The sequence below is a fragment of the Leucopleurus acutus genome (assembly GCF_964270905.1).
Source record: "Leucopleurus acutus genome assembly, chromosome: 9".
NCBI classification, from domain to species: domain Eukaryota; kingdom Metazoa; phylum Chordata; class Mammalia; order Artiodactyla; family Delphinidae; genus Leucopleurus; species Leucopleurus acutus.
The window spans coordinates 9,899,109-10,043,287 of record NC_139144.1 but is presented as its reverse complement, the minus strand read 5'-3'; the positions used below and the strand labels follow the sequence as shown (position 1 = coordinate 10,043,287).

General features: G+C 43.6%; 2 protein-coding genes across 2 annotated transcripts in view; one reads left to right on the top strand and one right to left on the bottom strand.

The window, feature by feature from the left end:
• The window catches only part of VOPP1 (VOPP1 WW domain binding protein), a gene marked incomplete at both ends in the record, with an annotated part of 103,466 nt that extends 54,934 nt beyond the window's left edge, over positions 1–48,532 (top strand). The window contains 3 exons of the mRNA XM_082846566.1: positions 19,497–19,574; positions 24,814–24,950; positions 48,342–48,532. Of these exons, the coding sequence (XP_082702692.1) occupies positions 19,497–19,574; positions 24,814–24,950; positions 48,342–48,532 (406 nt within the window). The remainder of the gene's footprint in view (positions 1–19,496; positions 19,575–24,813; positions 24,951–48,341) is intronic.
• Positions 48,533–63,745: 15,213 nt separating this feature from the next.
• On the bottom strand, positions 63,746–121,846 carry LANCL2 (LanC like glutathione S-transferase 2; the record flags this gene model as incomplete). Its single annotated transcript, XM_082846496.1, has 9 exons — positions 63,746–64,064; positions 66,409–66,481; positions 69,405–69,581; positions 79,881–80,063; positions 83,025–83,171; positions 84,519–84,666; positions 85,545–85,752; positions 103,528–103,645; positions 121,658–121,846. The coding sequence occupies 9 exons, from the start codon at positions 121,844–121,846 to the stop codon at positions 63,949–63,951; spliced, it is 1,359 nt and encodes a 452-aa protein (XP_082702622.1). The 3' UTR covers positions 63,746–63,948.
• Positions 121,847–144,179: the final 22,333 nt, after the last annotated feature.

Below are 144,179 nucleotides of genomic sequence, written 5' to 3'. Positions count from 1 at the left end.
AGACATTTAGGTTGCTTCCATGTCTTAGCTACTGTACATACTGCTGCAATGAACACTGGGGTGCATGTTTGAAATAGAGCTTTTGTCTTTTCCGGATATATGCCCAGGAGTGGGATTGCAGGATCATACGGTAGCTCTATTTTTAGTTTTCTAAGGAACCTCCATACTGTTCTCCATAGTGGCTGCACCAATTTACATTCCCACCAACAGTGGAGGAGGGTTCCCTTTTCTCCACACCCTCTCCAGCATTTATTGTTTGTACACTTTCTGATGATGGCCATCTTGACTGGTGTAAGTTGGTACCTCATTGTAGTTTTGATTTGCATTTCTCTAATAATTAGCAATGTTGAGCTTCTTTTCATGTCCCTATTAGGGCCCACAACTTTTAAATGAACTCTCAATGCTAGGACAGTGCCTGGCACACAGGGGACATCCCTGAATGTTAAGTGGATTAGAGTGGATGCTTTTCCATCCAGTTACCACCACTGGTCAGCATTGGCTCTGCTGGTTCCTCTCAGGCATTTCCATGTTCTCTGCCGGGCAGGGTCCTAAGTTCCTCCTTCCTAATTGGCTCTGATATAGCATCTTAGAGGGTCTTCACACAGTGTTGTGTGTCCATTGAGGGCTTCTGAGATTGGGCCTTGATGTGTGCATCTGTTTGGCCTCAGTGTGTGGCATAGTACATGGCACTCGATGCTTGTCTTCACGTTTGCAGTTTGTCTACTACCAGCTTGTTTTGCCCTGATTTCATTTCCCATATTCTGGAAACTTGTCCTTAAATAGATCTTTAAGTGTTCTGGGGTCCAGAAGATCAGGGGTCAAATATTTGCTCTATTACTTTTTTACAAAACTGAGATGAAACTTACCACAAAAAAAAGAAAATTAAAGGCCAATATCACTGATGAACATAGGTGCAAAAATTCTTGACAAAATACAAGCAAACTTAATCCAACAGTACATTTAAAGGATCATACACTGGGTTCAAGATGGTGGAGTAAAAGGACGTGCTCTCACTCCCTCTTGTAGCAACACCAGAATTACAACTAACTGCTGAACAATCATCGACAGGAAGACACTGGAACTCAGCAAAAAGGATACCCCACATGCAAAGACAAAGGAGTAGCCACAATGAGACACCAGTAGGAGGGGCGCAATCACAATAAAATCAAATCCCATAACTGCTGGGTGGGTGACTCACAAGCTGGAAAACACTTATACCACAGAAGTCCACCCACTGGAGTGAAGGTTCTGAGCCCCACGTCAGGCTTCTCAACCTCGGGGCCTGGCAATGGGAGGAGGAATTCCTTGAGAGTCAGACTTTGAAGGCTAGCGGGATTTGATTGCAAGATTTCGACAGGACTGGGGGAAACAGAGACTCCACTCTTGGAGGGCACACACAAAGTAGTGTGCGCATCGGGACCCAGGGGAAGGAGCAGTGACCCCATAGGAGACTGAACCAGACCTACCTGCTAGTGTTGGAGGGTCTCCTGCAGAGGCAGGGTATGGCTGTGTGTCACCGTGATGACAAGGACACTGGCAGCAGAAGTTCTGGGAAGTACTCCTTGGCGTGAGCCCTCCCAGATTCCACCATTAGCCCCACCAAAGAGCCCAGGTAGGCTCCAGTGTTGGGTTGCCTCAGGCCAAAAAACCAACAGGGAGGGAACCCAGCCCCACCCATCAGCAGACAAGTGGATTAAAGTTTTACTTAGCTCTGCCCACCAGAGCAACAGCCAGCTCTACCCACCACCAGTCCCTCCCATCAGGTAACTTGCACAAGCCTCTTAGATAGCCTCATCCACCACAGGGCAGACAGCAGAAGCAAGAAGAACTACAATCCTGCAGCCTGTGGAACAAAAAACACATTCACAGAAAGATAGACAAGATGAAAAGGCAGAGGGCTATGTACCAGATGAAGGAACAAGATAAAACCCCAGAAGAACAACGAAATGAAGTGAAGATAGGCAACCTTCCAGAAAAAGAATTCAGAATAATGATAGTGAAGGTGATCCAGGACCTTGGAAAAAGAATGGAGGCAAAGATCGAGAAGATGGAAGAAATGTTTAACAAAGACCTAAAAGAATTAAAGAACAAACGAACAGAGATGAACAACACAATAACTGAAATGAAAACTACACTAGAAGGAATAGCAGAATAACTGAGGCAGAAGAACGGATAAGTGACCTGGAAGACAGAATGGTGGAATTCACTGCTGCAGAGCAGACCTGGAAGACAGAATGGTGGAATTCACTGCTGCAGAGCAGAATAAAGAAAAAAGAATGAAAAGAAATAAAGACAGCCTAAGAGACCTCTGGGACAACATTAAACGCAACAACATTCACATTTTAGGGGTCCCAGAAGGAGAAGAGAGAGAGAGAAAGGACCCGAGAAAATATTTGAAGAGATTATAGTCGAAAACTTCCCTAACATGGGAAAGGAAATAGCCACCCAAGTCCAGGAAGTACAGAGTCCCATACAGGATGAACCCAAGGAGAAACACGCTGAGACACATAGTAATCAAATTGGCAAAAATTAAAGACAAAGAAAAATTATTGAAAGCAACGAGGGAAAAATGACAAATAACATACAAGGGAACTCCCATAAGGTTAACAGCTGATTACTCAGCAGAAACTCTACAAGCCAGAAGGGAGTGGCATGATATACTTAAAGTGATGAAAGGGAAGAACCTACAACAAAGATTACTCTACCCAGCAAGGATCTCATTCAGATTCGATGGAGAAATCAAAAGCTTTACAGACAAGCAAAAGCTGAGAGAATTCAGCACCACACAACCAGCTCTACAACAAATGCTAAAGGAACTTCTCTAGGTGGGAAACACAAGAGAAGAAAAGGACCTACAAAAACAAACCCACAACAGTTAAGAAAATCGTAATAGGAACATACATATTGATAATTACCTTAAATGTGAATGGATTAAATGCTCCAACCAAAAGACACAGGCTTGCTGAATGGATACAAAAACAAGACCCATATATATGCTGTCTACAAGAGACCCACTTCAGAGCTAGGGACACATTCAGACTGAAAGTGAGGAGATGGAAAAAGATATTCCATGCAAATGGATATCAAAAGAAAGCTGGAGTAGCAATACTTATATCAGATAAAATAGACTTTAAAATAAAGAATGTTACAAGAGACAAGGAAGGACACTACATAATGATCAAGGGATCAATCCAAGAAGAAGATATAACAATTAGAGATATATATACACCCAACATAGGAGCACCTCAATATATAAGGCAACTGCTAACAGCTCTAAAAGAGGAAATTGACAGTAACACAATAATAGTGGGGGACTTTAACACCTCACTTACACCAATGGACAGATCATCCAAACAGAAAATTAATAAGGAAACACAAGCTTTAAATGACACAATAAACCGGACAGATTTAATTGTTAGTTATAGGACATTCCATCCAAAAACCGCAGATTACACTTTCTTCTCAAGTGCACATGGAACATCCTCCAGGATAGATCACATCTTGGGTCACAAATCAAGCCTCAGTAAATTTAAGAAAATTGAAATCATATCAAGCATCTTTTGTGACCACAACGCTATGAGATTAGAAATCAGTTACAGGGAAAAAAACGTAAAAAGCACAAACACATGGAGGCTAAACAATATGTTACTAAATAACCAGGAGATCACTGAAGAAATCAAAGAGGAAATCAAAAAATACCTAGAGACAAATGACAATGAAAACGCAATGATCCAAAACCTATGGGATGCAGCAAAAACAGTTCTAAGAGGGAAGTTTGTAGCTATACAAGCCTACCTCAAGAAACAAGAAAAATCTCAAATAAACAATCTAACATTACACCTAAAGGAACTAGAGAAAGAAGAACAAACAAAACCCAAAGTTAGTAGAAGGAAAAAAATCATAAAGATCAGAGCAGAAATAAATGAATTAGAAACAAAGAAAACAATGGCAAAGATCAATAAAACTAAAAGCTGGTTCTTTGAGAAGATAAACAAAATTGATAAACCATTAGCCAGACTCATCAAGAGGGAGAGGACTCAAAAATAAAATTACAAATGAAAAAGGAGAAATCACAACTGACACTGCAGAAATACAAAGGATTATAAGAGATTACTACAAACAACTCTATGCCAATAAAATGTACAACCTGGAAGAAATGGACAAATTCTTAGAAAGGTATAACCTTCCAAGACTGAACCAGGAAGAAATAGAAAATATGAACAGACCAATCACAAGTAATGAAATTCAAACTGTGATTAAAAATCTTCCAACAAACTAAAGTCCAGGACCGGATAGCTTCACAGGTGAATTCTATCAAACATTTAGAGAAGAGCTAACACCCATCCTTCTCAAACTCTTCCAAAAAATTGCAGAGGAAGGAAAACTCCCAAACTCATTCTATGAGGCCACCATCACCCTGATACCAAAACCAGACCAAGATACTACTAAAAAAGAAAATTACAGACCAATATCACTGATGAATATAGATGCAAAAATCCTCAACAAAATATTAGCAAACAAAATCCAACAACACATTAAAAGGATCATACACCATGATCAAGTGGGATTAATCCCAGGGATGCAAGGATTCTTCAATATATGCAAATCAATCAATGTGATACACCATATTAACAAATTGAAGAAGAAAAACCATATGATCATCTCAATAGATGCAGAAAAAGCTTTTGACAAAATTCAACACCCATTTATGATAAAAACTCTCCAGAAAGTGGGCATAGAGGGAACCTACCTCAACATAATAAAGGCCCTGTATGACAAACCCATAGCAAACATCATTCTCAATGGTGAAAAACTGAAAGCATTTCCTCTAAGATCAGGAACAAGACAAGGATGTCCACTCTTACCACTATTATTCAACATAGTTTTGGAAGTCCTAGTCACAGCAATCAGAGAAGAAAAAGAAATAATAGGAATCCAAATTGGAAAAGAAGAAGTAAAACTGTCACTGTTTGCAGATGACATGATACTATACATAGAGAATCCTAAAGATGCCACCAGAAAATTACTAGAGCTAATCAATGAATTTGGTAAAGTTGCAGGATACAAAATTAATGCACAGAAATCTTTTGCATTCCTAAACACTAATGTTGAAAAATCTGAAAGAGAAATTAAGGAAACACTCCCATTTACCATTGCAACAAAAAGAATAAAATACCTAGGAATAAACCTACCTAGGAAGACAAAAGACCTGTATGCAGAAAACTATAAGACACTGTTGAAAGAAATCAAAAATGATACCAACAGATGGAGAGATATTCCATGTTCTTGGATTGGAAGAATCAACATTGTTAAAATGACTATACTACCCAAAGCAATCTACAGATTCAATGCAATCCCTATCAAATTACCAATGGCATTTTTTTTTAATAGAACTAGAACAAAAAAATCTTAAAATTTGTATGGAGACACAAAAGACCCCGAATAGCCAAATCAGTCTTGAGGGGAAAAAATGGAGTTGGAGGAATCAGACTCCCTGAGTTCAGACTATACTACAAAGCTACAGCAATCAAGACAATATGGTACTGGCACAAAAACAGAAATATAGATCAATGGAACAGGATAGAAAGCCCAGAGATAAACCCACACACCTATGGTCAACTAATCTATACAAAGGAGGCAGGGATATACAATGGAGAAAAGACAGTCTCTTCAATAAGTGGTGCTGGGAAAACTGGACATCTACGTGTAAAAGAATGAAATTAGAACACTCCCCAACACCATACAGAAAAATAAACTCAAAATGGATTAGAGACCTAAATGTAAGACCGGACACTATGAAACTCTTAGAGGAAAACATAGGAAGAACACTCTTTGACATAAATCATAGCAGGATCTTTTTTGATCCACCTCCTAGAGTAATGGAAATAAAAACAAAAATAAACAAATGGGACCTAATGAAACTTTAAAAGCTTTTGCAAAGCAAAGGAAACTACAAGGAAGATGAAAAGACAACCCTCAGAATGGGAAAAAATATTTGCAAACAAATCAACGGACAAAGGATTAATCTCCAAAGTATATAAACAGCTCATGCAGCTCAATATTAAAAAAACAAACAACCCAATCAAAACATGGGCAGAAGACCTAAATAGACATCTCTCCAAAGAGGACATACAGATGGCCAAGAAGCACATGAAAAGCTGCTCAACATCACTAATTATTAGAGAAATGCAAATCAAAACTACAATGAAGTATCACCTCACACCAGTTAGAATGGGCATCATCAGAAAATCTACAGACAACAAATGCTGGAGAGGGTGTGGAGAAAAGGGAGCCCTCCTACACTGTTGCTGATAAAGTAAATTGGTGCAGCCACTGTGGAGAACAGTATGGAGGTTCTTTAAAAACTAAAAATAAAACTACAACATTATCCTGCAATCCTACTTCTGGGCATATACCCAGAAAAGATGAAAACTCTAATTTAAAAGATACATGCACCCCAATGTTCGTTGCAGCATTACTTACAATAGCTAAGACATGGAACCAACCTAAATGTCCATCAACGGAGGAATGGATAAAGGAGATGTGGTATATATATATATATATATATATATACACACACACATACCACATATATAATGGAATATTACTCAGCCATAAAAAAGAATGAAATTATGCCATTTGTGGCAACATGGATGGACCTGGAGATTATCATACTACTAAGTGAAGTAAGCCAGACAGAGAAAGACAACTATCATATGATTATCACTTATATGTGGAATATAAAAAAAAGATACAAATGAACTTATATACAAAACAGAAATAGACCCACAGACTTAGAAAACAAACTTATGGTTACCAAAGGGGGAAGGTAGGGGGAGGGATAAATTAGGAGTTTGGGACTATCATACACACACTGCTATATATAAACTAGATAAACAACAGGGACCTACTTTATAGCACAGGCAACTCTACTCAATATTTTACAATAACCTATAAGGGAAAAGATTCTGAAAAAGAATATATATATATTTATATATATGTGTATATATGTGTGTGTGTGTGTATTGTGTATATATATGTGTATATATATATATACACATATATATACACACACATATATGCATAACAATTACTTAGCTGTACACCTGAAACACAACATTGTAAATCAACTATAGTTCAATTAAAAAAAAAAACCAGGTGAAATTTACATAACGGAATGAACCATTTTGAAGTGAACAGCGTGGTGGCATTGTAGTTCAGGGCCTGTGCATGGCCAGCACTGAAATCATATGCAGATGTATGCACACCCAAGTGTAGCTTGCATCTGTACTGTGTAGGCACACAAGGCTGGTTCTTACACAAACCGACCTTGCCACTTGCCTCCACCCTTGAGGCGTGTTGATGTCCTGACACACCCACGGGCTCAGTGTGCTGCTGGCAGAAGAGCTGCTTTTTACCATCCGCTCCATGTAGCATGTGAAAACTCATCTCCCTGCTTTCCATCAAGCTGGGGCAATGGAGTGCTTATATCCAAGGGGAGTCAGGAGCAGTGACTTAGATGTATTCTACTCTGTCCCAGCTTTCGTTGCTCAAGGATCGATCTGCTGCAGGCTAGATACCAGCCGCAGACCGATCACAACCTAGGCTAGAAGCACTTGCGCCTGTGTGTCGTTCCCGGAAGCCAACCCCATCGTGGTTTCTGTGGACGTGGCACAGATGGTGGTGCAGGTAAAGGAGACTCGCTTACAGCCCAGGCTTGCCCTTGCTGGGGGCCTGGGCATCGAGGTCCAGCACTGTGGTCTGCATGGCACACCAGACCTGCCTCTGGACACACGTCCGGTGCCACGTGCTTACTGTTCGAGGAGCCGGATGCTACACCTCCTTTGTTCAATCCCCCGATGCCTGTTGAGTGTCTGCCACATGCCGGCTGTTGGGGTCCAGTGGTGCAGGTCAGGGGTGGTGCTGTGCCCCAGGGAGCTGGGACACAATAACGTGTGACCGACCAGTTAATATTTTGAAGCACCTTTAACACTAAATTGAAAAATCATGAGTTATGACAGATCTCATTTAACAAATATATTCCTGGTATATTCTGCCTTCCATTTCTTCTGGGCAAAGTGCTTTGTGTAAGATTCTCCTAGATAGATAATTCCTGAAAGATATGTTGACTCAAGATGGTATTTTTATTCTGTTTCAGGGTTCCCCCCTGTGGAAAAACATGTTACAAACAACACCTCTGTTTTGTGCTTATAACTTACCATGGAGCACACTGGGGAGAGAACATGCAGGTCACACACTTGTTTTACAGATTTTACTCTTGCTTTTGAAATCTAATTTCATTTGACTCACCAGAAGTCCCAGAAGTAGACACTCCTTCTGCTTCCTTTGTCTGTCTTCATGTTCCTGAATTTCATTCTAGCATTGTAGTCATCAAGCTACTAGAGGCTAATTTTTTAAAAAGATAATTAGGTTTCCACTGTAGCTACCTGGACATGTAAAATGACTCTCCCCTGATTGGTTTGTTGATCCAAACTATATCTCTGTCTGCCCTCTCCCTTCATCAAGGTTTTTGATTTCTTTAATTTGTTCATTTATGGAATATGTATATGTACAAGCAAAATGTATTCTCATTTTTGAAGAAAAAGTCCCTTTGGAATCTGAACAGAGAAGCAACACATATTTCAACCCTCTTTCCTATGATTTCTTTCTTTCCATCTGTCCTTCACTACCTTTCTTTCCTATCTACAGTCTGAGCTTTCAAAAGCTTTTAATTGAAATGTACCTTTTCTTTTTTTTTGGCTGTGTTGGGTCTTCGTTGCTGCACACGGGCTTTCTCTAGTTGCGGCGAGCGGGGGCTACTCTTCCTTGCAGTGCATGGGCTTCTCATTGCAGTGGCTTCCCGTGTTGCAGGGCACGGGCTCTAGGTGCGCAGGCTTCAGTAGTTGCAGCATGGGGGCTCAGTAGTTGTGGCTCACGGGCTGTAGAGTGCAGGCTTCAGTAGTTGTGGCTCGTGGGCTCAGTAGTTGTGGCTCATGGGTTCTAGAGTGCAGGCTTCAGTAGTTGTGGCTTGCGGGCTGTAGAGTGCAGGCTTCAGTAGTTATGGCTCGTGGGCTCAGTAGTTGCAGTTTGTGGGCTCAGTAGTTGCGGCTCGTGGGCTCTAGAGCACAGGCTCAGTAGTTGTGGTGCACAGACTGTTGTTCCGCAGCATGTGGGATCTTCCCGGACCAGGGCTCGAACCTCTGTCCCCTGCATTGGCAGGCAGATTCTTAACCTGCACCACCAGGGAAGTCCTAAAATGTACGTTTTTTGTGCTTTGGTTCTGGGCTTCCTAGATACATCCTCTTAGCAACAGTGTGATTTAAAAATAGCAGGGAGGTCACGTGGCCTCACCAGTCCCGTCCCTTTGCTTTCATTCTCGACTTGAGTTGTTCTTGGGCCAAGGACTTGCTCATTCAGCCCCTCTGTGTGCTGCAGGGGCGGGTGAGGTGAGCAGATGGGGACGGGCCTGCTGAGGAGCCCTTGCCGCTGGCCGCGCAGGGCTGCACATGTCTGCAGGGCCTGGCTTCCTTCCTGTGTGTTCAGAGTCCAGAGGGCACTGCAGATCAAGGTGGCAGTTGTCAGGGAAGAGTCCCAGTGCAGTGGCACATCCTGGAGCACTTCGATGCCCTGGTGGCTGGCGGGAGCGCCTGTCCTGCTGGGAGGTGCACCCCGGGCTCTGCTCTTGCGTGTGCAGGAGGGCGGGCACGGGGCTGGCTCTGCTCCAGCTGCTCTCACCAGCAGACCCCTTGGCCTCTACGCCTTGGTTCTTGGGGTCCCGTGGCTGTGGTCATGGTCACTACCACATTCAGTTTCTGAGAGGGTAGATACTGCCCTGTGCGTCCCTAGCGTCTATAATCATCACTGATATTTGCAGTTTCCTGGTGGCTTGGAGAGGGTCAGTGGGTCTGCATCCAGAGGTGTCCAGAGGGGCCCTGGCGGACCACCACGGCCACAGTCGACCCCCTTGTGGGCAGAGGGGGCCTCTCAGATCAGGAACAGTGTCTCTCTGTCAATGAGAAACGTCACACTTTCTGCTGAGATCTGTAGCCCCGAGGCTCGCTTGCCCACAGCCGCCGTCCACGGAAGGATGTGAGTGTCCAAGGGCAGAGGTGGGAGGCAGAACCAGGTGGAAGGCGGAGGGTGCTGGGTCTGTGTCGGCCGCTTGGACTCGTGTGAGTCTCCAAGTATGGGGCCCAGGGACCTCAGGGCCTTCTCCGAAGTTCACGGTGGTGGAAGGACCTCAGTGCCCTGGCGCACGCGCCAGCACTCACGGGGAGCCACCCATGCTTCCGTGTCTGCCTCAGACCAAGACAGAGCAAAGCGTGTCCCTGAGTTTTCCCAGACTGTAGCTGAGGCGGAGCCCTCCACGGCGGCGAGGAAATTGTCCGGGAATTAATCGTAATACAAAGACTAAGAATAATAACAGCTGACATTCATTGAGTGCCTACGGCACGCAGTGGACTTTTCTGAGCACGCTACATGTATACTCTTCCGAGAGCTTTTGAGAGTGGCCTCTCTCTCCTCCCCTCCCTTCTTTTCCCTCCGTTTCAGCTGAGGGACCTGTGTCCTTGTCATCCTTTGGTACCACGCTCCATCCTCGGACTTACTGTTGCTGAAATAAAACATCCATTGTTTCCTCCCTAGACTGGGGGTTCGTTGAGGGCACGAGTTCTGTCTTCTGTGCTGACACACTGTCAGGCACATGGAAAGCACTCGGTACTCATTTAGTAACTCACACGTCGTGGCCTGGAGCAGGGTTGGGGAAGGAAAGAGTGACTCACTGTCATTCTTCAGTGATGGAAATTGTTTTAGGGACCTAATGTCAAGAGACCTCTAGCCCTGCTCTGCCATTACGTTGCTCTGTGATCTCGATCAAATCTCCTAACCTTTCTGGGCCCCAACTTCCTGGGCTATATAATCTCCAAGGTCTTATACTGCTTAATTCTATGACACCCTCTGGCTGGCTGTGCAGAATCATTTAGAGCATAGAGAACAAACAATGAACGACCAAGCAGGCTTCTGTGTTGTAGCAGAGACAAGGGTACAGATATGAGATGGATTTTAGCGCATCAAGGGTCCAACCTGCTTGCCAAGTACAAAGCAATCACCTAACATTTCCTTTCTAAGCAGTGAGTCATCTTTCTTCTGCAGGTCTTAGTATTGACACAACAGTGGGGAGGAGACGTTAATCACACAGTCAGATGGTGGAATGGATCTGGGAGCCTGGGACCACTCCCTGCTCCAGACTGTGAGGTTCCTGAGATGTCTTATTAGGTGCTGAACTGGGCCTTCGTGGGAGTCAGGTACATGGATGCTTACTTAAACCATGACTGTTTTCATTGGATTTTAAACAAGCCAGAGAAAGCTGGTGATTTAGACGTGCATGTTTCCTGTTCTTTAGGAATAGAATTGGATCTGGTAATTCCTTCCAGAAAATTGATGGTAGGTTAGAAATGGGTTGGGTCTTCTTAACTAGACACCAGTGATTTAAAAACAAGATGAACCAGTGGCGCTCTGTAGAGCTGGCCAGTGGGAAAGGACCCAAAGGGGGTCCTTGATTTACCTATATCCTCCTGGAATACTAAGGAAACCTTAAGACCCTCCCTACCTAGTTTTACAAATGAAGTAATTGACAGCACCCACCTGGGCCCACAGTGTCTTCAGGGGCCTCACTGTCTGACTGGGTCACACCTCTGGCCGCCACGTGGATGGAACAGAGCTGCAGGGCATTTGGGTCCTGGGTGTTGTGTTTGCACACTTATTCTAGTTTCTGGTTCAGCTCTAAGTACCACTGAAGGAGAGAATGTGGGGACGCTTGTCTTAATCATCTCCACTGAGACTTGAGGGAATCCCCAACTGCCCAGCTCAAGGGAGAGAGTGAAAGGGAACAGATGGTTGGAAAGCACTTTGGTCAGACATATAAAAGGAAGATAGGATGCATGAAACAGTGAGGACACACATCAGGGTCATGCACTGATGACCCTGACGTGTGTGCTTTGTTGAGTACCTGTTACGTGCACACCACCGCTACGGGGGGAGGGAGTGAACGTGTACCAACCCTGGGAGTAGAGACACAGAGGCAGGCCTCAGGCCCACCTCCTGCAGCTCTAGGAAGGGCCGTTCCTTCCAGCACTGCCCTCCTCTGGCTATCGGTTTCGACCAGGCCATTCTCAGGCCCTGTGCCCAAGTTTCCCATTGCAGTGTTGAAGCTTCTTTCAAAGTACTCCCATTACCCTGGTTTATCGTGTCTTTCTTTCTGGGTTCATTCCTCAGCTGTGAATAATTAATGGTGTGAATGGGTGAAGTGTTTGCAGGTGTCAGATCAAGATCCCAGATTCAGGCTTTGCAGAGCCCGCACCCAGCTAGGAGGTTGGTGCCAAGGTCAGTTCAGGGGCCCTGCGACACAAGGTCCCCCCGAGCAGTAGCAGGCTGTGTTGTGACCTGGGCCCGGTGCCCTGCGCCCTCTGTGCCCAGCTCCCCAGCAGCTTGGGGAGCCTGAGGTGTGTGCAGGGTGGGGCAGGGGAGGGGGGGCTTCAGCTGGTGAAGCAGCTGAGCACAGCCTTTGGAAGCAGCCTGGGGAGGGGGAGGTGTCTGGTCTGGGACAGATACCGAAAAGAAGAATTTTTCTCCTTCCTCACTCCTTGTTGTTGGGCTTCTCATTGAAGACTGCTGGCGTAAGTTGGGGGCATTTTCGTGTCCTTAGAACAGGGAGAAAGGTTTCACCGTCATCCCCCTTTCGGATCGCTAGACTCCTGTTGTGGTCTGAATATTTGTGTCCCCCCCAAATTCACATGTGGAGTCCTAACCCCCAAAGGTGATAGTATTAGGAAGTAAGGACTTTGGGAGGAGCTGAGGTCCTGAGGGTGGAGCCTTTGTAAATGGGATTCGTGCTCTCATATAAGAGCCTCCAGAGGGCTCCCTTGCGCCATCCACCATGTGAGGACACAGGCTGTGAACCGGCAGGGGGCCCTCACCAAAACACGACCATCAGCTTGATCTTGGACCTCCCAGCCCCCAGAGCTGTGAGAAGTCAATTTATGCTGTTTGTAAGCCGCTGGTATTTTGTTATAGCAGCCGGAACAGACTAAGACAGCCTCTAAAATGTCATGTTTCTCTATATATTCTGTAACTGGATTTTTCCCCCTTAACTATAGATTATAAATCTTCTTCTAAATCAGTATACAAAGCAACCTCATTGTTTTTCTTCATGACAGAGTGTTCCCTGGGGAGGTACCATAGTTCCTCTACACATTCCATTATAAGCATTGTACATTCAGGTAGTGCCACTTTTGTTTTGTTTTTGCTACTGAAGGTCTGCATATCCTTACCTGTTATTCCAGAATTTGAGACAGTGATCATAAACAAATTTTTAAATACTTGGTAGCAGGAATGGATTTGGACAACACGAGGCTTTTAAAATTCTTCTTAGAATTCCATTTAGTAGGATGTGCTAAAATATAAACTGAGGCCTATTAAAGTTTTCAGGAGTTTATCTGAGGAAACATCAATTCACATTGGGCAGTGATGAGCATTCCACCGCCAGAAGCCAGGGGCGAGGTGTTTATAGAGAATCAAACAAGGAAGTGATTTGATTGGCTACAGTTTAAGAGATTGCCTAGTCTGGGAAAGTCCTGTTGGCGGTTGGTCATTGGTTTCCTTCCCAACTTGAGGCATTCACGGGAATCCACTCTGCCTTAGGTTTCAGTTTGCTTCCAAAGGCAACACAACTGTCAGAGCCCCCTCAGGCTAACGGCCTTCTTGTTTGAGAACTTTAACAGATGTTTTGTGTATTTCAGTGCAGATTTCTGCTGGTAATGTTATGTAGCACGTGGTTACATATCTTATAATTCATGAATCCAGACAGTTCTCAGTCTGCACATATCTGCTCCCCAGAGTTCGGAGAAAGGATTCTGATACGTCCCCGTACTCACTAAACATCTTCCTACACGTACTAGAACTTATTTTGTCGTGAAATGGATTTGCAGAAATAGAATTGCTGAAGCAAAGGTTATGCTTGTTTCATATTTAATAAATGCTGTTAGTCTCCCAAACGTTGTCATGATATAATCGGCCATCAGGGTGTGAGAGCGGCTGCTTTCGACCATCCTCAGCACCACTGGGTGTAACACCGTAATCAGAGGACGCTTTGTACTCTGGGTTCTTGTTAGTTATGTGTTGTCTCATCCCAGGGAGTCTCTTTCTGCTGTGACATCACTTCCGCTGAAGGCAGACACATGTGATACCGGGAACCATGGTAGGCACCTGGGCTATACATAGAGGAATGAGATAGGATTGCTCTTGAGCTCATGGTCTGGTGGCGGATCTATAGATGCCTTTAATGGTGAACAAATATTGTTCGTGGTCAGAGCTGGAGACCCAGCAAAGGGAGGATCCTGGCCTGGCGGGGAGGACGAGGGGATGGTGCTGAGAAAGACCTCACAGAGCTGATCTTTGACGGCTGACGAGCAGTTTCAGAGGCTCTAGTGAGAGTGTATTTGGGGCAGCACAAGGCTGGAGTGTAGGCTGCCCTGCCTACGGCAGGGGCTGAGATGAATAAGGAGGGGGAGGGGCCTTGAATGTCCTTCTGAGGAGCTGAGACTTCCTTCTGCACGAAGCAAGGCGACAGCACCAGCTTGGCCTCTCAGAAGGCTGCTGGCACAGCACTGGGCTGGGAGGTGGAGACTGGAGCTAAGGAGGTTGCTGTGAAGTAAGGGCACAGCGTGGAGGGTCTCTTTCAGTGAAGATGGGCTGAGAGACCAGTCGGTGGGCTCCAGTGTATCTCAGAAGCATCAGTGTGGGGCTGAAGAGTGGTCTTTGCTTGGCAGACAGTGAGAGAGGGTGCAGAGAACGGTTCAGCGAGGGGTTTCGCAGAAGGGGGAGAGGGGGGCGGTGAGTTGAAGTTCTTGCAGAGCATTCAGGCAGTGGGGCTTTGCTTCTGCAGCTCCGGAGGGTCCACGGACAGAATGTAGATTTGAGAGTTCTGAGCAGGTAAGGAAAGTTAAACCAACTCAAGTAAAAGTCAAGCTGAGAAAGTCAGCCGGGTGTCAGCCTGAATCCAGGTTTCTAGACTTTTGAGCTAATGGGGACTGGAGTCTGTCTGCTTTCCAGAGCTCATGGCCACACTCATCATGCCATTTATATTTGCCTTACTTGTGTTATTTCAGTGAAATGCAACCTAGTATCAGGTTTCATTTCTATCAGATCACAGGAGGACTTCTGTTTTTCACGTTCAGTATTACCTCACTGACCAGCGTTTATTTTTTAACCTGAGGGTTAATCAACCCAAGCTATAGAAGGATAAGTCTCTTGTTTTCCAGGTTAGAGTTGAATAGAACTGATATTAAATGATCAGCAGTTTACTGAAAGGAGGAAGAGGAGAAACCTCTACCCCAGAAACACAAGGGCAGAGTTTCAAAATCCGGAGCCAGCGACGTCAGCAGTCATGGGAAGGCGTCTAGGCCATCTTTCCTCGTCCGCTCACTCAGCTCCGGGGGCAGCTGGGCTTGGAGGCAGCGGCTGTTCAAGGGTTAAAATGGCAAGGAAATGAGCACTTGCTAACCCATTCGGTCTGTTAATTTTAGGGCTTATAATAAGCACTTATAATACTTCCTCCGTGGAAGAAGTAGAGTGGAATTCCCCTATGTAAATCCCATGAGCCACCCTAAGTACAAGCAATTTGGTTTATTCCAGTTTGAGATGTTTTCTGGTAAAAGATGTGTCTCTGGAGGAATGACTCCCAGGGCACCTGTCCTCCCAACCCCCAAAGGCTCAAGATCGGGTCTCATCAGAGCCACTGTGGCCCCCTCTTTAGAGCCCATAGATGTGTGACTTTGCCATGGAGTGTTAAAAGGTCATCAAACTCTAACCATCTGTTTCCACAGACGGGCACATCCCCGCCTGTCAGGGAGATCAAGTCAGACTGGAAGGAAAATATTCAGACATATGAATTGTCAGCTGAGATTGACAGAAAGAACCGTCAGTTCATCCTCAGATCTGTGAAGTTTTTGACTTGACAGCCAGACACGTATAAGGTCTAAAACCTGTGATTGGAGGGATGAAAGTTCTTTTTTTTAAAATTTTATTTATTTAATTTATTTATTTTTGGCTGCGTTGGGTCTTTGTGGCTGCGCGCCGGCTTTCTCTAGTTGCGGTGAGCGGGGGCTACTCTTCGTTGTGGTGCATGGGCTTCTCATTGTAGTGGCTTCTCTTGTTGCGGAGCACGGGCTCTAGGCGCATGGCCTTCAGTAGTTGTGGCACGTGGGCTCAGTAGATGTGGCTCACGGGCTCTAGAGTGCAGGCTCGGTAGTTGTGGCGTATGGGCCTTGTTGCTCCGTGGCATGTGGGATCTTCCCGGACAGGGCTCGAACCCATGTCCCCTGCACTGGCAGGCGGATTCTTAACCACTGCACCACCAGGGAAGCCCGAAAGTTCTTTTGAAATGACTTTTTCTTACAGATATTCAATATTGAAACTTATGAGAATATGTCTATTACCTCTTGTGTGATGATGGTGTCACGGGTTTGTGTGTGTCCAAACTCAACAAATTGTACCTATTAAATACGTACAGTTCTTTGTATATCGATTATACATCAGTAGAACTGTTTTTTAAAAAAACCGATCAGGAAAGCCAAAACAGCGTCTCCTCCCCTGCTGTGTTCCTGCCGGGTGCCCCGAGAGGAAACACCGACAAGCGGGTGGTTCTCCGTCCCGGCTGTGTCCTAGACTCACCTGAGGAGCGATTACCAACCCACAGGCAGAGGCGTGTCTTAAAGCTGCCCAGTAATTGGGCATGTGAGCCAGGGTTGAGAACCACTGCTTTCCAGAGTGCTCGTCACAGAGTGACCACCTGAAGCTGCAGAGGTTCCTCCTGGGCTGCCTCCTTTCCTGTTATACGCCCACAGGTGGAGGGTTCTGCTACTTCGTTCAAATGGAGAACTTTCCCATGGCAGGTTTGGGCCTTTAAGGAAAAGCTGGAGAGATGGTCTCCATGTGAGGCCATAAGAAGGCTAAAAATAAATAAATATTGAAACATTAAATAATATTTTAAAAGCTTGTTATAGGAAGGTAGAATTGGTGGTGAGTAGTATATTTTAGGATGATAGACTCAATATTGGGAAAGAGATGGCTGTGACACATTGATATCCATCTGAACGGGAAGAGTGCTTCGGGGAATTAGTGGGAAACCCGAAATGTCACGAAGATCACAGAGACCTAGTTTAAGGAGGGAAGAGGCGGGAATTCCCAGGATGTCAGTATACTAAGGAAACAAGCAGCCTGCTGGGGTGAGATTTTAACAGCACACGTGCGAAAGATGAAGAGTGGGCTCATCACCCAGCACAGAGTGGTGGGGAACCTACATGAAGGCTTCAGGAGAATCATCTAAAAGAGATTATTAAAGGGGCCTTTTGTGATCATTTGGAACTAATTTGGGTTTGCCTGTTAATGTCCTGTGAGGTTGGGCTGATTTTTTCGATGGGACCGTGAGACGGGGAGATCTGTGACTTGACAGTGTGCCTGAGTTGCATGAAGACATTTAATAGCAACTCACTCCGTATTTCAGCTGATAAGATAGAAAGTCTGGTCTAAACAAACAGGCCAGTTAGGTAGATTTGTGGCTGGTGTAATAGCTGTACCTATAAAAGTACGATTAGTAAAATACCACCATGGAAGGAAGGTCTTTAATGGAATTGACCATTGGCTCCATCATCACTATTTTATAATTGATTTGAATGAAAATATGGAAGGCATGCTGTAGCAGTCACATTCTCAGGTTGTAGGGAGAGGGGTATCGCATGCAGCTCTTTCTTTTTAAAAGTTCTTTTAAATTTTTATTTATTTAATTTATTTATTTTCGGCTGCATTGGTTCTTCGTTGCTGTGCACGGGCTCTCTCTAGTTGTGGCAAGCGGGGTCTGCTTTTCGTTGTGGTGCGTGGCTTCTCTTGTTGCGGAGCACGGGCTCCAGGCGCGCGGGCTCTAGAGCGCAGGTTCAGTAGTTGTGGCGCATGGGCTTAGTTGCTCCGCGGCATGTGGGATCTTTCTGGACCAGGGCTCGAACCTGTGTCCCCTGAATTGGCAGACAGATTCTTAACCACTGCGCCACCAGAGAAGCCTTCCATCTCTTTTCTTTTCCTTTTCCTTTCCTTTCCTTCTTTCTCCCTCTCCCTCCCTCCTTTCCTTCCTTCCTCATTGTTTTTTTTTTTTTTTTTTTTTTTTTTTTTTACGGTACGCGGGCCTCTCACTGCTGTGGCCTCTCCCGTTGCGGAGCACAGGCTCCAGACGCGCAGGCTCAGCAGCCATGGCTCACGGGCCTAGCTGCTCCGTGGCATGTGGGATCTTCCCAGACCGGGGCATGAACCCGCGTCCCCTGCATCAGCAGGCGGACTCTCAACCACTGCGCCACCAGGGAAACCCTTAACTAATGTTTTAAAGGGAGCTATTTTCTACATATTTTTCTACATAAAACAAGTCAATTTGTACTGGAATTACCTACAAATTGTGTCCAAGGTCTTGGATCAAATTGTGCATTTCTCCCAACTACTTTTTTGTTTTTAAAAGAAAATAATTGCCAGGAACCTAGATCACAATTCTGTGATCATTTAATATGATTGAGAAACAGCCGTGCCCACCCTTGCACACACCCAGTCCACTGCCACTTGGATTGAAATTGCTTTAGTGAAAGTGTCTCTGTGAAAACCAAAGTGCAGGCGTTTTCACAGCTCCTCTCTTTTCATAAAGAAGGCGGGGCTGGAGAAGAGTGGGAATATTGAAGGAGGCCAAAATAACCGCTTGGAGCCTGGACCCTGACCTGCTCTGGACCTGCCCTCGGAGGGCGAGGGCCTTTCTCAGGGATCTTCTGGGGGAGGGAGGGTGCTGAGCGCTGTGAGTGTCAGCATCGCGGGGGCAGGACAGGTGTGAGCAACCCTGGCCCTTGTCAGCACTTCACACGAGGATGCTGGCCTTCAGACTTAAAACAGCGCTGTAAGGAGCTCCTGCCCACCCACCCCTTTTGCTTATGGGGAAACTGAGGCTCACAGTGGTTGAATAACTTGCTAGTAGTCCTGCAGCTGGCAAGTGGCAAGACCAGGACTAAACCACCTGACTTGGCTGACGTCGTAACCTCTGCTCTTAACCTCACTGGCCTTGTCGGTACAGATTCCCATCTTCTGTCGGGGGTCAGCGCTGAGCAGGGTCTACAGCGCTCTGACGCTCCCCTCTGGTTTCATGCAGGTGTTTGGTCATCCAGTTACAGGGCCTTCCCGGAAGGAAACCACCGTGATTCTGCCCACAGGATATGTAGCAGACAGGTGCTTTGCATGACACTGTCCCTCTCAGCGCCTTCCGTTTGGGCCACCCGTTTGGACTACCACAGCTCCGCTAGTTTCCTAAAATGCAGTGGTGGCAGTTCTGTCCTTTGCACTGAAGTCTGCCTGGACCTCCCGACTGGTCTGGCCCTTCTTCTGCAGGGTGCTGACGGCCTGTGTCCTCTCTCCCGCAGATGCCGCCCCTACGAGGACTGCTGTGGCTCCAGGTGCTGCGTGCGGGCCCTCTCCATACAGAGGCTCTGGTATTTTTGGTAGGTCACGACCTTCCTGGTCTCAGCTGCTCCCCCTGCCCTCCCCCAGGGCTCTGCCCGGTCAGTTTGTCACAGCCAAGGTGACGTCACCTCCCCCTGAGGACGTGGTCTCTGGGTGGGCTCAAGAAAGCAGGTACGTTGGGGCTGGCTTCATGTCAAGCACTTCTGCTCACGGAGTTTGGAGAAAGCTCGTCCCCATTTCCACAGACTTGTGGCTCAGAAAGCAGACTTACTCTTTTGGAAGCTGGACTGTACAGAAGCTGGTCCTTCAGCGGCTCCTCCACCGATTTCTGAAAGGGAGCTGAGGCCAGTTGTGTTAGTCAGAGAATCAGCCCATCTCGTTATAAAGTTTCCACTGCCTGGAAATCTTCCGTATTCGCATTGTGTCAGCCGAGTCCTGACGTTCCAGACAGACAGCCCGCATCCTTGCCCATCTTCCAGCTCTACTGGGGGAAGTTGGAAGAGCTGTCTGGAGTCTGTAAGACTGGACCTTGGGAGAGAATGAGGGAGTAAAGCTGACAGGGTCCTGAAAGGATAGGATGCAGAGTTCCCACTAAGGAGAGGAACCTCCCGTGAGTGGCCACCCTCAGAGGATGCCTGTTTGGAGGTTTGTCTGAAGATTCATCTGACTCTGTAGATAAGAGATAGGCTTCAGATGACAGAGATGGCAGAGTATGTGTGGGAAAGGATTTGCCTAAAACCAAAAGGGCATTTCCTGTGCCTGCCGCGCTCTCCTCTGCACCACTGCTGAGGTACAGTCTTCGAGGCAAACCCCGTGAGGGATTAGGACCCAGCTTTAAGGTTTAAGCTTCTTCATGGGTTTCAGATTCTGACATTCCTGACGTCTAAGGACTTTAAGGCCTTTCCTGAGCATGTGGCGGCAGACACTTGGATTTCTGGTGAGATTTTTGCCTTTGCCTCCTGACGGCTGTTCCTAATGTTTGATAGGGAAGTCAGCAGGAAGTGGGTACTCCACCTGCCACGTTTTCTTTAATAGGAGACCCTCTTTTCGTTCTCACCATCACCACCTCCTTGATGGGCCTTTGGCCATTTGGGGGCTGGACTCACCTGTCACGTCGGGCCCCGAACAGTGCCACGCTGCTGTTGGCTTCTCCCCACCTCCTAGTTGCTAGTGCCTCAAACTCTATAGTAGAAGGAGAACTTTTTTACCCTGAGATTTTCCACATGTTAACACCTCTGTGTACCTATCAAGGTGGAAGGGACTGGTACCAAAGCTGGGGTGAGGAGGGCCGGGGGAGGGGGCATCTCAGAGCTTTGCCTGGCTTTACACACGCTCCCCCTCAGAACTTGCCTCCCCGGGGCCTTGTGGTCGAGGGTCCCGAAAGGGATCAGCTGTGCTTCAGGTTGGCCTGAAACACCAGGCGAATGATGATGAGATTGTGGAAATGCTCCTAAAAAATGAGAAAACGTGTCAAAGTTTAGACATCACGTGATTAGAAAGAAGGAAAAATGGAAAGTCCAGGAGAGCTCTGAGGGCCTGGCTGCTAGAGCAGCTTCTGTTGACCTTCCCTGGAAGCGTTCGTTTCCTGAGCTGGTAGCCGGTGCTTCTGAGCTGTCGGCCGGCGTCACTTGTCAGGGTCAGGGCACCTCAGCGAGCCAGTGGGTCCCTACACAGAGGCATCTCATGAGAGCCGTGGAAGGAGGGCATGTCTCCAAGGTCGGGGTGCCAGATACCAGAAGGTTTGGTTGAGTTCTTTGAGTTGAGATTCTGATACCAGATAGCAGCTTCTAAACTGGGGATACAGCCAGAGAGCACCTTGAGATGCAAGCCTGAGGTGCCCCAGCTGAAGTCAGAGGACACAGGGTTTCCGCTCCATGGGTTCCTTCTCTCAGTTATGTGTCTGGTATGGGAAGGCCCCACGGCAGCCGGGCTCCTGAAACAGACAGATGTCTAGACACATGGAGAGTTTTAAACCAGTGTTCTGGAAACGAAGCGTGCAGCCTCCGATGCCACAGACGTTGGGGAGAGCTGCACAGCTTCTGACCGGGCCTCAGAGAGGGCCTTCCCTGCAAAGGGCCCAGCACACTGCACTCAGAGAGGGCCTTCCCTGCGAAGGGCCCAGCACACTGCACTCAGGGAGGGCCTTCCCTGCGAAGGGCCCCGCACACTGCACTCAGGGAGGGCCTTCCCTGCGAAGGGCCCAGCACACTGCACGGGCAGGGACGTAGGCATGCCCCTGGTGAGGGGGTGATGGGGAGCTGGTGTGGGGGAAGGTTTGCAGGGCGGGCAGGAGGTTGGCAGGATGGAGCTGGGCATTGCGCGGAAGGAGGGCGGCTCTCCAAGCTGGTCCCACTTGACTCTGGAGGAATTTGGGCTCCTTACCATAACACAAGAGGTTTTGGAGGAGGATGCTTTCAGAAGTCCCTGCCAGCTCTAAAATCTTAAGTAATCTTTAACCAGGATAGTCAAATGAAATCCCCAGGATCAGAAAAGGTGTAGAGTTGGAGAGCGCACTGCAACAGAGTGCAGCCTGGCAGGTGAGTGCAGCCCTGCTGCCAGGGCTGCCGCGGGGCTGGGGGCTGGGGCAGGCCGGCCCTGGATCTGCAGGGGCTCTGCTGCTGCCTGGGGCCTGCATTGGGAGCTGAGAACTGCTGTTCCAAGTGCTGCGGCGGGGAGGCAGGAAGGGACTGAAAAAACAAATTGAATTGAAGAAACCGGATTACTTTTGATGACAGAAAAGGCACATACCTCCTCTCTTGATCCCAGGGAAGCTCCCCAGACCCGCTCAGCAGTGGAAGAGAATGTCTAGGAAACAATCGTCCTGTAACTCACAGCACTTCCAAGAGCTGCTTTCTTACCGTGGCACGCCTTCCCTCACTGCCACCCTGCTTCCTCTCGCTGCTACCAGAAGCTCATTCCCCTGCACCCTTGTCAGTTTCTCTCACACTATGGCTTCAATAAGGACTGAGTCTGATGATTGCCCCCTAAGCCGGGAGTTGGTCTCCTGCCATGTGACTTTGTTCTTTTTGTTTGTTTGTTTGTTTTTTTGCGTTATGCGGGCCTCTCACCGTTGTGGCCTCTACCGTTGCGGAGCACAGACTCCGGACGCGCAGGCTCAGCGGCCATGGCTCACGGGCCCAGCCGCTCCGCGGCATGTGGGATCCTCCCGGACCGGGGCATGAACCCGTGTCCCCTGCATCGGCAGGCGGACTCCCAACCACTGCGCCACCAGGGAAGCCCGTGACTTTATTCTTATTAGCTTGCACCTGTGTGCTCGCCAGCAGCCCACGGTGTGAGGTGTGTATCACTTTTATGTGTCTAGGAAGAAATATGTATTCCATTTGACGGTGTAACCGACATTTTGGCTTGTCTCGTGGAAGAGACCGAGATCTCGTATGGCTTCTGCATTTCTAGTCCAGAGAGCCTGGTCCCTTGGGAGTGAGCAGTAGTGTTGCTGAGGAGGGAAACCCTCACGTGCATTTAGCCTCCCTGTGCTTCACCTTTCTGCCCGGGTGTTTAGAGTTGGACCCAGGGTTGACGTAAGATGATCATGGAGTCCAGATGAAGCTGTCCCCTTGGGCTTCCAGCATCTGACTTCAGAGAGGGCCTTGTTTTGCACACCTTGGATTCCTCTAGCTCCCCAAGACTGCGCCCCTCTGACCCCCTCCCCATCTGCAGCTCACAGCTGTCCTCTCCGGGTCTCTCACCCACCCAGCTTTTCCTGTGGGAGCACCTGTGCTGTTCTTTCCACCCAGAAAGAAAGCTCCTTCCCTTCCCTTCAATTTGTCTCTTTCTTTCCATCATTCTGACTCAGCTCAGATGTCGCTCTGAAGGAAAAGAAGCTTCCTCACTCTGACAGATGCCCTTGTTAACCCTCTTGTTGCATTGAACTGTACCCTTGAAATGATGAACACAATTGTGTGTTACGTATATTTTCCCCGCCACTCCCACCCCGAACCTATGTTGTATCCTTGCTTTTCTTAGCACTATCAGAGCTGTAAATGAACACTTTTGTTAATTTGTTGTTTACTGTCCCCCTCCTCTATGAGAACTCAAGTTCAGTGAGGGGGAGACCCCACCTGTCTTACGCCCTGGAATGCACAGACTGGTGCTGGGAGCATGGCAGGTCTTAACAGAATTTTTGTTGAATGAATAATGAATTAGACGAGAGATCAGAAAGCCGCAATTTCAGTCCTTTTCCTGAATCATTTCCTGTCTGGTGCCCCTGATCTTTGTTTGTGTTCAGTGCTCCAAGGTTGTCCGGTAAACGCTTACTGACTGACTAATGGACTTAATTTAACCCTTAACATTATGTTAATTATTCTTGAAGGCTTTATTGTCTCCTCTTTTCTTAAATTTCATTTGTGTGTGGACAGGTGCCTTTAGACCATGACATGGCCAGCTCTGCTGTGTGTGCATCCTTCACAAGAGTGTGTGTGCATGTTGAGTGAGGTTCTGGAAGGTTCTGTGAGTCCCATCGTCATATCAGTTTAGAGATGGGCAAGTTTCTCAGTTATGTCTGTGTGGAACAGACAACTCGGCCCTTCTCAGAATGACTCCCCCTGTTTCTAGAAAAACAGGTATAGTGCAAATGTGAGGTGGGAAGAGTCATTCATTATTTATTGAATGCCAGTGATACATCTGAGAATTCTTAGATGATTTGGACAAAGGTCCGATCCTTAGCCGTCCGCTCTGTGTCCATTAGACTGTAGGGTCATGGTAGAAGGTTCAGCCATACTTAGAACCTAGAGATTTAAAAACAGCCTGTTTATTGATTGTGAGTGTTTTCTCTATTCCTATAGTTTCTCTATAATTAAGAAGTGCTCTAGGAAGGGCACTTAAAAAAATTTTTTTTATGGATGTTCATATAATAACGGAGAGAAAACTGCTAGAAAGGATCACATGCTTACTTTTCTTGCTTTGACAGTAAAGAAAAATGGGGGAAATAGACAGTGAAGACCAGCAGTAGTGTTCAAACTGGATTGAAAAGGCATCTCCCGTTTTGACTAAAATATCGAGTTGAGGTCAGGAAGGTAATTGCACCAGCCCTTTGAAGCCAACAGCCATCTGGAGCTTTTGAAGCAGAAAGCTCACTTCGAGAGCTTCTCAGGACGAGTGGCCTTCATCCAGGGGCACCCAGAGCTCTGCAAGCCAGCTGTCTCCCTGGTGTGCTCCACCGGGCCCGTCCTGGGGGAAGGTGGTCGGGGAGGACCAGCCAGGGAGCCCTGCCGTCTGCCCGGGCCTCTGCCTGGGGCCTCACCCTGTGCTCTCGCCCAGGTTCCTCCTGATGATGGGCGTGCTCTTCTGCTGTGGAGCCGGCTTCTTCATCCGGAGGCGCATGTACCCCCCGCCGCTGATCGAGGAGCCGGCGTTCAACGTGTCCTACACCAGGCAGCCCCCGAACCCCGCTCCAGGTCAGCCAAGCCCTCTGTCCTTGTCTCTCCTCCTTTCAGTTTACGTGTTCTCTGTAAGCATGTTCTCTGCCACGGAATATGCTGGAAGAAAAAATTCAGGCCATGTTTATTCATTTAAGTTCTGATGATCCACCTTACTGTGCATTTGTGCTGATAATAAGTGCAATGTCTGCTGTGTTGTATGTCTGTCACCTCTTATTCTTACCTAATTATGGGTGCATCTTTTATGCATGTTTATGCAGCACATTATTTGCTCTTTTTTCCTAAAAATTATTTCATGTGTAAATTTTTATGTAGAAACTGTACTGTCCTTGATATTCTTAATGCTTCTGGACTAAATATTAATCGTGTGACTAAATGGTGATTTGCTTAGATAGTCTGTCCTTGCTGATCATTTGTTTTCTTTTGTTTTGCTTTTCATTCGTTCATTCAATAAGCGTTTGCTGTGCATTTATGAGTATTGTGAGTACTTGTTAATTGTGCTGCTATAGACATGTCTGCACAAGTTACATTTGGCCTATTTAGGGAACATTACCCAGAGTGGTGCCCCAGGGTCAAAAAGAATTCGTGGTTTCCTAATTCTTATAAAACACTGCTTTAACTATCTAAACCTCAGACATACTGTGGTGGGTGAATTCAAGTTTCCCTCGGGACACGAGCCCATTCCTTGTTTTGAAATTACATGTGAGATGTTTCCCTTCCCTTTGGGGGCAGGGGGCGCCAGGGACTCTGCAGGGCTGGGGAGGCACTGCTCCTCGAGCTCCTGTCTTTGGGCCCGTGTGGTGGGCCAGTGGCTGCGTGGCTCCCTGCGTGCCACCTGCCCCGTCAGGCTTCCCACCTCCAGAGTGTGGGCGGGTTCCCTCTATTCATCACACGCCACAGGGAGACAGTCGGACATCTAGAGTTCTGTTCCAGTGTTTACAGAGTTCCGGTTCTGTAAGATAAGTCCTAAGATCTGCTGTACAGCGTGGGACCTATAGTTAGTAACGCTGTGTCGTATACTCACGCCTTTGCTGAGTGGAGGTCTATGTTGTGTCATCACAAATTCAGAGGGCAGCAGGAAATGCTTGGAGGTGATGGACAGGTTTATGGCATATACTGTGGTGACGGCTTCACGGTGTATATGTATGTCAAAACTCATCAAGTTGTAGACGTTCCATATGTTCACCTGTTTGTATGTCAGTCACACCTCAAAGAGAAAAGAAAGAAGTTGGGGGATTGAGCGTGGGCAGAGCTGTCTCTCATCTGCCCTTTAGACACAGAGATGCAGAGATGGGCATTTGCTGGTCTGTGCTTTATAGTTTTATTCCACCAAACACTCCGCCGGGTTTTCTTTTATTATTTTTTAAAACGTTGCTAAAAATCTGAATATGTGTTTTCCACAACAGTTCTGAGGTTGCTGTAGCTTAAACTTTCTCTCAGGGTTAGTACCACTTTTCATGCATAAGTGGATTTTTATTCTTTCATATTTGGAAAGATTTGAATAGCTTCAAATCTATGCTCCAGCATAGGGCAAAGTGAAAATTTTCAGTTAAAATGGGTAGGCCAAACCTAGATTTTATCTGGCTTAGTCTGAGTTGTCAGTCCTTTGATTTTTAATTTTTTTTCAAGAAGCAGACAGTAGATCAAAGAAATGGGTAAAAGACTAATGAGTTTCCTTTTCCTTCTGTCTTCATGACATGGATTTTTAGTGGCCTGTGTGGCCGCAGATGCAAGATGCCGCGTGTGCTTGGCCCACAGCGTCAGGCCTGGGCTGGGGCCCGGGAGCTGAGCTGCCTGCACACAGCGGCCTCTTTTCTTTCTTTTTTTTTTTCTTTTTGCGGTACGTGGGCCTCTCACTGTTGTGGCCTCTCCCGTTGCGGAGCACAGGCTCCAGACGCGCAGGCTCAGTGAATGACGTGTCAATGAAAAATTAATACAAAAACATATGCAATGTAAGTGAACTGACATTTAAAGGTAAATTCATAGCCTTATTCTTTGTTACAAGTTTAAAATAAGAAAGTGAATTAGTTGACCTCTCCTCGAAAGAGGTTCAGAAATTAATAAACTCACAGAAAGCAGTAAGAAGTACATAATAAAAAATAAAAATTAATTACAGGAAAAAGAAAAATTGATTTGCAGATCTAAAAGTTAGTGCTTGGTGAAAGGCAATAAAAGTAAATGATATTGCTAATATAGATCCAGAAAAAACTATAATTGGAAAAGATACATGCACCCCTATGTTCACAGCAGCAGTATTTTCAATAGCCAAGACATGGAAGCAACCTAAATGTCCATCGACAGATAAATGGCTAAGGAAGATGTGGTATATATACACAATGGAATATTACTCAGCCATAAAAAGAATGAAATGATGCCATTTGCAGCAACATGGATGGACTTATCATATTAAGTGAAGTAAGTCAGAAAGAGAAAGACAAATACCATATGATATCACTTACATGTAGACTCTAAAATATGACACAAGTGAACTTCTCTACAAAACAGAAACAGGCTCACAGCCATAAAGAACAGACTTGTGGTTTCCAAGGGGGAAAGGGGTGGGAGAGGGATGGAGTGGGCGTTTGGGATTTCCAGATGCAAACTATTATGTATAGAATGGATAAACAACAAGATCCTGCTGTATAGCACAGGGAACTATATTCAATATCCTGTAATAAACCATAATGGAAAAGAATATAAAAAAGAATATATATATATATATATATGTCACTTTGCTGTACAGCAGAAATTAACACCACGTTATAAATCAACTGTACTTCAATAAATTTTAAATAAAGTAAATGACATTGCCAATCCCATCCCTGATAAATCTAATTAGTAAAGCTGGATAAAGAAAAAGTAAAATCATAAATTGAAACATTACGTATCCAGAGGAGATTAAAAATTACAAAGAAGTACTCCTGAAATGGAAAATTCTGGTAAGATAGGAAAGTGTACATTACCAAAGATTCATTAGAATATTGAAAATTTCAGTGGTCCACAAAGCAAGCAAGAGTTTGAGGATGTTTTCAAAGAGTTAGCTCTCAGAATGGCTCCAAATTCATATGGTATCTTTGAAACTTTTAAGAAACAGTTCATGTCAATGCTTACGAATTACTACAAGTATAGAAAGTTATGGAAATTACCTAATTTGTTTTGTAAAGCTAGTGTAACTTGTAAAACTAGTGTAACCAAAATAAAATTATATTGGATCATGTTTAATGATCATAAATACAAAAATCTTGGGAAACTGAATTAAACAATGTGTCAAAGAAGTAAACTACCATGTCCAAGCATCGATCTTCCTAAGAGAGCAAGCTGTTAACATTGCAAGTTATATCAGAAAGCAATGATTGGCAGCAAATTCTGGGAAGAAGGTGGAGTCAGAAGCACCAGGATTCTTTCCCCTCACCTAGACAAAAACTGTCCTGGCAGAATCTATCTGATGTAACTACTTTGGAACTCTGAAATCTGTTGAAGGCTTGCAACTTCCAGGCGAACGCTTGGAGGGTAAATTGCAGCTAATTTTGGTCAGTATCCGCTCTGGACACAGTAGCAGCTAACTATGCCTCACCCTAGGCCACATGGCAGGCAGCTGTGCACAGGATTCTGGGGCAGCCTGCAGGAGACAGGGGACAGAAAGGACCCTGTCCTCCAGATATTGGGGATCTGTGCTCTGATTGCTGTTTACTGCTTCTGAGGAAAGAGGGGGCAGCCACTGTTGTTGCACCTCCCCTTCCAGCTGAAGTGAGCTCCAGGGGATTTAAATGTCTGGTGCCCTTCTCCATACCCCTTTATTTTTCACTTTTTCCCCTCTTGGGAGCCAGGCATTAAATACTAGAACATTCAAAACAACTGTGTATACAGGAAAAATTAGTAAGTGGCTGCACATCCCCAGTGAAAGGCTCAGAAAAGACTTGAGAAGACCTTAAGTTTACACCTCAGGCTTTTCCTCTGCACAGAGTCAGCCTACAATAACAGCAACAAAAACCCCAAACAATAAGCGAAAACAAAATCAAAAAACAGCAAACACTGGGGAAGGGAGAGAATCTGATTTCCAGGGTTATCACATTATTCGATTCAAATGTCCAGTGATGAAAAAAGCATAGAAAGAAACAGGAAAATATGGTTCATCCAAAGGAAAAAAAATCAAATCAACAGACTGTCCCTGAAAAAGACCTACAGCACATCTGCTAGACAAATCTTTTTTTTTTTTTTAATTAATTTATTTTTGGCTGCGTTGGGTCCCCGTTTCTGCGCATGGGCCCTCTCCAGTTGCGGCGAGCAGGGGCCACTCCTCATCGCGGCGTGCAGGCCTCTCACTATCGCGGCCTCTCTTGTTGCGGAGCACAGGCTCCAGACGCGCAGGCCCAGCAGCTGTGGCTCACGGGCCCAGCCGCTCCGCGGCATGTGGGATCTTCCTGGACCGGGGCACGAACCCGTGTCCCCCACATCGGCAGGCAGACTCCCAACCACTGCACCACCAGAGAAGCCTTAGACAAATCTTTTGAAGCAACTGTCTTAAAGATACTCAGAGAAAAAAAGTAAGATGTGGAGAGAATCAAAACAAAAACAAAAAAATGTGTCAACAAAATAGAAATATCAATAAAGAGACAGAAACCCTAAAAAGATATGAACAAAAAATTCTGGAGCTGAAAAGTACAATAACCAAAATGAAAAATTCACTACATGATTCAAAGGCAGATTTGAGTAGACAGAAAAAAGGATCAGCAAACTTGAAGATAAGACAATGGAAATTATGTAGTCTGAGGAACAGAAAGAAACAAGATTGAAGAAAAGTGAACAGAGCCTCAGACCTGTGGGACTTCATCAAGCAGATCAGCATAGGCATCGTGGGGTGGGAGTCTTAGAAGGAGAAAAGAGATAAAAGGAGCATTATTTAAAGAAATAATGGCCAAAAACTTCCAAAATTTGATGGAAGACATGAATATAAACAACCACTCCAAGTAAGAGGAACTCAGAGACCCACACCAAGACACATAATCAACTTTCAAAAGCCAAGCACAAAGAGAAAATCTTGAAAGTAGCAGGAAGAAGCAAGTCATCACAAACAAGGGATCCTTGATATGATTATGAGCAGATTTCTCATCAGAAATTATGGAGGCCAGAAGGCTGTGGGACAATACATTCAAATAAAAGAATAAAAACTGTCAACCAAGAATCCTATATCTGGCAAAAGTGTCCTTCAAAACTGAGGGAGGACTTAAGACTTTCCCAGATAAATCAAAGCAAGGGAGTTCATGACCACTAGACCTTGCCCTTCAAGAAATGCTCAAGGGAGACCTGCAAGTGAAATGAAAGGGCACTAGACAGTTATTTGAAGCTGTATGGAGAAATGAAGATCTCAATAAAGGTAAATACCTGGGCAGTTATAAAGAGAATAACTTTCTTTATTATTATATTATTCTTTATTTTATTTTATTATATTATTATTGTAGCAGTGGTTTGTACTTTGCTTTTTGTTTTCTACATGATTTAATAGACTATTATGTTTAAAGAAAAAAATAGTTATTACGACAAAAGCTAGTATTACTATAATGTTGATTGTAACTCCAAATCTTCTTTTCTACATAATTTAAGAGACTAATACATTTAAAAGAATTATTAGTTTATGTTTTGGAGAGCACACAACATATGAAGATGTGATTTTGTGACAGCAACCACTGAAAAGCGTGGGGACAGACTGAAAATGAGCAGTTTTTGTATGTTATTGATGTTAACCTGGTATAAATTCAAGTTACAGTCAGCCCTCTGTATCCATGGGTTCTGCATACATGGATTCAACCAACTGTCGATCAAAAATATTTTTTAACAATTTCAGAACGTTCCAAAATGCAAAACTTGAATTTGACACATGCTGGCAACTATTTACATAGCAGTTACGTGGTGTTAGGTATTATAAGTAATCTAGAGATGACTTAAAGTAAACAGGAGGATATGCATAGGTTATATGCAAATACTATATAATTTTCTATAAAGGACTTTGAGCATCCACAGATGTTCATGTCTTCAGGGGGTCCTGGAACTGATGGATGACTGAACAGTGTCTAACAGTAGGATGTTAACCACAAAGAAACAGCTATAGAATATACAAAAAGAAATGAGAAAGGAATTAAACATTGCTTTCAAAAGCTACACTAAACATAAAACATTGCACTTCAAAAAAGCCACTAAAAACATAAGTCAATAATACAGAAAATGAGGGCCCAGAAAGCTATAAAGCATATAGAAAACAAATAGCACAATGACAGAAGTAAATCCCTCCTTATTGGTAAATACTTCAAATGTAAATGGATTAAACTCTCCAGTCAAAAGACAGAGATTGGCAGAATGGATAAACACATGATCCAAACACAGATCTTCCTCGGCTTATGATAGGGTCCTGGAAACCCATCTTATTGTTTTTGCTTTATTTATTTATTTATTTATTTATTTATATCGTTGGCCGCGTTGGGTCTTTGTTGCTGCACGTGGGCTTTCTCTAGTTGCAATGAGCGGGGGCTACTCTTCGTTGTGGTGTGTGGGCTTCTCACTGTGGTGGCTTCTCTTGTTGCAGAGCAGGGGCTCTAGGTGCTCGGGTGTTAGTAGTTGTGGTACGTGGGCTCAGTAGTTGTGACTCGCAGGCTCTGTAGTTGTGGTGCACAGGCTTAGTTGCTCTGCGACATGTGGGATCTTCCTGGACCAGGGCTGGAACCCACGTCCCCTGCATTGGCAGGCAGATTCTTAACCACTGCACCACCAGGGAATTCCCCCGGAAACCCATCTTAAATTGAAAATATAATAAGTTGAAAATGCATTTAATACACTTAACCTATTGAACATCATAGCTTAGCCTAGTTATCTTAAATGTGCTCAGAAAACTTACACTACCCTACAGTTGGGCAAAATCATCTAACACAAAGCCTATTTAATAATAAAGTGTGAATATCTCATGTAATTTATTGAATACTGTACAGAAAGTGAAAAACAGAATGGTTGTCTGGGTACAGAATGGTTGTGAGTGAACCGGCTCTTTACCCCTGTGATCACATGGCTGACTGGGAGCTGTGGTTAGCTGCCACTGTCCAGAATCATGAGAGAGGATCTTATCACATATCACTAGCCCAGGAAAAGATCAAAATTCAAAGTATGGTTTCTACTGAATTTGTATCATTCACTGCATCGTACATTTCAGACCCCAAAACACAAACAAGTTGAAAATGAAAGGAAGGAAAATATATTCCTTATCTTTAAATAGTAACCAAAAGAGAGCTGGGTAGCTATATATATATATTTTTTTCCTTAGGAAGAAAAATACAAGGCATAAACTACTAAAATCAGAAATGAAAGTAGGACATTACTACCAATTCTACAGAAATAAAAATGATTATACGAGAGAACAATTGTACAGCAAAAAATTGGGTTAATTAGATAGGACAAATTTCTAGAAACATAAAACCTACCAAGACTAAATCATGAAGAAATCAAAAGTCTGAATAGACCTATAACTAGTAAGGAGACTGAATCAGTCATCAGAAAACTCCAAACAAAGTAAAGCCTTGGACCTAATGGCTTCAGTGGTGAATTTTACCAAATATTTGAAGAAGAACTAATATCAATCCTTCTCACACTTTCCCCCCAAATTGAAGAGGTAGGAACATTTCTTAACTCATTCTGTGAGGCCAGCATTATCCTGATACCAAAGCCAGACAAAGACACTACCAAAAAAAAAAAAAATTACAGGCCAATGTCCTTGATCAACATTGCTGTAAAAATCCTCAACAAAATAGTAGCAAACACTTCTTGTAATGTAAGGGTGGTTCAACATACAAAAATTGGTTGGAGTAATATATCCTGTCAACATAATGAAGGAAAGAATGATTTTATCAATTGATGCAGAAAAAATGACAAAATGGAACACCCTTTCATGATCAAAACACTCAATAAACTAGGAATAGAAACTACCTCATAAAACTATCTCATAAAATCCATATATGAAAAACTCACAGCTTACATCATACCTGATGGTGAAAGACTGAAAATTTTTTCTCAAAGATCAGGAACAAGGCAAAGGATACCTGCTTTTACCATTTCTCTTCAACATACTGCTGGAAATTCTTGCCAAAGGAATAAATCAAGAAAAATAAAGACATCAAAATTAGAGAGAAAGAAGTCAAATTGTCTCTCTTTGCAGCTAATATGATCTTGTGTGTAGTAAAACATACGGATTCTAGAAAACAAAACTGTTAGAAATAATAAATGAATTCAGCAAAGTAGCAGGACGCAAAGTCAACACACAAGAATCAGTTAAGTTTCTATACACGAACAGTGTGAGAAGGAAATTACCCAAAAAATCCATTAGTAATAACATCAAGGAGAAGAAAATAATTAGGAATTAATTAACCAAGAAGGTGAAAGTCTTGTACAATGAAAACTATAAAACATTGCCTGAAGAAATTTTAAAAGATGTAAATAAATGGAAACAGATTTTATGTTCATTGATTGTAAGACAGTATTGTTAAAATGTCAGTACCACCCGATATGATCTACAGATTCAATGCAAATCCAATTAAAATCCCACTGATTTTTTTCCAGGTAGGAAAAACCCATCCTAAAATTAATATGGAATCTCAGAGGACCCCAAATAGCCGAAACAGTCTTGAAAAAGAAGAAAAAATTGGAGGACTCACACTTCCTGATTTCAAAATTTACTACATAGCTACATTAATCAAAATAGTCTGATGAGGGCATAAAGGCAGACATATAGACCAACAGAATAGAATAGAGAACCCAACAGTAAACCCTCACATGTACGGTCAAATGTTTTTTGACAAGGGTACCAAGACCACTCCATGGGGAAAAGACAGTCTTTTCCAACAAATGGTGCTGGGAAAACTGAATATCCACATGCAAAAGGATCAAGTTGGACCCTTACCTAACACCATATACAAAAATTAACTCAAAGTGGATCAAGGTCCTAAATGTAAGACTTAATAAAACTCTTAGAAGAAAACAAGGACAAAGTGTCTGAACATTAGAGTCAGCAGTGATTTCTTGGACATGATACCAAAGGTGTGGGTAATAAAATAAAAAAACAGGCAAATTGGACTTCATGAAAAATTTTAAAAATTGTGCATTAAAGGACACTATGAATAGAGTTAAAAGGCTACCTCCACAATAGGAGAAAATATTTGCAAATCATATATTTGATAAGCCATTAATATCCAGATTAACTATAGGACTCCTAAAATTCAACAATGAAAAAATAAAACAACCCTATTCAAAAATGGGCAAAGGAATTGAATGCTCATTATTCCAAAGAAGATACGAATGGCTAGCAAGTACATGAAAAGATGCTCACTAATCATTAGGGAAATACAAATCAAAACTACAAGATAGGGACTTCCCTGGTGGGGCAGTGGTTAAGAATCCACCTGCCAATGCCAGGGACATGTGTTCGAGCTCTGGTCCAGGAGGATCCCACGTGCTGTGGAGCAACTAAGCCCGTGCACCACAACTACTGAGGCTGCGCTCTGGAGCCTGCGAGCCACAACTATGGAAGGCCACATGCCTGGAGCCCACGCTTCGCAACAAGAGAAGCCACCACAATGAGAAGCCCATGCACCATGGCAAAGAGTATCCCCTGCTCGCCACAGCTAGAGAAAGCCCATGCGCAGCAACGAAGACCCAAACGCAGCCAAAAAAAAAAAAAAACTATAAGATACCACCTCACACCCATTAAGATAGCTACTATGAAAAAGCAGAAAACAAGTGTTGGCAAGGATGTGGAGAAATTGGAACCTTTTGCACTGCTGGTGGGAATGTAAAATAGTACAGCCACTGTGGAAACAGTATGGAGGTTCCTCAAAAAATTAAAAATAGAATTACCATACAATCCAGCAATTCCACTTCTGGGTACATACCCAGAAAAATTGAAAGCAGAATCTCGAAGGGATATTTGTACACCCATGTTCATAACAGCATTATTCCCAATTACTAAACTGTGGAAGCACCCACGTGTCCATCAACTGATGAATGGATAAGCAAATACACACAATGGAATATTATTCAGCCTTAAAAAGGAAGGAATTCTGATATGCTACAACATGGATGAATTTTGAAGATATTATTCTAAGTGCAATAAGCCAATCACAAGACTAATACTGTATGATTCCACTTATATGTGGTACTTAGAGTAGTCAGAATCATAAAGACAGAAAATGTAATGGTGGTTGTCTAGGGCTTGAGGGAGTGGATTTTGGGGAAGTTACTATTTAATGGATGTAGATTTTCAGTTTTACAAGATGAAGAGAGTTATGGGGATGTATCATGGTGATGGTTGCACAACAATGTGAGTGTATTTAATGCCACTGAATTGTATACTTAAAAATGGTTAAGATGGTAAATTTTATGTTATGTGTATTTTACAATAACAAAAAGGCAACGAAAAATGCAACAAGTACCTCAGTAGATGCTGAAAAGGCTGTCGATAAAATTTAATATATATTCCTCACCAAAACTCTTTCAAAACTAACAACGTAGTTTTAACTAGTAATGTAAGTAGCAATGTAAGTCTTTTTCTTAATATAATAAAGACTTAGAGTATGTGTTCCTTGAGCATCCTTGAAGGCAAGGATCAAGTCCTCAATGATATACTAATAAACTATCAGAAAGAGAAATTAAGAAAACAGCCCTATTTATGATTGCCTCAAAAAGAATAAAATACCTTGGAATAAATTTAACCAAGGAAGTGAAAGACCTATACACTACAAGCTATAAGATGCTGATGAAAGAAATTGAAGAAGACACAAATAAAGGAAACAATACTCCATGTTTATGTACTGGAAGAATTAATGTTGTTAAAATGTCCATACTACCCAAAGCAATCTACAGGTTCATTGCAGTCCCTATCAAAATTCCAATGGCATTTTTTTCACAGAACTAGAACAAATAATTCTAAAATTTGTATAGAAACACAAAAGATCCCAAATAGCCAAAACAATCTTGAGAAAGAAGAAAAAAGCTGGACGTATCACGTGCCCTGGTTTTAAACTATACTACAAAGCTACAGTAGTCAAAACAGACACATAGCTGAATGGAACAGAGAGCCCAGAAATATACCCACACATATATGCACAATTAAATTATGACAAAGAACATACAATTGAGAAAGGATAATCTTTTGCAATAAATGCAGTTGGGAAAACTGGACAGCCACATGCAAAAGACCCCTGTTTTACACCATATACAAAAATTAGCTCAAATTTATTAAAGACTTGAATATAAGAGGAAACCATAAAACTCCTAGAAGAAAACATAGGTGGTAACCTCATTGACATCTATCTTAGTGACGTTTTTGTGGATCTAAATTCAAAGGCAAGAGAAACAAAATCAAAAATCAACAAATGGGACAACATCAAACTAAAAAGCTTCTGCACAGTGAAGGAAACTATCATCAAAACAAAAAGACAACCTGCTGAATGGGAGAAGGTATTTGCAAATCATATATCCAATATGGGGTTAATATCCAAAATATACAAAGAACTCATACACCCAACAACAAAAAACAAATCTGATTAAAGTTGGCAGATCTCAACAGACATTTTTCCAAAGAAGACATACAGATGGCCAATAGGCACATGAAAAAATGTTAGCGGGGTCTTCCCTGGTGGGCGCAATGGTCGGGAGTCCGCCTGCCGATGCAGGGGACGTGGGTTCATGCCCCGGTCCGGGAGGATCCCACATGCCGCAGAGCGGCTGGGCCCGTGAGCCATGGCCACTGGGCCTGCGCGTCTGGAGCCTGTGCTCCGCAACGGGAGAGGCCACAGCGGTGAGGGCCCCGTGTACCGCGAGAAAAGAAAAATGTTAGCCATCACTAATTATTAGGGAAATGCAAATCAAAACCACAATGAGGTATCACCTTACACCTGTTACAGTGGCTATTATTGAAAAGACAAAAAATAACTAATGTTGGAGAGGATGGGGAGAAAAGGGAGCCCTCGTGCACTGTTGATGGGAATGTAAATTGGTGCAGCCACTATTGAAAACGGTATGGAGATTTCGCAAAAAATTAATAATAGAACTATCATATGACCCAGCTATTTCACCTCTGGGTTTTTATGCAAAGAACATGAAAACCCTAAGTCAAAAAGATTATGCACCCCTATGTTCACTGCAGCATTATTTACAATAGCCAAGACATGGACACAACCTAAGTGCCCATCAGTGGATGAATGAATAAAGATGTGGTATATATACACAATGAAATACAACTCAGCCATAAAAAAAGAATTAAATCCTGCCATTTGTAACAACATAGGAAGACCTTGAAGATATTATGCTTTTTGAAATAAGTCAGATGAAGAAAGACAAAAACTGTATGATTTCACTCATATGTAAAATCTAATAAAACAAAACAAATGAACAAACAAAATAAAATAAAAGCCAACTCATAGATACAGAGAACAGATTAGTGGTTACCAGAGGGGAAGCAGTGTGGGCAAAATGGGTGAAGGGGCTAACTGTATGGTGATGATGGAAACAACTTATGGTGAGCGCTTTGTGGTATCGAAAACATGGAGCTGTGAAAGTGCTGTTTTGCTTGAACCTAAAATGTCCATCAACTGATCTCAGGTTTGAGTCATTTGTTTATAACCAATAAACATTCTCTAGGTTTGTTTTAATTTTTGAAAAGATCAGTGAGTATCTCAGTAGATGCTGAAAAGGCTGTTGACAAAGTTCAATATACATTTCTTATCAAAACTCAAAAGTAGTAATGTAAACTGTAGTACATCTAGAAACGTAAGGCTCTTTCTTAATATAACAGAGACTTAGAGTGTGTGTTTGGGGTCCTTGGAGGTGAGGACCAAGTCCTCAATGATACACGCTAAGCCCAGTGTTACCAGCAATGACTTTTTTTTAACGTATATTTTTAAAATTTTTTATTTATTTATTTGGCTGTGCTGGGTCTTAGTTGCAGCATGCATGACCTTTAGTTGCTGCATGTGGGATTTAGCTCCCTGACCAAGGATCAAACCCAGGCCCCCTGCATTGGGAGCACGGGGTCTTAGCCAGTGGACCACCAAGGAAGTCCCAGTGGGAATGTTTAGTACTTGTCTAATGAATTCACTTTGTACTGTAGACCTGCTGCCAACGACATACTTAGTGTAACAGTAAAAGTAATAAAATTAGGATATTTAGTATCAGTGTTTAACACTGTTCTAGAAATTCTTGGCTTAAGTATTAACATGAAAATATTTAATCATTAGGAAGGAGAAACAAAACTCTCTTTGTAAACAGTGTATCGTTATATACCTAAAAAAATCCTGGAGGATGAACTGAAAAAGTATTTTTAGTAGCTGAGACAATTTAGCAAAATGAATAGATGCAACCTGAAACAGAATTAAACCAGAAGGCTTAGAGGAAAGGGGGCAAGTTATGAAGGGGGGACGCTTGTCTATGGCTCATGAGAATGTGCTCTGCAAGAATTAGCTCAGGTGTTCTGGTTGCAAGTAACACACACCCTCCTAATTCAGCCAGCCTAAAATTATTTTTAAGAGTAATCTCTTGTGACAAAAAATCACAAAGACGGAGGCTCCTGGTTTACCTTCATGCTTAGCAGCATGCTGGAGCTCAGGTCGGCCCCCCCGCTGCCATCTGTCCTCACTGCCGCCTCTACACATCCTGGGATGCAGGACGGACCCCTCGGGGCTTACAGATCCGGCAGTGTCCAGTGGGAGAAGATCCCTGGGCAAGTTACATAATATCTTTGGCCATCAGCTTTTGAATCTATAAATTGGGAATAAATAATATATACCTCATAGTATTACTGTAGGGCTTAAATACAGGTTTTCTTCCTCACTTTCTACAGTGTGGTACTGTGTCAGTCAGGCCATCTGAATGCTCTCCCCAAAGCCCAGTCAGTTCTGGCTTATCTCGGAGTTTCATTTTCTCTCACTCATGTTTCAATCTCTATTTCAGTTTGCAAATCATTCGCTTTGACAGAGAATAAGATTGGAGGTCTTTCTCTTGCCCATTTGCTTTGTTTCTGAATCTTCTTTAACCCCCCATGCATATACTTAAAAGGTTCTTTCTTTGGTTCAGAGTCTGTACCAAGCTTCAGCTCTGCTGGGCTTTATTTGACCTGACTCCATTCTGTGTTTGTTTCTGAGGATATTCCCACTTTCAATTTTGTTGTGTAGGATCAGTCACATTGCCTTGGTTTGGGACCTTTTTTTTTTTTTTTTTGCGGTACGCGGGCCTCTCACTGTTGTGGCCTCTCCCGTTGCGGAGCACAGGCTCCGGATGCGCAGGCTCAGCGGCCATGGCTCACGGGCCCAGCCGCTCCGCGGCATGTGGGATCTTCCCGGACCGGGGCACGAACCCGTGTTCCCTGCATCGGCAGGCGGACTCCCAATCACTGCGCCACCAGGGAAGCCCTGGGACCTTTGAAATTTTTCTTATCACCCTGCTTATTTGCGATTATGGAGTTGAAATGATAATTTTATTATTTAAAAAAAAATTTTATTGGAGTATAGTTGATTTACAATGTTGTGTTAGTTTCAAGTGTACAGTAAAGTTAATCAGTTATACATATACATATATCCACCTGTTTTAGATTCTTTTCCCATATAGGCCATTACAGAGTATTGAGTAGAGTTCCCTGTGCTATACAGTAGGCCCTTATTAGTTATCTGTTTTATATATAGTAGCGTGTACATGTCATTCCCAATCTCCCAATTTATCCCTCCCACCCTTACCCCCTGGTAACCATAAGTTGGTTTTCTACATCTGTAACTCTGTTTCTATTTTGTACATAAGCCCATTTGTACTCTTTTTTTAGATTCCACATATAAGCGATATCATATATTTGTCTCTGTCTGAATTACTTCACTCAGTATGACAGTCCCTGGGTCCATCCATGTTGCTGCAAATGGCATTATTTCATTCTTTTTTATGGTTGAGTAATATTCTATCGTATACATGTACCACTGCTTCTTTATCCATTCTTCTGTTGATGTACATTTAGGTTGCTTCCTTATCCTGGCTATTGTAAACAGTGCTGCAGTGAACATTGGGGTGCATATGTCTTTTCGAATTATGGTTTTCTCCGGGTAAATGCCCAGGAGTGGGATTGCTAGGTCATATGGTAGTTTTATTTTTAGTTTTTTAAGGAACCTTCGTACTGTTCTCCATAGTGGCTGCACCAATTTACATTCCCACCAACAGCGTAGGAGGGTTCCCTTTTCTCCACACCCTCTCCAGCATTTCTTGTTGTAGATTTTTTGATGATGGTCGTTCTGACTGATGTGAGGTAATACCTCATTGTACTTTTGATTTGCATTTTTCTAATAATTAGTGATGTTGAGCATCTTTTCATGTGCTTTTTGGTCACCTGTATATCTTCTTTGGAGAAATGTCTATTTAGATCTTCCACCCATTTTTTGATTGAGTTGTTGTTATTTTTGATATTGAGCTGCATGAGCTGTTTGTATATTTTAGAGGTCAATCCCTTGTCGGTTGCTTCGTTTGCAAATATTTTCTCCCATTCTGAAGGTTGTCTTTTCATTTTGATTATGATTTCCTTAGCTGTGCAAGAGCTTTTAAGTTTAATTAGATCCCATTTGTTTATTTTTGTTTTTGTTTTCATTACTCTAGGAGGTGGATTGAAAAAGATCTTGCTTTGATTTATGTCAAAGAGTGTTCTGCCTATGTTTTCCTCTAAGAGTTGTATCGTATCCAGCCTTACATTTAGGTCTTTCATCCACTTGGAGTTTATTTTTGTGTATGGTGTGAAAGTATGTTTTAATTTCATTCTTTTACATGTAGCTGTCCAGTTTTCCCAGAACCACTTATTGAAGAGACTGTCTTCTCTCCATTGTATATTCTTGCCTCCTTTGTCGTAGATTAATTGACCATAGGTGTGTGGGTTTATTTCTGGACTTTCTATCCTGTTCCATTGATTGATTATGATTTTAAAATGCTTTGGACTCCAGAGTCGTTTGCCATTCAATCATGTGTAGATCTGGGGGGACATTTTTGAAATGATCTCTCTCAAGTCTGTGGCCCATACCCGTTCTTGCCTGGCCTCCCCTGTCTGTGGTTTTCGCTCATACGATGATGTCTTCTTCCCTCCACCTCCCTGAGTGAGTCAGAACTGAGTCTGTCTCCTCTCCGTTTCTCTTCTCTGTGGGAGCTTGAATGCTCAGCCAGGTCAGTGTCTTGTCAAGGGTTCTGCGTTAGCCAAACGAGCAAAGCGTACTGAATGTCTGGGACCCCCTCGTCCTCTGTGCCAGCTGGTGCCCCATCTAGCCCGGGTAGCCGTCACACTCACCACGAGGGTACAGGCTCCGTTCCTATTGCCTGTGCCCTCAACCAGTCTTTCTAGCAAGTTCCATCCCTGTGTTTGTTCACCTCAGGGTTTATGTTCTTGACAAGTACCTAATTTATCCACCTCCCATCTGTTCTATTTCTTTAATATTCTAAGGTGCTCAGATGTTTTGATCCCATCCTTCCAGTTCCCAGCAATATCCATGAGTTGTGACTGTTAACATAAAAATAACAGTTAAATTGGACCCATTTGCTACTGTTTCTCGTTATCCTCTGGTGTGAGTGACCATGCTGCATGAATATTCCAGACACGCCTGCAGCACACCTCTGGTACAAAGATCACAGCCCCAGACCCCCCATCACTTGTGATAGGGAGTTGGGGGTCATCCCTTCAAATGCTTGTCCTCAAGGGCAATGGGTGGGGTTGGTGCAGGCTTGCTGGGCTGGGGCAGCCAGTTCTCTGCGTCGCATCAGGAAGAGGCCTGTCTCAGGAAGCTGCCGTGTGTGTCCAGCACGGTGTGGCAGAGGCAAAGTCCAGATCAGAGTCACCATTCGTCCCTTCTTCCATTGCGCATCTCACATATGGATGGAACGTCTGCTGCAATGCCAGGGGCTGCTCTGGGCTCTGAGGGTTCCCAGGTGAGTGGAATCCTCTCCTCAAGTGCAGAGACTTCAAAGTATTCTACTGCACTGTGGTGCCGATGTGTAGACTTTGTTCTAGGTGCTAAGAGGACGGGGTACCTAATCCAGCTAGGATGGGGGTGAGAGTCAGTGAGCTGTGATTCTGATTTGAGACTTGAAAGATAAATGGGAATTGACCCGATGAGAGGCCGGGGAGCAGTGGTGTGAAGATGGGGAAGGACTTCCCAGGAGGAGTGGTCTGCACGTCGGATGCCCAGGAGCTGCTCTCTGACGAGGGTGAGGGAGAGGTGGGCAGGGCGCAAGCAATTGGGTGGTTGTTGGGAGGTAAAGAATGCGGCAGGGTGGTGAGAAATGAGACTTCGAAACAGGTAGGAATTCTTTTATCCCTCGTAAGGGAACTCAGCTTATTGTCCTGTGAGTGCATTGGTGGCTGTGGTGACATGGAGGGGAATGAATACAGGACATTCGAGTCACGGGTGGAGGGGTGAGCTCCGTGTCTGCTGGAATGTGTTGGAGAAACCTGCCTGAACCTTGAGAAGCAGCCTGGCTGGAGGAGGTGGGTGTAGCGCCTGGGCTCTGATTAAACCGTGAGAACACAGGCAGCGTGTGGAGGAAGAGAACACTGGAGCCAGCTCTGAGCTGGGCTGATTGTAAAGGCGCGGGGAACGGATGGAATCAGACAGCAGGACCCTGGGACCCGGCGGACCCATTGCTGGCAGGCCACTCGGTCTTTCTCAGGCGGCCATCGGCTCTCCTGCGTTCCCACTCCGTTCTCTGTGGCCAGCCAGGTTCTTCTGCATCCCAGGGAAAGGTTGGCCTAGCTTATCTCCTCATGACTTACTGGCCGGTGAGCTGGGCTGAGTGGCGGCAGGGTTGTCGTTAAGAACGCTTGGCGGCCAGGCCCTCCTTTGGCAGATGGTATCTTTGAAACTTTGAAGAAACAGTTCCTGTCAATGCTTATGAATTACTACAAGTATAGAAAATTATGGAAATCGACCTAATTTGTTTTGTAAAGCTAGTATAACTTGTAGAACTAGTGTAACCAAAGTAAAATTATATTGGATCATGTTTAATGATCATGAATACAAAAATCTTGGGAAACTGAATTAAACAGTGTGTCCGCTCGGTTGGGGCGCTTGTCAGTCGATGCATCTCTGCTGAATCTAGGGCTCCCTCTCAAATCGCACAGAGACTGTCAAGGAGGAAGAGACGATGGCTGCAAGGGGTGGAATCACTTCAAGTCTCCGGAGAAGGAGGCTGTGGCCGGCTTAAGAGCGCAGCCCGGGGCGGGTGGTGGAGCCCGGGGAGCCTGGGCCGTGACAGCCCCCAGCCAAGCCCTTTGTCCTCGGATGGCGCCCAGAATGTCGGTGCCTCACGTCACCAGCCTTCTCTGGTTTTGCCCGTCCCTCTTTAGCCGGAACTTCTTCCCCCATTTCCTCACCCCGTTGTGAGACACACGCCACAGTGGAAAGAGCCTGGGCTTGCCAGTACACTACTGGGTGCAAATTCCAGCGCCTCCATATGGCAGCCGTGTGACCTTGGCACGTTTTGTCTCGCTGAGCCTCCGTGTCTTCAGGAAAGTGGATGCAATGCCGATACCCTTGCTGTCCCCACCGCGCCCTCCGCATAGGGTACAGATGCAATGCAGGTGAGGGAACAGCGGGGGCAGCGGTGTGGCTGCAGCCGTTTTGCCCACTTCTCCTGGTCCTTTCCTCTCTATCTCCTGGAGAAACAGTCTTCCTCTAACTCCAGCTTCTTCACAGACGCTCTGTCTTTTCTTTCTCTAACTAAACCATCTACCGGAAGCCTTCAGAATTGAAGGGCAAGTTCTCTTCTCCCACATTCCGCCCCCGCTAAGTCAGGGAGATGGTGCTGGAGTCCCCTTGTCTCCTGGCCATCACTTCTGTACCCTTACAGTCCCGGCTACTTTGAATCCCATGCCAGTTGGCTGTGCCGCTCTTTGTCACCATTCTGCTACTGTCTGTGAGCATCTCTTCTTTGAGGACTTTGGAATGTGTCTGCTCAAATCACCGACCCGCAGTGGCACGCAGTACAGAGGCTGCCTGTGTGAGCGCTGGGTCCTTCTTCCCACGCACGGAACTGTGGGTCCCTGTGTGCTGCTTCTCTCTGCCCAATTGACAGGATGTGTTGGGTGCCCTCCTGTGTACCAGGCTCTTTGCTAGACAGTGGGGTTCAAATGTTGAACCAGGCTTATAAGGTCCCTGCCATCATTGAGCTTATATTCTCTGTAGAAATCCTCTCTCTTTCCTGTATTTCTGCCCCTACCTCTATAAACGCACTCAAGCATTTTCCATCCTTAAAAATACTTCTGCCGTAAGAATATACAGTGGGGAAAACACAGTCTCTTCAGTAAGTGATGCTGGGAAAACTAGACAGCTACATGTAAAAGAATGAAATTAGAATATTTTCTCATACCATATACAAAAATAAACTCAAAATGGATTAAAGACCTAAACGTAAGCCCTGAAACATAAAACTCCTAGGAGACAACGTAAAGCAGAACACTCTCTGACATAAGTCATAGCAATATTGTTTTTGGATCTGTCTCCTAAGGCAAAGGAAACAAAAGCAAAAATAAACAAATGGGACTACGTCAAACTAAAAAGCTTTTAACAGGGAAGGAAACCATCGTCAAAACAAAAAGGGAACCTTCTGAACGGGAGAAAATATTTGCAAGTCATATATAAGGGGTTAATATCCAAAATATATAAAGAACTCATGCAACTCAACAACAAAAAAAACCAAACAACCTGATTAAAAAATGGGCAGAAGACCTGAATAGACATATTTCCAGAGAAGATATCCAGATGGCCAATAGGCACGTGAAAGGACGCTCAGCATCACTGATCACCGGGGAAATGCAAATCAGAGTCACACCGAGATTATCACCTCACACCTGTCAGAATGGCTAACATCAACAAGTTAGCGAGGATGTGGAGAAAAGGGAACCCTGTGCACTGTTGGTGGGAATATAAGTTGGTGCAGCCACTATGGAAAACAGCATGGAGGTTCCTCAAAAAACTAAAAATAGAACTAATAGAAATAAAATGATCCTGCAGTTCTACTCCTGGATAAAACATCCAAAGAAAATGAAAACACTGATTTGAAAAGTACATGCCACCCAGTATTCTTAGCAGCTCTATGTACAGTAGCCAAAATACGGAAGTAAACTGTCCATCAACAGATGAACGGATAAGAAGACCTGGTGTATATGTGTGTGTAGATATATATATACTGCATTACACACACACACACACACACACACACAATGGACTATTACTCAGCCATAAAAAAGAATAAATTTTGCCATGTGTAACAATGTGGATGGACCTGGAGGGTATTATGCTAAGTGAAGTAAGTCAGACAGAGAAGGACAGACACTGTCTGTTATCACTTATATGTGGGATCTAAAAAATACAACGAATGAATATAACAACACAAGCAGACTCACAGACATAGAGAGCAAACTAGTGGTTACCAGTGGGGAGAGGGAAGGATGGAGGGGCAAGATAGGGGTAGGAGGTTAAGAGGTACAAACTGCTATGTCTAAAATAATAAACAAGGATATATTGTACAGCCCAGGGAAATATAGCCATTATTTTGTAATAACTTTAAATGGAGTATAATCTATAAAAATTTAGAATCACTGTGTTGTACACCTGAAACTAATATAATCTTGTAAATCAACTGTACCTTAATTTAAAGCAGTTTTTTTCTGTTTGTTTTGTTTTGGCTGCGTTGGGTCTTTGTTGCTGCATGCGGGCTTTCTCTAGTTGCAGTGAGCCGGGGCTACTATTCGTTGCAGTGCGTGGGCTTCATTGCGGTGGCTTCTCTTGTTGTGGAGCACAGGCTCTAGGCACGTGCGCTTCAGTAGTTGTGGCACGCAGGCTCAGTCGTTGTGGCTCACGGGCTCTAGATGGCAGGCTCAGTAGTTGTGGCGCACGGGCTTAGTTGCTCTGCGGCATGTGGGATCCTCCTGGACCAGTGATTGAACCCGTGTCTCCTGCATTGGCAGGCGGATTCTTAACCACTGCGCCACCAGGGAATTCCCTTAAAGCAGTTTTTTAAAGAATAAAAAAAAACAAAAAACACGTCTGCCCTTGTCATGCATCCCTTTAGCCACCACCCCTCCCCACCCCACCACACCACCCCTCTGGTCTTCACCCCTTACCCTGGAGCAGCTGTTTGCCCCGGCAGCTGGGCTTCTGTGCCAGCCATGGTGCTGAAACTGTTGGCCAGAAATCCTGAATGTCCTGTGGGCTGAGAAGGCGCGGTGCTGCCCTGTCTCCTCCTGAACCCCGCCTGGTGACACAGCTCCTGCCTCACTGCTTCACTCTTTCCTCGCATTCTCCTTTCATTCTTTGCTGCCGCCTACGCCTCCTGTGTTTCTCCTCGTCTGACTGCTGGCCTTGTCTGCGCTGCTCTTCCCAGCCGTCCTCTGGCCCTCCCACACACTCCTCCTGGGAGGTTTCGGCCAAGGCCACGTCTGTGCTGCCACTTCCACAAAGAAGGCCCCCAGAGCTGCCTGGGCTCCCGCAGGCCCTGCCCTTTTCCTCTGTCCCCTCTCTCGCCTGGTGGGCCCCTTATCAACACCAGGAGCCGGGCCTTTCCGACGCAGGCCTCTCCTCCTCCCGACGCGCTCCACACTGAGCTGGTCCCGGGTCCTTGGATACACCTCCTGGGCCCCTCTCTCATTCTCTCGTCCCCATTTCTTCTCTCATATTCAGAGGCTTCCATTGTGTCTTTCCCGGACTATTACATTAGCCTCTTTTTATTCATCTTTAACTTTTTATTTGTATAAAATATAAAGGGATTCAGAGATAAATAAAGTATAATCTCTGCCCTTGAGAAGCGCACGGTCCTGGCTGGTCACGGGCTTGTATACAAACATGTCTTGTAAACGAGCCCGTCTCCTGGCAGCAGGCAAGCTGCACCAGGAGAAGCAGGTGCCGTCTGTTGGGCCACACAGGTGTGAGACGAGGCAGGAGCTGATGAAGGTGCCACCTGTGGCTGATGGCCGTCCTCCCGACACCCTTGAGTGCCTCTCTGGCCAGGTGTTTCTGTCCTGTACTCTCTCCTTCAGCACACTTGTAGATTTCCAAGACATCCTGCACACCTCGGTGGGCATCTTTCCGGGAATCTGACCTTTATTCAGTTAAACTGTGGCAGAGGAAGATTTGCACAAAAAAAGACCCTACAGGATACACACACAGAGACGACCTCTCTGGTGCCCGAGTGTCTCCTGGGTTGAATGAGGCCTAACTCAGATACACCTGATTTCACTCGTGAACTTAGCCCAGCCCACATAAAACCCGGAGCCCACAGTTTCTCTTCTTGATTCTTTAATTGTTTAGTCAGTATCCTGTCATGTTGTCAACACGATCAGAAAAAGCAGATCTAAGGAATAGGCTCCAAAGCAGCAGCTCAGGTATTTCTACTGTTAACATGAGAGTTAGGGGGCTTCCCCAGTGGCGCAGCGGTTGAGAGTCCGCCTGCCGATGCAGGGGACGCGGGTTCGTGCCCCGGTCCGGGAAGATCCCACATGCCGCGGAGCGGCTGGGCCCGTGAGCCATGGCCGCTGAGCCTGCGCGTCCGGAGCCTGTGCTCCGCAACAGGAGAGGCCACAACAGCGAGAGGCCCGCGTACCGCAAAAAAAAAAAAAAAAAAAAAAAAAAGAGAGAGAGAGTTAGGGCTAGATTTGAGGCAGGGTGACCAGTGTATTCCCTCTTGTCACCGTCTATGCTCTCTGGACCCCCGTGCCCTGCACCCTGGCCCGCAGCAGGGCTCAGCCTGCATCCTACAGCCTCTCCCTGACACAAGAGCATCCTTCTCCTGCAGCGTCCAGGGCAGGGAGAGAGTCCACAGACATGTCAGCCCACCCCGCTGGCATCCGCCCCGTAGGTCGTCGCCTTATCTGGGAACTGGGTTCACCTGGATGACAGGCACTCTGCCCTGATTAAACGTTAATCCAGCAGGTGGGAGTGGAGCTGATCCTTCAGCAAACTGTTCTCAGAAAGTGCGTGGAGGCGCCGGTGATGGTTCTGGCCGAGATTCGGGAACACAGGGTCCTCTTGTCCGTTCTCTCTGAGTTGACTCACCTTTCTACGCCCAGGCTGTTTAGGCTCTAAGGGACACTCGGCCCTCTCCGTTGGTAATTTCTTGGTGCACCTCCCCGAGGTCTTGGCAGGGCTGCCCTGGTGTCACTCGGCCTGATCCCGCCAATGTCCCTCCATCACTTAGACACCCTCTTGGGTTGTGGTGCTTTCTGGCTGTCTGCATCCAGTAGAGGAGAAGCTCCGGGAGGCTGGGGCTGGCATGTCCCCTTTGCTCGTCACCTGATCCCAGGTGCCCTGCTGTGTCTGGGCCCTGGCTGTGGGTTTTTTCTGCTGTGCTCACATCTGCTTACCTGTCTTTCAGGAGCCCAGCAGCTGGGGCTGCCGTTTTACACCGACCCTGGAGGACCAGGGGTGAATCCCGCTGGGAACCCTGTGGCGATGGCTTTCCAGGTCCAACCCAACTCACCCCAGGGAAGCATGGCCTACCCACCGCCCCCTTCCTACTGCAACACGCCACCGCCCCCCTATGAACAGGTGGTGAAGGCCAAGTAGCCGGGAGCGGCCTGGCACCTGCCTGTGCAACTGGCCGGGGAGGCCGGGGGAGGCTGTCGCCTGCCCTCCCTGGCGCCCCATCACTGTTCACCTCCAGGAATGGTCTTCTGAGCCACTAAGGGCAAATTCCTTTCTGATATCTTCAAAGCAAGCACAGCTTCCTTTCAAGCTTTCCTTGGAGGACCAGGATTTGAATTCACCCCGTGTCTCCTCTGTTGCTTCTGTTTCCAACGTCATCTGTGCTCTGGCCGAGTGGACAGTCCCGAGGGTTGACCCCCAAGGGTGGCGCACCCAGACCCTCAGGGGAGAGACCCCGGCAGAAGGTGAGGCAGGGCGCGTGAAGGTGAGTACGCGTGAACGCGAGGAGGGGCCCAGGGCGCCCGGAAGGCCCCACACACGGCAGGGGGCCCGTCTGAAATGAGGCACCACAGGGCCAGCTGTGTGAGCCCCTTGCCCGTCAGTCTTCCTCTTCCAAAGGCTCTCAGAGAAACAGGCGTGGGCAGCGCAGCCTCGGAGCCCTCGCTTCTCCATCCCCTTCCTGAAGACCAGAGCTGCCCTCTTCACAGCCAGGGCTGGGAGAGCCCTGGGCACGGCTTGCACCTCAAGGAGATGGGGATCCAGAAACAGGCCAAGCCGCTGTCTATAGTTACCTGAAAGTCACTAAGGAACGTTATTTAAATTCATGGGAAATTGCCCCCTGCCTCCAACCGGACATTGCGTTTGATGAGCTCTTGGTCTGACTTGGGGAAAAAAGTGTTCGAGCCCTTTTCAGTGTGTCCTGTGGAAGGTGGCGTGGAGTCCTGTCCTGAGGTCAGACTCGGAGTCTTTCCTGGACATCGGCAGCTCTCTGGCCTGGGATCACGGCCAGGCAGCTCTGCGCCCTCCCCTGAGGTAGCTCTGACGGTGCGTTGTGATGGACGCTTTCAAAGCAGACAGGCACATCCGGCTGGGAAGCCACATCAGCCTCTGGAGAGAGGTGTCCCGGCAGGGCGCAGTCAGTGGCTCGAGCCTGGGTTGGGCAGGCCTGGGCCCTGGCTGGTTGGCCTCAGCAGGTGTACGCCGGGCTCCGAACAGGAGGAGCTTGCTAAGAAAGAGACGGGAACGCAAGACCCCAGGACTGCAGAGCGATCTCTTCAGAAAGGACTGAACAGATTTCACTGATGATGAGTTCATCAAAATTAGAATAAAGAAGATCTGGTTGGAAACGCAAAGCCTGGCTCAGAAACCTCTCTGGCCCTGGGATCACAGGTAGTCCTGGGGTTGTCAGGGGGCCGGGGTCCTGTTCCTCTGCGTAGTGAGTACTGCCCACGATCGCGTATTTAAACCCAGAGTGAGCCCTGACAGGTCACGTACAGGAAGGGCGAAGCCGCGTAGCCAAGACATGTAGATCCCTGTATATGTAGTGGTGGGGTGAAGTGCTTTTTTTTTTTTTTTTTGCGGTACGCGGGCCTCTCACTGCTGTGGCCTATCCCGTTGCGGAGCACAGGCTCCGGACACGCAGGTTCAGCGGCCATGGCTCACCGGCCCAGCCGGTCCGCGGCACGTGGGATCTTCCGGGACCGGGGCACGAACCCGCGTCCCCTGCATCGGCAGGCGGACCCTCAACCACTGCGCCACCAGGGAAGCCCAGAGTGCTTATTTTTGAAATGAACTCAACAGAGCCTCTTGAGGAATTGTCACTCATTGAACCTGAGCGTCAGGACATCTCACCGAGTAGATACTGAGGGTTTTCATTCCCTAGCCCTAGTTGCCGTGTCCCTGCTCTACTGGGACACGTCTGTGGTGTAGGAGTGAGGAATCAGGATGGGGCCACAGTGACTTACCTTTTCTAAGGGTGGGGAACCTGGGAGCCTCCCCGGGAATCCCACAGGACACTCCTGGAGCCAGATGAACCCCTTGGAAACAGTCTGTGAACACGGATGCTGCTGCCGGTGTCTTTGACCACCGAGTGTGACCTCCGAACTCCTGGGCCCAACTTCAGTACCTCCCCGCACTCAAGTCCTTGATTCGAACGAGACAACAAAGCGCAACCTTTGCTGTTTACAACCCAGGACAACTACATGGGTCCAGAAGGTCCTCTTCCTCCAGGTCATTCGTTTTGCATTTTCAGGCCCAGTTTCTCCCTTTACTGTTCTGAGGAGGAAGCGCGCCGAGAGCTGCCCCTGGCGTTGGACTGGGCGCAGCTGAGTGCCACCCAGATGTCCGTGACGAAATTTTGTTGATCTTTTTGATAGCAAATGATCTTGAGACAATGATTTACGTAGCACTCAACAATTTTATATTCATGTTTGTGTGAGATAAATTTTGTTTTCCCTTGAACCGGGGTGAGAACCCGCTACTGTGGGCACTGACACTGTGTGTGGAAATTCCACTCGCAGTGACATTTCCTGCCCATTCTGTTTCCCCCCGTGCTGTCGGTGGACAGTGCCCACTGCCTGGAGCCGGTCCAGCTCCTGGTGTGTGAAGTTCCACAGAGTTCCGTAGCAGGTGTGGCCAGGAGGAGCTGGGAGCAGATCCGTGCGTGCTTTTCCTCTTGTAACACTTGGCTGATTTCTCTTTTCTGTTCTTTTGATAGGGTCGTGTTTCCTATGTATGCAAAATAAAAATAAATTTGGGTGTGTGCTTTGACTCTTTTGCTGGGGAGTGGGAAAGAGGGGAGAGACGGAGTTTCTGAAGAAGGATGCACAGTGGGCTCTCAGTTCGGCTGGGTGGGGTGGAGCGCGTGAGGAATGCACCCAGTCTCAGGAGAACTGGAAATGAGATGCTATCCAAGAAGATAAGGAACTTTTGTTTCACCAACACATTTAAAATATCTAGCTAAGGAAAAAGTTATCGGAATAGGAAGACAGAAGCATCAATTATGTGGACTCACAGCTAATACTGATATTAATTATCTGGGGGCCTGAGTGTGCTTTGCATAGGTAGGGAAGCCTTGATTTTAAAATCCAACCCTAGGGCTTCCCTGGTGGCTCAGTGGTTAAGAATCCGCCTGCCAACGCAGGGTACACGGGTTCGAGCCCTGGTCCGGGAAGATCCCACATGCCGCGGAGCTACTAAGCCCGTGTGCCACAACTACTGAGCCCACGTGCTGCAACTACTGAAGCCTGTGCACCTAGAGCCCATGCTTCACCACAAAGAGAAGCCACTGCAATGAGAAGCCCGCGCACCACAAAGAAGAGTAGCCCCCGCTCGCCGCAACTAGAGAAAGCCCGCACACAGCAACAACGAAGACCCAATGCAGCCAAAAATAAATAAATTTATTAAAAAAAGAAAGAATCCAACTCTATTTGGTCAGAAACTGTATTTCTGTCACAGATCTATAGCTTCTACAGTTAGGCTGTATTTTAGATGAATCACCAACTGAGATAATGTTTATCAAGAAGTGTCTTATAATTTACTATATTAAAACAGGACAGGAAACAAGGTAGAAGAGGCCAGCCTGCCTGCTGGTGGGGAACGCAGAGCTGAGTTAGACGCCTCACTGGACAACCCGCTGGTCCTCAGCTTCCCCCAGTGAAACGGGAGCAGGTCATTTACACATCAAAGGTCATGACTGGAGAGGGCAAACACAGTACTCACTCTTGTCTGTCCCTCCCAAATTTCACGGAACTCCAAAAAGTCCATAATAGTTATCAAGGCAAAAAAGTGCAAGATCAGAAACTGTAATTTCTGAAATAGAAGGTGAGCTGCTATCAAGCAAGGGTAGGGAGGGAAAGGCAGTAGTTGGCTTCTTCACGCCTGGCATGGTCAGGAGGAAGTTAGCAGCGTGCCCCCGTGTGGGTGCAGAAGAGATGCGGACACGGATCGCAGAAGTCGTGTCCTCTCGCCAGAGGACCCCCAAAACCTGCTAACCACTCGTGCCCTTGAATGAGTTTCTCCCCTCAGAGGTGACAAGGTTGTACTCACAGGCAGCTAAGACCTTTCTCACCTGAGTCTAGGACTGGGCCCTAGGATGCAGGTACAGGAGTTGGATGGGTGGAGGGGTGAGGGGGGCAGAAAGAAGGCGACAGGATCCACCGAGGGCAGAGTCTGGTGGGCGGGAGGCCTCCTGTCTCCAGGTCCCCGGGCAGGCAGTCCCGCTCTCCACGCCCCTTCTCTGCGCTCCCCCGGGGAGATGCGAAGCCTGGTCCCTCCCTCCAGGCGGCGGAGCGGGGAGGGTCCGTTTGTCTCGTCCTCAAGTACCCAAAGGCCCCAGTGCCCGGCACGTGTAGTTCGGTTCTGGGGAGCCCTGGGAAGGCACGTCCGCGCCTAGCTCAGGCCGGTGCCCGGCCAGCCGAGTCCCCCAGATCCTGGGGAGGACGCTCTGGGCGCGCTGACCTTGGAGACCGGCTCCCTCTGCCCACCTTCTGCGCTTGCCCTCGCCGTGCCGTCCCCGTCGCCCTGCGTTGTGGTGAGGGCTCTGGCTTAAAACTCGCGGTGGAGCCGCGCGAGGGACCATACGCGCACATGGACGGGCGTTCCGGACGCCCTGCCTCGGAGTCGCCCTGACGACTGGGGGCACGGGACGTCCTGGTGTCCCCGTTTCCCCATCTGGAAAGTGGGGCTACGGAGGCGCCCAGGGTGTGGTGCGAGTTGGACAGCCAGCGACGCACGCGACACCCCGCGATGAGCCCGGGACCGGGGACCGCGGCTTCTGCGCCCAGATCGCCCGCCCAGAGAGGGGACCGGAGACTGGGCCTCGGGCCCCGCCCCAGCCCCGCCCCGCCCCGAGCCAGGTTGGGGCGCGGCACCTGCGTGAAGCGGGTGGGGCGGCCCCGGGGAGGCTCCAGGAGGGGACCCTGCTTAGCCCTTCGTGACAAAGTCCCTGCTGATATTTTTTTACTCAAAAACAAACCCATGCCTTTATTTTTAATCTAAAATGAAGACCGTACAGGAAAGCACAAAGCAAAAGGTAAACAGAAATCACCTGCGACCCCAGCATCCCGAGACTGCAGCTGGGCGTGTTTCCGTCGCTTTCTAGGTCCCTCGCTCTGACGACACAGGTGCACCGCGGGATCCTTCGTAGCCCGCTTTCCGCTAGCATTTTTCCTGGAATTTAAATAGTCTCCTGCTTCTTCCCTGCAATGATTAAACAGCGCCCCACCACACGGCTGCGCCGCAGGTGATTTAACCCACACACTCCGATCTAATTTTGGGGTCGTTCCATTTTATTTTTCATTTTTAAACAGCAAAGTATTCTACACACCCAGAATGATGAGAGTAACTTTTGCCTAAGGCGTATGGTGGATGCCTGCCGGATGCTAGGGAGCGAGCGGCGAGGGGCCGGGCCGGTGGTGGGTGAAACGCAGGGGACCCGAGTCGCCCTGAACTCCCGCCGGGCCCCGAGGCGCTCCCTCCCGCGCCAGCCCGGACCCCCCGGGCCGTGGACGCCTAGTCCCGGATGACTGTGTGGGCCGAGATCGCCTACAAACCCCCAGGACGGTGGCTGCCGTGGAAAGCCAGGCTTTCTTGGGACGCCTCTCAGTTTGCTGGCATAACCGCGGATGCTGCAGAGCAGATGTACTCACGTGAACACGCAAGCCACTCAGGACACAGGACGGAGGCGCCCCGCGCAGCTGCTCCACTGCGCCGCCTACCACCGCCTGCATATTACGTTTACCACCCCCTGCTTTTCTTCCTAATTTTACCACATATATGTTTTGTTTCACTTTTCGGTATTAATGTATTTCTCCAACTTGCTTTTTTTGCAAAAATTGTTGCTGATTTTTCCCTATTATGGACAATGCTGTGCTGAGCGAGCTTGTGACCATTTTAAAGGTTCATCCACATTTATTTCCTCAGAATAAAACCTTAGACTTAAATTGCTGGCTCGAAGCATCTGTACGTTTCTTCGGGCTTTCGGCAAATATTCCCATTAGGAAGATTGTACTGACGTGTCCCGGCAGGCTTCGCAGGCACTGCGTATGATCCACGGTCCATGCATAGCTGCCGACTTGAAGAGGGGCCGGGAGCCCCAGTTTTGTTCAATTTGTATCATTTATTACATGAATCTCTTACCAACTGTGAGAAGCACCTTCTCGAAAGGTGTGTGGTTGGCAAGACCAAGGCTGGCAAGACTAAGCTCTCATGGAAAAGAGAAGGTTGGGGAGAAAACATGAAATATAGCATATATTAAATAAATATATTTATGAAATATTTATGATATAGAAACGTGGCACTGAATATATATAGCATTAAGTATATAGATACATGAAATGTAGCTTTAAATATATATTACGAGTGGAGTAAGTAAAACTTCTCTAAGCTGTCCACCCCCAAATACCTCTGGCACTCTTCTGCTGAATGTCCTTCCTCAGTTTATTATTCGGGTGGCAGCATCACGGTCTGGGGCAGCCTCTCCCCTGTTCTTTGAGGACACACACATCCTACCTCTTGAAGTGTTTGAACCAGCCCAGACCTGGCAACCTGAGTCCTCATCTTCATTCTTCAGTGACCACATTGTACTCATCATGGGCTCTGGAGTCAAAGCATCTCTGCCGCTGAAGCTCACTGGTTAGCCCCCGGTGAGGGATTCTGCACCTGAGCATCAGCTTCCTCAACTGAACCGTGAGGACAGGAACACCTCCATGTTGTTTGGTTTAATCCAACCCCCATTCCCTTCCCTGTTTCTTCTGTAGAAGCCAGAAGAGCCACACATTTTCTTTGCGACGGGCACAGTCTTGGCCAATGATAGATACTACAGAAGTCTCCTCTGGGCCTCTGGGAAAGATTTCACTTTTGTCATAAATGAGACTGGAGTTGCTGGCACTGCCACATGCAGGTTCACCCTGCTTTCAACACTGATGTGATATCTGGAGCTGCAGCAGCTACCTTGTGACCATGATGGAAAGGCCAAGATGATCACAGAGATACCAGCTTTCATAGGGTTGAACCAATTCTAGGTTTCTTATTACCTGAAAAAATAAATTCCTGTTAGAGATTTTCTGTAGTAACCTTCCTTGTGGGGTGGTTGTGAGAATCATGTGAAGTAATTTTTTTAAGGACTAAATACAGTACCTAACACGGATAAATATTTTATGATTATTTTTAGTAGTGTGATCTCAGTTGCCACAGGGTATTTTCGACTCTGATATATGCATGGCCAGGAGTACGAAGATGCTTGTCGAAGGTGATTCTCTGCTTCCAACTAGCATCAGTGACCTTGGGCAAGTCTTGAACCTCTATGGGCCTCAGTTTCCTCAGCTGCTTATAAAATAATCAAACTTCCCTCTCAGCTCTAATATTCTTTGATTTTATTTTCTTTTCCCTAGAAATCTTTCCATCACAGGATGTAGCATCCCGACCGACGACCAGAGAAGGATGTGGCGGGCGTGTGATATTCCTAGTGCAGTTTACAAGTCCCTCAGGACACCCTGGGACTCCTAACCAGGCCTCTGCATGTGATGCAGTACTGAGTACAAAATACCACCTAAGAAAGTCTTGCCAAAAATGTCCAACCAGGATATAACCACATCTGGAGCAGCGTTATCCGACAGAAATTTTTATGATGATGGAAATACCTGCACTGCCCAGTACAGTAGCCACGGGCTAAATGTGGATATTGGGCAGTTGAAATGAGGCTAGGATACATATAGTTGATTCACCTTGTTATACAGCAGAAACTAACACAACATTGTAAAGCAATTATAGTCCAACAAAGATGTTAAAAAAAAAAGAAAAGAAATGAGGCTAGGGAGATGCAGGAACTGGATTTTAAAATTTAACTTAATCTTCATGAAACTAATTTACATTCAGATACTCACCGGTGGCTAGTGGTTACCATATTGGACAGTGTAGCTCCAGAGTCCAAACTGAACCTCCGAGTTTCAGGAAGTGGGAGATGGCAGGACAAGTTTCCGTGGGGAAAGAATCAGACAAACTCATGGGGGAGATTTATGAGACAACAGTCCTGGTGTCTTCAGAAAGTTGATGTCGTTAAAAACAAAACAAAAAAGCAGGTGAGTGTCCTAGGTTATGAAAAGATTAACAAAATATAAAGCAGGAACCTAGATTGGATCCCGACGGAAAACAACAATACAGACTTAAAGCACTCCTGACTCGGTCGGGGCACTGGACATGGCCTGGATGCAGCGTAATATTACAGAATCATTGTTAGTTTTCTCAGGTGTGACACTGGTATTGTGATTATGTAGCACATTATTATTATAATAATTTATTTTATTTTTGGCTGCGTTGGGTCTTCGTTGCTGCGCGCGGGCTTTTCTCTGATTGCGGCGAGCGGGGGCTGCTCATCGTTGCAGTGCGCGGGCTTCTCATTGCGGTGGCCTCTCTTGTTGCGGAGCACAGGCCCTAGAGCACAGAGGTTTCAGTGGTTGCAGCACGCGGGCTCAGTAGTTGTGGCTCACGGGCTGTAGAGTGCAGGCTAAGTAGTTGTGGCACACGGGCTTAGTTGCTCTGCAGCGTGTGGGATCTTCCCGGACCAGGGATTGAACCTGTGTCCCCTGCATTGGCAGGCAGATTCTTAACCACTGAGCCACCAGGGAAGTCCCTACATCATGTTTTTTAAAAGCTCCCATTGGATCACATTGGTTTACAAACATGCTGTTATTTAAAAAAAAAGTTTTTTCTTGATCTTATTTCTCTTACCAACTATGGCCCCATTTCTTTCCTCTCTTTTGCAACCAAGCTCCTTTTAGCGTTGTCTGTTCTGCTCACCAATTCACCGAGGACCTCCAGGCTGCTGGATGCAATGGCCAACTCCTAGCATTTCTCTCACTTATCAGGATCGGCTGAAACAGCTGGTCACTCCTCTGCACACGTAAAATTTCCTCACTGGCCTCCAGGAAAACAGACCTCTACCCAATGAGGTAGAGGTCTTCTTCTCATCCTCCTTTGCTGGAGCAAACTCCTCCCGATTCTTGGTGTTACGTGGCCAAGGCTCTGCCTTAGCTCCTTCCTTCCCTATTCCCTTTCCCCTCACTTTCTGGGTGAGCTCTCTCAGCTCATAGCTGTAAATAATCAACATGCAAATGACTCCAAAGTGTCAGTTCCCTCCCAGATTTCTCTCCAAACTCCAGCCGTCCCGGTCACCTCAGACTCCACATGCCCTGACCCCCGACTGGCCTCTTCCACATCTCAGCTGCTGGCGACGCCCCTTCCAAGGCTAACTCTGCTCTCTCGTGCTCTGCACTGGCCGTCAGGAATCCTACTGGCTCTAGGACACAGCAAGAGGCCGACCATTCTCGCCAAGCCCACATCATTTCTCTCCTGGACCAGCCTTCTGGTTTCCCTACGTCCACCAGGCATTCTCTCAGGATGTCCCCTTCGACGCATCAATCAGATAACATCCTTCCTTTGCTCAAACCCTCCAGTGGCTCTGCACTTCACCCAGAGCAAAAGCCAAACTCCTCCGAATGGCCTTCCAGGCCCGGGCCTTCCTTCCTCCCCGCCCCCTCCCCCGTGTGGTCATTCACTCCACTCTTGAACAGGGCACGGCCTTTGTCAGGTGCTCTTTCCACAGATACTCATCTGGCCAACTCCTTCAATTTCTTCAAGTCTTGGCTCAAATGTCACCGTCTCTAGTCTTACTCTAACCATCCTGTTTAAAACAGTAATTTGTGTTCTCTCCACCATCAGTCCCTCTTATTTTGTTTTATTCTATCTTTTTTTCCATATTATTTATTACCTTATAACATAGGAGAACATTTGTCTATTTAGCCTTATTGCTTGTCTCTCGCTGCTACACAAACTCTACAAGATAAAACTTTTTGACTGTTTTGATCACTGATGGATTCCAAGTGCCCAGAATAATGTGTGGCATTGAATAAGCCCTTCATGACTATGTGTTGAATAAATTAAGATCCTCAAAGAGATAAAATATTGCAACAAGAAGAGGATATACACAAAAGAGACCCTGAGAACAAGAAAAACTCCTGGAACTAAACACACAATGGAAGGATTCGAAAATAAAGTTGAAATCTCTTGGAAAGGAAAGCAAAAAGGTGGAAGGGAAAAAAACATTAAGAAATAATTCAAGAAAATTTCCTAGAATTGAAACACACAAGTTCCCAGACTGGAAGGGCCTACCAAGGACCCAGGACTACGTCGACAGATGAATGGATAAAGAAGATGTGGCACATATATACAGTGGAATCTTACTCAGCCATAAAAAGAAACGAAATTGAGTTATTGGTGGTGAGGTGGATGGACCTAGAGCCTGTCATACAGAGTGAAGTAAGTCAGAAAGAGAAAAACAAATACTGTATACTAACATATATATATGGAATCTAAGAAAAAACCAAAAAGTTCTGAAGAACCTAGGGGCAGGACAGGAATAAAGATGCAGACATAGAGAATGGACTTGAGGACACGGGGAGGGGGAAGGGTAAGCTGGGACGAAGCCAGAGAGTGGCATGGACATATATACACTATCAAATGTAAAATAGACAGCTAGTGGGAAGCAGCTGCATAGCACAGGGAGATCAGCTCAGTGCTTTGTGACCACCTACAGGGGTGGGATAGGGAGGGTGGGAGGAAGATGAGAGAGGGAGGAGATATGGGGATATATGTATATGTACAGCTGATTCACTTTGTTATACAGCAGAAACTAACACACCATTGTAAAGCAATATACTCCAATAAAGATGTTAAAGAAAAAAAAAACAACCCAGGACTAGGCTCATCATCGTGACAGAGAAAAAACTGTACAATTTGCAAAGTGCTCACAATCAAAACACAACATCTGAGCACAAGGAAACAAGAATCACTGCGGCTCTGAGGTTCTCGGAGGTAACACTGGAAGCTAGATGTCAGTACGATGCCTTGAAATTTCAGGAGGAAAGTGGCTTCCAGTGCAGAATTCTCTAAACAATCTCTGATTCAAGTGTCAGGGCAGAACAATGACACCCTTCAGGCAGGCAAGTTCTCAGGACTTTCAGTTCAGCTGCAGGGAGCATGGTCCTTCTTGCTACTGGAGAGCCTCTGGAGGCAGCACCGTCCCGTTCATTACCCCCCTTTTAGTTCCCAGCAGCCAAGCATAAAGCGCTGGATAACTTCCCTGTGGCCTCTCTGACGAAATGGTTGAAAAGCTGGCTTCCTCAGTTCTTGGGACCGTGGGAGACACTTGTATGATTATGGGTGGATATGTGATTATGCTGCTTGCTACATGTTTTATTTTCTCATGAACAATACTTTAAGGAGGGCATAAGGTCCCTGTTAACATGTGACCAGCACTGCATCTGATGATGATCTTATGAAAGCCACAAGGATCTACCTGGTACAGAAGCGGGAAGACCTCCAGGGGCATTAAACAAAGAACAGGCTGGAGGACGGAGAACCCAGCCTCTCTGAACTTCTAGATTTTGTTTGTGTAAGCCTGAAACTGTGGCTCGGTTCCTCCTTGCCCCTGTGGCAGACTCTTCCCCTTGAAGGACCCTGGTGCGGCTGGGCACACACGCCCACGCCCACGATGGCCGAAAGCTCGGGGATGCTAGGCAGAGCAGTGGTGCGCGATGGTGGCGTGGCTTGGGATTTTGGAGCTGGACAGACCTGGGTTTTCATTTCATTACTCAGGGGAGTGAGCCCGTTTCTTCACACACAAGCACTACATGCACACCTTCAAGTCCCCCATCACAGAGCACTTCCGCGTGCTAGATGCTTTCTCCATTTGTTATTCCGTTTTAATTCTCCCACTAACCAAATAAGGTTGGTTAGTCCAAATACGGTCCTGATTATGCAGAGAGACTCTGTAGGAAACAGCTGATCCAAATTCACACAGGCTGCTCCAGCCTCTGCGCTGGATGCCCACTCCACAGGCTCCTTGACGACTGGGGCCAGCCGCAGCCTCACGCCAGAGGTCACGGCGCCGCAAGGCTGAACCGGTCACGCTTCGCCGCGGTGCCCTCCTGCCATTAGCAGAAGTGCACGCCCGGAGGCCCGCCGCCCCGCCCGCGCTGCGGAGGAGCTGTCCGAGGTCCTGACCCAGGCGGGCCGGCCTGAGCCTGAGCGGGGCTGCGCCCTTCCGCAGGCGTCCGTCGCGGGGCCGGGCGAGCTGCAGGAGGGTGGCTGTCGCCGTCACTCTCGGCACCGAGCACAAGGCCTGGCATGCTGGGTGGAGCACTTGAGCAAACTGGAGACGGAAATGGGGGCAGGGGCGCGTTGTGAGGCCGACTGGACGCGTCATAGCCTCCGTCACCCAGAGACCCAACCCCAGGGAGCAGGGGCCGTGGAGGAGCCTGCGGCCTTCCTCTGATCAGGAGAAGCAATGACGCAGCACGGCCTTCCAGGCCACCGGCCAGTTTGACAGAAGGCTGACAGGCGCTGGGGGTGACCGTCTGGTTGGAATGGACACCTGGCTCTCCTCCAGAACACATGATATCAGTGGAAAAACAGAGACCTGAAAGGAAGGGGCCCTTGAAGCTTAGCAAAGAGACTGGGAAGGAGTAAAGACAGTCTGTAAACACGTTTGGGGGACCTGGACCTCACGCCTGGGTCCTGCTTTTGTGAATTTAGCAACTGAAGTGATAGCGGTTGAGAACTGCCTCACGAAGTTAAGAGTATGGAATTGCACTGAATGGTTCAAGGGACCCAGGAGGGCAGGGGCACCGATGACAGGGCCTCTCCGGGGTTTCAATTTCTCACCTTCCACGTTGGGCACGTAGGGGAAGAGGTACTGAGTACCAGTCAGAAGTATGGCCACTGGCAAGAACCGTCGGGTCGGAAGCCTGACTGTCCCTCATTCCGGCTGTGGCCCTGGGCGAGGCCATCAGCTTTCTCATGTGTAAGACAGTGATGAGAAGAGTGCCCACCACCATGCACGCTGTGGCCCCAGCCGTGCTGGGGCCATTCACGGTGACTGTGAGTGTAAAGGCCTGTCACACGGGCAGGCTCAAGACAGGCTTCTCTTGGTGCTGCCCAGGGCTCAGAGGCCCTTGGGATAGAGAGAGAAAGCCGTCATTCTAGTGAAGTACCTAGGACGCCATAACGTGAGCAACGGCCACGTTTTCCGTGAGGAAGGCCATCTCCAGAACGGTGGCCGAGGCTTCCAACCGTCGCTCTCAAAGGCAGTGGTGAGAAGAGACGAAGACCCCGCAAGTGTCACAACAAAACCATGTTTTTACTAAGTACCGAACCAGGGAACCCCACACACTTTCTGTGGACATCGTTTTCTCTTTCATATTTTAAAATGGCATTGTGCATACACATTATTTTAAACACTTAGACACATCTTGGATACAGAAATGTAAGAAATCACCGTGAGCTGCTCTGAGATCTGAAATCGCACTCATCAGAACCACTAAACCAGCTCTGGGACTCCTCTGTCCCGCTGCCTCTGGGGACTGAGAGCTGGACCCGGCACCATGCAGCCGCCCGCGTCGCGCCCCAGGAAGCGGGTTACTGTGGAGTCACAGACTGCGTCTCTGTTGACATCTGGTGGGTAAGCGGGAGAGGTCAATCCAGCTGGCTTCTAAAAAAACCCTGCAAATACAATCTCCTCCGTTTACCTCACAAGCGCGCCATCTTCCCTCAGTGTGCGAGGCAGAAACAAGCCAAACGTACAAGGCATCGTGATGCCCAGGCGTCACGAAGGGTCACCCTCACTGCTTCCGGTCAGGAGACACGTGGCCAGGACCAGGGCCTCCATGAGCTGCCCCCTCTTGCTGAATCCTGTGCAGCCCCACTGGCCTCCCCTGAGAAATGAGGCGGCTTGGGTAAAACTCTGTGCCGAAGCCCCGGGGGCTGCCCTGAGCTTTGGCCGAGGTGGCAGCAGTGCAGCTGGGCTGAGCTGTGACACCAGGGGAGCTCTTCGGACAAACAGCCCCTCAGCTCACTCACGTCCCCGCCTGCAGGTCCCGGGGAACCGGGCTGCCTGAGACGCACATGAGCAGGCCCGGGAAGATGGTTAAAACACAGCCGTGAGGATTTATACCCATGGAAGTCATCAACCTAACTTGAACAGTCGTGACGGAGACTCAGGAGGCATCATTTAGAAACCGAAGGGCACGTGTTTGGGAGTCAGCCCCACCGCCAAGGCTCAGCGGGACCCTGAGGACTGCACAGAATTACACACGTGTGAAGGATCTGTCTTCTAACATGGACACTCTTCCACCTTTATGGAAGGAGTGGAAACGAGGCTGATAAACATCTGACAATCCTGTGTAGATAAGGACCAGACCATCAGAGAGACCTGTCTTGTCTTTTATGAACTGGCTTAGCTCATGAGAAGTCTGTACAAAGTCCTAGACCACTCATACCATGACAGCAAAACTCTTCTAAAAACAGATGTACAGGGTATAATTACTGAGGGTATGCTAAGCCAAAGTAATGCCCAGTTTTAAAATAAAAATTGTCAGACAGAATCGTAATTTTCTTGGTTAGAAGACTGTTTTCCATATGCATAAATGCAGACTAGTACTTTATGCTTAATACATTTCATCAAAGGTGAGACTTTTATCAACCAAATAGTAGACAAAAATAAGGACTAAAATCATTCCAAATTTGTACTTGGATAACTTTCCAAGTTTTGGAGTAAGTTTAATTGGAGGGACATGGAAGAGATGAATATCTTTCTGCTTATTATGCATCTGGAATTGTATCCACTGCACTTATAACACTAAGTTATAATGTTGATAGAACTGAGGTGCAGCCTGCTTTAATAATATACACCGAATCTAGACTTGCCAGCCCTCAGTCACTGCTACATGATTTACAATGTGGCCACGAAAACGGTTCCCTCGAGTGGCCCTGGTGTCATGAGTCCACCCCCCAGGGCACAGGCTGCCTTGGATTGCGAGGAGGGTCCGGAACGTCACACGAAGAGCCTGAGAATGGGAGCCCCAGCAGAGCTGCAATGCACCCCCTTTGGCTTCTTAAAAACACTGAGGTGAGCACAAAACACAGAGAGGGAGCATTTGACTACCTGGTGGAAAGGCTCACCACCCCCCACTCCAGCAAACCCCCTCTACCTCTTCTATTTCTTTTCATTTCTGGAGTGGTCTTTCTCTCATGCTGATCTGAAAGGTACCCACAGAAAATGCTGGAAAGTCTTACGACTGCGACATCACTGCGGAGAATCTTCTGTTACATAGGACAGACACCACCTGCCTATTTCCTGTTTGTCAGTACAGAAAACACCCCACTTTAAATATTATGTACAGAGAAGAGGCTGCCGCGTGCCCTCATGCACAGCCAGCTCGGGCTCATGGACAGAGAAGGGCTTCCGTTTAGAACCTACACCTACAGACAGCAAACACCAAGAGACATGCACACACTACAGAGAACTGGACACGAGGAATTCATATTTTACACCAGTGAGGGGACACTGTTACAGAACGCTGATGGGATGGTCTGTCATCACACTCTGACACAGGGGGTCTGGGAGGGTGCCTGCTTCTCCTTTTTCTCCCTCTTTCAGGATTCACACTTGGTTCTGTGTCAGGCATTAAGCAACCCGGTGGCTTCTGGTCCAGTTGGATCTCTCAGTCGTCTTTTTGCACCTTTGTATCCCTCTGTGGAGAGCCGAGTTCAAATGCTGGAAACCGTGATGCCTCTGGGGCCAGGATGTCGGAGAGGAAGTGAACAGTGCCAGCCATACCTGCAACGCAAAACGCGGTCCTTCGTGAGAAAGAGTGCGTGGTGGGGTCCAGAACCAAGTGACCTCTGATCGCTGCCTTTACTGGGGCTGTAAGGATGTGGGAAAAGGTGGGGAGGACTTTGAAAATAACTTCACACGCACAAAAAGGAAATCTTCACATCAGCACCCAGCAGGTAATACCAGTTTTCTTCATTATCTTAATTTTAAAAATTGGTTTCTGAGCTTTGATCTTGTATCTTGACACTTTAAGATGATTTCACAGAAGTGCTAACAAAAAAGGGCGCTGCTACTGTGATATTCCAACATATAAAGGTCCTCTCAGAGCCTTTACGTTTTTATTCCAAACGGAAGGTTGCATTTTGGGTTTCAAAAATGTTATTTTAAAACGAACTTTACTTGCTTGGTCAAAATCCCCACCGCCAATCACTGCAGTAACTCAGCAGCCTACCCGAAGGATTCCTTGGAGGGAAGGAGCTCCTCCACAAAGGGTCCTGGGCGCTGTGGGCCCTTCCAGCCTAGTGGCCTCCACACCGGCACTCACCCATCCAACGAGAACCTAGTCAGCGCCTCCTGCCAGGCACTTGTGAGGCACAGGGGCCCAGAAGAATGCAAGAGCTTCCCAGCCTCTCGGGAGGGTACATTCGAAGATTTTCACCCGCTGGGGCTTTGAATTTGCCATTATCAACTTGAATTTATGAACCTGAATGAACTCCATTTAGAGTTCAGGTATTAACTGTGTTATATCTGATACAAATACACCTCATTTTTATGACCCAAAAGACATTTTTATTCTGAGAAACATTTTTTTCATTACGGTTTCTCTGATTATTAAAAAGATCTTATTCTGCAAAAGATAATGACAGACGCTCTAATTTTTGCTCGTTTATCTATTATATGATTAAAATCTCAGTAGCTGAAATAAAACACGGCATTAGCACGACAGACAGTTCAGACATCAAGAAGATGACGAAGGACTGCCACCAAAGCTTTTTATGCACAAAAATTTAACCCCTCAGGTGAACTGGAGCAATATCTTGAAAACACAAACTACTAAAACTCACTGAATATGAAACAGATAACTTGAACAGCCTTGTAACCTATTAAACAAACTGAATTTGTAAATTTCAAACTCCCGGAAAAGAAATCTCTCAGCTAGGAAGGTTTCGCTGAAGAATGCTACCAAACATTTAAATGAGAATTCTTCCACCAATTAATATACAATCTATTACAGAAAACAGAGGAGAAGGTACTTCTCAGTACAGTTTATTAGGCCAGTATTACCCAGATAGCAAAACCAGACAAACACAGTATAAGAAAGGAAAACTACAGGCCAATATTCCTCATGAATATAAACACAAAAATCATCAACATATTAGCAAATATAATTCTGCAATACATAAAAAGAACTGTACACCAAGGCCAAGTAAGGTTTATTCCAGAGATGCAAGGTTGGCTTAATATTTGAAAATCAACCAGTGTGATCCACAGTGCTAGGGGTCTGAAGAAGAAAAGCCACATGATCTTACCAACTGATGCAAGAAAAGCACCTGACAAAATTCAACACCCATCTACTTTTTGAGTTTTTAAAAAGTATTCATTTATTCCTTCTGAAATTTATTTTGGAATTACTATAAAAGGTGGCTCTAAAGTAATTAAAAAGTCACCATCCATTTATCGTAACACCATTAACGTTTGCCCTCTGGTTTCTGTGGCTTATGTTCCAAATTACCATTACACACACACACACACACTAAACAAAGAATATCTGAGTCTCTGTAGGACTTCCGTTTTGTTTTCCTGAATTATATTCTATGTACTGTGTGTGCCTGGAACAGACTCGCAATGTGTTTGCTGGTTTCTTTCACTGCTCTTGTTTTTCAGAACTGTCTTCAATATTCTCATTATTTTTTCCAACTACTAATACTTGTATTTACTAATACTTTTAAATTACTAATATTAATTATTTACACTTCTTTACATGACTTAAATACATTTAAGTAACTAACCAAGTTTGCTGTGAATAGATCAATACTACACGCACAATATTACCGATGAAATGCACAGGAGTAAACGTTATTTTCTTCCGTTACTGAGCAGCAGACAGCCTATGCCTATACAGGTCACAAAAGGTCTAAATATACTTGGAGGAAGTTCACAGGAGCACACACAAAACAGGCAAGGTAAAGAGACTCAATATAATTTTCAGCAACGAACGACTTTGCTCACGGTATTTACCAGCTGTGCAGCGATTACTAATTAAGATCAACTGTGATGGTGCACAGAGTCAGGAGAACCAAATGCACACACCCAGATACTTAAACCTGGAGCTTTCCCTCACTCTTACCTTCAAAGAGAGAATAGGGTCTGTCAGGAATGCGGCAACCATGTGTTCCATATTCTAGGCACCATTCTGCAAACTAGGGAGAAAGACATTTCTTTTTAAGAGTGGGGATTTCACTTGGTGAAAATGGAACGCCTAAGACACTGCAGTGAATTCACCCAGAATCAAAGAAAGCAGACTCCCAGGCAACAGAGTGGTCAGGAGCGTGAGCTCGGAGCGACTCGGCACCACCTCTTCCGAGCAGGTGAGACCTGGCAAGCTCTGTCACCTGCCTAGGCCTGTTTCCTCCTCCGTAGGGGGGAATTTACCTAGGAAGGTTGTTGGGAAGGCTGAAGTAAGAAATCTCACAGCCCAACAACCTCCGGTCTTTTCTAAGCACCGCCTCCTGCCCCGTTCTCCTGGCTGCGCTCTCTGGGCTCACCGCCAGCCCCTCTGCTGAACACGCAGCCCTCCCTCCTCTCCCCACTGCTCCCCGGCCGGCCCACCCTGCTCATCTTGAAAACTCATCCCTTAGCTTTATCAGCAATTTCCTCTGAGCTCGCCTGACCCTTTCTTCTTAAACCTCTTCAATGGATTTTTATAACATTATAATAAATTTTCCTTTTTTGCTTAAGGTAACTTATTTTTTGTCATGTGTATATAAAGCATCATAAATTCAGCACATATACAATAAAACTCTCTACCCTCCAGATCTGCTCACTCTTCTAGCTTGTTTGATGCCCCACCATCTAGTCAGAGATCAGAGAGACATTCATACATTTCTGTCTTCTCCACATTAAGAAAACCCACTGAATTCTGTGGGCTCAGCTCCATATCTGTTTTTTTTTTAGTGTCTATCATGAGGAATTTATTTATTTTTTTAACATCTTTATTGGAGTATACTTGCTTTACACTGGTGTGTTACTTTCTACTTTATAACAAAGTGAGTCAGCTGTATCAATATCTTAAGTGTTTCTGAATCTCTCCTCTTTAGTATCACAGCCAATGCCCTTGGGTTTATAACTCAACATTTCTTGCATTAATTATTAAACAACAATTTGGAGAAACCCAAATTGTTTACCTCTACCTCATCCATTCCACCGTGGCCACGGCAATCCTTCTGAGAGGATTCTGGACATGAATCACAAACCTTTGGGAAGCCCCGCCTGCAGATGAGAACCACCCAGGAGCTGGCACCTGGGGGCCTGGGCTCCCGCAGAACCGGGCCCAGGGTGTGGTCCAGGCACTCTCTTTTTTTTTTGCAGTACGCGGGCCTCTCACTGTTGTGGCCTCTCCCGTTGCGGAGCACAGGCTCCGGACGCGCAGGCTCAGCGGCCATGGCTCACGGGCCCAGCCGCTCCGCGGCATGTGGGATCTTCCCGGACCGGGGCCTGAACCCGTGTCCCCCGCATCGGCAGGGCGGACTCTCAACCACTGTGCCACCAGGGAAGCCCCAGGCACTCTTTTAAAGCTCCAGTGATTCTAAGGTGTAACCAAGGCTCAGATCTACTGACTAAGGGGAAGGACCAGCTTTCTTTGGCCTCGGCCCCTCTGACTTCACCCCTCGCCCTTGCACCCTCCTGTGCTGAGCGCTCGGGGTCAGGCAGCACTGTGCCGTGCCTGCCTCCATGGCTCTGCAGGGGCTCTTCTCCTACTGGGGTGCACTTTGCCTCCCCATGCCCCGCCTTCCTGGCCCACCTGAAAAGCTCCACATCTTTAGAAAACTAGCTGTGCCTCAGCCCCCATGAAGCCTTCCCCAATCCCCATATTTTCTTACCCATCTGCTACTGTGACTGCCGTCCACCCGAACTGCCCCTCGCCTCGCTGACCCCAGCTCCTGCCCTGCTCTGCTCTGGCCAAGGGAATGCTGCGGGCCCCAGGGTGCTCACCCCGCCAGCTTCCTCGGCTGGCGGCACCCGCTCCCACCCGCCTGCTCAAGCTCCAGCTCTGCTCTGGGTCTCAGCCTACATGGCACCCCCGACGCCCAGGTCAGGCACCTGCCCTCTGCATCCCCACAATACCCCACGCGACCTCTGCTGAGTGTGGGCACTACGACTGCGTGCGTGTCTCGGGGCACCAGGTCGGAGGGCTCTGTTCCATCTGGTGTGAGAAAAGGCTTCAGAACAGTAATAAATATACAGAATAAGCCACCTGAATGCCTCCATCTGTCAAGGGTCATTGGACATTTTGGTGCATTTTCTTCCAATCTTTTTTTCTGTGTTCCTGTAACTTTATTTTGTGAAATGTGCATAGCAATAAAAACACCAGCAAACATTTACTGAGTCTTGTTTTGTGCGTCCATTTTCGCACATCCGATGCGTATTTATTAGGCCTGTCCTTGGTGCCGGCACTGCCCTAGGTACTGGGTAGGGTCGGGACGTTGACTAGGAAGATCACGCAGCTCGTGGTCTAGGGTGCGGCACACTCAGGAACAAGCAGAAGCGCACGGTGAGTGCCCTGGTGGCTCTGTCACTGGGGAGACCTCAGAGGTCGCCTCCACCAGGCAGATTTCGGGGAAGCCCCAGGAACGCTGCGCCCCGTGGAGAGCGTGGGGCAAGGCGGGGGAGAGGCAGGCAGGGGCCGAGGCACACGGGGCTCTCCACTTCGGGGCTGTGGGTGCCGCTCACGGGCAGTGGGAAACCACTGGAGGATTTTAAGCAGGGGCAACTACCGACGACCTGCCCATTACCTCAACTGATTCTTCCTGGAACAAATTTAGGAGGCGGGTAGTATTTTTACAGATGAGGAAACTGAGGCTTGAAGAAGGGGCGCCCCAAAGTCATGAAGCTAATAAATGCACAGGAGGGCATCCTAACAGGTCATGGGACTCCAGAATGCATTTCCACCCCTTAGTCCCATTGTACAGATGGTACGGCCAAGGCACACGGCCGCCAGGGACAAGGCTCTGCAGAAGAAACCGCAGAGTTGGGAGAAACATGTCTGAAGGCGGAGAGAGCTGTATTTGGGCTCTGTGTGTGCCCTGGAGGGTTCAGAAGCGGTTTGGATAGAGATGCCCTTACCTTGCAAGCGCGGTAGAGGTACTTCTTGTCCCGCGTGAGGTGGTAAAGGGACAGGAAAGAGTAGCCGTTGCCAGCGGTCCCATGGCAGATCCCATAGCCCTTCCGCAGCAAACCTCGCTGCCAAATCACATCGCTGCACTCCATGGCCTCCTTCAAGTACTTCTCCTCCTTAAACACCTGGGCGATGAGAAACAAAGCGGTGTGAAACAGAGGTCTCATGCAACGAGTTAGCGAAATAGTTCCCCTTTCTGTTTAGGAAACTGCACAGCATTCAGAAACCTGAAATGACGGGTAAACCAAGCCCAGAGGCAGCAGCACTGCACCAGGTACCGTGCCTCCTGGGACCTGTAGGCTGCAGCTGTGACACTCCTACTCGTGCAGAGGGCAGTCGAGGATTCCGCACTGTCCCGTCATGCAGGTCAGGAACATTCTACATCCTAGGTTAGCCACACATCCAACGCAGCCGACGAGCTGTCATAAGCCGTCACAAGGAACCCCGCAAAGAGTGTCCTCAGCCCCAGCGCCAGGCGGCACCATCTCCACGCAATGGTTTATGGGGATGGAGGGACAAACGTGCTCAGTGGAGGCAAGTGCGCCAGCATGAGGAAGCTTTCGCTCCCCCAGATTCCCCTGGACACTCCTCTGTCTCCTCTCATTTATTTTCTTTCCCTGGTCCTCTCCTCTGAATCTGTTATTAGCAGTCTCCCCTGCTTATTAGCTCATTCCATTCTAGCGCAAATGCGTTTTGGACCATGGATTAGAGGCAAAGGGTCACTGGAGAAGAGCTCCTCGGGGCGGCAAAGGGGACCCTCCTTGTGACTGCTGAGCGGTGACTCCTGGGCACCCGCCGAGGAGGCTCTGAGGTGCAGGAAAACCCAAGTGCCTGAACTGCGACCAGCGCCTGCTGTGGCCAGCAGGGGACGGAGGCAGATCCGCACCGCAGTCACCGCTCCGGGCGCAGGGCCTCGCCAGGGGCAGGAGCAGGCCTCTCGGTCATAAAAGCAGCTGAGACGTGGACTCTGGGGCCCCTGAGTGTCAACCTCAGCTCTGTCACCTTTTAACTGTGACCGAGGACAAGTCACCTCTTACGTCTTAATGTACTATAAAAAGATACCCTTTCTTCATCTCAGCGGCTTGCTGTATTAAAATGAAGTAACACACAAGAAGCTCTCAGAACACCGCCTGGCGCATGGTGAGTGCTACTTCCGAGCTGTCACTGACCACCATCCTTTCTGTGTTATGAGGCCGGCACAAACATGTCATCCTCGCATTCGCATCTTAAGCCTCTTGAAATGAATTCTAAAAGGAACCTTGCTCCCATCCTGAAGAAGACTAGGTCAAAGCTGACAGGTGAAAGGAGACTGTTTTGGAGGCTCTGTCATAAAATCACACTGAGTAAGCCCAGTCCTAAAGAAAACCTGACTGGCTCCTTTCTGATGGTCACCCAGGGGTACGTGAAATCAATCGGACTTCTTTCCCGTTGTCCCTGTCCCCCTGGTGAGACTGAAGCTGCTAGAGGCACCCCACACAGCGAGCTTTACCTTCCTTCCCCGGCGCATGCCCGCAGCACACCCACCACACCCACTACCATCACACAGTCATGCTCCACGTGAGGAGCTACTCGAATAGCAGGCCATTTGAGGGGCTTCCCTGATGGCGCAGTGGTTAACAATCCGCCTGCCAATGCAGGAAACATGGGTTCAAGCCCTGGTCCAGGAAGATCCCACATGCCGCGGAGCAGCTAAGCCCGAGCACCACAACTACTGAGCCTGTGCTATAGAGCCCACGAGCCACAACTACTGAGCCCATGAGCCACAACTACTGAGCCTGCGCTCTGGAGCCCGCGAGCCACAACTACTGAGCCTGTGCTCTAGAGCCCGTGAGCTGCAACTACTGAGCCCACGTGCCACAACTACTAAGCCTGCACTCTAGAGCCCGTGCTCTGCAACGAGAGAAGCCACTGCAATGAGAAGCCCGCGCACCGCAACAAAGAGTAGCCCCCGCTTGCCTCAACTAGAGAAAGCCCACGTGCAGCAACAAAGACCCAACGCAGCCATAAACAAACAAATAAATATTCCTTTAAAAAAAATAAATAGTGGGACATTTGAAAATTTAATGCACACTGAAGCTCCCAGATTTATCTTCTCTACATTGTAGCCATTATAACTTGGCCAGAAAATCTATTTACTGATCCACATTACCTCTCTCAAGTTGTAAATTTCCCTGGGAAATGTCATGACACAAAGTTTGAAGAGACAGTGTGATGCAGAGGAAGACGTTAAGAGATCTGGAGTCGGAAGACATGGCTGGACTCCCTCTTCCACTACAACTGACCGAGTAACTTTGGGTGAGTCATCGTAACTTCTCTGACTCTGTCTGCTCATATTGGAAAATGAACTGATGCTGAGATGACCAAATGTTGAAAACAGAGACAAGCATTTGGGGCAGTTATTAAAAATCTTTAAGGATGAAAAAGAAACTAAACACATCATCAATGAATGGTTTGGAAATCTCAGAGAAACATTACTATAAAAAGAAATAGATATTCAGGAACTGAAAAAACACCAATAGATGAAATTAAAAACTTATTGAGTAAGGCTTACTAGAGAAGAACTCATTAGTGAATATGAAGCTAAATAAATAGAAATTATACAATCTGAATTACAGAAAAGAAAAGAAATTAAAAACAAAAGCCTCAGAGACCTGTTGGAAAGTAAAAGCCTAACGTTTACCAAATGTAGCGGAAGACATACAAGTTCAAGAAGCGTAAAGGCTCTCAAGCAGGATAAACACAAACAGATACACACGGGTACATGATAAAAATATTGAAAACCAAAAAGAGGAAATCCCGAAAGCTTCCAGAGGAAACACAGACTACTTATAAGAGAACAATATAAAGAATGACTAACATCCTAAAAACAGTGAAGGCCAGAAGACAGTGGAGCAGTATCTTTAAAGAACTGAAAGGAATAAAAAAAACTGTCAGCCTAGATATTCAGCAAAAACATCTTCAAAGAATGAAGGTGAAATTTACAATAGCCAAGACATGGAAGTAACCTAAATGTCCATAGACAGATGAATGGATAAAGATGTGGTACATATATACAATGGAATACTACTCAACCATAAAAAAATAAGAAAATAATGCCACTTGCAGCAACATGGATGGACCTAGAGATTATCACACTAAGTGAAGTAAGTTAGAAAGAGAAAGACGAATGCCACATGATATCACTTATATGTGGAACCTAAAATATGACACAAATGAACTTACCTATGAAACAGAAACATACTCACAGACACAGAAAACAAACTTATGGTTACCAAAGGGGAAAGGGGGGAGAGATAAATTAGGAGTTTAGGATTAACACACACACACTACTATATATAAAATACATAAACAACACGGTCCTACTGTATAGCACAGGGAACTACAGTCAATATCTTGTAATAATCTATAAGGGAAAAGAATCTGAAAAAGGATATATATAATATCTCTGAATCACTTTGCTGTACACCTGAAACCAACACAACACTGTAAATCAACTATACTTCAATAAAAAACATAAAATAAGAGAGTGAAGAGTAGGAGCCAGTGGTACCACAGCCCTCTGAGACCACACACTGTTTCACATCTAACCCTTTGTAGAGTGAACCTAGCTCTTCTGCACCACTGTGGACTAGAACACACCCTGTCCCTTCCTCAGACCTGGTCACCGAGACCTCTCCTCGGTATAACCCTGTTGTGGATTGCATGGTATGAAGCAGAATTCAGCATTTTTTAATACCTGGTGTAATTTTCCATTGAGCTATAAGATTCTGACCTTACTCCCTCTGCCTCTTAAGCTTTTCCAAGGGAAAACTGGGTTGATTTTTTTCTTTTATGGCTTAATACATGACTACATGCAACAGCCTTTGGGATGCAAATCATTATGTCTTACTGCCGTGGTGTTTACCATTTTTTCATAAACACTGTGAATAACAATGTCTGCTCCAAGGAAATGAAGGTTTTTTCCCCCTTCCTTCTTAATGCTTTCATCTTTTTATCCAATATTTCCTTTATCTTCTTTAAGATGATTTCAACTACTAAAATTAAAGCCTTCAAGGAAAATATCAAAACAGGAAAAATGAGCTCATATTCAGTGAAACTGGATTGGTAAGAGGGTCTGGACTTGCCAAGAAACAAACATGACAGGAAGTTAATAACACTACTTAACTTTTTTTTTTTATTCTCATAAGTAGAAGTGACGTTTCAGCTGATTCATTTGTAAGACCTCTTCCAGTAACAATACTCAATTTATTAGGAGATTAACCTTACAGTATTTTAGTAGTTAATTAAAAAACTAATTCCTAAGAGGCATTTCCACTGTAGGTCTTGGAGAGAAGGAATCCGTCACAATTTTCCACTTCAATTTTTTTTTCTTCTTCCATTTAGACTTAGTAGCCAATCTGATGGGGCAGCAGAACTGAGTTTTCTTAAGTACAGGGTAATATTCACCTCTTTCATTGCTTTTGCTTATTATTAGGCATTCCTAAAGTGCAAGGGAATTTCTGGATCAGTTATTACAAAACCCCTGTTCTCTGCAGATTTGGAGATAATAAAGAAATGTCCACAGAATTGATCTAGATGTTCACGGTAAGGATAGCATTCTTCACTAACCACCACAGGATGTGGAAGGAAGATTGAAGCACCACCCCAGAGGGACTGTTTCAGATTTTGCCCATGGAAATCACCATTGTAGGAACAATCAGGAAGTAACCAAAACTTTCACCTATATTAGGAAAAGTTCCCTGATATGTAAAGCAGATGTACTAGTAATCCCAAAATGTCAGGCTCACCTTGAAAACTATAAAGCAATTCGGTACAAACTGCACCAGTGCCACAGGAATATGTAACAGTAGGAATTCTACTGTTAGAATTGTATCAGTTCATTCGGATGTCAAGAACCACACATCGTCATCACACAGAACTGCAAGAAATTTTCTTCAGTTAGAGGAAGATACAGAATCCTCGTTATCACAGATTCCACAACGATCTACAAACTAGAGGCTGTTTGCAGACATGCATTCCTTGCAAGAATCATCTCTTTGACAATGGATCATCCTTTAAGTAATCTGCTGAATCAATGAAAGCCAGGCCAAAGGAGTTCCGACTGATGCGTTCAAGTGGGTGGCTTCAGGCAGAACGTGGTGCCCACATGGCGCTCACCACCCGAGGCAGGGCCGGAGGCACGGGACTGTTTAGCAATGAGTTGGGATCCAAATGCATGCACTACAACTAAAATATACTGTCCTTCATTTTCCATTAAGAAAAAAAAAAAAAAAAAAGAATGAATGAAAGTGAAATAAAGACAAATTTAAGATAAGTGATAAATCTGCTGTCACCAAACCTGGACTATAAGAAATGCTAAAGGAAGTTCTCTGGGCTGAAGGAAATGATACTTGATAGAAATCTGGACCTTCAAGAAGGAATGAAGAGCACTGAAAAGAGGAAATACACAAATACATATCAAAGACCATCTTCTTTGCTTGTCTTAATTTCTTTAAAATACATAGGACTATTTAAAAAGCAAAAATTATAAAACTATACTGGGGGTTTATAACATTTGTTGATACATCTTGACAGACGTAATAAAGATGCACAGAACTGCTGTCAAGAGAACTAGGCGCTTACTATCTCCTTACATTTTGTATGAAGTGTACAATGTTAATTCTAAGCAGACTGTGAGAAGTTAAGGATGTATATTGCAATGTTAAAGATGTATATTGAGCAACCACCAAAAAAATGTTCAAACAGACATAGTTAAAAGAGTCAACAGAGAAATTAAAATGTAATTCCAGAAAATATTCAGTTACTCTCTCCTACCTCCCTAAAAAGGCAAGAAAGAAAAAACAGAGGAGGAAAAAAGAGTTCCAAGATGTAGCCAATAGAAACCATATGGAAAAATGGTAGAGCTAAATCCAACCACATAAATAATTACATTAACTATATATGAACTTAACATTCCAAATTAAAGGCTGAGGTTGTTAGACTGCATTGCTAGACAACGCCCAACTATGAAGACACACACTTTAAATATAAAGACATCAAAAACTATAAAAAAACTGCTGACATAAATGAAAGAAAACATAAAAAGTGGAGAGATATACCATATCTGTGCATAAGAACACTCAATATTGGTATCAATTCTACCAAAACTGTTCTACAGATTGAATGCAATCTCAGTCATAATCCCACTAGGCCTCTTTTGCTGACAAACTGATTTCTAAAACTTATACAGGAATGCAAAGGATCTAGAATATTTAAAGCAATTTTGAAAAAGAAGAACAAAGCTGAAGTCTTAAATTACCTGATGTCAAAACTTAGAGTAAAGCTAAAGTAATCCAAACAGCATGGTATCACAGTGACAGATAAAGAAGCCAAAGAAACAGAACAGAGAGCCCAGAAATAAACCTACACTTACTAGGTCATTTGACTTTTGAACTAGTGCCTCTACAGGTACCAAATCAATCAATGGGGAAATCAAATGATGTGGGAACAACCAGATACTCCTATGGTTAAAAAAAGTTCTTCACTCCTTACTTCACATAATATAATATACAAAACTTAATTTGAGACAGTTCTCAACGTAAAATCTAAATCCATGAAGCACGTAGGAGAATACTATCTGTATAACCTGGGAGTAAGTAAAATTTCTCAGACAAGATACAGAAAGTAGTTACCATTACAAAAAACACACTGATAAGGCAGATTTTACCAGAATTTAAAACTCTATTCATTAGAAGATGCCATAAAGAACATGATCAGGCCAACTACAGACTGGGAGAAATTATTTCCAAAACGTATCTGACAAAAGGACTTACAACCAGAACATAGGAAGAATTTTTATGACTCCATAATAAAAGGAAAACAATAAATACATAAAACAGTGTGGGTAAAAGATATGAAAAGACACTCAACAAAGATACACAGTTGACCCTTGAACAACATGGGGGTTGGGGTGCCGGCCCCCACCTTGTTGAAAACCCTCGCGTAACTTTACAATGGGCTCTCTCTGTATGCCATTCTGCATCCCCGTATTCACCACACTGCATACCGTGTGGTACCCACAGTACTGTATTTACTGAAAAAATCCATGTATAAGTGGCCCCACGCAGTTCAAACCCATGTTGTTCAAGGGTCAACTGTACAAACAACCCATAAGCACAAGCAAAATTGCTCGACATCATTAACCATCAGGAAGGCACAAATTAAAGCCACAATGAAACACCCTCCGGAATAAAATCAAGATGCCTTTCAACACCAAGTGTTAGCAGAGATGCGGAGCGACTGGAACTCTGTTTACACTGCAGATGGAATGTAAACCGGTACAGCCCTTTGCGAAAAGGTCTGGCAGTGTCTTATGAAACTAAAAAAGCTACCTTCTGATCAAGCAGTTCTACTCCTAGTTATTAGCCCCAAAGAAATGCAAACATATGCCTACGAAAAGGTCTGTACAAGAATGTTCACTACAGCTTATTCACAATAGCAAAAAACTAGAAACAACTGAAAAACAAAGGCATAAACTGTGGTACGTTTATAAATGATGCTTAATATTAGGAAGATACCAGAACCTTGAGGAAGAAGGAAAGAAAATATAGTTTGAAAATAATCTCTCCAGGTGATCCTGATATACACCACCTAGAAAGACATTCCACGTTAGAAATAATCAACTTACAAATGAGCTTTTGGAAAATAATTCATATGAAAACATTTTCTGATGGACAGTGAAGAGTCGACCATGAGGACACATTCTAACCCAGGTCTACTGTGGGAATTTCAGAGCAGGCTTGTGGGTGCAGGAGGGGAAGGTATGGTTGTTTCACACATTTGGCCCAGAATCAAAGGATTACTTTGATATCACTTTGGTATGACTTACCTAGTTTTCCTGGGCAACATATTTACTTTTCCAAATATAATTATATTTGACCAATGCTAGCATTTGTTTATTAGTGGCTGAGTCCACACAAACTGCTAATGCCCGAGGGCCTAAATGTGTGGTTAGAAGGTGGTAGGACTTGTTACCGTAACCTGTAATTTACTGTCAGATAATTAAGAACTGATCGTAACTATTCATCAAAATGGAGTCCAGCTATGAGGTCCACAAATGTAATTGTTAGGAAATCATTTGCAAGTAACAAAATTCCTAATACAGCATAGAAATATTGTTTAAAATCTTGACATTTTTTCCAAGACCATCTACAATACTACATAACTGCGAATACACGTTCATACCAAGAAGAGTATACCCTACGTGAAATGTGATTAGCATGTATAGGAAGGGAAAACAAATTTAGTGTGAATCTGGACTCAAATTATAGTTTTATTTGTGAAAGATATTAATATATTTTTAAAATACTTGAACACCTTATGCCTTCCTAAGTGCTCCTTTATGTGCCAGCATAAGAAACTGCTGAAAGCTTGTTATTACACAAAATTTAAACATTTCCTCATGTTGAGAGATGGCTTCAATGGACAATGACCCTCTTAATCTGAGTTAACAATAACTTGAGAGAAAACAGAGTCTAGAGCTGTGTTTCTCTAGCTTTGTGCCACCCCCTGTCCTGGCCAAGTACAAATTTCATACTCCACTAACTTATACTCTGAAGACATATTTCACCCCCAACTGTAAAACTACATGATCTATGCTTCTTCAAACTACCAGTGACACCTTCTGCCCCAGAAGATTCCGCTATTCCTCCCCTTCCTCGTGTTTGGGAATTCTGAAGTACATGGACAAAAGTAAGTTTTAGTGACTAAGTATGGGATCTTACTGACATTGTCCATGCTTCTAGAGAAGAGGAACTTCTGTTTTGGAATCAGTGTGGGGGGGTGGGGGCGGGGACAGGCACCCAGTGGTCTCTGGAGCGGAAGCCCTGCAGGCAGGAGCCGGGCTGGGACGCGGTGGCCCTGCCGCTGGCAGGGGTCTGTGGCGCTTGCTCCCTTGGTACCACCAGTGGTGGAAGCAGATGGTGGCCACGGTCAGCAAGGCTAATGGAAATGGAACTGCCCAGGACAAGGGCCCACTGAGAGGCCTGGCTCCTGACCACTTCTGACTGGCCACAGCTCAGCTCCTAAAGCAGGGGTGGGGAGACCCCCAGAAGCCAAGCCTACCAGCCACCAGGAGTGCCCACCCTATAGCTGATCCTCTTTAAAGCAAAAGGGAAAAGGAGCTTGACAAATAGAAGCTTTCAGCTTTTAACAGTCAAACGTCTGCTTTGAATACCAAAGGATTCCTGTTTATGCTGTCAGTACTGTGCCCAGATACTATGGCTGGATATTTGTAATATTACAGACTTATCTCTATGTCACTGAAGTTACATTTCCTCTAAAGCTCTAGAAAAGGGGAGGCAATGACTTGAACAGAAGTCTGTTCTAATTTCAAAGCTGAGGTATTGTTAAGAAGATGAATCATTAAGTTCTTCAGATCTCCAAAAAGTATACTTCGTTGTGCTTTCCTCTCATCAAACATCATAACTTTCTGAGTTATTTTCTTGAATGCTCGTACCTGACTTCTACATTATGTGAGTATTTTTGGTGTTATTGTTGTAGGACTAAAAAATTCTGAGAAATCAGCCTAAATCATGAAAGGTTAATTCCCCACAATTTTTCTAAATAATTTATTATAGTTAATGACAAAAGGAAAATAAAATTGATTCAGGGACCAGTTCTTCTGTAATTTTCAGGTAGGCATATGAATTCTGCTCCAGTAAGCCTATTTCTGCAAAACTAAGAGACCTTGCCAAAACACTAATCAGTCACAGCGGTTACATTTGTATACGCTGGTATATAAGCAACAATCTCCAACAAAGACGCATTAAAAGAAAAAGAAAATTGCAAAAGAAGAATTGTTTGCTTTCAACTTACACGATAATTCTAAGTCCAGGGGAGAAATCAACAGTATTCTTAATACTGTGTCCAGATAGATCTACAGAGTCTACTACAATTCATCTGTAAAGGTACTGCCTAATTTCCAATAATACCTCATACGTGTAAAAATTTGAATGCCACATCGATCTTTTGTAAATAATTTTATAATAATTTAAAACTCAAATTTAACAGCTCCTGAATCATCATCATCCGGCAATAAGGGCTTATTCAAGCAAGGAAATCAAATGATGTGAAGGCAAATAAAAAGCATTTTGGTTATAATACTGCCTCCTGCCTTATTGGATATTCACACTTATGTCATCTAGGTTTTCTTTTACACACGAATATAATCCCTGTTAAAACACACACACATATACTTACAACTCTGATTACAGTGGTGATGAACAGTGAAATAAAAAGACTTTCTGTTTACTAGTAAAAATATTAACTCTAAAATATTTTTAGTTTGCAAGCAAATGTGCCTACCAAAAACCAAACTGAAAACTTGGTGGTGAAAACCGTGTCTGTGCACATCGGGTGCTAAGGACACGCCCTGCAGCACTGACCTTGTACGCCTGCATGAGCATGTGGATGACACCGGGGGCCCCGTGACACCAGTGCACCAGTCGGTCTGTCTCATTGCTTAGGGATGACGGATAATTCCCAGATCGGAATCTTTTGTGGCGCATATAGTCAATACTAGGTTTCACCATTTCTGTCAAGGTTTCTTGGTCCACTTTTGCTGCTGGCTTTTAAACAAACAAAAATAAAACATTTAATTTATGTTTCCATAAGCTTTTTTTTTCTTTTTTTTTAAACCTCTGCATTGTGGCTAATATAGTTAAGTATCAATTACCCAGAATACTGAGGAACACATAAAATTGGAATTAATCCACTTCTCTGGTTACTTAAGGCCTGGGCAGACCTTTGCATCAACCCTTTCCAATGCTGTGCATGAAACTGATGGCCATCCGCTGGGGAATTCCCTCTTGCTCGGGGGAGGCAACTGACAGGTTGAGGCCCACCCACAATGCAACTGACTGGATGAGGCCCACCCACAAGCGGAGAGCAAACTGCTTTACTACAAGTCCACCTGCTTAAATGTAAGTATCACCCAAACTCCCTCACAGACACACCCAGAATAATGTTTGACCAAACAGCTGGGCAATGGCAGCCCAGCCAAGTGCACACATGCAAGTAACCGCCGCAGACAGCGGGCCACCTTTTTTAATGGGGACTGCCACATACCTATACCTACACATCTTTTATCTGAGCTGTTTCTCCAAAAGAGAGACTTCACTCCCCCAGGTGAGGTGGTGGCCGTGTTGCCGGCTGGGGCAGGGAAAGGTGCTGGCGCAAGGCTGGCTGTGGCAGCAGGGAGGTCTCCCGCTGACCGTGTGGACAGTCACCAAGCCCCGCTTTCAGGTCTGTGCTCCACTCCCACTCTCCTCTCCACCTGCTTTTCTGGAGTCAGAAGAACTGGTCTGACTGCTCCAGACCACGTACTGTTTCCTGCAGTCACCGCACCCTGCACAGTGATCTCACTGCACAGGTCCAGCTGGGCCGCACAAGGATTTCCAGAGAAGCTCCCCTGCAGCCCGGACCTCACTCCCACCTGAACACACGTGTGGCGCCGACACCGAGGGCGCCGTAAGCGCCCGAGTGCAGGGGCCTGCAGGACACCTGGCTGGCTTCTTGCTGGCATCCTCCTCCTCAGGCACCTTGTGCGGGCAGCCCTGTCCCGTCAGGTCCCCTGCTGTTCCTTCGTTCCTTCGTCCGTTCTCAGTCCACTTGTCGCACAGGGATCCAGAAGTCTCCGAGTCTCATCAGAGAAGCTGGGTGTCTGTTTTCTGTTTTCCTTGAGGTTTTGAAATGATTTTCCAGAGGAGAACTGTGCTTTTATTCTTCATCGTGAGAGCGGAGTTCCCTTTACGTGATATTTTGAAAGTTCTTGTGTATGTCGTTCTGACAGCTGTCCAGATGAAACCACACATGGAGCCCCCGCACAGCTAGGCTGGCATCGCTGGGGAGCGGCGTGCGCGGCTGGCCTCGTGAGCCCAGCTCTGGCACACCGCTGCTATCCACCAGGAGAACGCTGACACCAGTTTCTAAATAGGATCCTCATGAAAGAGTGTTTCCACGTTCTTCACTTTAAAAGCAGATGAGCTGTAAATTTTATGATTCGTGATTCTCTCAAGGAACCCCCCAGTATCTAGCAAAATTAAACTAAACACCTAAATCTAAATTATTTTTTATTGGTGTGATTCTCATATGATTATGTTTCCCTTAAGGGTATGATCACTTTTAAAACAGGGTTCAAAAGCCACTGTTAAAACCTTTTTCTGGGAAAATAGAGAAAAACGGACAATCTACCAACTGTCTAGAACAACACTGCCATTTTAAAATGAGACATGGAATTGATTATTTTGGAAACATGTCTGCACCTAGATTCACAAATTGGAATACATACGTGTTTTACTTTCTACAATGATAACCAAAGAAACCTACTAATCACCAGAGAAGGGAGTTCTAGTCCTGTGCAGACAGGAATCCCCTGTTTTCCCTTAGTGAGGGGCAGCATGATGCAAAATGTAAAAATAAAACAGGAATTTGTAAGTGAAAATTTAAAAAAGGAATACATGGGCTTTTAGTTAAAAAGATCTAAATTCTAATCCATGCTCCTTGACTTACTAGCATTGTAATTTTGAATAAATTTATAAAGTACTCTGTTATGGGTGTAGTAGAATAAATAAAGGCTTAATTGGGGGAAAAAACAAACAAACAAGAGGCACAGCCAGACCTTGTTTTACTGTTCTTTGCTTTACTGTGCTGCACTTGCGGTTTTTAAAAATTGAAGGCTTGCAGCACCATTTTCCCAATAGCATTCGCTCATTTTGTATCTCTGAAACATTTTGGTAATTCTCACAATATTTCAAACTTTTTCACTGTTATGTTTGTTATGGTGATCTGTGATCTTTGATCTTACTATTGCAAAAAGATTACAACTCACTGAAGGCTCAGGTGATGGTTAAGCATTTTTTAGCATCAAAATATTTTTAATTTCAGGTAAGTACACTTTTTTTTTAAGACAATGCTATTGCACGCTTAACAGACTACAGCATAGTCTTGCTTCACTGCGACGTTTTGCTTTATTGCAGCAGTCTGGAACTGAACCCGCAACGTCGCCGAGGTCTGCCTGCAGGCTGCATACAGAGCGGAAGAGGGACCCACAGGCCATAAGGCTGGAAGCAGGTTGAAGCAATATTTGGGGTGAGGTCTTTGCCTGCCTGACGCAGGAGTCAGTATTTAATTCAGTAGATGTCAGTGCTGATTCAGAGACAAAATCATAACCACAGAAATAAACTAGTTAAATTTTGAACACAACTGATAGGAAGCTGGGGGTATCTGAATATGAAGTCTCTGCCCTAGTCTGCATTCTGGAAGCCCTCCCTGCTCCCCGAAGGTTTTCCCCTATTAAAAGAGCAGGAGGACATGGACAGAAAGTGTGGGCCACAGACAACTAATCCAACACGTAACTGCACACAGAATGTGCTCTCAGGAGGCCACTGCTTGGGGATCCATGGTTCAAAGCAGGATCCTTATTTCATTTCAGCCTGCTTGGTTTGTAGTAAAATTTCAGTACACATTTCCGATTTGATCTGATATTTTATAATACGGTCACTGCACTAGTATTTCAGAGTATCACTCACCTGCATTAACATGTAGTAGATTCCGGCCATGCCATGGGCGGCTCCAACATACTGCTTCCTGTGCCACTGATACAACAGGGGACAGCGCTCAGCCTTCTTTTCTTCCCTTGACAAAGCCTTGCCCGATTCAATAATAGCATCGACTACCTACAGACATAATGAGATAGTATAAGTCTAAAAAACTTACATGTAATCTGTTTTAGTCTAATTAACAATAACAACATGTCTTTATATAGATTACTTATTCTAAAAATCTTTAAGCAGTCAGTAGCCAACACTGTTATCTTTATTTTATAAATAAATACAAGCAGAGAGAAACCAGAAGACAATCTCAGAGTAGAAAAAGATATTAAGAAGTAGAACCAAGAGATCAAAAGGTCTTTCCATGAACAGTTTACTAGAACCTGGAAAAACTTCCAATAAAAACTATCCTAGACTTAGTTGCTTTGTAGCTTCAATGTTTTCCCCCAAACACTGGCAAGTACAGTCGGCCCTCCGTATTTGCTGCGGGTTTCACACCCATGGATTCACCAACCTCAGGTCAAAAATACTGGTAAAAAAACATTCCAGAAAGTTCCAAGAAGCAAAACTTGAATTTGCTGCACGTGCGCAACTTTTTACACAGCATTTACGTGGTGTTAGGTATTATAAGTAATCTAGAGATGATTTAAAGTACATGGGACGATGTGCACAGTTTATATGCAAATACTATACCACTTTATATAAGGGACTTCAGCATCCCGGCGTTCTAGTATCCAAGGGGGGTCCTGGAACCAATCCCTAACAGGTACTAAAGGATAACTGTACATCTTCCAAGGCTGGAGGAACTGGCTTTATTTATGAAAGGCTAAGGAAGTGGGGTCTGTTGCAGGATTTTAGAATGACTATGCGGCAAAGACAGTAATTGTTTCCTCATATCCTCTCTCCCCTCACACTTTTGGTAACAGTGCCCCAAGTTTTAGCGAGGCATCTGGCCTCAGAGATACAAACAGCTGGACACGGTCATCTGACTGAGTTCTGGAAGTGGGATGGGAGCAGAAGTGAGGTGGGCAACTTCTAGTTCTCAGGCTTAAAAAGGAAGCTGCTCATCTCCCACTTCCTCACCGCCCCCTGGGCTGGGGGTGCTCAGCGAGCTGTGGTCGTGCACATAAGGGCACGGTCCTAGGATAAGGTAGAACAAGACAGAAGCTGGTGCCTAGCCATATTCACCTGGTTTGCCTAGCAGTTCTGATACCTCCTGAAAGAGAAATAAACATTCTATCTTCCTGATGCTGCTGTTTGATTCTAGTAAAGACAGCTAAATTAATACAGACCTAAAGTTTTTTTAAAAACATCCCTGGAAGAGAAAAAAGGAGCAATTTATTAATTTTATGAGTGGCCTTGGGAAGTTACTCCTACCTAGAAGCAGAGTCCAGCCACTACTGCAAGTTTCTGCTAGCAGACAGGCTGCGTGGCAGACAGGAGAGGACGCCCCGGGGCGGGACCCCACAGTACCTCTTTGACAGCTGACCCACACACGGCGCCCGGCCCCATCTCCGTGCTCACGTAGAGTAAGGCGTACAGATAGCCTGCCCGGCCCTGAAGCAGCTCGTCGGGAAGGTCTGAATCTCGGCAGACGATGGCTCTCTGGAGCTGCAAAAGTCTACCCAACAAGAAACATCCTGCTTTCCCAGAGAGAGAATGTCTAACATACCTCTTCCTGAAACTGCAAGGAACCCTGTCACTTTAGGAACCATCTGTTACGATTTTTAATTTAAAACTAATTTTTAAAAATACCAAAAAAGAGGGAAAACAACGAAAACTTCCCCACTACAAAACCAAACAAAAACCTCTCTCTCAGATATCATCAACACGAATGATAAAACACCTTGCTGTTCAAAAGTTCTACATTTATATCTAAAATGTATAGGATATATGCATATAAGAGAAGATACTCTAAACCATATACGAGAAGATACTCAATTTTGTAATCCAGAATTACAAGAAAGTGATTTCAAATTTTAACAAAAATGTTAGTAAAATGTAGCCAATGCTTGAAAATTAGCTTGAGTCACTCCATCTTTAACAAACATTAACCGACCAGCACCTGCCAGACACTCCACCAGACCATGGCCGTGAGCTCTGATTTCTGCTGCTTCAAAAGAGAATATAAACCAAAAGGTACCATAAAAGCTTACATTCTCTAATTGTTTCCTAACAATTGAACCTAAAAATAACTGAGTTATTATAGAGAATCTAAGGCATATAAGGTAATTTTCATGCATTGAAGGCAACCAAAAATTATTTAGGAAAGAACATGTTTATTCCTCCCTCAAATTAAGGCAAACGCATGCTTGGATAGAAAGGTAGCATACAATCCCACCATTACGCTCAAGATTAAACTACAAACTCTTCGCTTATTGGAGAGAACTGTCTGCAAGAGCAGGTGAATTAAAAGATAAATTCTTTTTCGTTTTTTGAGTTTCTTTCTACATCAAGACTGAGAATTTGGAGAAAATACTTCCAGTTGTAAAAACTCACTTTGTGATGCATTCCTGGGACTCGTAATCACTTCTGAGTTTATGATATACCACAGCTCCGACGGCCAAGGGCCCAGCATCTCCACAGAGGAAAGTGACCCTCCGGCCATTCAGATTCCGAAGTGTTCTCTTTACGTAATCCAGGGATCTGAGCAGATAGGTCTGGTCACATGTGACCCGATACAACTGCAGGTACAAAAGGGCTATGCCTGGAATAATCACCACCACCCCCCCGCAAAAGAAAAGCATTATTGTCTTTCCTTTTTACTGTCAGGACATTATTTCATGATTACGTGAAAAACCTACATAAAGCCTACGTTTCTGAAGGAGTAACTTCAAACAAACTACATATGATATGTTTCTTAAAAATGGGGGAAAAAAAGAACCCAGTGTAGAAAAAATTGCAAACAAGTTAAAATGTTGCTAACTGTTCTGACACAATGATTCACTACCTCCTAGATAAGGGAAATACAAGACTTCCCACTCATTCCCCTTTAATTTTCATTCGTTTCCAGGTTGTACTTATTCTCCTTTGTATTATAAGCTAATCTGGATCCTTTTCTTCTTACTTCTCATATAATAATGTCCTCCTATCTTATGCCAAATTACATGATTGCTTTTCTGAGTTTTATACCATCTTCTTTCTAATTTATCTATTTCTCACAATTTTTCAATTTTCTTTAGTGACCAACCAACCAGTGAGTCAACTCACCGTTTACAGAACAGCTACATGATGCAGAGTAAGGTAGTGAATTCAGAAGACATAGCTTATCACCTATCCAAACTTCCTATTTTAGATTAAAGAACAGATCTGGTTACTCAAGGGAACCAGAGAGGGGTCTTTTTCCGAAAATCTATGGAGGATGACCTATATGACTTCTAAAAGGAGCATGCTATTATTCCTGGGCTCAAGAAGTCAATGTGACAGATAAGTAATAAAGGAATCTGTATAAATATATACCTAATGAAGTATACTGTAGGAAAAAATACTTAAAGAAATGATATGATGGTGAAAAGGCAAAAAAATCTATTAATGTTTGAACTGAGGTTCGCTAATATTCTGTTCTTTGTCTGATATCCTACTCTCACTTTTAATATTTTTCATTTTGCTCTTCAAATTTCTCTAAACAGGTAGCTTCTTCTTTAATTCTCCTATTCAGGGTATCCTACTTGCCTTTCAAATTAACTCTTAACACCTACATATATTTTTTGAGAAGTCCTTCTTTTGTCATTATCCATTTTTTCTTTTAAAGACATTAAGTCAAACAGACATAAAAGTAGCATATTTGTAAGCCCTGAAAAAAATCCCTCCATATGAATTGCTTATGACCTCCTTGAGTGTCTTCTGCATTCAAAAAATTGAAATGATAAACATAGAGAACACAAGTTAGCAGTTAAATACCTACAAATTTCAAACATAATAATCACTATAAAAGGTTTACAAGTACTTCATGATTGACTCAGAAACCCCTAAAAACAGGATGATGATCTGGTCAACCTGTGAACCTAAAAACCTATGGTTGTATACATTCAAAGCTTAAGTATTTTAAAGTAAATGATGATGGGTAAAGTATCAAAAAAAAAAAAAGTCATCATGACATTCTGCCCCTGAATACTTCAGTATGAAAATCTAAAATATATGAACCTTTTCTTATAAGCCAAAACAGCACCATAACTATCAAAATTAATACTTAGTGAGACTGAGCTGTGGTTTTTTTTTTTTTTGGTAGATCTTTATATCAGTTTTGGTACCAGTATTAACCTTGCTTCATAGAACAATGGGACGTATTCCTTATTTTCCTATTCTCTAAAACACTGTAAGAGGAGCACTGAGATTTCCTGTTCTTTAAAAAAAATTGTCTCTTTCTATTAGTTTATTGTTTCTTTTTCCCGTTTTATTGAGGTATAATTGACAAATAAAACTGTATATATTAAAGTGTACAACAGGATGATTTGACATACAATGTGGAAATATTACCACAATCAGGTTAACACATCCATCATCACACACAGTTATCATTTTGTGTGTGTGTGTGTGTGTGTGTGTATGAGAATGCTTCAAATCTACTCTCTTAGCAGATAACAAGTATACAATACACTGTGTGTATGTATAAAAATGCTTAAAATCTACTCTCTTAGCAGATTACAAGTATACAAATTACAAGTATACAATATAGTCCCAGGTTGTGCATTAGATCTATAGAACTGGTATATCTTATAAGTGAAGGCTTATGCCCTTTGACCACCATTTCCCCATTTCCCCTACTACACAACCCCTGGTAATCACCATTCTATTGTTTCCATGAGTTTGACATTTTGTTTGTTTGTTTTAGAATTAATATGTATGTGAGATCATACAGTTTGTGCCCTTCTCTGTCAGGCTTTTCACTTAGCATAATACCCCCTAGGACCATCCATATTGTCAAAAATGACAGGATTTCACTTTTTCTTGTGGCTGAACATTCCATTCATAGACAGCATAACATTCCATTAGATATAGTTAGAGAGATCGATCAATCGATCACAACTTCTTTATCCATTCAAGGATGGATGGATATTAGTTGTTCCCATATCTTGGCTATTGTTAATAATGCTGCTATAAACATGGGGGTGCAGATGTCTCTCTGAGATACTGACTTCCCCAGAAGTGAGACTGCTGGATCATATGGTTCTATTTTTAGTTTTTTGAGGAACCTCCATACTGTTTTCCATAGTGGCTGCACCAATTTATGTTCCCACCATATACTAGGGTCCCCTCTTCTCCACACCCTCACCAACACTTGTTCTCTCTTGTCTTTTTGACAAAAGCCTTCCTAATAGGTGTGACGTGATATCTGCGGTTTTTGATTTGCACTTTGCTGATAACTAGTGACGTTGAACACTTTTTCATATATGTGCCAGCCATATGTATGTCTTCTTTGGAAAAATGTCCACTCAGGTCCTTTGCCCATATTTTAATTGATTATTTATTTTTTGCTATTGAGTTATATAAGTTCCCAATATACTCTGGATACTAACCTCTTAGCAGATATATGGCTTGCAAATATTTTCTCCTGTTCTATAAAGCTGCCTTTTCATTTCAACCGTTTCCCTTGCAGTGCAGAAACTTTTTAGCTTGACCTACTCCCGCCTGCTTATTTTTTTATTTTATTGCCTGTGCTGTTGGTGTCATATCCAAAAAGTCATTGCGAAGACCCAAGGAGCTTTTCCTTTGTTTTCTTCTAGGAGTTTCACGGTTTCAGGCCTTACATATTTAAGTCTTTAATCCATTTTGAGTTAATTTTTGAGAGCGGTGTAAGATAGGGATCCAGTTTGATTCTTTTGCACGTGGCAATCCAGTTTTCAGCATTTACTGAAGAGGCAATTTTCCCCACTGTGTGTTCTTGGTTTCTTTGTCAAGAATTAATGAACCATTTATGCATGGATTTCCTCCTGGGCTCTCTATTCTGTTCCATTGGTCTCTGTGTCTGTTTTTATGCCAGTGACGTATTGCTTTGATTACTATACCTTTATAATATACTTTAAAATCAGGAAGTGTAATGCCACCAGCTTTATTCTTCTTTCTCAAGATTGCTTTGGCTATTCTCGGTCTTTTGTAATTCTATATGAATTGTAGGACTGATTTCAATTCCTCTGAAAAATACCATTAGAATTTTGATAAAGACCGTATTAAATCTATAGATCACTTTGGGTAGTATGGATATCTTAACAACATTAATGCTTCCAATCCATGAACAAAGAACATTTTTCCATTTATTTGCAGCTGCTTCAATTCCTTTCATCAATGTCTTATAATTTTCAGTATACAGGTCTTTTACCTCTTTGTTTAAATTTATTCCTAAGTATTGTTCTTTCACGCTGTTGTAAACAGAATTGTTTTCTTAGTTTCTTTCTTCAATAGTTTGTTAATGTACAGAAGAAACTGATTTTTGTATCTTGATTTTATATACTGCAACTCTGCTGAACTGATCAGTTCTAACAAATGTTTTTGGTGGATCTTCAGGGTTCTTTACATATAAGATTATGTCATCTGCAAGCAGAAGCAACTTTACTTCTTCTGATTCGGATGCCTTTTATTTATTTATTTATTTGGGGGCAGGCCTTAATTGCTCCCCCCTAGAATTTTCAGTACTATGTTAAAAGGAAGTGGCAAGACTGAGTGTCCTTGTCTTGTTCTAGATCTTAGAGGAAACGCTGAGTATTGTTAGCTGAGTACGAGTATCCTTGAGTATGACGATAGCTGTGGGCTTATCGTATATTGCTTTTGTGATGCTGAGGTACATTCTTTCTGTACCAAATTTGAGAGTTTTTATTATGAAAGTATGTTGAGTATTATCAAATGCTTTTTCTGCATCTACTGAGATGATCATGATTTTTATCCTCCATTCTGTAAATGTTGTGTATCATATTTATTGACTTGTGTATGTTGAAACACCCTAGCATCCCTGGGATAAAACCCATTGATCATGCATACTCTTTTAATGTGCTCTTGAATTGTGTTTGTTAGTATTTTGCTGAGGATTTTCGTATCTGTGGTTCATCAGAGATACTGACCTTTAGTTTTCTTCTTTCCTTCAGCTTTTTTGGAACAGTGTGAGAGGGACTGGTATTAATTCTTTAAATGTCTGACAGAATTCACCAGTAAAATCATCAGGTCCTAGGCTTTTGTTGGGAGGTTTTTGATTACTGATTCCATCTCTTTACTCATTATTGGTCTGTTTAGATTTTCTGATTCTTTATGATTCGGTTTTGGTAGGCTGTATGTTTCTAGGAGCAGATCCATTTCTTCTGGGTTATCCAATTTGCTGGCTTATACTTGTTCATTGTAGTGTTTTATGATCCTTCCTATTTCTGTGGTATCAAGTATAATGTCTTCTCTTTTACTTCAGATTTTATTTACTTGGATCTTCTCTCTTGTTTTCTCAGCTAGGCTTGGTAAATTGCCTATTTTGTTTATTTACTGAAAACCCAACTCTTAGCTTCACTGATCTTTTCCACTGCTTTCTGGTTTCTATTTCACTTATTTCTGCTCTGATCTTTCTTATCTCCTTTCTGCTATCTTTGGGTTTAGTTTGTTCTTGTTTTTCTAGTTCCCTGAGGTGTAAAGTCAGGTTCTTTATTTGAGACCTTTCTTTTCTCTTAATGTAGTTGCTTACTGCAAGGTACTTCCCTCTTAGAACTACTTCTGCTACATCCTGTTAAGTTTTAATATGTTGTGCTCTCATCTTCATTTGTTTCAAGATATTTTTTGCTATTCCTTTGATTATTCTTTGACCCACTGGTTGTTCAGGAGCTTTCTGTTTTAATATCCACATAGTTATGAATTTTCCAGTTTTTCTACTATTACTGATTTCTAGTTTCTTACCACTGTGGCTGGAAAAGATACCTGATATAACTTCTATCTTCTTAAATTCGTTGAGACTTGTTCTGAGTTGTAACACATGATCATCTTGAGGAACGTTCTGTATGCACTTGAGAAGCATGTGTTCTGCTGCTACTGAATGCAATATTCTGTTTATGTCTGTTAGATCCATTCGGTCTAACGCATAGTTCAATTCTAATGTTTCCTATTGATAATGCAGATGGCCTGTCCAAGGTTGGGAGAGGGACCTTGAAGTCCCCTATTACTGTTGCATTGTTGTATATTTTCCCCTTCAGAACTGTTAGTATTCGCTATATTTTTAGGTGCATATATATTTACAAGAGTTATATTCTCTTGATAAACTGACTCCTTTATCATCATATAATGACCTTCTTTGCTTCTTGTTAAAGTTTTTGAAGTTAAAGTCTATTTGTTCTGACATAAGTATACCTACTCCTGCTCTATTTTGGTTTCGAGTTGCATGGAATATAATTTCCCATCCCTTCACTTTCAGCCTATGTTCATAAAGCTGATGAGTCTCTTGTAAGCAGCATATAGTTTTTCTTATCCATTTAACCACTCTGTCTTTGATTTGAGAACTTAAGCCATTTAGACTTAAAGTACTTACTGATAATGTAAGGACTTACTAATGCTATCTTATTATTTTTCTGGCTGTTCCATAGCTCCTTTCTTGCTCTCTAGCTGTCTTCCCTTGCAATTTGATGATCTTCTCTATTGGTATGCTTCAATTCCTTTTTTTTTTTTTTAACAACTGCTTGTGTATCTACTACAGGTTTTTGCTTTGTAGTTACTATGAGATTTACATAAAACATCTTACAACGTTCTATTTTAAGCTAGTGCAAAAACTCTCCTCCCCTCTCCCAACATCTTATGTTTCTGACATCACAAATTTACATATTTTATGTTGTATACCCAGTAAAAAATTATTATTGTAGCTACAGTTGATTTTAATACTTCTGCTAAAACTTGTGTAGTAAAATTAGGCACTACACGACCATATTACATCACTACAGTATTCGGATTTGACTGAACACTTGCTTATAACAGTATGTTTTATATTTTCATGTTACTAATTAGCATCCTTTTGTTTCAGCTTGAAGAACTCATTTCAACATTTCTTGTGAGGCAGGTTTACTTGTGATGAACTCCCTGAGCTTCTGTTTGCTTGTGAAAGTATTTCTCCTTCATTTCTGAAGGACAGCATGCCAGGTATATAGTATTTTGGGTTGGCATTTTTTTTTAAGTACCTAGAATACATCAACCCACTTTCTCCTCGCCTGTAGTTTCTGCTGAGAAATCTTCTGATAGCTTTCTTGGGGTTCCTTTGTATGTAAGTAGATTTTTGTTTCCTGCTTTGGAAATCCTCTGTCTTTGGTTTTAGACAGTTTTATTATAACGTGTCTCAGTAAAGTCCTCTTTGGGATGAGTCTGTATGGGAAATTATGAACATCATTAACTCTCTCCCCAGATTTGGAAAATTGTCAGCCATTATTTCTTTAAATAAACTTTCTGCCCCTTTCTCCCTGTTTTTCCTTCTGTGACACCTATAATGCATTAATTGCTTTACTTGATTATGTCCCTTAATTCATGTAGGCTTTCTTTACTTTTATTCACTCTTTTTACTTTTTTCTGCTCTGAATGGTTAATTACAAATGACCTGCCTTCAAGTTCACAGATCTTTTTTTCTTGTTGATCCATTCTGCTGCTGCTCTCTACTGCACTTTTCATGTCATTCATTTATATTCTTCAGCTCTACACTTCGCTTTTGGTTCTCTCTCTTAAACTTGTTTTGTTTATGTATGGTTTTCCTACTTTCACTGATATGCCCCCTGCACTGGAAGGCGGACTCTTAGCGAATGGGCCGCCAGGGAAGTCCTCTAATTTGAATTCTTTATCAGGCACACCATAAACCTCCATTTCTCTGGGGGTGGTTACTGGCAAATTATTTTATTATAAAATTATAAATTATTAGTGCTGTTATATTTCCTTGACCTTTCCTTTTCCTTGAAGTCTTGTGTTGCTGCCTTAGCATTTGAAGACACAGTCACCTCCTCCAGTCTTTACTGACAGCCTTCAGGAATGAAATGTCTTCTGTCAGCCTTACTACAGACTCTCAGGCATTCTCAGGCCTTCTCTATGGATATGCCTGCTCCACACTTTTTGTTCCCTGGTAGGGGAGAATTCTTAAGACTGTATGCCTTCTCCTGATTCCACAAAGCCAGGCTGAGTGCTGCCAGTCTCGTCTGCTTCCCTAGGGCAGTGAGGGATGCTCAAGTGTCTATGCCTTCTCCCAGTTCTGCAGGGTGGGGCCAGCTTTCTGCCCATGCTCACTGTCCACTAAGGTTTGCACACACTGCCCTCAAGGGCACACACAGTTATGGGGTGGATCAGTGTGTGGGTGAGGAATGCAGAACGTTGGAGGTAACCATGGGCTACCTGGGGGATCCACTGGTGAGGTGTCCCCAGTGGCTCACAGGCAGGCTTCCTGATGGAGTCCTCAAAGTGGCTAGTGGACCTGCATCCCTTGTTGAAGTCTGAGCCCTGGTTGCTATGCTCTCAGCCCTTCCTTGCCCCTTGGTCATGAAGATCTCCTCTGTATTCTGAAAGGGATGGGAAAGAAGTGGGTATCCTTTGTAGCTTCCCACATAGCTGGGGAAGCCGGGCACTCATTCACATGTTCTCACTTTCCGCTGTAGGAGAAATCACAGGCTGAATGTGTCTCTTGGCACTAAGCTGTGCCACCTCGGGGATGGGGTGACACAGGTGAAGTGAAAATTTTCCTCTTACCCTTTTCAATGTGTCCAATCTCAGTTTTTGTTTTGTGTCCCCCCCCCCCCCCCCCCCGCCCAATGGTATTGTGTAACTCCTCCACTGGACTCTTGGATCCCAGAAAAGTACTCTCATCTGTGTATAATTATCAAAGTCAGTGTTCTTTGGGGAGGAAGACAGTAGAAAACTCCTATTCCACCATTTTACTGTTGTCACTCCTAAGGGTTTCCTGTCCTTTAGTAAAGGTTTGGTATAATTTCCCAGTGAAATTTTTGGGTAAATATTTGACAACATTCTCAAATTTTTATTTGGAATTTTGTCTGTTTACATGTCCTATCTCTTCTAGGGTCAGGTTTGGTAGATTATGTATTCACAGAGAATTATCCATTTCAAGTTACATTGTGAAATAAACTTTTGTAAAGTGAAAAGTAGTCATGTGATTTCTAAAATTTCCTCTATTTATTTATTTATTTGGCTGCGTCGGGTCTTAGTTGCAGCATGTGGGATCTTCATTGTGGCATGCGGAAACTTTCGTTGTGGTGCGCGGGCTTCTATGTTGTGACGCTAGGGCTCTAGAGCACGTGGGCTCTCTACTTGAGGCATGAGGGCTCCAGAGTGCGCAGGCTCGGCAGTCGTTGTGTGTGGACTCTCTAGCTGTGGTGCACGAGCTCTAGAGCACATGGGCTCAGGAGTTGCAGCACATGGGCTTAGTTACCCTGTAACACGTGGGATCTTAGTTCCCCAACCTGGGATTGAACCTGTGTCCCCTGCATTGGAAGGAGGATTCTTAACCACTGGACCACCAGGGAAGTCCCTAAAATTTCCTCTGTTTTAAGGCTTCCCGATTTCATTTATGTTTTTGTGCCCTTCATCCCCTATCTGCAAACTTCTGTTCCTAATTAATGTCACTATAAAATTATGCCCATTTCCTCAATCATATCTTGGCTAGTCCTCTAATACAGGAATCAGCAATTTTTTTTCCATAAAGGCCAGATAATCATCTTTAGGTTAGGCTTCAAGGGCCACATTTAGTCTCTGTTGGGTTTTCTTTTATTTCAAAATTCTTAAGAATGTAAATAAAAATGCTTCTTGGTTCAAGGCCTGTGAACAAACAGGCTGTATCCCAGATTTGGCCCATGAGCCACTGTTTGTCAATTACTACACTAGTAGAGTCCTCTGGAATGCTCTTGATAAAAATATTTCCTAGGTTACTGTTATACTTTTTGTTATATTTCATATGCCTGGAGGGCAGTAACCTAGCTGGATTTAACATCTTATCTTCATATTTTCATTCCCTGAATATCTTGTAGGATGCCAGTTAACTTCTTTTTTAAAAAATATTTATTTATTTATTTGGCCGTGCTGGGTCTTAGCTGCAGCACATGGGATCTTAGTTGCTGCATGCAGGATCTAGTTCCCTGACCAGGGATCGAACCCAGGCCCCCTGTATTGGGAGCGTGGATACTTAACCACTGGACCACCAGGGAAGCCCCTGCTGGTGAACTTCTGAATGTGGCCACTTAGAGGTTTGATACCAATGTGATTTTCTCCCTGTTGATATTTCTGTCATATACCTCCTCAACAACTGACATCCCACACCACAGTGGTACATTTATTACAATTGATGAATTGACACTGACACATCATTTTCACCAAAAGCCCATAGTTTTTATTACGGTACACTCGTGGTGCTGTACATTCTGTGGGTCTGGACAAATGTGTAATGAGATGTATCCCCTACTGTACAATGATCCAGAGCAGTTTCACTGTCCTGAATATCCTCTGTGCTCTACCTATTCATCTGTCCTTCACCCTCTAGCTCACTGAAAACACTAACCATTTTTATTGTCTTCACATTATACATTCTCCAGAATATCATATAGTTGGAATCACATAGTATGTAGCCTTTACAGAATGTCTTCTTTCAATTAGAAATATACAATTTAAAAATTTAATTAATTAATTAATTTTTTGGCTGCCTAGGCTCTTCGTTGCTGTGCGTGGGCTTTCTCTAGTTGCCGTGAGTGGAGGCTACTCTTTGTTGCAGTGCGCGGGCTTCTCATTGTGGTAGCTTCTCTTGTTGTGGAGCATGGGCTCTAGGCACGCGGGCTTCAGTAGTTGTGGCACGCAGGCTCAGCAGCTGTGGACTGTGGGCTCTAGAGCACAGGGTCAGTAGTTGGGGCACATGGGCTTAGTTGCTCCGCAGCATGTGGGATCTTCCCAGACCAGGGCTCGAACCTGTGTCCCCTGCACTGGCAGGCGGATTCTTAACCACTGCGCCACCAGCGAAGCTCAGAAATATACATTAACATTTACTCCATGTCTTTTTGTGGCACACTTCCTTTTAAGTCTGTATAGTGTTTCCTTGTTTGGATGCACCGTTTATTTACTCATTCACCCACTGAAGGACATCTTGGTTACTTCAAACTTTTGGCAATTATGAATACAGTTGCTATAAACATTCATGTGCAGGTTTTTTGGTGGGCCTAAGTTTTCAGTTCATTTGGGTAAAAAAGAGCACAATTGCTGGCACATATGGTAAGTGTATGTTTAGTTGTGTTAAAAACTTCTGAACTGTCTTCCAGTGTGTCTATTTTGCATTTCCACCAGCGGTAAATGAGAGTTCTGGTTGTTCCACGTTGTCACCCGCATTTGGTACTGTCAGTGTTTTGAATTTTGGCAATTCTGTAATGACATAAGACGTTGAACATATTCTTATACACTTACTTGCCATCCGTATATCTTTTCTGGTGAGGTGTCTGCTCATGCATTCTGCCTATTCTGTAATAAGGTTGTTCATTTCTTATTGTTGAGTTTTAAGAGTTCTTTGTTTACGCTGGGTAAAATCCATTATCAGATACGTCTTTTGCAATTATTTTTTCCTTGTCAGTGGCTTGTCTCATTCTCTTTCGCAGGTAGTTTTTAATTTTAAAGAAGCCCAGATTATCATTTACAGGGATACCTCATTTCACTGTGCTTCACTTTACTGCACTTCCCAGATGTTGTGTTTTTTGCAAATTGTAGTTTTGTGGCAACTATGAATTGAGCAAGTCTGTCAGAGTCATTTTTAAATAGGATTTGCTCACTTTGTGTCTCTGTGTCACATTTTGGCAATTCTCACAATATTTCAAACCCTCAACCAGCAAAAAAGACTGACTCACTGAATGCTTAGATGATGGTTAGCATTTTTTAGCAATATTTTTAAATTAACATATGTACATTGTTCTTTTTGGACATGATACTATTGCACAATGTACTGTAAACATAACTTCTACATGCACTGAGAAACCAGAAAATTCATATGACTCACTTTACTGCGATACTCACTTTATTGTGGTAGTCTGGAACTGAACCCACAATATCCCCAAGGTACGCCTGTATTTCTTTCACAGATCACATCTTTGGTGTTGTATCTAAAAAGTCAGTGCCATACCAAAGGCCACCTATGTTTTTTCCTGTGTATCTTCTAGGACTTTTACAGTCTTGAATTTTATGTTTAGGTCTATGATCCATTCTGAGCCAATTCTTTTGAAAGGTATCTAGATTCATTTGTTGCATGTGGATGCCCAGTTGCTCTAGGACCATTTGTTGAAATGACCATCTTCACTACACTGCATTGCCTTTGCTCCTTTGTCAAATATCAGTAGCTATATTTATGTGGGTCTATATCTGCGCTCTCTATTCTGTTCTATTCTTTCACCAGTACTACACTGGTTTGGTTACTGTAGCTTATAAGTCTTATAGTCTTATAAGTCTTATAAAGTCAGATAGCATCATGTCTCCAACTTTGTTCTTTTCCTTCAATATTGAGTGGGATATTCTGGGTCTCTTTCTTCTCCATACAAACTTTAGAATCAGTTTACTGATATCCACAAAATAACCTGCTGGAATTTTGATTGGCACTGCATTGAATCTATAGATCCAAGTTGGGAAGAACTGACATCTTGACAATATTGAGTCTTCCTATCCAAGAATATGGAATATCTCTCTTTAGTTCCCCTTTGATATCTTCCATAAGAGTTTTGTAGTTTACCTCACATAGATTTTGTATATATTTTGTTAGACTTATACCTAAGTATTTTGGGGGGATGCTAATGTAAACAGTATTGTGTTTTCTACTTCAAATTTCACTTATTCATTGCTGGTATATAATGAAGCAACTGACTTTTGTATATTTACCTCATATCCTGCAACCCTGCTATCACTGATTATTAGTTCCAGGAGATTTTTTTTTTGTTGATTCTTTCTGATTTTCTACATAGAACAGCATGTGATCTGCAAAGGTAGTTTTATTTCTTCCTTCCCCATCTATACACCTTTTATTTCCTTTTCTTGTCTCATTACATTAGCTAGGACTTCAAATATGATGCTGAGAGCAGTGGTGAGAGGGAACATCCTTACCTTGTTGCTGATCTTAGCAGGAAAGCTCTGAGTGTTTTACCATTAAATACAACGTACTTTTTTTGTGGATGTTCTTAACCAAGTTGAAGATGTTCCCATCTATTCACAGTTTGCTGAGAATTTTTAATCATGAATAGCCACTGGATTTTGTCAAATGCTTTTTCTGCATCAGTTTATATGATGTGATTTTTTTCTTGTTTAATCCCACTCCACTTTCAAATATTACTGTACCACTTCATGGGTAGAGCAAGTATCTTATAATAATAAAATATTCCTAATTCCTTCCTCCTACCTCTTATATCTTGCTGTCATTCATTTTACTTATACATAACATGTACATATAAACATATATATATATATGCATACATATAAACATATACTTAAGCATATGTAATTGAACACATTATTGCTTTTATTTTGAACACACATTTTGATCCGTTATATCATCTGAGAATAAGAAAAATAAAAGTTTTTATTTCGCCTTCACTTATTCATACTCTGAAGTTCTTCCCTTTTTTAACATAGATCCAAATATCTAACCAATACCATTTTCCTTCTCAGAAGGATTTGGCTTACCATTTCTTGAAAATCAAGTCTAATGGCAACAAATTCCCTTGATTTTTGTTTGAGAAAGCTTTTATTTCTCCTTCACTTTTAAGGATAATTTTGCAGGGTACAAAATTCTAGGATTTTTAATTTTTTTTTAAACTCTCAATACTTTAAGTATTTCACGCCATTCTTATCTTGCTTACACTGTTGCTGAACAGAAGTCTGGCGTAATTCTGATCCTTGCTTTTCTATAATAGGGCAGTTTTTTTGTGTTCTTTCAAGATTTAAAAAAAATTTTTTATTATAATATAGGTGATTCACAACGTTGTGTTAGTTTCAGTTGTACAGCAAAGTGAATCAGTTATACATATAGCCACTCTTTTTTAGATTCTTCTCCCATATAGGCCATTACAGAGTATTAAGTAGAGTTCCCTGTGCTATACAATACATCCTTATTAGTTATCTGTTTTATACATAGTAGTGTGTATATGTCAACCCCAATCTCCCAATTTATCCCTCCCTCCCCCCTTCCCCCTCTGGTAACCATAAATTTGTTTTCTACATCTATGATTCTATTTGTTTTCTAAGTAAGTTCATTTGTACCCGTTCTTTTTAGATTCCGCATATAAGCAATAAGATATTTGTCTTTCTCTGTCTGAATTACTTCACTCAGTATGACAATCTCTAGGTTCATCCATGTTGCTGCAAAAGGCATTATTTCATTCTTTTTTATGGCTGAGTAATATTCCATCATATATATGTACCACATCCTCTTCATCCATTCCTCTGTCAATGGACACTTAGGTTGCTTCCATGTCCTGTCTATTGTAAATAGTGCTGCAGTGAACACTGGGGAGCATGTATCTCTTACAAGATTTTTTATCTTTGGTTTTATGAAGTTTGGATACTATATGCCTAGATGCAGGTTTTTTGTTTTTTTGTTCTTTGTTTTTGGCATTTATCCTCTTTGGTATTCTCTGAGCTTCCTGGACCTGTGGTTTAGTGTATACTAATTTGGAAAAATTCTTGGTCATTATTGCTTCAAATATTGTTTCTGATTCTTTCTGTTTCTTTTCCTTCTGGTATTACCATTTCACAAGTGTTGAACCTTTTGTCATTGTTCCCTAGTTGTTGGATACTGGTTTTGGGGTTTTTTTTCCCAGCTTTTTTTCAGTTTTAGAAGTTTCTACTGCCATATCCTCAAGCTCAGTGATTCTTTCCCTAGCTGTGTCTCGTTTACTAAATGAGCCCATCAAAGGAATTCTTCATTTGTTATAGCTTATTTGATTTCTAGCATTTATGTTCAATTCCTTCTTAGGATTTACATCTCTCTGCTTACATCATCCATGGGTTCTTGCGTGTTGTCTACTTTTTTCATTAAATCCTTAGCATATCATCATAGTATTTAAAAATTCCTGGTTTGATAATTCCAACATTCCCACCATATCTCATTCTGGTTCTGATGTTTGTTTAGTCTCCTCAAACTGGTTTGTTTTTGCCTTTCAGTATGTCTTGTAATTTTTTTATTGAAAGGTGGACATAATGTACTGGGTAAAAGAAACTGCAACAAATAGTGCTCTAGTAATGGAGTGGTAAGGAGTGGGGCAGTGGAAGCGTTCTATGGTCCTATGGCCAGGTCTCAGTGTTTTGATGAACATGTGCCCCTGGACCATGAACTCCACCAGTGCTTCTGTGTCTTCTTCCCCTTAGGTTGGACAGAATGGCTAGAGGGAGCTGGAGTTGGCTACTACCCTTCCTACAGAGAGGTTAGTTTCTGATTAAACTCCAGGAGGCGAGGTTCTGGTAAAACAGTTTCTCCTGAAGGCTGGCCTTGTTAAGAACAGAATGCTCTAGCATATTTCAGAATGGTTCCTTTTCCCCTCCCCCAACCAGAGGCATGAAAGGATTTTTCTCCAATATTCACACTGAGGACCTGGGATAACTCCAAAGTTAACCTCACAGAAGTGTGGGTGCCTCCCTATGATTGGGTCCTCCTAGAGTTTTTTTAACTCTCATATTTGCCCACACTGAGCTTCTAGCAATTAATCAATTACAGTTTTGGCTCCTGTGGAGATCTCTCCTTGTAGGTCTCTGCTCCAGTAAATTGTGATTTTCTGAATCTCCCTGTCTATTGCTATTTTTGGTGCAGCTGTTTGTCATGTAACTCCACTTCTCTGACGGATCTTAGAAAAGTTATTGATTTTTCAGTTAGTTCAGCTTTTAACTTTTTAGGACAAAGTGGTGACTTCTAAACTCCTTACACATCAGACCAGAAACTGGAAGTTTTTCTCCAGTTTGATTTTTTACCTTTTATGGTATTGCTGTGTTTTCTGCGGTGCCAGTTCTTTCTTCAACTCCTTGCAATTTAGTCCTCATTTCTGAAGTGATTTTGCCTTTTCCTTTAATTTCTTTTCTTAGTTCTGTCAATTCTTATTTCACATCACCTTTCTGTCTTGCCATCTCTTCTCTGAGTTACTTTATTTCTGCATTGTGACTATACTGCATAATTAACTTACAAAATTAATTGTTGAAAGTACTGCCCTTTTTCTCCATCTTGTAGTAGAATTTTCCTGGTGTGTTTTCTTCTGCTGACAAAATCTGATTTTCTTTTTCCTAATATTATGTAAATAATTGTAGATTTTTTTTTCTTAAATTCAAAACAGATAGATTTTTCTGGATCAACTATTAACAGGAAGAGGAAAATGGTTAGGGTAGTTGTAATCTGAAAGGCATCCTCTTCTTAGTAAGTGATGAACAGTTTAGTTAATAAATGATGACTTTTGGTAGCCAGATTTCCTTTGAGTCTCATATCCTTTCTTGTTTGAGGAGGGCCCCTATCATTGCTGTTTCTCTCCTTACCTGCACCATTAGCCAGTGCCACCAGGAATGCAGCTTCTGCTTTGTAAGTTAATCCCCTCTTTTTCAGAATAGCGCTTTTATAGAAAGTCTAAAATAAAACCTGTCCCCTGTATACCCTAAACACCTTTTTTCTCTGCTTTGTCCAGCATTACTTGCCCACTTTGCACTTAGATACGCCCTCAAAAGATCCCCCTCAGGGTGTGCCTCACTCCTTCTGGGAATAACTACTCGTTAATTGGGAAAGTGGGGAATGGTGGGACAGATTCTGCCAGCCCTGGATCCTTTGTCTTTCTTCACCGGCTCTGCCACTGTGACTTTCCATAGTTATTCTGGATGCTATTTGTTTTTCACCCCTTATTATTTGTGTATATTCTCATTCTCACTTTTTGCTAAAGGGATAAATTTGGGGTGCTTCATTTATTCTTATATTGTACAGTTTAAGGAGAAAAGACAGGGAGGTAGGGGTGTAAGTGGATTCCACACAGTTACATGAACCCCAAAGTCCTAAATATTATTTGAAATCATTCAAACCAAATACTTCCATGATGACTCTCTCAGTGATTCCAAAAAATGACAACAACCGGGGATTTTTAAGAAACAGTGATTCTTAGAATCCTCCCCCCAGAGTTCCTGATGTAACTGACCTGGGGTGGGGGCTGATAGTCTTTGTTTATTATAAAGCTCTCTGGATAATTCCAGTGCACAGCCAATTTGGGACCTAACAATCATGGAGTTAAAACCCCTTTTCAACAAGAAGAAATGCTTTAAGTAGAAGACTTTATAGGGGGAAAACTGTGCTACTAATAACTGTTTTTTCTTTCAAGATAACCTTATTCTCTGTATTTTACTTCAAGTTAGCCAAAACTATTTACTTTTACATTTAGGGGACTTCCCTGGTGGTCTGGTGGCTAAGACTCTGTGCTCCCAATGCAGGGAGTCCGGGTTCGACCCCTGGTCAGGGAACTAGATCCCACATGCCACAACTAAGAGTTCACATGCTGCAACTAAAGATCCCGCATGCTGCAACAAAGATCCCGCGTGCTGCAACTAAGACCCAACACAGCCAAATAAATAAATAAATATTTTTTAAAAATTACATTTAGGATAAGTTTCTTTGGCTCTGTAAGAGAACTAGCTCCTTGTCTGTTTGGGTATAAAAGTTTGAAAAAGTCAATTCTAATGCTACTATGTACTACTGTATTGATAACAGGCAAATAATAAATAAAGCACCACATAAATGAGTACAAATATAAACACAAATAATAAAAAAGATCAGGGCCATCAAGTTTGAGCGTGCACTGCAAAGACAAGTGCCAGCTCTTGGTGACTCCAACATGTACACTTGTGCCCATACTGTTCACTGACTAAACTATAAAAACTTAGCAAGAAAAGGCTATAACGATAGCAATGCTCATACTGCAGTCTAATCCCTCAGAACAAGGTCTGTCTCATTTCTTTTATATTCCCTAAATAGCTATGACAATATTATGGCTACATGGTAAGATAATAAAAAGAATGTAAAGATTAGTTAAGGCAAATTCATTTTGAAATTAAGTTTTTTGATGTGAAATGTATTACTGGTTGCTTGTTTAATTATTATTATCAGAATCAAAATCAAAATCTTTATGTGTACAAATGATGTAAATGAGTACAAAAAGTAGGTTAAATCGTTCATACGTATCGGGCCAGAGAAATCACACAAATATATCTTGTTGCAAAGATCAAAGACCCAAAAGCAAACAAAAAAGATGATCTTAACACATTTTCAAAAACAGCCATAAATTAGGTCAGATAATTAATGTTACAAAAATATGACATACAAACTCATATGCCATTCAAACTTCAGGCAGAAAGAATTTCTTTAGAAATAAAATTACAAAGCATCTCATCAATGAAGATAGCTCAAGACTTCTTTTAAAAGGTATAAACCTTTGACTTTTAAAAGAAGAAGAATTCAGATCCAAGGCTTACATATCATAATCCAAAAATAAAACAATCAATTACTTACATCCCAGAGGCTTACCTGTCCAACCAGTATACGCAGAGCAATCATGTGGATCCGCTGTCTTCAGCCCTTCTTCCATCTGCTGTAGAAGGTCTTTGATTTTGGTCTGGATCCGCCTTGTGAAATTATTAATAATCTGAGAACCAAAAGAAGACATAAAATTAAATTGCACAAGAATAGGACAATGTTGTAGTAACTAACAGCCTAAGTTGTAAAAACAGACAGAAATTATATTACCTGGCCCATTTCAATGTTTCATTGGTTGGAGGGAGTCTACCTTGGTTTTACAAGGTAAGTTTTAAAATGAGAGAATGCCCTATACGGACTCTAAGTCATAAGGAGAATTAGAATACCCTATATGGACTCTAAGTATTGTAGAATCACAAAAAATAAGTTGCAGAAATCAAAGGAAAAAACTAAAAAACAAAAAAAGAGGAAAGAGATGTATCTGACTACACAAACATTTTAACTTCTTTAAGTTAAAAAACATGAGACGGTTTAAAAGTCAATGACAAGGGGAAATATGTGCAATATAAAATATTATAAATAAAACTATATAACAATATAGAAATACACTTAAAATTATCAATGTATCTTATAAGAAGAAAAAAAATCAAATGACAGACATATGCAAAAATGTTCAATCACTTAGCAATTAATGAAATGCAAGTAAGTACAAATACTGTGGTTTGCCTATCAGATTAACAAATAATAAAAAAATTTAAAAATGTTAACTCCCAAGGCTGCCAGGAGCTAAGATAACAGGTATTCTTATTCACTGCTGGTGATCTTTCTTAAGGGAAATTTATCAGTATTCTTAAACATGTAGTTGACAGTGTTGTCCAGATTTTTCTGCCTTTGACGATATTTGAAGACTCCAGTTGTTACATCAATTGCTGAGGTGTATTAAAATCTCCAGTTGTGACTGTGAAATTGTCTGTTTCTCCCTTTAATTCTTTTTTTTTCTTTAGTGTACTTGTAGTTCTGTTATTTGGCATAGACAAATCTAGGAATGCTAGATCTTCCTGACAGATTTTATCATAAAGAAACATCCCTCCGTGGGACTGCAGGGAAAATATTTTCATGTTACTGGACAGTTAGGGTTTTCAGGCCAAATTTTACTGAAATTTGGGATTCTGGACTAAAAGCAACCTTAGGAACTAAGTTACAATAGTATACATTGTAAAAGCCCCAGAGAGGTTTTACTTAACCCCGGAGGGCTGTGTCTACATTTCAAAGGGGATGAGAAGCTAGAGCAGGGAAACCCTTCCCAGTCATAGAACTGAAGACAAACGGGCCTGTCTTTTCAGAGAGAGTTATTTATATTCCAAAGACTTTGATATTGCCAATGAAACTCTCTCAGAAAGGGAAGGAGAGACAGTTGTCTCCTTCCCTTGTATAAAAACACAGAAAACTTGTTTTTCTTCATTCTTTGCCTACAATACAGACTTTGTGTACATAGGACATTTGACCTGGCTTTCACTGCCAAAGAGGTAAGACGTGAGACTGAGGGAACCACTCACTGGTTATTTTCTGTCTAGTAAATAAGAAGTCTCTGATCCAGAAACCTCTTGTGTACATTCAGGAAAAAATTAATAAGTATAAATATTGAAAACCTAAACCAGGGTAATATCAACATCATGGCAGTACAACACATCCCTTGTTTTTGTTTTCCCCTTTAACAACAAAAATTAGGCATCCATCCACCAACGGAAGTGCCTTCGCGTGAGTTGCGGAATGCAGCACCATACACCAAGGGACCCACGGCAAAGCTAGCCCACTAGCGAACGAGGTAATAAGCAGAGAGACTTCAGTACCAGCTGTGAAACCTACAGGAGACTGAATCGGTTCCAGCCCCTCAGCTACAGTCTGGGAGTGCAGGCAGAACAGTGACTTAGGCAGTCGCCTTCGGATGAGATAGCCTTTGTGGAAGTCCAGATTTCCCGAGGAGAAGTACCAACACTCCATTGGAGGAAAAAGAAAAAAAGGAGTTTGGGTCCACTCAAGTGGGTAAGAGTAACAGCTTGTCTCTGCTGGCATCACCTAATGTTCAGGTATAGCATATGGCTAAATAGATGGCCCGTTATTTCTCCATCTGGGGAAAGGGAGAGCCACTGAGTGACTGCCTGGTTTCTAAATCTGTGCAGGACTCTGATGAAGAGACCTATATCTCTCACTTCTCATAATGCATCCAGAGCATTACAGAGGGAGTCCAGGCCTGGGGAGAGGGAGCAAGTCAGATAGCAGCATATAAGATTCCCAGGGCATTAAAGGAATGTAGCTCCTGCTGGTCCGTTTTGGACTCTACCAGGAACATGAAAAATCAAGAAGACATGACATCACCAAAAGATCACAATAATCTTCCAGTGACCAAACGTAAAGACGTGCAAATCTAATATTTACACAAGGAAGAATTCAAAATAGCGGTTTCAAGGAAACTCAATGAGCTATAAAACACAGAAAAACAATTCAATGAAATAAAAAAAACAGTATGTGACGAAAATGAGAAATTTAACAAAGAAACAGAAATCACTGAAAAATAAACAAATAGAATTGTGGAGCTTAAGAATTTAATGAATGAAATGAAAATGCAATAGAGCGCATCAAAAGCAGGCAGATCAAATAGAAGACAGAATCAACAATATAGACAGGAACTTAGAAAGAACCCAGTCTGAACAGAAAAAAGAAAAAGAATAAAAAAGAGTGAAGAAAGCCTACATGATCTATGAGACATCCTGAAAAAACCAACAGCCAAATCATTAGAGTTCCAGAAAGAAAAGTGAGGGAGAAAGGGGGCAGAAAACTTATTTAAAGAAATAATGGCTGAGAACTTTCCAAACCTGGGAAGAGATACACACATCAAGTTCATGAAGTTAATAAACAGATTACCCCATTACTTCAACCCAAATTGTCCTTCTCCAAAACACACTGTAATAAACCTATCAAAAATCAAACACAAAAAGAGAAACCTAAAGACAGCAAGAGAAAAAGAAGACTGTAACCTACAAAGGAACCTCCAATGGGACATCAGTGAATTTCTCAGCAGAAATCTTACAGGCCAGGAGAACGTGGGATGATATACTCAAAGTGATGAAACAAAAAATAAAAAAATAAAAAATACTCCATTTGGGGACTCCATGTGGGGACTTCCCTGGCAGTCCAGTGGTTAAGACTCTGCGCTTCCACTGCAGGGGGCACGGGTTCGATCCTTGATCGCAGAACTAAGATCCTGCATGCCGTGCGGCGCGGCCAAAAATTTAAAAAAAACAGAAACAAAACCAAAAAACTCCCTGTGGCAAAGTTACCCTTCCGGAATGAAGGAGAAATAAAGACTTCCCCAGACAAAGGCTGAGGTAATTCATCATCACTAGATCTGTCTAACAAGGAATGCTGAAGGAAGTTCTTCAAGCTGAAATGAGAGGAGGCTAACTAGTAATGTGAAACATAAAAAATACACCAATCAAGATAAATATAAAATCAAATTCAGAACACTGCAATATGATGGTGTGTTAACACTTAACACTAGTATAAAGATTAGAACTAGAGTATCAAAAGTAACTACAGCTACTATAATTTGCTGATGAACATACAATATGGAAAGAGGCAAACTGTGACATAAAAAACCATAAATGGTGGAAGAGTAAAAGGGTAGATGTTTCGTATGAGATTAAAATTAAGCTGTTATCAGAGTAAACTAGACTGTTATAGCTATAAAATGTTTTATGTATCTCATGAAAATCACAAAGCAAAAAATTTGAGTAGACTCCCAAAAGATAAAGACGAGGGAGTCAGAAGCATACAATGGTGGGAAATCACCAATTCACAAAGGAATCCAGCAAGAGTCAAAGAGGAACAAGAAAACTACAAAACAGCCAGAAAGCAATTAAAAAGATGGCACTAGTAAGTCCTTACATATCCATAATCACTCTAAATATAAGCAGATTGAACTTCTAGTCAAAAGGCAAAGAATGACTGGATGAATAAAAAACAAGAGCCAACTATATGCTGCCTACAAAAGACTCACTTCAGCTTTAAGAACACACATAGCTCAAAGTGAAAGGATGGAAAAAGACATTCCACAAAGTGGAAACCAAAAGAAAGCAGGGGTAGCTGTATTTATACCAGACAAAATGACCTTAAGTAAAAAACAGTCACGTGAAACAAAGGTCATTATATAAAGGGGTCAACTCCTCTGAAGAAGACATTAACAATCGGAAATACATATGCACTCAACACCAGAGCAACTAAATATATTAAGCAAATAATACCAGAGCTAAAGGGAGAAACAGATAACAATACAACAATAATAGAGGACTTCGATACCACACTGTCAGCAATGGGTAGGTCATCCAGTCAGAAAATCACTAAGGAAACACTGGACTTGAACCATATGTTAGACCAAATGAACCCAATAGTCATATATAAGACGTTCAATCCAACAACAGAATATACATTCTTCTCAAGTACACACAGAATATTCTTAAGGATAGATCATATGACAGGGCACAGAACAGGTCTTAACCAAATTCAGAAGACTCAAATCATACCAAGTATCTTTACTGACACTGGTATAAAAATGGAAATCAACAACGAGGAAACTGGAAAATCCACATATATGAGGAAATTGAACACCATACTCCCAGACAACCAATGAGTCAAAGAAATCAAAAGGGAAATCAAACAATATTTGAAACAAATGAAAATAGAAACACAACATTACCAAAACTATAGGATGCTGCAAAAGCAGTTCTAAGAGGGAAGTTTATAGTGATAAATACCTACAGTAAGGAAAAAGAAAGATCTTAAATAAATCATCTAGCTTTATACCTCAAGGAACTAGAAAAAGAATAAACCAAGCTCAAAGTTAGCAGAAAAAAGGAAATAACAAAGATCACAGCAAAAATACATGAAATAGAAACTAGAGAAATAATAGAAAAGATTAACAAAACTAAGAGCTGTTTTTAGTTAGTTAATTTATTTTTAATATTCATTTATTTATTTGGCTGCACCAGGTCTTAGTTGTGGCATGCAGGATCTTCATTGCAGCATGCAGGATCTTTAGTTGCGGCATGCGGGCTCTTTTAGTTGTGGCATGCAGGATCTAGTTCCCCAACGAGGAATTGAACCTGGGCCCCTGCATTGGGAGCATGGAGTCTTAACCACTGGGCCACCAGGGAAGTCCCTAAGAGCTGTTTCTTTAAAAGATTTTTTTAAAAAACTGACAAACCCTTTAGCTAAACTAAGAAAAAGAAAAGACTCAATAAATAAAAACAGAAACTAAAGAAGAGATATTACAAGTGATACCACAGAAATACAGCTGACCCTTGAACAGCACGGGTCTGAAATGCACAGGTCCACTTATATGCAGATACTTTTCAGTAGTAAATACTACAGTGCTACATGGTCCATGGTTGGTTGAATTCAGGGATGTGGAAGACTCGAGAATATGAAGGGCTGACTGTAAGTTATATGCAGATTAACCCATATGCGAACAAAACAGATAACCTAGAAAACATGGATAATTTCCTAGAAACATACAACTAACCAAGGCCAAATCAGAAATAGTGGTCCAGTGGTGGTCCCTGGTGGTCCAGTGGCTAAGACTCCGTGCTCCCAATGCAGGGGGCCCAGGTTCAATCCCTGGTTGAGGAACTAGATCCCACATTCATGCTGCAACTAGGAGTTCACATGCTGCAACTAAAGGTCCCACGTGCCACAGCTAAGACCCAGCTCAGCCAAATAAATAAATAAATATCTTTAAAAAGGAATAAATAGAAAGTATGAGTAAACTAATAATGTATAAGGAGAGTGAATCAATAATACAAAACCTCCCAAAAAGAAAACCCCAGACAAGATGGTTTCACTGGTGAATTCTATGAAACATTTAAAGAATAATTAGCACCAACCTTTTTCAAACTTCTTCAAAAAATTGAAGAGGGAACACTCCCAAATACAAGACCAGCATTACCCTGATACCAAAGCCAGATAAGGACACTATGTGAAACAAAAACTACACACCAGTATCCCTGATGAACACAGATGCAAAAATTCTCAACGAGATATTAGCAAAATGAATTCAAAAATACACTAAAAGGATCTTACACCATGATCAAGTGGGAGTTTTCCCTGGGATACAAAGATGGTTCAATATATGCAAATCAATAAGTGTGACACATCACATTAATAGAACAAGAGATAAAAATCATATGATCCCCTCAATAGATGCAGAAAAAGCATTTGACAAAATACAACATCCTGGGCTTCCCTGGTGGCGCAGTGGTTGAGAGTCCGCCTGCCGATGCAGGGGACACGGGTTCGTGCCCCGGTCCGGGAGGATCCCACATGCTGCGCAGCGGCTGGGCCCGTGAGCCATGGCTGCTGAGCCTGCGTGTCTGGAGCCTGTGCTCCGCAGCGGGAGAGGCCACAGCGGTGAGAGGCCCGCGTACCGCAAAAAAAAAAAAAAAAAAAAAAAAATACAACATCCTTTCACAATAAAACTCTCAGCAAATTGGGAATAGAAGAAGAACACCTTAACATAACAAAGGCCATATACTTACTATATGGTTATAGCTAACTTCATACTCAATGGTGAAAGGCTGAAAGCTTCTCCCCTACGATCAGGACCAAGACAAGGGTGCCACTCTAAGCACTCTTGTTCAACACAGTACTGGAAATGCTGGCTAGAGCAATCAGGCAAGATAAAGAAATAAAAGGCATCCAAATCGGAAAGGAAAAAGTAAAACCGTTTATATTTACCGATATGATCTTATATACAGAAAACCCTAAAGACTCAACCAAAAAACTGATAGAACTAACCAATAAATTCAGTAAAGTTGCAGGATATAAAATCAATATATAGAAATCAGTTGTTTCTATACACTAACAACAAACTATCCAGAAAAAGAAATAAAACAGTCTCATCACAATAGCATCAAAAACAACAAAATACTTAGGAATACATTTTACCAAAGAGGTGAAAGAGCTGTACTCTGAAAACTGTAAGACTCCGATGAAAGAAAGTGAAGAGATAAACAAATAGAAAGATATCCTGTTTTCATGGATCAGAAAAATTAACATGTACTGCTGCTATGTGTCAAAGAGGATAGATGTCTGATTCTCCATCCAACTGTTTAATAACTTTTTGACTCCAAGTTAGTAATGTAAGCCTCCTGTGTCTTGACCTTTGGTTTCCACCATTAATCAAAGAGATACAGAATAGTTTTCATGAGAAGGAAAAAAATTAGAGTACTACCACTTCATTACCTGGTGTGGCAGAACCCATAAGGTAGTACCTAGCCCACACTTATTGCAGGACACCCTCCTTCCTTATCAGAATCCTGATTAGATTCACAGCAGCAATGCATCCAACCCCAGAAGAGCTACTTGCTTTCCCAGACTGCCTTATGACCAGGGGCAGCCATATGACACCATTCTAACCCGTGAGATGTAAGTGCAAGTCTTCTAAGGGCTCTTGGAAGGTTCTCATTTTTCTTGATAAAAGAGAAAGATACAGCTGGTACTCCCTTCTTTTTACTCCCTTCGTCCTACTGTAAAATTGGACAAGAAATCTGGGACTAGAGCAGCCATCTTATACTATAGCACAAAAAAATGAGAGAAAGACCAACATAACTGCAGAAATCCTGAAATGAATCAACACCAAGAGTTGCCTACTTCTAGACTTCCTGTTATACAGGAAAAATAATCTAAGATACTTCCAAGTTGAGTCTTCTGTTTATTGTAGCTGAATGCAGGCCTAACACATTCATGTACAGTTTTAGCTCTGGCATGATAACTTTATTCCAAAGCATATGCTTTATTCCTCATAAATGATACTGGAGTATAGTTCTAAGGCTTACGATTACTCACTCTAATTCCTTTTAATACTTGACAAAATTCCATTGTGAAAGTGATTTCTCTGCCTTTGCTTTAAGGTATCTTTTCTAGTTCCTAATTTTCTAACTCTCTGTCATCAAAGAGATTTCTAATTTGTTGATGTTGGAACAAAAGTCTCAAGAACAAAGAAAAAAATTTATTATGCTGTAATTCTATTTGGAGAAATTTTAACTGGTTAATCTCATTTAATAATGGTATTATTATAAAGATAATTAATAATTATTGAGCACTTTACCATATGCCTAGCACTAAGTGCTCTATGTGACATTTCAATTAATCTTCACATTACTGAATGATTCTGTTTTTTAGGTGAGAAACCTGAGGCCAGCCCAAGGTCACATGAGACAACAAGAGACTGAGCTTTGGGGGCTGTAGCTAGACTGTCTAATTCGAAAGTTCCTGGGCCTCCCTATGCTGAGCCCTTGTTGTGAAAATCTTTGCTTGATTCTCTATTTACAGTTTACCTTTAAATTTTTGAAAGGCTTACTACAGCTTTCACTCAATCACACCATATGAATACAATACACATCTTCCACAAAGCACAGAAACAGAACGAGTAGCTAAAGAATTGGGGAGGTTTTTCTCTGACTCAAAGATTAATTTTTAGTAATTGCACTGCAATTAGAAAGAAAACATTCTTTTCCTACATACTAGGCAATTTTCCCAAACGAGGATGCCCCAAAGTGCTATAAAGCAAAACGATGTTGGTATTTCTACTACTTACATGTTTTTCTGTATTTTTTTAATGAAAGCTGTGTTTGAGGAAATACAACCCTAAAATACAAAAATACAGAAATCATAAAAGAGATTGATCATTAACTTTAAAATTCATGATCTTAACTTCAAATAGAGAGTGGAAACTCTCAAAATAGGTGTTTAACATGCACAAATAAATAACTCCTAAAGCAAAAGGTAATGCTTGGAACAGGTATTTGTGAACCAAACTTCTGAGTTTGAATAATGCACCAGGAGAGCTTGTGAATCAAATCATTTATTATACTCCTCACATAGGTGGGCACTTGGGACACTCTATCTAATTCAATCCTGATAACCCTATAACAACATTATCATCCCCGTGTTATAGACAAAGAAATTAAAGCTAACAATGACTTGTCTACATTTTTAAAGATAATAAAAATAGCTTTTTAACCCACATTTTGTGTATGTGCGATACACAGATTATACACTCCAGAATATGTGCAAATATATAGATACCAGTAATGACAAGTATATGTATACACAGGCACATATATATACATCAGCAAGTAATTCTTTCATAGGAAAGGTTTTAACAAATCTTTTTAATCCAGGGCACAGGTTGAGGAAAGTATATTTTGTAATCTCAGATCTCCCAGGGGAAGATGCTCTGTGACAGTTTACACATATGAAGTAGGTGGGCTTGGTTTTCTAACACTTTATTTTCAAACAAAAATGCATAAGCAAAAGTACCCCAATCATTACCTCAAAGTGAATTACTAAAGGAGAAAAGGGGCAAAAAGTTGTATGTTTTGACAGTAAAGAATTAGATGGTGGGGCTTCCGTGGTGGCGCAGTGGTTGAAAGTCCGCCTGCTGATGCAGGGGACATGGGTTCGTGCCCTGGTCCGGGAAGATCCCACATGCCGCGGAGCGGCTAGGCCCGTGAGCCATAGCCACTGAGCCTGCGCGTCCGGAGCCTGTGCTCCGCAACGGGAGAGGCCACAACAGTGAGAGGCCCGCGTACCGCAAAAAAAAAAAAAAAAAAAAAAAGAATTAGATGGTGGGGGAACATCTACCCTCACTAGCAGTATTTTCAATAAACAGAAGAAGGATCATTGCCTATACTGAATGTGTGTCAAGGAAATGCTGTTTGATTAGATGTTTGAAAATAGTTCATTCTTTTAAAAATAGGTGTATATTTACATAATCAGGTCTGTTTCTGTTTTTCTTGTTTCAAACTCAGTAACACTATTAATAGAAAATATTCTAGACTACATATCCTAAACACACACATCTGTCCAATTCTGATATACTTATTTTGTGTCATAAAAATTAATTGATAATCTGCTGTGTATACTCTGTAGGGGATATATATATCATAACCACAAAAGAAGTTTGTAATTGCAATAAAGAACCAACGACAGCTGCTTAGTAATGGTATATTAATAAACTGATTATAAGGGCTCAAAGCATACACAATTATAGTTATAAGGTTAATAGGACTTTGTGGTCAAATTATATTTATTTTTGGAAAGCTCTCGGTGAAAAACTAGGTTTCATTTTTGATTAAACAATTGTTGCACGGTATTAGCTAAAATCTAGGGAAGAGAAACATTTTCCGAAAAGGAAACTCAGTTTGTTATATTCAATTCTATTCAAGTAAAACTGGCTCAAACCTATTCTGGCCCTAGCAGACTCCTAGGTGGCCACCCTACAGAATATAGGCCTCACCTGGGACACCCATGAAGTATATTACACAGTCTTATATTAGGTTAGAAGATTGTCTAGAGGACCTAGGTCATGACTCATATAACATTCTAGATACAGAAGAGATTTTAAAGATAAAATGATGCTATTAAATAATATATAAAAATGATTCTAATAAAAAAAAGTTTTTTATTTCAGTACACTTATTCACTCAACATTCACTGAGTATCTATTCTGTCCTAGCTCAGTATCAAGTGTGGAGATAGTTTTTAAAATAATAATAATAATTCAAGCATAGGTAAGAAAAAATTCCTGCCTCTAGGAGTCAAGTGGGGAAGAGAAACAAAAAAGAATCAGTCAGCCCTCACTAACCATGGATTAAACCTTCAGAGCTCCTGTCTGGGGGTTCAAGCATAAGCATGCGAATCTGAAGATCCGTGTCATGATATACAACAACTTTCAATTTTGCTGAGGCCCCAATAAAAAGAGCACGAGTTGACAGAACTGTGGGCAGAGAGTTTAGCTGACTTTCCAACATCCAATAATCCTTTTTCACCTTCCCCACCATCAGCAGGCGTGTTAGTGTCCCCACTGCAGAGATGTGAGTGAGGAAAGTATGGTACGGAATTTAGAAATCTGAGAACATACCCACATGAATACTGCATGTTTGCCTATATTTTCCTCAGAAGGAAAAGGCACAAGAATAAGCATTTCTCTAAGAAGGAAAAAGTAAAGGATATGTAATATTTTTTTATAATCCACTAAAGATATAAACCTTTAAGCAATTTTTCATTATCACATTGTATGCTATAGTGACAAAAAATAGGATACATAATAATGCTAATATAGCTATCATTAACTGAACTCTTAAACTACTTACCTATATATTAGTAATTATGTGTAACAAGGTACTAATTGTATCAGTATTAGGCACCCTTTTGAGTGCTCTAAATGTATTAACTTAAACACCATAACAACCTAATGAGGAATGGGTTACTCTACAACTATATTATTATCAACTTTCAACCAATATATTATATTAAGAACTTCAATTACCTTTTCAACTTAACCGTTTACTACAAGCCGATGAGATAAATGCTATTATCCTACGTTAATGGGCATTGTTCTAAGTGTTTAAATGCATTAATTAAATAGTCATAACCTATTAGGAAGGTACTATCATTGCCCACATTACTTGCCCAAAGGCTATAGCTAATAAGTGGCAGAAAAGTAGGAGTCAAACCCAGGTCTATCCAAGTTCTCACCTGCTCTATACTCCACATGTTATTCCCAACAGATGGGAAATGCTGGTTTGCAATATTTTTGTAGTCTCCCCTACATAATCTTCCCCTTATGCTTTTATGTCAATAACTTTCCATATCAGGAACTGAAAACTGGCTGGAGGTTAAAATTAAAAGAAAATTCAACAAGCTGTATGTAGAGCAGTGCTCCTCCAACATAATGGGCATATGGACTGTCTGGCCTGGGAATTTGGTTAAACGCAGGTTCTGGTTCTTAGGTGTAGGGTGGAAGCCGTATCTTCTAACAAGCATTCAGGAAAGGCTGATGTTTTGGGTCCACAAATCTCACTTTGAGGAGAAAGGCTGTAGAGTATATTCCTTCCCTCACCCCATTTTAGCTCATCTGAACGAAAGAAAAATTATTGGGTCAGCCAAAAAGTGCGTTTGGGTTTTTCCGTAAGATGTTACAAAAAAACCCAAACAAACTTTTTGGCCGACCCCATGTATTTTCTGGGCAACTGAAAAGTGCTATTTCCTTATGCTTCCATGATATATTATGACATTCAACAAATTTTGAAGTGAAAAGCAAAAATACAGAAAATTAAGTGAAAAAGTATAAAATGAAGAATTTCCAACAGCTCAAGATAATGTCAAGTTATAGATTCCAAGTAAAAATTCTCTTTATCTTCATTTTTGTATGGAAAAAGTTTTAAAATCCTTAGGACCCATCAAGTCCTTTAGAACTGGCTCCAATCTACCTTTTCAGCCCCGTTACCACCCAATGTTCACGCTCCCTCCTCTGCAGTCAGATTCTACTCCCTGCCTTTCCCTTCACGCAGCGCTCCCGCTTAGCCTGGCAAAGCCCCACTGTTGGATTCATTAGCAGAAGCCACTGGACCGAGGTGGCTCCAAAGCCCTGGCAGTGTAGTAAGCAAACCAAAACCTGAGCCTGTAGATGCCTCAAGGTTATGAAATCAAAACACCAAGGACAACCAACCACAGACAGCTAGGCTTTAAGCTATAGCCAATCAAGAATGTCCTTGCTTTGCTTCCACGCTTCTTCGACAGAGCTGACCCTTAAAGAAGACAGGTTTGTTGAACTGCCTGGGTCCACCCGCATGGGGATTTTTTTCAACAGTGCATACTACAGTACCACACAATCCCTAGTTGGTTGAATCCACGGATAAGGAACCACAGATATGGAAGACATTCAGTACAGAGGAACGACCTATGCAGAATTAAGTTATGGGGACATTCGACTGTCCGGAGGATCAGTGCCCCAACCCCCTCACTGTTCCCCTGGCTCGTCGGAAAAATGCTCCTAAACCACTTCCAGTTTGGCGCTGCCTGATTCAAATCCATTTGTGCTCACTAAGCTCTTAACACTTGTGATATGCCTCAGTTTATCTTTTGACAGTTCCACTGTCAGAAGAGGAAATTGAAGGAGACCCTTGACAGCCCCCAGGAGGTCCCCTCATTAAAACAGGCCAAGTTTAATGAGATGACTTATTTTGCAAACAAATTAGCCTTACTTTGATTATCTTTAATAGAAATGAGGGTGATTGTAGAGAAAAAAAATTATGTTTCAGTAGAAAATTGTAACACAACCATGTGCATATCAGATTTTAGTCCTGTTCATTGTCTTTGAGGTTTGCTATATACCTGTAAACTGGACTGGATCCTGAATTCTTCTAGCTTCTTCAAATACCTGGCTATGACTCTCCAAACTATCTATAATATTTCCAGTTCTCTCCCACCTTTCTGATCTGGAATCACTAAGAACAAAGATTGCCCTTGAACTTCCTTGAAAGGCCCCTCCTCAAACCCAGATGGAAGCCAAATTTCAGGACCCTGAACCTTAGATCCACATCCCTCAACTAAAAAGGGCTCCTCCGGACTCTCGGAACTGCACACCAGGTGAAGATCTGAAGTGAAATTGACCAGGGAGGTTCCTCCCCAGAAGCAGATGGCATCTCCCAAGATCCCAGAACAAGATCTTCATCTCCAATATAAAAACCTTCATTCCTTTTGCCACTTCACTACTTGCTTTTTCTCTCTGCTAATGCACAAGAAGATAATGCTCCTTAGCTCTGGCAACTATCACTGAATCTACTGCCAAGGCCACAGCTGCACAACAAGAGTCACTAGGCTTTCTTGCTAAGGTGGTTCTAGATAATAGAATTGCTTAGATCACTTACTGGCTAAACAAGGAGTGTGCACCAAAGCAAATACTTCCTGCTGTACCTGGATCAACCCCTCTGATATTTTAGCAAATGTAAGAAATTAGCAAATAAGCTACTTGGCTGAAACAGGATGCTATCCCTTCAGGTATATTCTTTGATTTATTTGATACCAACTGGTTTGGTTCATGGGGGCCCTGGCTTAGAATTAGCCTTCAGTCTCTGTGTTATCGTCCTCATAGCCGCCATCAGTCTCCCTGGTGGGCTACATTCTCTCAACCGTCTTAAACGCATGTTCACAGCCATCAGCAGTACATCAGGTGGTCTCACTGCTCTTGGAGAAACAGAAACAAGTGAACAAAGAGATGAACAGCAAAAACAATTCTTCCATGGACCTGACACCACAACCTGTGAGTTTCACAATGAGACAAGGGCAACTTAATTCTGATGGTGACCGAGAGTGGCGCTTATACACCATTCGAGACCAATCTCTCACGTATGACAGCGTGACCAAAAGGGGTATTGTTAGATTAATTAAACAAGGAGACCATTAGGCTGAGGTGGCTCTATTGCCTTGGCAGCCTCTGTAAGCAAACCAAAACCTAAGCCTGTAAATGCCTCCAGGTTACAAAAGCAAAACCTAAGGACAACCAATCACAACAAGCCAACTGGGCTTTAAGCTATAGCAACTGGATTCCTGACCCTCAGAAACTATGTGAGATAATAAATGTTTATTAAATTATTAAGTTTGGGGATCATTTCTTACATAGCAATAGATGGATAGTACAGTGGCTTCTCCCTTGAGTGCCCTGTTAGCCCCAGGAATGGGGCTGCTCCTCATATCGGCTATTCCTCTATCCTTTAGAGTTCTCTTTACTTCTTATGAGGCAACCGCTTGTTACTCCAATCCCTTTATGCTTAGGAATAATTCTTTATATGAAACTTTCCCTACCAAATCACTGTGCGGTTTCTGTCTCCTGAGTGTATCCTTGACGATACAGCGGATAAACCTGGTGCTGCTGATCGGAGAAGCACTCTGAGAAACACTGGTGTACATCAACCATGATTCAGCTCCTGAAGTTCACGGCCACAGCGAAATCAAGCAAAAAGAAGGGAAGAAAAGGCTATTAGAGAAGTAGCCAACAGTGCTGACTTTAGATACCTTCCAAATTTAAAAAACAAAAAACAAAAAAAGCTGCTATTACACTGGTTCACTGCTTTTCATAGTATCTGGACCGATGTCGTCAAAATGTTACAAAAGCCTACTTACAGAAACATAATTCAGTGAAGTAGACTTGATCTGGTTTTAGAAGTGGAGGTGAATTTTACCGATTGATTACACCACAACATACACACAGCTAACCTAAACGGGATCAAATAACTGACTTAAAGAATACTTGGCAATAGAGTTACTGTGTTGGTAGATTTTACGTAATCTTTTCTCACTAACAGCACACACCATCATGATAAAATTATTCCTCAATGCCTAATTTACAAATTACTCTCTGTATTAATTTCCTAGGGTGCCGAAACAAACTGAGTGGCTTAAAACAACCGAAGTTTATAGTCTCACAGTTCTCGAGGCCGTAAGTCCAAAATCAAGGGTTGGCAGGGCCAGGTTCCCTCTGAGCCTCCGGGCAGAATCCTTCCTTGCCTCTTCCAGTTCCTGCTGTTTGCTAGCAATCTCTGACATTCCTTGGCTTGCAAATGCATCACTCTAATCTCTGCCTCCCTCATTCCATGGCCATTTTCTCTCTCCCTGTGTGTCTCTGCCTCTCTTCTAAGGACACTAGTTTATATTGGATTAAGAGCCTACCTTACTCCAGCATGACCTTACTTTAATTACATCTAACATAACCTTATTCGCAAGAGTCACATTCTGACATTCCACAGGTCAGGACTTCATCTTTTGGGGAGACACAATTCAACTCATAACACCCTCATTTTCATGAAACTTCATGTCTATCAAAACAAATGCATGTCTATCAAAAACAAATGCATTCTTAATATTCTAAGAATTAAAGACGTAATAATCACAATCTATCAATACAGAAGGCAGGGGAACTTAATTCATGTTCATTTTATTTTACGACTTCCCTAAATCTAAGCATTCTCTTACCTTAAGTGGGGTCTGGCTGCTTGCTGCTCTAAAACCAATACTCTAGAGGCAAGGCTGGTGGAAATGAAAGTTTGCTTTATTTTGGAGGCTGGCAAACCAAGGGAGGGGGGAGGGGGTACTCGTGTCCAAAGGCTGACACCCCCCGCCCCCAAGGATGACCAGTGGGTAAGAGCTTTTAAAGGCGAGTTTCTGGGGTGTGTAAGTGGAAGCAGGGGGCTACGTGCAGAACAGCACAGGCAGCTCTGACAGGCACCTTGAAATTGGTCATGTGGTGGTCTGAGCAACATCATCTTGTTTTAAGAACACTTAGCTTTCAGTTCCAGGGCCGGTTTGCTCCGATTTCTTTGAGGCCAGTTCTCAGAATTGTGGCAGGTGATGTCATGGCTACAGTCTGATCATCATGTAGTTCACTTCTTCCACCTGGGGGGGCTTTCCATCTCTACAAAACAGCTCAAAGGACACAGCCCAGAATACTATCTACAGCCCCTGAGGAGGAACTAAAGGTCCTTCACTTTGCTTCATGACTAAACTACTATTATTTTGTCCTGTTCGATTGCTTTCCTTTGCTTCTGCATTTTCTCACTTCTCTAATTCAACTTATTCTTTGCCTGCAGTTTTTCTACAAACGAAAGGTGGGCTGAGGACATGGGCGGGGGGCGGCGGTGCGGACCACAGGGTCCTGCTCCATTTCATATCCACCTTTCAGAATCAGAAATCCCTCTCTCCCTTTAATGTGCTCTCATTTTCATGTTCAAGAACATGAAAAAACTCTTCCCCTTTCCTTTAGCATATAACAACGACCACTGGCATGGGTCCCCCACCCTGACTTATTTTAATTGTTTAATTGCATGGAGATATCACAAGCCCCATTAGTTATTTGTGGCTTAATTTTCTTTTACATAAGCCCATTTGGTGTGTAGTTGACGTCAACATTACGTTTACTGGATATAAAAGGTTAAAAAGAAAAACATGTAATTTCAGAACCAGTGTTTATCTCCTTCTCTGAGGTAGAAAATGAAACTCAATTGTTCTCACCTCTTTACTGTTCTCAGAGAGACTCAAATAGTGGTTCCTTTCACTTATCTTTAAACTGCAGTAGCCTCCTTACTCTAAGGATAATATTGAGACAGCAACTGATAATATGTATGAGTGACAGATTTTTCAAATGTTTGCCAGAGACTTATTTTTACTACAAAGGATTTAAACACGAAGTCACAAACAAAACAGAAATATATGTGAAAACAGAAGAAATCCAGAGAAAAAAATCAGTGCTGACATATGAATTCTAAACCACGAGCACTGACTTTTCCAGGGGAAGAATGAGGATGCATTTATTGGGGGGCTTACCAGGTACCACGTAAGGCAGTTTGACAGACCATTTGATATACTTTAATTCAATCACTAACATCCCTGTGAGTTAGGAATTGTTCTCCAGATTTGAATTACATACAAGAAGAGCGAGTTTAGAGAAATCACTTGCCTAAGATTCCATGTTCAGACCAATAATAGCTCTTTCAAAATTGCCTTCATTGGGGCGAACTAATGCCTTTTCAAACACAAAATACATGGGGAGCCAGGGAGGTAAAGTGGGAGTTGGAACAGAGATCAGTGTAAACACAGGAACCTAACCGGTGAACGCGCGGCTTTACCAAAACGAGAACAGCTGTGCCGATATTCACGTATTCCTTTCTGTCCACCTTCCCCCTACCGAGTTAGCTTGTTCGCACGTATTCCATTTCCGACTCCTGGGCGCACATAGCAGACCCATTACAGTAACACTACTGTGTAGAAACAAGGCCTTTTGGTTGCTGTTCCCAAGCCCTACATTCCAAGGGCAGGGGACCGGAGGCCAGGGCTGACGATAACCTCGGCCCCAGGGAAAGTGCCAACAGGCGGTCCGCGGGTACGCTTTACAGCTCTGGGGGCGGGCCCTCGATGGTTAACAAATCTGCACCTCAACAGACCCCGAAGACCTGGCCCGCACTTCCGAGAGCCCCGAAGAGCGTATTTCAAAGGCACGAGGGGCCAGGAGGCGCCTACCAGGAGGAAAGCGGCTAACAACGCAGAGCTCCACAGCCTTCCAGGGCCACATCGCCCGGGAAGGACCGCAGCTCGAAGCCCGCGCGCTGGGAGCTCGCCGGCCCCGGACCGCCCAGCGGCGGAACCCAGGGCCTTGACCGAGGAACAGCGCGCGGCGCGGGTGGGTGACTTCCGCGCGGCGAGGGGGCAGCGGGCGGACGCTACCACCGCCGGCGCTCCCCTCCCCCAACGCCTGGCGCGGCCCGAATCCGGCCGCCGGTCGCCGACTCACCTTCCCATCGCTGTGGAAGGGGAGGCCGAGCTCGTCGGGAGTGAGCTGGGAGCGAGCACGTGGCGGCTCCTCGGCCGGCACAGCGGCGGCGGCCTCGTAGTCCGGGAAGGGGTTGGGGAACGCCCGCTCTTCCATATCCGCGTCCCCGCCCAACTGCAACTTAAGCCTCCGGGACATGGTCTCGCCCATGTCGGCCGCGCGCCCTGCCCTCCGCGGGGCCGCGCGGTACGGCGAGCGAGCGGGGACAAACCTCCTCCGAGGCGCTGGGGCCCGGCCGCGGGCGGGTCTCAGGCAAGCCCTAAGGAAGGCGGCGGGCGCCCCGCCCCGGCCCGGCTCTAGACGTGCCCTCGGGGAGGCTGCGGCGGTTCGCAGTCACCGGGGCGCCGCGGTAGCGGGGTCCCCTCCGAGGAGTAGGCTCCGGCCAGCGGCGCCGCAAGGGCAGCGTCTCCGGGGAGGGCGCTGTCCCTCCCAGTCATCCCGCCGTCGGGGGGGAGGGGGGTCTGGAGGAGGAGCCACCGCCTTTTTTTTTTCCTTTTAGGTTTTAAGTCCCTTTGTTTTGAATAAACGGGTATCTTTGGTAGCAGCATGTAATGTGAAAGCATCCTTAATCACCTAAATATTTCATTGACCGCCCCCCCCCCCAGGCTCGTCCAATATTAGTTTAATTGCCCAGGAGCATAACATGGATAATAATAAAAGGACACAAGCAAGTACATCTGCATTTATGTAATCACAACATAGTTAGCAGCCTTTATTGGTTCTCTTTGTTCTTCTTGTTTCTTTAATTATTTGAAACTAAATAGATGTAATGATTTCTCCTCCTTGAGGGAAATATATTATTCCTTTTTTTTTTTTCCATTTAAACATTGAATGCCAGATGGTACTAGGTGATGACAAAAGATAGTTTCTACCCTCGGGATTCCAAGTTAGTGGGTGAGAAAAGTAAGCATAGCTTAGTATGATGTGGGTACTTTTCTGAAACCAAGCAAGGTATACATTAATATATCAAAAAGTGACATGATAGAGGAAAACAGTACCAAGCACTGGAAAGGCTCCATCCTCCTGCCTCTGTGGCCTGGCTTCCCACTCCTGTCTGTCCTGTTGTCTCCCCCAACTGTACAAGGATGCACATGTGAAACAACCCCTACCTATAGGATGACCATGGGAAATTCCACTGTTGGAAAAAATCATTATAAAGGGGTTAGCATAAATATATATCCTTAGAGGAAACAGAACTGCTATAACGGGATGCCTTGAGGGGCCCGCTCCACTCTTCTGCTTCATTCGTTTGTCCCGGGGTCCATCTTTCTCCCACCCTCAGTCAAGGACATTTTCTAACTGCTCCTGAATTCTGATACTTTTACCATATAGGAAATTCAGTCCCCTTGTTAGGTAGTTAGTCAGACATTAGCAGCAAGGAGGTGACAGAGAAAGACAAGGAAAAATCGAGTCAAACCCCCAGCCTTCTGGGGGCCCCCCCCGACCCCCCCAGAACGGGCGAAACTATGGTCGTGTGGCGAGCAACTTATCCTGCTAAAGAGAGGCACAGTGATACGAGGGGGACTTCCCTGGGCTGCCCATGCCCAGACCACACAGGCATATAACCTATAGTGAACCCGAACTCATTATACCATAACTGTAATAAAATCTACAGGTGGTTTTGCCCCCCGCCCCCCCAGTGGGCGTTTCTTAGCGATTCAAGGGTGAGAGCATGCACAGCAGTAACCTTGTTCCATAGCTCGGGACTGTCAATCAAATAATGATCCCCTGTCGCTCACCCCCGCCTCCCTGCAAAATGCTCCTTAAAAGCGCCCTTAAATAAATTAAATAAATAAATAAATTTTAAAAATTAAAAAAAAAAAGCACTCTTAAGCCTGTACAGGAATGCTGCTTTCAATTCGCAGAAACAGCTCTCTCTCTCTCTCTCTCTCCTTCCCTCCCTCCCTCCCTCTCTCTCTCTCTCTCTCTCTCTCTCTCTCTCTCTCTGTCGCTCTCTCTCTCGCTCTCTCTCTCTCTGTCTCTACCTTTGCTTCGATGAACTTTGCTTTGGGCTTCCTTCACTTCTCTGAAACAGCCCGCTCTCTCTCTCTTTCTCTCTCTCCCTCTCTGAGAGTGTACCTATGCTTAAATAAACTTTGCTTTGTGCTTAAGCTTAACGTCGTAGTTTGCAATTCTTTGTTTACTATCGTGAACCGAGATTGCTGATCCGGGCCTTCCGTTGACCTCCTCGGTTGAAGCTACTTTGTTACAACGCAAGTCCACACGGTGACACCCTAACCACTGAGGCTGACCTGTCTTAGGAGCCACCCTTCTCCCACCTCAGGGACTTTACTACACAGAATAACCCACAGCAGACGTTTCCCAAAGCCTTCGTTATGTAGACCCTAACACCGCAGGTAGGTGCAGCAGAAGCATCCACTGCTGGCTTTATGTTAAGCCTGGTGATCTTTGATCTCTCTCTACCCCTGTTGACTGAAAAAAAAAAAGCACAACCTAAAAGTTGAGAATTATGTTTTATTCGGTGGCCTTACTGGGGGCTATAGCCTGGGATGGCAGCCCCTCAGATAGCTCTGAGGAACTGTTCCAAAGAGGTAACCGAGGAGCTAGCATATATAGGAGTTTGCCGAAAAAAACAAAACAAAACAAACCCTGTTGTTGAATATGAAAAGATTACTGCTAATCACACACACACACACAAACCCCAGACATCGCAGATTAATGATTTTAGGCTCATTGACGGTATTCCATTGGTTGACATCTTAACTGTCTGGGGCCAGTATCCTGCTTTTCTCCATCCTGAATCCCCTCAGGGTGCACCACTGGGAACGGCCGCACTGGCTGAGGGCTTGATGGTCAGACCATTCCTCGTTTACTGAAATGGCAGGGCAACATTGTGTCCACAACCTGGTGCGAGGTAAAGGCAGGTTTTCTCATTCTTCTTAAAATCTTGGGCATAACCATGGACAACTGTTGGCAAGTACACAAACTTGTCCTAAGGACAACCGGTATGTTCAAAGACCGAAATAGCTAAACCCAGTTTAAGGAATTGGCAAATTTTCCTAAACGCTGTCCGATCTGCAGGTTCCTGCCCTCAGTGGAGATTTCACTTACTGATTACACTATTTTTCAAGAAGTGACTGTCTCCTTTCCTCACCTTCTTGTCTCCAAGAAGCTTCTTAATGCAGGAGGTATGGGGATCCGTTCTGCCCTTTCAAACCTCAGGACCATCCTCCTCTGGTGTACACTCTTTAGTAGTACAAAGACTCGGCCAGTGCCTTGAATTACAACATTTTAATTATTTTAGGCCAAACCAAATTCTTAGACAGGGAGGGCATCCTCCCCAACCCTTCTATGTAAGTGAGATGGACAGTACAAGGATTAGCTAAATGTCCATCCAAAACAAATCCCAGGAGTGGTAAGGACAATTTGCAATTGACCTGTGCTTTCTCTCAAAGGAATCTAACTGGGAGAGGGGCGCCTCTGTGTTCCCTGGCTGAAACCTAGGGCACCACGCAAGGTTGGGAACTCTGAAAGGGCCCAGGGAGTGAGACTTCTCCCTGTCACAGCAGGTTTTCCTGAGGGAGTGCAGAGGGCTGCATGGCTGAGAAACTTCCAGATGGCATGCCTGTTGGCAGGGGGTCAGGGGAAGGAACATTTGTTGATGACACATGCAGGCCTGAGGCTTTGTTTGTTTTTGATTTATTAAGTGTTTTTCTTTTTATTATATTCATCCTTCACGTTTGTCATCTGACCGGCTTTTTAGATTTGCCCATGTTCCTCAGCTACCAGTGAGTCCTCTGGTCCCATTGCCAGAGCTGCCCAGGCTTTCATTAAGAAGGCTTTTCCTTTGGATGCTACAAGGGGAAGTCCCAGCAGGCAGACCGGCAAACTCCCTTTGTCTTTCACCGCATTCCCCTCTGAGATTTCCCCACACTTTGTCCATCCATCGGGGTCCAAGTTGTTAGCTAGTTGGGGAAAGAAACAAGCCCAGGGGTATAGGGGAGGGGTTTGCTTTACCCCCTTTCTCTGTTGATACATAAGACGGTTCCTTCCAGCTGCAGTCCGTATACAGGACCTATGTATGCTCTACAGCCCTGATTTAAGACCAATTTGATCCCTTAAGCTGGCAGTTCTCAAAGTGTGATCAGAGACCCTTTAGGGTGGCTCTGAAGCCAACACTAGTTTTTGGTGTTTTGCTTTTGAGAATAATTTGTTAACTTTAACATAAACTATTATATCTTAATGTCATTATTTTAAATGTGAAGAAACAGATCCTGACAAGACCAAAATAACACACAGGCCATAAGGTGGGTTTCTCCCTTTTCCTTTTTTTTAAAATTTAAACAAATGTTCACCAGGCCAGTTCAACAAGTAAGTAATGTGGATATGAACGCTGCGGTTGGCAATATACCACATCTGGAACCTAGGGAGGTGCATTAGACAGAAGGGGTAGTCATTCTAATTAGACAATCAAGTAACATCACGACAAATGGATTTGCGGCATCAAACTCTTCATTTAGATTTCTTATCTCTTAGTGATCAGAGGTCCCGTGTTGTCTCCCGTCTTTTTGATACCGACCAAGGTTCGTGGCCTTCCCCAGACAATAGAAATTGACTAGAGGCCGGTCAAGGCTTTATTGGGGCCCCTGCTGCAGCAGGAGGGAGAACAAGTAACAGGTTTCCCTGCTTGCTTCCTGAGGGGTTGGGAAGTGGGGGGCTCTGAGGTGCAAGCTGTTTCCCTATATGGGGTGAGGGCAGGGGTGTATCCAGGGAGGGGTCGGGCCAGAGGGGCGGCTTAGGTTGTTTGCTCACCCCTTAGGTGGTGTTGAGTGCAGGGGGCACGTGCAGTGCCCTGCTTTTGCTCCTGACACCCTGCTTTTGCTGCCAGCTCTTCAGAAGTGGCAGTTGGGCTTTTTTTGGTCTTTTGTATCTTTTGTCCAGAATTTGCCCCAACTGCACGTGCACACAGTTATTTTTAGTCCCATATAGTTTCTTTGTATCTTGTTGCTCTAGGAGCTGATTGTCCAGGTGCAAGCACGGCAGCCCTGCAGCAGAGGGTCCCAGGTCCCAGCCTGTCTCATTTTTGTTGTGTTTTGTGTGAAATCCGTTACAGAATGGAAACCTTTTGGACCTCCAACAATGGCAGGAGTACAGATCAGGGTTGTTTTTCTGGATATGAAAGGCTGCAATGATCTTTAACATAAAATCTTTTGTAAACTAGATAACCAACTGCAGCTGTCCCAGCAGCAATGGTAACTGGTGCTCTGGTAGTCAGACATGTCACTCATACACGTGCACGGGACACAGAGCACGAGTGGGCCTGTGCAGACAGCTGGAGTCATGTGCAAGAGGAGTACTCGTGAACTACCATCTCTCATGAGTGTACCGTGGGGTTTTCCAGAGGCAACATGATACGTGATGTCATAGCGGATTAAGTAGAGAAGCAGCCAGGTGAAAAGATTCGCAAAAATATAAAACAATGCCCCTTTTCTCATGCATGTTATTTTTTTTAACATCTTTATTGGAGTACAATTGCTTTACCATGGTGTGTTAGTTTCTGCTTTATAACAGTGAATCAGCTATACATATATCCCCATATCTGTTATTTTGGTTTTGAAAATAGTTATCTTTCATAAAAATATGTTTATGTTAATCTGTAGCATGTAGTTTATGTTAATATATTGACAAATGAATAAATATTAAAATGTTTTCAGTTTGAATTTCTAATTTGGTACGTATTGATAGATATTGCCCATACAGAAATTATTTTGGGTCCTCAATAAATTGTAAAGTGAAAAGGGATTCTGAGGCCGGACATTTGAGAACCACTGCCTTCAGCCAGCCGTTGCATCGGGCACATTTCACTTCGGGGACATGATTCAAAGCAGTACAATGTGTAGGTAAGCACTGCAAAGAGCTGCACCCTCACCTGCTCATGTTTGCCACTTCCTGTAGTCTTTTTTACTAGGTCTCCCTATGACACTAATGTATTTTGATGTCATTTGTATAATTTCTTGCTTTGTGGAACTCAATTTGTGATTGGAAAATTATGATCAAAGAAAGGCTAGGTGTCATCCAACACGTAAAAGGAGAGTTAGGAGATCCTGTCCCAAATTGCGTGTGTAGTCACGGATGTATCAATAGATTTAAAGCTTGTGCCAAAATCTAAAACGTAAGCTGAAAAAAAAAAAAAATAAGCTGGATGTTAGTGCGTCCATGATAGTTGTAGAAACCAGAAACAGTTTAGATTGTAACCAGTGTTGGGTTTTGCAAGCATTTGCAGGAAGAAGTGGTGGTGGATTGGAGGGCATCTTTCTCTGCTCCTGCCCCTGTGGCAGCTCTCAGCACCGGTCCTCTGTGGCAGTGCCCGTGGGTGCTCTCGTGGGCATGCTTCAGCGGCTCTCACCAGAGGAGGGCGTAGCGATCTTTGAAAATCTTTGAGTCAAAATGGACAATTTCACGCTCTCTTTCTACATCAGATCAAAATCTATCATGACTGCTCAAAATAGCTAATTTGATTTCTAGATCTCTGCAGGAATCTGTGGGACGATTTAAGTTGTTCTAGACTAACAGATAGATAAGAAGGCAAGGGTGAACCCAGCAGTTGGTTAGATCGCAGAAAAGGCTAAGAAGGAGCAGACAGCACTGAAGTGGCCACAGGCTTTCAGCACGAGCTCATCTGGAATGCCCCAAATTATGAGACAGAAAGGTTGACTCAGCTCAGCCATCTCTGAGAAGGTCTGGGGACATGCAGTCAGCCCCAGCACAGTCTATTTGCAAGGAATGTGTCTTCCTTTACCCTCTGAGGGCCAGGTGCAACCATAGGGCCCAGGAACAAAGCCTCAGTTGCAGACGTGGTGGGATTCTTAGAACAATGCGGGGCCGGGGCTCATCCCCAGCTCAACCCGGATTGGTTCTCAGGAAAGAGAAAGTCATCATTTCCCGGCCTCCCACAGGAAATGATGAATTTATTACATACGGATGTTATTTGTACATTTAAATGAGCAATACTGAGGAATGAACTTCTAATTTAGCAATAAAACGTAGTTTTATATTACGTCAGTTCTACAGAATTTTACATTTCCTGTAAATACAAACTGTACGTCTATTCCAAAATGTATTGCCTAGATGTTACATTGTAGGGGTTCAAGTAAAAAATGAAATGAAGGGACACGTTAATAATTTAACTGAAACTGAAAACAGGTAAACTATAAGTAATTTAGACTGCATTTGAGACATGGTTCTTACTAACTGCACCCTGCATATAACAGTTTACTAAACATGCAGTTATTTGACTTTTTAAAAATAAGAATTAGACATACATCTATATCACGATCTATAGAATTCTCTACTGACAGAACTGATTTCAAGTTTTTCTTATGCTGTAATGATTAAACTTTTCTTCCTGGCACTCAAGTACAAGGATAATCTCTATTCCCACGAGAGTTTTCGAATCAAATCTATCTATATATCTATATCTTTGAATTGCTCTCTGAGCAAAACTGGGAGGACCCATGCCTCTGCATTTTTTTAATTTTATTTTTTATTTTTTTTTAACATTTTTATTGGGGTATAATTGCTTTACAATGGTGTGTTAGTTTCTGCTTTATAACAAAGTGAATCAGTTATACATATATATATGTTCCCATATCTCTTCCCTCTTGCGTCTCCCTCCCTCCCACGCTCCCTGTCCCACCCCTCCAGGTGGTCACAAAGCACCAAGCTGATATCCCTGTGCTATGCGGCTGTACCTCTGCATTTTGATTAATAGCAGTGCTTTACAAAACACTGGAAGGAAGGATGGGCTTCATGGATAACTGTGCACTTCCCCTTCCTTCCTCCAGACCAGGCACAGCCCATGAGGGAGGCAAAGGCAGCCTGGTGCCCCGCGAAGCAGTTGCAGTGCCGGAGGAGCAGACTCCCCCTAGAACATAGGAGACGCACTATAAAGATTCCCATAAATATTTGGTGGCGGGGTGTTTGCAGGTAATGAGCCAGTGAACTGTGACTTCCAACTGTTCATGAGAAGTTCTTCATAAGCTAGGGGAACCTGGCCTACCTGGTGCATAGAGCAGTTGCAGAGATAAGTTCTTTCCAGGAAAAAATACAGGATTTTTCAGTAACGAGTACTACAAGATACCTTTTCTACTCAGGTGGCTGCTCTGCCTCCATCTAGCTAATTATATACTTAGCTCTTCTCCATGCAAAGAAATAGGCCTCTCCTAATGCAAACTGGACTTCATTTGGGACAGCCCTCCCATTCATACGGAAAGAGCTGGCTTACTAGCTAGCTACCCGATCTCCTTAGCAGATAATGGCATGGAAAGATCCCCCTCCTACTCTACATCTTGTGCTATATAAACTGTCCAGAATAGGCTAATCTATAAAGACAGAAAATAGATGAGTGGTTTCCTGGGGCTGAGGGGAGAGGGGATTAGGAAGTGATGGTTAGGAGATATGGAGGGTTTTTTTTTGTGGTGATGAAAATGGTCTAAAATCGATTGTGGTGATACAATCAATTGCACAACTCTGTGATATACTAAAACCATTGAATCATACACTTCCAATGAGTGAATTATATGCTGTATGAATTATATCTCAATAAAGCTGGCACACACAGAAAACAGTTGAGGCACTGATAGCCGATACCCAGGCAGAAGAGTGCCATGATCCAACTCTCCACCAACACAGGTGGGTGGCAGGACTGTGCTCACCTGCACCAGGTGAGGTGGAGAAACTCAAGACACCTAGGCTGTATGCTGGGACACAGATTAATTATTGGTTATTGGCCAAAAAAAGGCTTTGGGAGTGACATTACACGGCATCCCTCAAATGTGCTCTGATATGGTCCCCATAAGACTTAGTACGGTGACCAGAGGAAGAAAGAGAAGGATAAAGAGAAGAGGAGAGAGATGGCATAATACACCCTAGGCCCTTCCTTGGAATTTTCCAAGTTCCTTTCCTCTGCCCAGGATTCTTGAAGACTGGCTGTGCCTTCTGGGTGGGGTGCCCCAGGCCCTGGCAGGACATACAAGGGTCCGTTCCCATTTCTTTTCTTCAGAGCACTCGCTCCCTGCAGGGTACAAACCAGATGCCCCAGAAGCTCTGGGACTTGTGCCTCGGGAGATTCCCTGGGGTCCCCCTGGCTGGACCCAGGTTCTAGGAGAGTGGTCTGGAGAATGATTAGGCCTCAGAATGGGGCTGATACAAATTGTGTAAATAATGGCTCTGCAAAACATTATTTGCCTTGGGACCTATACACCCTCCTGTATGTATTTGTCAATGAAAACTCAATTCATCATCAAGCTAAGAAGGAAAAACTGAGAATTTTGAAATTGAGGATTATAACCTGGGAACTGTTCCGCCTGTTAGAAGTTGAGGGCCCATCAAACACATTTTCAAGACAAAGGATCGTACATAAAAATGACATACTTATATTTTACATAAAATTCACCAAAGACACACTAGTCCAGGTAATCATGGTCAAAGTGAGCAGCAGGTCACCATGACCCCTTACAGACCTGGTAAAGAACACTAACCTTTTAAGATTCCATTGCTAGCATCAGAAGAAAGGAAAACAATTGATCTTTACCATCGAGCAGGCGCTCCTACTTTTGAGGAGGTGTGGTTAATGTATAACGTAGATACACACTGCACCTTAAAGGGGGAGGGAGGAGGCCCAAACAGAGAGAATTTTATGCTTAAATTTTCTTGTCTTGCCTTAAAATGTAAATTTTATTTCATCACCTCCCCCAACTTCAGAAATAATGTTAGTAGAGAAGAAGGAACAACATGTTCACCCCTGTGACTGTCACAGTCAATTGCATGGTCAACTCTTCTTCAAAAGGGGGTCAAGAATACACAAGAGTACAACATGGGGAATACAGCCAATAGTTGTTTTTTTTTTTGCGGCACTCGGGCCTCTCACTGTTGTGGCCTCTCCCGTTGCGGAGCACAGGCTCCGATGCGCAGGCTCAGCGGTCGTGGCTCACGGGCCCAGCTGCTCCGCGGCACGGGGGATCCTCCCAGACCGGGGCTCGAACCCGTGTCCCATGCATCGGCAGGCGGACTCTCAACCACTGCGCCACCAGGGAAGCCCTAAAGCCAATATTTTTAAATAACGTAAATGGAGTATAACCTTTAAAAATTGTGAATCACTATATTGTGCACCTGCAACTTATAAAATATTGTACATCAACTATACTTCAATGAAAAAAGAAAGAAAATAAAATATGAGAAACAAAAAGAATACACAGGGATATACAATTTCTCTTCCAGAAATGGTGATGGGAAGACTGGCAAAAGAATGAAATTGGACCCTTATAAACCTGTTGACTGAAAAAAATGCACAAGCTAAAAGTTGAGAATTATGTTTTATTTGGTGGACAAAACTGAGGATTTAAGCTTGGGACACAGCCTCTCAGATCGCTCTGAGGGACTGCCCCGAAGAGGTAAGGGAGAAACCGGGATACAGAGGAGTTTTTGCAACAAAGACCAGGTAGTCAGGACATCAAAAGATTACTGTTAATGAAAGAAAACCAGACATCTCATGTTTAGGAATTTAGTGCTTTTCTATGTGTGGGAAGACGCAAGAGTCTGGGCTCACTGACATCATCCCTTTGTTCAGCACCTCAGCTATCTGGGGCCAGTGTCTTTCTCATCCTCATCCTGAGTCTCTTCAGGGTGCTAGTCAGGGGGTGGCTGCAGTGACTGACTACTTGATGGTGGGCATCCTGTTTCTACCCTGAGTTCCCTTAGGGCTCACCACAGGGTGGGCTGTAATGTGATGGCTTGATTTGATCCTTTGTTTACTGATATGGGAGGGAACATTTTTTTTTCATTGATATACCATACACAAAAATCTACTCAAAATGGATTTAAGACTTAAACATAAGAGCCCAAACTGCAAAACTCCTCAGAGAACACATAGGGAAAAAGCTTCATGACATTGATCTTGACGGTGATTTCACAAATATGACACCAAAAGCACAAACAACAAAAACAAAAATAAACAAGCAGGGCTACATTGAACTAAAAAGCTTCTGCACAGCAAAGGAAAAAATCACTAGAGTGAAAAGGCAACCTAAGGGTTGGGAGAAAATATTTGCAAACCATATATCTGATAAGGAGTTAATCTACAAAATGTACAAGGAACTCCTACAGCACAACAGTAAAACAAACAAACAAACAAAACCAACCAAACAAAAAAAACCAACTAAATTTAAAAGTGGGGCTTGAATAAAATAGTCAAATACAGAGGATTGAAAAGAAGAATGGTGGCTACCAGAGACTGGGGGGAGAGAGAAACGGGTATAAAGTTTCAGTGACCCAAGATGCATAAGCTCTGTTGTACCACATTGTACCGATACTCTACAGTAATCTATTGTGCACTTTAAAATTTGTTAAGAGGGTAGATCTCATGTTAAGTGTTTTTTCCACAATAAAATAAAAACAACAGCAAACAAACAAAAAAAGATATATAGTTCAGTTACATGTCCTATCATTTGTGTTATTATAGATATATGTCATGTATATATGTCATAAACATCCAAACACAGTGTTCATCTTTCTTTTAAAGAAATTAATAGAATAAAAAAGAACTTCAAACTGTTTCCCCTGCAGTGGACAGCAGCTGAAATAGCTAACCGTTCTTTTAGTTTTCAGCTGTTCCTTTTTGCTGGGACCATTGAAGTCTCCCTGTGATGGAGCACGACCCTATGGGGCCTTCCTGGGACAGACCCCTCCACCATATGCTCTGCTTTAGCTCCTCTCTGAAGTACCTAGATAAGGGTATCTGATACACATTTCCTGAGTTGCTTTACAGATGTGAAAAAAACCCACCAAATGGAAGACGTTAATTATTAGATGACCATGAGCACATAGCCCCCAGGTCTCCTAGAGCCTGAGGACTGATAATGTGAACCCCTGTGACACCACCCTGTTACCTCACCATGAACCAATCAGAGAATTGTGCACGAGCTGATCACTTACCCTGCGACCCCTTCCTCACCTGGCTTTTAAAAGTGCTTTACTGAAACCCATTGGGGAGCTCGGGGTTTTTGAGCTCTCGCTGTCCCGGACTACTACGTGTGTGGCACCTTACAATAAAGGCTGCAATTTCCTTCACCATAACCCAGTGTCAGGAGACTGGCTTTACTGGGCAAGGCTGAGCAGACCCAAGTTTGGTTTGGTAACATCCCCATGCATGTGTAGTTTAGCAGATCACCCAAGAATCTCGGCAGAGTTTACAGTCAGATTTTGGGGTTTAGCCACTCTGCGTCTCCTTCCCTTCCAGGATTTCTTCCCAAACTTTCCATCTGCTCTGCCGGCCCCAAATTTTGTCGTCTGACACTTCAAGCCGCCTTGAGCAGCCTATGGCCTGGGGAGCGCTCCAGGTTGCTTCAGGCCAACAGCTGCATAATCACAAATCTTGCGCACTAGGCTCCCTGACTTTCAAGGACTGACTCCACTCCAGTTTCTGCCTGCTTTTGGTCATGCTCAAGTATATACACACTGCGGCCTTTTTAAAAATTTTTATTGGAGTATAGTTGATTTACAATGTGCGTTCGTTTCAGGTGTACAGCAAAGTGGATCAGTTATACATATACATGTATCCACTCTTTATTTTTTTTAGATTCTTTCCCCATATAAGCCATTACAGAGTATCGAGGAGAGTTCCCATGCTATACAGCAGGTTCTGATTAGTTACCTATTTTATATATAGTAGTGTGTGTACGTCAATCCCAGTCTCCCAGTTTATCCCTCCCCACCCTTATCCCCTGGTAACCATAGTTTGTTTTCTACATCCGTGACTCTACTTCTGTTTTGTAAATAAGTTCATTTTTCCCCTTTTTTTTAGATTCCATATATAAGTGATACCACATGATATTTGTCTTTCTGTGTCTGACTTACTTCACTCAGTATGACAATCTCTAGGTCCATCCATATTGCTGCAAATGGCATTATTTTGTTCTTTTTTATGGCTGACTAATATTCCATTGTATATATGTTCCATATCCTCTTTATCCATTCCTCTGTTGATGGACCACACTGTTGTCTTTTTAACTCTTTTTTTTTTTTTTTTTGTGGTACGCGGGCCTCTCACTGCTGTGGCCTCTCCCGTTGCGGAGCACAGGCTCTGGATGCGCAGGCTCAGCGGCCATGGCTCACGGGCCCAGCTACTCCGCGGCATGTGGGATCTTCCCGGACCGGGGCACGAACCCGTGTCCCCTGCATCGGCAGGCGGACTCTCAACCACTGCGCCACCAGGGAAGCCCCTAACTCTTTTTTTTTTTTCAGGTTTTATCAGTGTTATCTGCGGGAGGATTTGACCTCCTGCAGGTAGTTTGATGAAATCGTTCCCCCATTATAGAAGCCAGAACTCCTGTATATATTTTATGTTTTTCTTTAGCAATAAATCATGAATGTTTACCTCTGTCCTTAAATATCTCCTATAACATGATTTTATTGGCTGCATAGTATCCCACTGTATGACCTATCAGAACTTATTTTATCACATCATTATGAGAGGTTTAGTTGTTTCTGTTTGTTTTTATGAGTAACAAATAATAAGATATTAACGGCCCCTGGCCATTCACCAAAGTTGAAAGCAGCTCTTTTGCCCCTTTCCTGTTTTCCCATTTCTGTTCCCTTCTAACCTTGAAAGAACCTAATTAACCTGTTGATTCTTTTCCTAGATAAGAAGAAGTAAGAATGAAGAATTAAGTAAAGAATGACTAGCTCTCTACCCTCAAGAGACCCTCTTAGTAATCCTGCAGGCAGATCACGCAGACAAGATAACATATGAAGAGAGAGTCAGCCAATCTGCACACAATGGAGAAGGATGCAGAACCCAACCTCCTGCCTCGATGATTCACTGAGATTCTTCCCCTCATTCTGTCCCTTCAAACATTATAATGGCTGAGCAGAATCTTCGGAGTTGGCCTTGGGACGTGAGTCCACCTTCTCCCCAGATTGCCAGCTTTTCTGATTAAAGCACCTTTCCTTCCTATTGACACATGCCTCTCGACTATTGGCTTTTGAGTGGCAAGCAGCTGAACTTGAGTTCAGTAATAAGGTGATCATGTGACAGTACACGGCACTGCCCAGGTTTGGGCGGCGCCACTCACACTGTACCGTGCCTGAGACATCCGTAGGAGCACATCTTAGAATACACATAGTTCTGTAGAGCTGTGCTGTGCTGGGGCCATGTCTAAGAGCCCAGGGATGCTGTCAGGGAAAAGGAGGATATGAAGCGCTAGAGAATCCCAAAGAAACTATGAGTTGAAGTCTTGGAACTAAATGATATCTTTTCTGCTAACCCTGAAATTACTAGTCCTGCCTTTATGTGTCTGCCTGTGGTGCTGCTGAGAAAGTGTGGACTACACACTGTACCAAAGTCACCGGCTTCTTTCTACTTTCACGCATCCCTGCTTTGTCTCTGAATCTCTTGCTTTGTCTGACCCTTCCAGTCCCCTCCTTCTCCATTGCTCTCCATGCTCAGCTCCGGGAATCAGCATAGATCTGTGTAGGTCTCGGTCCAGAGAGTGGCACCTTGACCACAGGGTGCTTGTGAAGACTTGCCCAGGGAAGAAGAGAGCGTTCTTTATTGCTGATTATATTGAGGAACTCTCCTGCTGAGAAGAACTTGGGTTAGAAGAGAGAGCATCTTTACAAAAAATGACATGATTATAGTTTCTTTACTGACATGGGTATGTTAAAGGTTCTTATTTAGCTAAGAGACCTTTGGAAATAACGAAACTTAAGAATTACCTTTACTTTTGGCTGTGTTGGGTCTTCCTTGCTACGTGCGGGCTTTCTCTAGTTGCAGTGAGCAGGGGCACGGGCTTCTCATTGCAGTGGTTTCTCTTTGTTGCAGAGCACAGGATCTAGGTGCACGGCCTTCAGTAGTTGTGGCACGTGGGCTCTAGAGCGCAGGCTCAGTAGTTGTGGCACACAGGTTTAGTTGCTCCGCAGCATGTGGGATCTTCCCGGACTAGGGCTCGAACCTGTGTCCCCTGCATTGGCAGGTGGATTCTTAACCACTGTGCCACCAGGGAGGTCCCACATTTACTTTTCTTTATATTCCTTTCTAGGGTTAGGGTAACATCTTGACTGAAATTTAAATATAGGGCTATAAAATAGAACAATAAAATACTTTCTATTGGAAAGAAAGAAAGAAAAAGAAAGAAATAAGAAAGGAAGGAAGAAAGGGAAAGAGAACGAAAGAAGAAAGGAGTGAAGGAAGAAAGGAGAAGGAAGGAGGGAGCAAGGGGAAAGAGCAAGAAGGAAAAAAGAGAAAAGAAGGGTAGAGGGTGGAGTGAGGGGGAGGAAATACTTCACGTGGCTTCTCAAATCCAAGCTCCTTCTGGGGGAAGCCAGTTGGGGTCCCATAAGCAAAATGCTTGATGTGTTCTTTTCAAATGATCATTGATATAATATTCCTACAAGTGACTACATTTTAGACTGTTAATTCTTACTATATACACAGTTTTAGATCTTTTATCTCTCCATCTGTCAGGGAAAGAATTGGCAAGGGTAGGGGTGACTCATCTTGGTTATTTCTTCTAGTCCTGTATTATTTCTCTGGCAATATGAATATCATGGAATTCTATCTGATTGCGCAAAAAATCTCTCTATGTTCTTTTCTTATTATTTTTAGTAAATTATATCTACCCAGAATTCATATCACTAGTGGAGGCTTCAGTTCTTAAAAAGAATTGATTAACTAAGATTGGTTCCATCTGTACTTGGTCCTGTTGAATATAACATTCACCCTCCTCCTAGCACCAGGTTGATAAAGATAGTGAGAAAGTCCAATAGAACCCATCCAGATTAATAAGGAAAGATGCAAAAGAAAAGTTATAGTTTGGCTATCATGGATCCCACTAATGTAAAGTTTATTGTTACCACCACCAATACAATCAGATGTAACCTTATTAAGAGGGAAACAGAAGGAGATTTCACATACACAGAAGAGAAGGTAGTGTGACCCAGGAAGCAGAGACTGAGTGATGTGGCCCCTAGTCCAGGAATGCCGGCCGCCACCAGAAGCTGGGAAAGGCAAGGGATGGATCTCTCTTATAAGACAGAAAAAGTGCAGCTCTGCTGACACCTTGACTAAGGCTCAGTGATACTATCTTTGGACTTCTGGCTCCAGAAACATGAGAGAATAAATTTCTATTGTAAGCCACTGTGTTTGTGGTAATTTGTTACAGCAGCTCAGGAAAGGAATACGCCATGAAATGGAATGCTATATAGCAATAAAAATAAATGAATGGCTTCACACACAACTTGGATGCATCTCAAAAACATAACACTGAACCAAAGGAGCCAGAGTCAAAAGGCAACCCACTGTATAAGTTCCATTTCGGTAAAGTTTAAAAACAGTCAGAACTCATCTCTGTTGTTAGAAGTCAGGACAGTGGTTGCCTGTGTGGAGGGGACATTGACAGTGAGGGGCATGAGGGGTGCCTGTGGCTTCAGTGATGTTCAGTCTTTACATCTAGGGTTGTGTTCAACTTTGTGATGGTTCATTGAGCTGTAATCTTATAATTTAATTTTAATAATTGATTATAATTTAATTATAATTAAAGCACTTTCTATATGCGCATTTCACTTAAAAATTTATTTTCAAAAACTAAATGAAATCTGGTCCAGTGGCATCTGATGTGCATCCCCACCATCATCTCTATAGAGACTGTGGCTCAAGGGCTGGGATGGGAGTGTGGCTACACCTGCTCCTTAATCCCCTTTCCCTGCTGGACCTACCTTGACTTGGATTGTTTCAATCTGATGCTGGTGGCTTCTCTGCTATGCCTTTCTCTGTGTAGATGGTGTGTGTGTTTGATTTGGGAGGCGGCAGCGTTCAGCTTCACCCTGACCTACCCTTTATCACAGAGTATTCCCTCAAAAGGGGGCAACTGTGTGTCCCGTTAGCCGCACCAACAGTCCAGGTCTATAGCATCTGTTCAGGGCAGGGCTTGCTATCTCTTGTCCTGTGCCTGGGTGACCCGAGGGCTCCTGTCTCCCCCAGCATCTAAGCTCCACACTGGAATGCCTTATCCCCCCTTCATGTCTCCAAGAGCTTCAGAGATCTGGGCTGGGTGGAGGAGTAACTCCCTTTGCTTCTCTGGCACATCCCGCAGTGGGTCCCTCTCATCTTGCTGGCATGGGGGGCATCTACGGGGGAGAGAGAGGCCAATCTTTTTTTTCTTTTTTTAAATCAGGTTTTTCTTTTTTTATTTTAATTGATGAATTAATTTATTTATTTTTGGCTGTGTTGGATCTTCATTTCTGTGCGAGGGCTTTCTCTAGTTGTGGTGAGCGGGGGCCACTCTTCATTGCGGTGCGCGGGCCTCTCACTATCGCGGCCTCTCTTGTTGCGGAGCACAGGCTCCAGACGCGCAGGCTCAGTAGTTGTGGCGCACGGGCCCTAGTTGCTCCGCGGCATGTGGGATCCTCCCAGACCAGGGCTCGAACCCATGTCCCCTGCATCGGCAGGCGGACTCTCAACCACTGCGCCACCAGGGAAGCCCAGGTTTTTCTTTTAATTGACACCGTTTCCTCTCTCGGGTGCTACTTTGGTAATGATTAGGTCCCCACCTCTCAAGAACATTGCATCTGAACAGGGTGAGACAGAGCCAGTGTGAACAAACACCCCAAACCAGGGCTTTCGGAATGAAAAGAACAGGAAAAAACAGCCTTTCTCTTCACTTACAAAGGGAGTCCCTCAGAGGGTCCAAAGCTCTGTTTTCCAAACGTAGAAAACCTGGAGCTCAATGCAAACTGGAAACCAAAATGTATCAGAAAAGAAGCAGAGGGCTTCCCTGGTGGCGCAGTGGTTGAGAGTCCGCCTGCCGATGCAGGGGACACGGGTTCGTGCCCCGGTCCGGGAGGATCCCGCATGCCGCGGAGCGGCTGGGCCCGTGAGCCATGGCCGCTGAGCCTGCGCGTGCGGAGCCTGTGCTCCGCAACGGGAGAGGACGCGACAGTGAGAGGCCCGCATACCGCCAAAAAAAAAAAAAAAAAAAAAAGCAAAGAAGCAGAGTGCTTCATCATATACTCAAGATCCGATCATCCCGTCTCTTCTACAAGGAATTGCCCTACTCCAACATTTTTAAAGGAAGATGTTTGTTTCTATTTCACTTTCCAAGTAGGTATAAAATCTACTAAAAGGGATACAATGGATCAGAATAGATCAGCTCGCTCACAAGAGACACCCCCAGATAAAGATTTTTGGTTGCTGAGATTATTCAACACATTATTTCAAAGAGAATTCCAAAGGGGCAACTTCATTCGCTGATAGGTTATGTGAGACACAGGCCAAGACCCCTGATCAGCTCAGTAAGGTAGTTTGTACATTACAGCGCTCAGAACAGAGGGAAAGACAATTTCTTGGAGAGATTCATGCGCCCAGTGCCCCGCGCCTTCCTTAGCTGGACCCCTCCTCTTCTTTGGTTGCCATGGCCTCAGAGGCAGCCGATTCCTTTAATCGATCCGCTGGCTTCTCCTCCTCCTGGGGCTAGGGGTCCGGGTACTTCTGCATGCACTCCTGCGTGGCCCGGAACTGGTCTACACAGTCCGACCCCTTGACATCCTCTGTGCTGCCGCCCCCAAGGCACGGGCAGTTCCAGCTGATGTCTCCGTGGGGCAGGATCCGTCCGTGCTCCTCGTACGGATCATTGGGGTCGTCGGCCACCAGCTCCGAGATTCATGGTCTTCTTTGGTCATAACTATGATTCAATCCTTCCCTTCCTGCCGGCAGTAGGCCATGGTGCAGCCGGGCGCCCCGACCTCACGCCGTGACCTCTCTGCTCCAGAGAGGCCAATCTATTATTCAAGCACTCCTAATTCCCCTAAATAATTCTTCTAGCACCTCCTTCCTCTCTGGGCTCTGGGTGGGGATAGGTAGGGGAGAAGCACTTCCTGCTTCTCTGTAGAAGGAGAAGAGAGAAGCCTCTCATCATGAATGCTGGGTCAGATCACAAAGTAACTCAGGGACCTACCCACACCCACTCCTCCTGTGGTGAGGCAGGTGGAAGCTACAGGTCTCCTTTTTATTTCGGGGTGGGGGGAGGCTATAGATGACCTTGACTATAGTGGGGATACTCAGCACCTTTCTGTCCTAGGAATTGGACTTTAGTCACTAATTCTGGGGCAACTGGAAAAATCCCACTTGATCTGTTGTCCCAAGGACCACTGCCCCAATCTTCGCAGATAAAAGAATACTCAAAAGATGGGTCCAAGCAAAGTGTGCAGGCAATATTCTTTCTCCCAGAAGTATCTAAGAATACTAGAAGATTGGCTCCAATCTTTGGTAACTTCCATATTTTTATAAGCTTGTATATTTTTGTCTCGTTGGACCCCCAACTATAGTTGTAACTGGAGGAACAAATTATCTTCATATTCCTTGATCCCTGAAAGTTTACTTGTAATTGAGAATAATAAACCCTCATTCTACCTGCATTCATCTATGTTGTTACACTGGGCAGGTAAAACTTGCTTTTTTGTCATTTGCAATTCTTCTTTCATGCCAAGACTGTTCTTTCTCTCTAATCAAGTGGGTGATGCTCTGTCATCACCTACTAGTTCCACGGTTTCCTGGAAGGACTCACTTGACTCAACACTCTGATTTGGCCCAAGGTACATAAAACCATTGCAGAAGATACTTGGATTAGTTCTCTCAACTTCTGTTGCGTTCTCAGGAAAACATATTCTGACTTCTCTCTCCTCCCCCTTTCTGACCTTTAGTCAATGCCTCCCACCGGCCAAATGCTTCAGGAAGCCAGAAGGTGAGAGAGCACAAGGAATCATGCCCATAAGGGTCAGCCTCCTGAGGCCCAGAGGGATGGATTGAGGGGTTAGAGCTGAGGAGGAATAGAGTGTAACCAGCACAGATGTCCCTTCTACTAGAGAAGCACAAAGAATCCAGGTCATTCCAGACCATTAAGGAAGAGCCCATTGGTTTGTAGATCACACTAGTCACCGTCATTTGCCCCTTGTCCAAGCCCTTGTGGTTCCTTGGAGGTGGGGCTTCCTCGGCTTCATCCTGTGCTATGGGGCTCCTGCCTGGGCGGGGCACCCTGACCGCTCCCCCAGCTCCATTCTCCTCAGGTTTGCCCTGTGAATGTTCCTCTCTGAGCTCCTGCCAGCTCTCCAGGGAAAGCAAAGGTGTGGAGGACGGGTCCTGCCATTCTAGGGTCTACAAATAAAATAAAATAAAACTAGCTAACCCTTTTCAGTCAGTTTGGGAATAAACTTTTAGTAAAATTGGTCATGGTAAAGTTTATTTACCACATTTTAAAAGGAACTGATTCCTTGTGACAAAAATCTAGAAATTCTGCGTTTACCTACTGTCGCTTATTTCTACTAAGTCAAAACTTCCGGATTTTACAAGATTCTTCTGTCAGTTTTACAAAGTCTCTAACAAACGTTTTTTCTGTGTGTAGAATTAATTGTTGCCGTTATTTTGTGCTGATTGTTTCTGATGGTGATATTATAATTTGGATGAAAAACTGATACTTTGTATTTATTTCTTTAATAATCTTTGAGAAAGTGTGTACAGTTTTGCCCAGGAATTTCAGGGCTGCAATATTCCTGATGATTGGTCTAACATTTTACTAATTCGGTTTCTGCCTATTCTTATCTTCCCTTTTCTGGCAATGTTCTAATTATCTATTAAAAAACATGCCTATATATAGATATATATGTATAGATAGATAGATATAGACCCTGACTTTTACCCATAAACATTTTATCATGAGCATTTCCTCAAACTATGCTATAGTCTGCCAAACTGTGATCTTAGCGGCTGTGTAATTTTCCACCTAAAGGAAACACCCTAACTTCTTCAGAAGGCCCCTATTTTTGGACTCTGAGTTATATCCAATTTCTCCATATTATTAATAACACTTGGAAAATATTCCTATCTGTAACTCTGCATGTCTGATTGTTCCACTATAACTATTCCTAGAAGTATAATCAGTGGATCAAACGATGTGAAATTTTAAAGCTTCTTGACTCATTTTTCCAAAAGATTTTCTTTGGGAAATAATTTTGGTTTTGCTCAAACACAGAGAAAAGGGGAGAAAAACACCCAGTGTTATACATCATAGCGCATTACTGTATTATTTTTCCCTGAAAAATGTTTAAAGTTGATATTAGAAAATGCTCACTTAATCATAAAAATAAAATTCAGTGCAAACATTACATTCAACAGCACAATTCTCATAAAATGGCTTTAGTTTAGAGTGCCTCTGCCCCTTTAAACCCCTTTCTAGGCCCTGTTCTCCCCTGTCTCCAGGTGAAGTCTCCAGCAGGTTGTGACTTTTCTGTTAACTCACATGTAATCGAGAACCTCTAAGGTCACTGTGCAAAACACAGCCTCAAGGGTATCCACTTTCAGTAAAAACAAGCTATATGCCCACATCTACCCATTTGCTTGAAAACAACAAAGACTCTTGGATAAACTTGTGTCTACAGGACTTAGAGGCTTCTTTGAGATGATAGGACAGTTAGGCATCCTCAGGCTGGTGTTGTATGAAGACAGGAGCTGGAAAGGCAAGCAGCACTGCTCCCAGTCCATGGGCAAGAGCCTTTGCAGACACGGAGAACACGCCCTCCATTTTCACAGCAAAAGAAAGGGACATGAGCAGAGCCATACACCGAACAACCTCAGTCACATCATGGAAAAGATAGAGAAAAATGAGCCCAGAGCCTGACCAGGTGTCAGATTCTCTCCCACAAAGCTGGACTTCCAGTCCTCCACTCTTACTGTAAAGTGACCAGGAAGTAAACTGACATAGAAGATATATATATATATATATATATATATATATATGTATATATTCTATGTTTATTCACTCTCTCTCTCTCCATATATATATGTACGTACATATGTATGTATATATATCTCCAAAAACAAGGCTAAAGAGATTTCAAAAAATTGGAATAAAACAGATTTCATTACCTGACCACAATGAAAAGAATAAAAAAATCAATAATGGAAAGATAGCCTCCAAATCTCATAGGTCTAGATTCATAATGAAAATTAGAAAATAGTTTGAATTGAATGGTAACAAAAATACCACATATAAAAAGTTGTGAAATGTAGCTAAAGCAATATTAGGAGGAAAATTATACACATTTAAAACAAGGAAAAGCTCAAACTTAATGAGTTCGGCATTCAAGGGGGCAGGTAAACAACTGAATAAAATCATTGTGGTGTGAATTAAATGTAAAACCATCCTAGTTTTCATCAGAGGAAATTATATGATCTATCAGGAGGCCATTGCTCTAGGTCTTGAATTTCTCAGTCAAATTAATGGGTAGATTCCTTATGAGGATTTGAAATGGGGTGACTTAGTCCATAACTGACTCCTGTTCACAGAAGCAATGACCCAGGAAATTTCAAGAAAATCTGAAATTAGCTTTATTCCTAAAAATTTTCCTCAAAAAATGGTTAAAGAGTGTAACATTTTCAAAGTGAAATAAGTAGCTATGCCAAAAGCCTTCTCCACTT